Source organism: Nelumbo lutea, chromosome 6, assembly GCF_056320005.1.
Source record: "Nelumbo lutea isolate HS-2025 chromosome 6, American lotus-T2T, whole genome shotgun sequence".
NCBI lineage: Eukaryota > Viridiplantae > Streptophyta > Magnoliopsida > Proteales > Nelumbonaceae > Nelumbo > Nelumbo lutea.
Genome location: NC_142689.1, coordinates 16,913,493 through 17,057,179, shown reverse-complemented (window position 1 = coordinate 17,057,179; position 143,687 = coordinate 16,913,493). Strand labels below are relative to the sequence as shown.

The 143,687-nt window shown below is 37.5% G+C and overlaps 5 protein-coding genes, 4 long non-coding RNA genes and 2 pseudogenes across 22 annotated transcripts in view; 6 read left to right on the top strand and 5 right to left on the bottom strand.

Moving 5' to 3' along the window:
• LOC148847633 (uncharacterized) overlaps positions 1-66 on the top strand; it is a 1,754-nt gene extending 1,688 nt beyond the window's left edge. Inside the window, exon 1 of the mRNA XM_088952389.1 lies at positions 1-66. This exon is cut by the window's left edge and continues 1,688 nt beyond it. The gene's annotated coding sequence lies outside the window, so the exon portion shown is untranslated.
• Positions 67-1,462: 1,396 nt separating this feature from the next.
• LOC148847632 (ABC transporter B family member 9-like) lies at positions 1,463-4,522 on the bottom strand (annotated as a pseudogene).
• Positions 4,523-15,889: 11,367 nt separating this feature from the next.
• Positions 15,890-16,966, top strand: LOC148847631 (uncharacterized). The gene is made up of 2 exons (XR_016100930.1): positions 15,890-16,583; positions 16,681-16,966. It is a non-coding gene; the product is annotated as an uncharacterized LOC148847631 (long non-coding RNA).
• Positions 16,967-21,133: 4,167 nt separating this feature from the next.
• LOC148847630 (uncharacterized) lies at positions 21,134-32,751 on the bottom strand. 6 transcript variants are annotated; one of them, XM_088948075.1, is made up of 7 exons: positions 32,498-32,751; positions 32,325-32,387; positions 27,886-28,348; positions 24,354-24,418; positions 22,449-24,198; positions 22,155-22,359; positions 21,134-21,670 (listed from the first exon to the last, which is right to left on the bottom strand). In XM_088948075.1, the coding sequence occupies exons 3-7, from the start codon at positions 28,274-28,276 to the stop codon at positions 21,412-21,414; spliced, it is 2,670 nt and encodes an 889-aa protein (XP_088804201.1). In that variant the 5' UTR covers positions 28,277-28,348; positions 32,325-32,387; positions 32,498-32,751; the 3' UTR covers positions 21,134-21,411. The 6 variants fall into 6 exon arrangements, with proteins under 6 accessions (XP_088804201.1, XP_088804206.1, XP_088804202.1 ...); XM_088948080.1 differs by having other exon boundaries at positions 22,449-23,715; XM_088948076.1 differs by having other exon boundaries at positions 27,886-28,333; positions 32,498-32,635.
• A 16,501-nt stretch (positions 32,752-49,252) lies between these two features.
• Positions 49,253-66,027, bottom strand: LOC148847629 (uncharacterized). Of its 8 annotated transcripts, none has more exons than XM_088950594.1 (7): positions 65,891-66,023; positions 65,602-65,668; positions 65,502-65,527; positions 64,519-64,648; positions 62,987-63,138; positions 53,236-53,311; positions 49,253-49,600 (listed from the first exon to the last, which is right to left on the bottom strand). In XM_088950594.1, exons 3-7 carry the CDS (start codon positions 65,514-65,516, stop codon positions 49,404-49,406), a joined length of 570 nt encoding a protein of 189 aa, XP_088806720.1. In that variant the 5' UTR covers positions 65,517-65,527; positions 65,602-65,668; positions 65,891-66,023; the 3' UTR covers positions 49,253-49,403. The 8 variants fall into 8 exon arrangements, with proteins under 8 accessions (XP_088806720.1, XP_088806721.1, XP_088806722.1 ...); XM_088950595.1 differs by having other exon boundaries at positions 65,502-65,516; XM_088950596.1 differs by having other exon boundaries at positions 65,602-65,696; positions 65,891-66,011.
• A 4,774-nt stretch (positions 66,028-70,801) lies between these two features.
• Positions 70,802-73,346, top strand: LOC148847628 (purine permease 3-like). Its single transcript, XM_088948162.1, has 2 exons — positions 70,802-71,599; positions 72,844-73,346. Exons 1-2 carry the CDS (start codon positions 70,838-70,840, stop codon positions 73,174-73,176), a joined length of 1,095 nt encoding a protein of 364 aa, XP_088804288.1. The 5' UTR covers positions 70,802-70,837; the 3' UTR covers positions 73,177-73,346.
• Positions 73,347-79,318: 5,972 nt separating this feature from the next.
• On the bottom strand, positions 79,319-83,722 carry LOC148847627 (uncharacterized). The gene is made up of 3 exons (XR_016101213.1): positions 83,620-83,722; positions 83,492-83,546; positions 79,319-79,619 (listed from the first exon to the last, which is right to left on the bottom strand). It is a non-coding gene; the product is annotated as an uncharacterized LOC148847627 (long non-coding RNA).
• Positions 83,723-87,711: 3,989 nt separating this feature from the next.
• Positions 87,712-93,863, top strand: LOC148847626 (purine permease 3 pseudogene; annotated as a pseudogene).
• A 4,554-nt stretch (positions 93,864-98,417) lies between these two features.
• On the top strand, positions 98,418-106,394 carry LOC148847625 (uncharacterized). Its single transcript, XR_016101392.1, has 2 exons — positions 98,418-99,132; positions 105,875-106,394. It is a non-coding gene; the product is annotated as an uncharacterized LOC148847625 (long non-coding RNA).
• A 2,914-nt stretch (positions 106,395-109,308) lies between these two features.
• Positions 109,309-109,820, top strand: LOC148847624 (uncharacterized). The gene is made up of 2 exons (XR_016100756.1): positions 109,309-109,504; positions 109,576-109,820. It is a non-coding gene; the product is annotated as an uncharacterized LOC148847624 (long non-coding RNA).
• Positions 109,821-110,760: 940 nt separating this feature from the next.
• On the bottom strand, positions 110,761-135,677 carry LOC148847623 (uncharacterized). Of its 2 annotated transcripts, none has more exons than XM_088949762.1 (9): positions 135,381-135,677; positions 120,506-120,596; positions 120,348-120,408; positions 114,785-114,862; positions 114,471-114,544; positions 113,157-113,270; positions 112,946-113,053; positions 111,371-111,409; positions 110,761-111,279 (listed from the first exon to the last, which is right to left on the bottom strand). In XM_088949762.1, the coding sequence occupies exons 1-9, from the start codon at positions 135,461-135,463 to the stop codon at positions 111,193-111,195; spliced, it is 735 nt and encodes a 244-aa protein (XP_088805888.1). In that variant the 5' UTR covers positions 135,464-135,677; the 3' UTR covers positions 110,761-111,192. The 2 variants fall into 2 exon arrangements, with proteins under 2 accessions (XP_088805888.1, XP_088805889.1); XM_088949763.1 differs by having other exon boundaries at positions 135,577-135,673.
• Positions 135,678-143,687: the final 8,010 nt, after the last annotated feature.

Below are 143,687 nucleotides of genomic sequence, written 5' to 3'. Positions count from 1 at the left end.
TTTGTTGCAGAGCATATCCTTTATAACTTTCTTTCTTATGGATGGGAAATTAATTGGTTTTCTTAATTTCTTACACTCTTCTTTGGTTATTGTAGAAAATGCTATCGATTCAATTTTGATATTTCTTGAGAAATTTCTAGTACAAGAACTTGTTTATTTTTAAGGTGTTATTCTGGTGTTTCTCTTTTTTTTTTTTTTTTGTTTCCCAACGCCCTCTGGAAATTCTACCATGAAGCTGTTAGTGTTGGCTGCTTTTACAATTGCAGTAACTCATTGTCCGAGCCTCAATAGGAAAATGAGGATATGATTACGGGATTCAACTGAAGAATTCACTGCCTGCTCTTTCAAGAAGTTAATTACTCCTAAGAGAGGAGGATATCCTACCACAACAATATTGGAAACACAAGTACCCTTAAAGATGGTATTCATGGTTCTGACTGCTGTCTTTAGAAAATGGCTTACAAAGGACAAGTTAAATTTTCTAGATGTAGAGTTATTAAACTTGGACTATGTTATGTTTCAAAAAGTGGCAGAGAGTGCAAGTCACACAGGGAGGGAACTGTTATAAATGGGTTTGGGAAATTTCTAGAAAGACAAGCAGGTATACCGTTAAGAACGGATGAAACAGTAGGAATCCTGAAGATAAAAAAATTCTATTAGATGCTGTCATCTATGGCTTGGTAGGAACCTCTAAAGACTCCCCTGATCCCTGATGGGCCCTGATTACCAATACGGAACCTATCAAAGTTCAGCCTTATGACCTGTTCTCTAGGAGGTCTCCGTTGAACTGATGTAATATTTCTTGTGGTTTAAAGGCCAGCCATCCCATTCTAGTTTCTATGTATGTCCTCAATAGAGAAGTTGTGGCACATGGGGCGGCTTCTTTATGAATGTCAAGCCCTCTCACTGGCTCTTCAATTTCAATTAGGGGTAAATTGCAATTGAACATCATTTCTGCACCAGGTTCAAAATATTGCAATGAATCTTACTGCTGAGAGTTAGGGCTGTTAAATGGGTTTAAACAGTAATGTCTATTCTAATCTATGCATATGTGAATTAACCAAACTGAAAAAAAAAGAAAAACAGACTATCCATTCTTAAAAACTCTAAATGTGCGTTTTTTTTTTTTCATTTCCTTTTGAGCCATGTTTCCACTGTGAATCAGTCTCAGATATTCTATGGTGAAGATTCTCTAGAGAGCTTTTCTTCTCTACAAATCATTTCATAATTCCTGGGATAAACAAGGAGAGATACTAGGAGAGAAAAACATATGGTCTATATTGTTTTCTGCTTTAACTGCATAGTGAAAGTTCTTTTTTCATTTCATGTTTTCACACTTTTTAATTGAACATGAGAAACATCTATGTGCATTTCAGCATTATTGATCAGATGAACCTTTTTTTTAGCTGAATGAAAGAAAGAACAAGGAATCAAAAGAGGATATATTAAGCCTTCTTGCCAGAGGAACCCATTGGCCACCAAGAATCTCTGAGACACAATAGACTATAGGCCTACTACAAACTCTTGTCTCCTATTTTGCCTATGTTGAGGAGCTCATGTGGAGTGCTACTAGAGAAGCATAGGCAAATCTAGTATCATCATAAGCTGATGAGCACCTCATGATGCTTCTGTTCACCATCACTCTCTCTAATGCTTCTTGCACCATACACTCTGATTCTGCATCCAGTGTACTTGTGCCCTCATTGAGCAAAAGGATCTTTGGATCCTTCAATATTGCTCAAGAAATGGCTATTCGCTGCTTTTGTCCACCAGACAGTTGTACTCTCTCCCCAATGGAGGTATCATAGCCTTCTGGAAGTCCTGCTACAAAGTTCTGAACATTTACTGTTTTTGTAGCTGTAATAATCTCATCTTCAGATGCACCTCCTTGCTTTCCATAAGCATGCCGTTACAAATTGTTTCATTGAATAGCACTGGTTGTTGGCCTACCAATCCCATTTGTTGCCTTAGCCAGCTTAGCTTGAACTTTTGAGTTTCTATTCCCTCAAACGATATTTGACCTGAATTAGGATCATAAAATCTTTCTAGCAAGCTGATAACAGTTGATTTCCCACTACCACTCTCTCCAATCAAAGCAACTGTCAACAAATAGTAAAGAACATTAGTATTAATTTGAGAAGAAACTTCAAGTCTCTGAAGATGTTGACAATGATAATACAGGTGAGAGAGGTGGTAAGTACCTTTCCATATGGGATGCTTAGACACAAATCTCTGTAGATCTGCACATCTGGATGTGTTAGGTATCCGAAGCTATCATGTTTGAGGCAATGATTTAAAAATGCACGCCTAGGTGCACAGGTGAGGCACATGGCCTAGGTCCCCGGTGCACCACTTTCAAAAGGCGTGCGCCTTGCACCTCAACCTAGGCATGTGCCTTTTTTTTTTGTTTTTTGCACTATTTGGTGTTTTTTAAGCATGGTGGTTGGGCCCGCACCCTCAACCAAGCCCCTTGAGGCAAGCTCACCAAAGATGTCCATGTTAGGTTCTTAAAATTCTTAATCCCTAAAAAATGATTTTATAATTTTAATTATCTTTTATTAGGATGAATGCATGAACAACATTAGAAAATAGGGGGTTCAATGGTTCATTCATTCATCCTAATAAAAGATACTTTTAAAAGATAATTAAAATTATAAAATTATTTTTAGGGATTAAGAATTTTTAAGATCCTAACATGGACTTGTTTGGGCTTGCCTCAAGGAGCTTGGTATAAAGATGGGTTGTAGAATTAGGAATGAAAGGTGTAGCATCACATTAACTATTTGAAATAATGCAATTGGGAAAGAAATAAAGATTTTGTTGGGTTGTAAAAATCATTTTTTTTACATTGTTTTGCAAATTTTGATTTTTTTTTAATTTTATGCCTTGCTTCAAAAAGGCGTGCACCTCTGGCGCAATATGGCTTTTACACCTTTTTTTTTTGGTGCCTTGCACTGTTAAAACTTAGGTTTGAGGTCAATATCACTTTTGATACTAGCTAGGGGCATACCTTCACTGCTTGAATCAATCTTTGTTTTGCTGTCTAGAATGTTGAAAATAGAAGTTGAATCTTTAGCCTTGTTGGAATCTGGAGCCATTGCACTAGTTTGTGAAATTCCACATGCTGATATTGTCAAAAACCTGCAAAAGTCAGGCCATTAGAAACCAAAACAAACACTACCATGAAATTGGAACAAGCAAACAAATCACCAAAGTTCCATTACCTTGAAAACTTGTCCCAATGTTGCTTGGCCATGTTGCACAAGAATAGCTCCAAAGTAGAAACATGCAGCTGTAGTGCAAAAAAGCATAATGAGGGAGCAACCATATCCTCCACTGCTTGTGACTCCAAGCTGGATTCTGTGTTTCATTGGAGCATCTCATTTTTTATGGTTTAGACCCATTACCTTTTGTTCTGCACAAAATGAAGCAACTGTTCTAATACTACCTACTGCATCATCTGCAACTTGACTTGCTTCTTCATACATTACTGCAAGAGATTTTATAACTTTCTTAGCAGCCCAGCAATTTTTTGCAATGTATATTATTTGATAATCATTACAACTATTGATGCTAAAATCTATAATTAGTGTTAATCAAAATTAGTATGTGTTTTATTGAATCCCCATCATCTAAATTTCTTCAATGTATCAATTTATACAATAGAGTAATGGAAATAGCCTTGGTATCTGCACTAAATCCCTCCAGAAACTTCATTTGAGCATATCCTTGCAGACCCTCATATGGTAACAAAACCAAAACAACAAGTGCCAATTTACAATTAGCCAAAAATGCTATAATAAGCCCTGCTATGTGTGCTGATATGATCTGAACCATCAAAGCCAAGGCATCACCTACAAGGCTCTACGCATTTAAAGCATCAGCAGATAACCTTGCACCAATAGTCCCACTGAAATGGAACCAGAAATTTTATGTCTTAATAACATATTGGAAAATTTATGTATAGAGGGAACTTAGGGTGTTAGCTAGAAATTGGTTAATCTGCCTTCAATATGCAGGTTATCTAACCAACTAATTTCCTGGTGTACCACCTTCTCAAATGTCATAGATTGAATCATTGTATCAATTTACCTCCAGCAACACCAAATAAATATTGTTGCATTGGTACAGAAATTAGAGCAATGCAACCTAGACCTATATACACCAAAGCCCAAAACTTGGAATCTTTTTGAAGTTCATGAGGAGGTTCATAGAAAATTTTGATGGCTGTTGAGAACAGTAGTCCAAAAACTGGAAAGGTTATACCATGTACTGCTGCAACAATAGATCCTAGCAGTAGAACTGGCACCTCAGGCTTATTCAGGTAGGCTAAATGTTTGATGGACACATTGTGACGTGCTTCTTCTTTCTCATCATCATTATCATCATCTTGGTCATTAATGTCTTCCCCTCCAATTTCAGTCTCATGAAGGCCTATGGGACCTGGGACACCAAATGTAAGTGACAAGGGATGCCTACCACTAGAAGAACTTCTAGAACCTCTGCTTGTAGATCTTCTCATAGCCAACTTTGGGTTAACTCCAGTAGGGGTGGTTTTTTTTCTCTTTGCTTCAGTTAGGGTTTGGTTTCTCTTCAGTTCGGTTCTATCTCAATCAGTGTTAGGTTTTGATTGGAAGTTTTAGCTACACTTGAAATAGCTTCTGTTTGAAGCCCATCTTTTACTTTAGATTTCTTCCCATTTTCCATTTCCTGAAATGACTTGTATGAAGCTGCCAAAACTGATGTATTGTAACAGCAAAGGCAAGCCTGGTATGTTCCCATTTTCACTTGAGGGTTTTTTGAGGGTCTGATTTCTCTTGCTTGCATGGTGTATTTTAGACTTTGGTTTTTGTTGCTCATTTTTTCTGTTGGATTGGGTTGAACTCTTGTGAGGGGTGATTTTTTTCCTCTTTGCTTCAGTTAGGGTTTGGTTTCTCTTCTCTTCGGTTCTCTCTCAATCAGCATTTGGTTTGGATTGGAAGTTTTAGCGACACTTGAGGCAGCTTCTGTTCGAAGCCCATCTTTTACTTTGGATTTCTTCCTATTTTCCATTATAAAGGCTAGTGATTATTAATTTCAGGCGATTGATCCAATATGCCTAAACAGTAAATTAAAGTTAATCTCCGGGTTATTACTTTAGAATACCAGTTCTATCTATCTGGAATCTGAAATCAAATGCTTCTCTATGTTTATTAGTTTGATCTTAGTTCTTTTTCAAGGGTTTATAAAATTTTGCAATATTTCTATGAGTTTCCATTATTCTTATTGATGCTGCTTTTGCCGTGTTTCTAGTAATCTTGTGCTCCACCAAGTGCAAATTCAGTCTTTAGATATTTTGTTTGATAAGTGCAATTTTGAATAATGTGTTCTGTTTGCTGTGTTCTGGATTATATGGACTGCAAAGAAACTCCCAGAATTTTTTATCAACAAATAAAATTTTATTAGAATAAATAATTAGGATTTAGTATCTTTTCCAGCTTTTAGCTGCTATTGTGTTTGTCCTATTTTTGTGGAGGTGATCTGTTATCAGCTTGGTAATATTGCATGTCTTTCGTTTTTTGGGATGTTTATAATAGATGGACTGTATTGTGCACCATGGTTGGTGATATTTGGTGTTGGAGTCAAAATGGTGGTATGTTGTTAGCTGTTTGTAATCTTCTAGATGACTTTACCAGTGGGAAGAAAGAAAACGTTTTTAGTCGGTTGTAAACTTACTAGTATCCATGTTAAGAAGACAGGACCTGTAATTTCTTTATGATTGCAAATGTTTTGCTGGTACACCACTGTGTATACTTCTTCTTTTGTCGATCTTTTATTTGATTATTATATGATATATGTAACAAGGGGTTGAGGATAAGGAGATGTGATGTGTCAGTATCCGATATACAATGAATTCTATCAATTTCAAAGATGATTTTCGTCTTGGTTTGATACCAACCAAAAAAGCCACCTTGTTTCCTAAGGACTCGGTACCATTTCCGAGCTTCACTAATAAATAGGTAGCTAGCCTGGGTTTAATTTATTATATATGCCCTGTACAGAGGAAGTGATTTGGTTGGAGGCTTCTGGATCTCATATTGTGGGGTGCAACCTGCAACCTGGCTGGGTTGTTGCTATGTTTCGATGAAATGACATTAAATTTATTGTTGGAGAGGTAATTTTCTACATTGCAGTTTGTGTCCCTGATGTTTAAAATTCAAATAGTTTTGCCGATGTAGTACTTCAAAATACAAGGCTACAGCCTCTATGTTAATAACTTAATGAAAGTTGCCATTTCCTATAAAAAAAATTCAGGTGCTAAACCACAAAGGGGCCTGATTGTAGTTTTTTTTTCTTGATTTAACTGTATGTTTCAACAACATAAGCGAGCTTATTTTATCCTTCAGTTCTTTTTGGTCATTAGTAGCCTAGTTGATAGATTGTCTAGCTCATATTAACCTGATTATGGAGAGTTAATGACATCAGCATTTGTTCAAATTGAATTTCCTTCTGTAGGATCTTTCTCAGCATTAATTCTGATACGTTTGCAATTTCCCAAGGATCCCACTTTACCATATTTGTGAAGTATTGCTGTTTTCGTTAAAGGGAAAAACAGAACAAAAGAAATACACCTAATTAAATTGTTTTGTGCTTAATGGTGCAGAACTGGTTAATAAAATCAAGTTCGTAATACGGCATCCATGGGTTCATTGGTGAATGTTACTGTTTGAACATATTGGATGAATCGTCTGAAGTTAATAACCAGGAGATTAACTTTAGTTTTATGTATTTTTGTGTTCCTATTCAATCTACTCCGGTAGGATTATCTTTACATTTATTGGAATTCGTTGGTTACTGTTTCATGTCTGGTTTTGTACTTGTATTTGTCCACTGACTGTTGTTCATGGTAGGAAATTGCATTGTTATTTCTATTTTGGAATTAAGAAATATTCCTGATGAATTTTTTCTTTTGCAAAATCTGTCATTTAAAGATTTCTTGACTAGATAGGGAGTGTCATGACAACATTGCTGAGATAAGGATGAGTGGCAATAGCAAAGTTGGAAATAGTTGTATGGGGAGTAGGAGAGAGAGGGTCTGCACATAAATTAGAGGCATCATATTATGTGACATCCCATGTGAAGTAGTTGACTCACCTTAATTTCAACTGGGTGGCAATTACATTACCATCATTCATCAACCATGATTGGCCACATTCTATTTTCTTACACTTCTCGGAGGTCTACAAATGGAAGGAAAAATAACATATACAAACTTGCAAAGACAAGGAGGAAAAATAAAAGATCTAGATCGTGTTAAATTCATCAAAAGCAAAGATCAAATAGTTTAAGAATGGAGAGATTAAGAAGTTTAAGTTATTTTTCAGGGGTCATTGAAGGAAGAACATGTTGGGAACACAAACTTTCAAGTCTTAGGCCTTGTTTGGCAATGTTCCCACTTGTTTCTGTTCTTTTAGAAATTTCTGTTTCAGAAAAATAATTTAATTTTTTGCACTTTAAAAGTAATAGATTCGTTTGGCAAATTGTTCTTCGAGAACGAATTTTTGTTCTACAGGAACAAAAATAGTGTTAGGATAATGAAACTATTTTTTAACATCAGTTTTGCAAATCTACCCACATTAAGCCTAAAATTAATCATAAAAAACACGTGCTATTGTCATAGTGATGTCTTCATATATCCATCGATGGGATTAGAGAAGAAACTACACCCATTCGGCATAACATATAATCATCAATGGGATTAGAGAAGAAACTATGTCCATTCGGCCAAACATATAAAAATGCAAACAAAATAATATAAGAAAAATGATTTTAGATCGCACTGGTTAGAGATTGTTTAAAACTCATCTTTGCGGTGGGAGAAAAAACAATTTTAGGTGAATTTGGATGGAGAAAAGGTGAGTTTAAAACAGAGCACATGATACAAAACCAGGTATGGTGACGAGACAACATACTTGTTGATGCGTTCCTAGCCGGAAATGTCGTCGGTGCTTTCTAGCGTTTGCTTGCCATCCGGTTGGAGCCAAGGGAATCCCTCATTCCTCTGAGATTTGCAGCGGCAAGTTGGAGGAGTTCATTGTCGAACAAAAATGTTAGGTAGGGTTTATTTCTATTATTTGGCATGAAATACCCAAAATACCCATTCTCTCATGTGGGAATCGTTAACACGTGTTTTTTAATAGGGGTTAACGTTGTGGGAACCGCACGTTCATTGGGAACGCGTTCTTTGGGAGCATCAATTTTTCACACCTACTAAAGAACGTATTCTCTGGGTGTTGTTCTCACACGAGAACACCTTGTTTTTTTTTGTACCAAATGCGTTTTGCTCCGTGAGAATATCGAGAACTCACGAAATGTTCTCACAGAACGTTGCCAAATAGGGCCTTAGGAACTAAAAAAAAAAGTAGAGAAATTCAGAAAATCGATGTATTTGTAAGATGAGGGATTCATAAAGTTAATGAAGCTATAAGGAAGGTCCCCACAGTAGAAGTTTAAAAGTGCATGGGTAATATGGGTTTATTATGGTTAAGGGAGTACTCTCCAACCTGAATTGTTTTCTTTGTTGCAAAGTCTGAAAATTAAGTCCAACAATTGGTTTGGAAAATATTATTTACTTAAAACCAAAACAAAAAACCATATTCTTTCTTGTGTTTGGCCTTAACCCTAGCTCTTCTAGCCTGTTCAAATTGGACGATATATGATATGAAATCATGAAATTCCACTCTCCCGAAAAAGGAAAGTTAACCTTCATCACAGGCCAGTTGAGTCTGGGTGTGATGTAAATGACTCCATAAGAGATTGATACCAATGCATGACACAAGTGTAACAGTTATCTCTGACGGTGGAGAAACTCATAAGATGACAAGGCTTGTTAAAAAAATTTTGCATTTGGTGCAAGGAAAAACTAGAAAATTGTTGAGAATATCTTCTTTAGATTGAAAATTCTCATGTTGGTCTTCTTTTTTGCTATTTGGATTTTATGAAGCAGCTTAATTAGTGGATTGGAACATATGCATGGATGAAATGTAGATGAGCTTCACCTATCCTAATAACAAAGAAACCTAACTTAATGGTTCTGTATTAACAGATTGATTGGCTAGAGAAAAGGGTTATATTTATTACAAAACCTGCATCGCCCGATTACTTCTCAAATATTTTTCATTATATACCATTGCATGCAAAGAAAGCTTAGTGGTTCTGGTCTTCTAGAAACATCAATTGAACCAGTCCATTTAAGACATCTTTGTTGCCTAAATGGTACATCAGTAATCTTATTATGGTGGGGAGAAAACTCGATAAATGCAAAGGATTCAGGGGATAAAAGTCATGTGTTTAAACAAAAAAAAGCAAATCCTTTTGGGGGATGACCCAATTTGCTAAGTATTTTTTTTTTTGGGTGTGGAAAAAGATAATTTTATTAGGAATAACAAATTTGATAAATAAAAGGGTAGGCTCAACCAATTGAACTCAGCCCCAGCAAAGCCGACAACTCAATTACGTCTAGGGGTGTCAATGGACCAGTTTTGGGTTTGACCCCATTCAAACCAAAATTAATTTGGATGGATTGGACAAATTGCACTGGACCCGTATTTATTGGATTAGATTGGACCTGGTTCATCAGTAATGAATTTATATTGGATTGGGTTGGACTGAACCAATATCAGGTCCATTGACAGGAGAAAAGAATATAGGTGTCAATGGACTAGATTTAAATTGTAACTAATCTAAATTAAAACAAATTTGAACAGATTAGACTGTCCAAACATTGAATTGGATTGGACCCGGTCCATTTGTCACATTAGACAGGATCGGATTGGATTGCAACCCAGGAACCCAATCTTCAATAACCTGCTGATGCTTGCCTTTGAAGATTCTTTTGTTCCTTTCAATCCAAGTAGTCCACACCACCATTGCAGGAATCAGACCCCACAATAGCTTGGCATTTTTTACTTGACCCCATGGAACACCAGCTAGCTAGAAACTCTCTCAAGTCTCAAGGTCTTGGGAGGTACCCAAACCAAACTAAGTCTACATTTGGCATTCCTTATTTTAAGGACTCACCAATTTTTAACTATAAAAACAAGATAAATCCTTAAAATAAGAAATGCCAAATGCAACCTTAAAGCTCTCAAGAAGTGCAACTAGATCTCATACACTGTAAGGCAATGGATAAATAAATATCCAAATTATCTGGAACATGGCAACCTGCCCACAAAATTGACAAATCAATGACCAAAGAAAATTCCTTATATTTTCTTTTAAAAAATAATGATTTGGCCATTGAATTTGATGGGCAGAAAATTAAGGAGGGAATTCTTTCTTTTTCTGTTACTTTTAGGCTAGACTGACATGTTATTTTCAGGTACAATTTTTCTTATTCATAAATGTAGCAATCTTAGAATAAATATGACATGGAGTCGATTAGACCTATAGTAAAATTGTCTCTCTGTATCTTTCTCTATATTATTACGTCATATGTAATTTTTAGCAACCGAAAAAATAAAAATGGTGAAGAAGCTGATCTGGTTGGTGAAACTAACTAATTGGATTACCATCTATTAGAACTTGGTTTGTTAATATTAACACCACATGGAGTTTTGAGGTGCCTTAGAAATTAGAATAGCCTATATCATGAGTGGGGCTCCCATGGTACTACCATTCAAAATAAGCATAATACTATATTATTTCATTATTTATGAAACGATAATAGGCGAATAAATAATGATTTTTTTCTTTGTTTTGCCAAAACGAATGAGTCATTTGAGCATGCTCGTTCAGTGCAAGGTTCAAAATATCAATACGTTTGATATGTCGGTAGAAGTGTATCGGGCAAATCGATACACATTTTTATTGTTTTCTTTTAATTTTTTTTCACAACATGTTTAGTAGGGTCGGTTTAGGTCTCCTCTACCCCCTGAACCGGTCAGACCTCCGATACATCTACTGTAGGGACGCATTGGCTGATACGTGTCGATACTTTAAACCTTGGTTCAGTGTAGTGCTGCCCCTATATGTGGCCCATGTGGGGTGGGGGTGGGGTCTTGCTAAGGTGCCCAGACTAGACCTACTGGCTTGTGCCACCAGATCCAAGAGAGTCCTGTTGATCAAAAGGAAGCAAGCAGAGTTGCCCTAGGTGGCCAACTTTTAGTGTAATTTCTGTATGCCCAACTGTGTCTTTGCTTTAAAACAGTTTTTTTTTTTTTTAATTTTGTAATGGTTTATTTTTATTTTCATTTTTGATACTGTTTTACCTTCCCTTTACTTTTCCATTTTTTATTTATTTATGATGTTGTTTTATTACATGAGTCAAATTGTTTAAGGTTGAAAAGCTATCCATTGTTGGATTTTAATCTCATAAGAGATTAAATCCAGTGGGTTTGATTGATCAATTACATGAGAAATTGCACCTGCACACTTGATTGAAAAACTAGCTTTTCTATTACAAAACCCAGTTTTGACCTTGTTCCACATTGAAAAATTATATGCTTTGTTTAACGTGCGCACACGCATGTGTGCGGCGCAATGAGGCGCACTTTGCTCGGCTCACGAAGGGCGGCTTTGGTTTTGGTGCAATGCTGATTGTTGATCACCGTTGATGAGATCAGTGATCACGATTCAATCGGGTGTTATCAAAAGACACAATTCAAAGTTAACAATCATTAACTGTTAACTACTTTATTGTGATTATTCAAGGTGCCTTCTCTGAACCAACACCTACATTTTCTTCATACATCTTCATAAACTATTTAAAGAGCATGAATCAGACTTCAAAAACACACATTTTTCGAAATCCACTTTCTCTCTCTCTCTCAGTCCGGCCTGTTACAGTCTCACAGAAGGTTTCTCTAAAGATTTTTCAACTTTGCTGGTTACAGATTCTTGCCCAAGGCTCTATTGTATCATGGGAACGGATTTGCCTGTAACCCAACATCAAACTCAATGAAATTGAGTGGGAGCAAATAACGTTCTAAAGACAGTGTCTTCAAACGCGCCTCAGAGCTTCTCCTCCAAAGTTACAGTGACCCCATTTTCCAACATCCATAATTGCTAATGCCACCAAGTAGATGAATTGATTGGTTTTCAATTCATTTAAGAGGGTAGCACCTGCAGGTATATCGGAGGATGGTATGAATGTAAAGCAATATGAGGAACTTGAGGATAGTTAGGGCTCACACTTTAGCAAATTTGGTGATGAATATAGCATTTGAAGATGGAGATCAATTGGGGGCCTATCGGTGAAGGAAATAGTGATGAATAAGGAGGGTTTAATGCTGTCTAGCACAAAAATATATAAGAGAAGGGTTTCCCTTCTTTGTTTGTCATCTCTAACTTTAAGAATGAGCCAATTTTCACTTTCTTGGTGCTTTCAAACTCGAGTTCTGGGTCTGGTTGGAATCTAGGTCTTAGAAGGGTCATTAGGGACATTGAGTTAAATTATAATATGACACTTTTGATCATTTTTGATGGGCTATTCTTGGACCCTATAAAGAATGATAGTCGGATTTGGACTCTCTCTGCTCTTTGCTTGTTTTTTTGTGTGCCTCATTTTTCAAAGCCTTAATTCAATTGTCTGCTAACTTTAGTATGTTTTTTCCTGTTAAAGAAGTTTGGGGTAAACTCATTCCACCTAGGGTTGAGAGTGGGGGTGTCAATTGGACTAGATTTGGTCCAATCCGATTCAGTCCAATGTGAGTCCATTATAAATGGACCAGGTCCAATCCAATCTAATGATTTTTTTGGACTGTTTCAATTCAATGTCTGGGCCGTCCCATCTGTTCAAATTCATTTTGGTTTAGATTGATTTCAACCCAAACTTGATTCATTGACACCTATATTCTTATCTTATACCAATGGACCATATATTGGCTTAGGTAGTGTTTGAAAACACTTAAAAGAAGTACTTATTTAAACGAGTACTTCTTTTAAGACATGGGACTACACATTAAGTGATTTTTAAATACTTATGGGTGTTTGGTAAAAAAGAGGGTAATAAATACTTATTATTAAAAAAAGTACTTCTTAAAAAAGTGACATGAATGTGACTTTTATTTTCCATCACTTTTTGAAGAAATGCTTCTTCGTTTGAATGGAACAAATCTGTCCCTGTTTTTTCTTTAATTACAAAACTACCCCCACTCGAGTTTACCATCTTCTCCTTCCATTCAAACCCTACAAGAATAGGCATCTGCGGCATTTGGTTGCAGGTCCACCAGCCATTGAGGAGCTCCTGAAAAACCCATAAACATTGACCACAGAGCCCACAGAGATGGAACATCCCCACCCCAATTAGACGCTACCACTTGGGCAAATGATTTGAGGTTGGCCGTTGAAGTTTGAAATTATGAATCCGATTTGCTGATAAAAAAGGAATTCTACTGTGCTACTTTATCTTTTCCTTCCCTAGTTTCAGAGATTCCCCAATGGAGAAACTTCTTGCTCTCCGTATTTCTCTCTGCCGATTTCCTACCACATCATTGTCATCTTCCCCAGGACGTCCTTCCTCCCACCACTGAGCTTCCATGGAGGTTGCAATCTAAGCTTTGTATTCTACCCCACCAGTATATACTTCTAACACTCGAGGGATTAGCTCTTGTTTTGCTCCTGCCACATGAATTATAGTTGCTCTCAGGTTATTGACGTTGAAGGCCTCCGGTTCTCCTCCGCAAAGTTTTTGCAACTCTTGTAAATATTTCCAAGGTCCAAAGGTGAAAAGGCATCCATAGACCCTCGCCATAATGCTCATAAATTCCAATGTACCTGCCCTTCTTGTTTTCTCTTGTCTCTGCAGCATACTTTCTTCCTACTTCAGTGTAATAATTCTTCCCTCCTCTTTCTGGTGTCGCGTTTTTTTGCCCTTTCTAGCACTCCTTTGAACCACGAAACCGGTCCATTGACACCCTTAATCAGGACAAAACCTCATCGAAATCCTCAAAGATCGATGAAGCAAAGCGAATATATAGAACTTCGGTGAAATCTACCCAAATTGGTTGGGGGTGTTACCCTTGGTACCATTGGTACCACCAGATGGCCTCCCCTTCAAGGTAGATGCCTGCAATCGCCAGCCTACAGCATCTCTTGGATCTCAAAATAACATTCTGCCTTGAAGATCCAAGGGATTGCGTCTTCCCCAACATACGATGGAAAGTCAAGTTTCTTCAATTTCTAGTTGTAAGCCCTCATCCTCTAATTGCTACCGTGGCTTGACCCTTCCTCATCACCTTCTTTTCCCTATTCTTGGTTCATCTGATCACATCAAGCCGTAACCTCGATTCTATAAACTTGGCCATCCATGGTTGAAGCTCTAGTCATGCGCATGCTTTGATACTTCAGTTGTTAGGTAACTGCCTAACTAAAAGACAATTTAAGGTGTCTAACCTCCTAATGAGAGAGAGAGAGAGAGAAGACTATGGAATTCTTGTCTTTTCCTCCCCTTCTAATGTATGTATGTATGTATATATATATATATATATATATATATATAAGTAGTAGTGGCTAGGAGAACTACAACTAGGAACCCCTGCTTTTGACTGGGTGTTGTCCTCTTCCTCTACTTTTGAAATTCTCAAGAACAACCTTTCGTCTTACTTGGGGGTATAATCCAACCAAAATTAAATCTAAAAGATTGTCAGAATAAAAATAACATAAAAGAAAATAAATGGATGGTTGATCAAATCTAGTGGCAGTAGTTGCAGGTTGGTTGGACTAATTGCAGGAACCAATCCTAACAAGATCTGGGCGTCCTTGCTTTCTATAACCCTTGAACTCCTCATGAAAACCAACCCATTCTCTAGGGTCATTGGGGTCCTTTTTATAGAGAATGGTAGACAAAACTGAGATTAGAGAGGAAGAGAGGGGCGACAGCTGGGTTTTTGTAGAGATATGGGTGCCCTAGGGTTGAGAATGGAGGGTTAGGATTGTTCTAAGGTGATCCTAAGGCTGAGAAGAGAAGGAGGGGGCTCCCAATATTATGTAGGGCTGAGATTTGGGCACCCAGAATGGAAGGAGCAGATTTGGGCGCCTAGAACTGGAGAAATGTGATTGGTTGGTGTAATGTGGCACCCTAAAGTGATTGGTTGAGCTTTAAGGATTGATGTGTAAGGCTAGGATGCTATATAGGGAGAGATATAAGGGTATGAGGGGTTGCGAAGGCTTGGATGGTTGAGATTAGAGATTATGAGAGAGTGGAGGGTGGAGAGAATGAGTGGGAAAGTGCCATAGGGTTTGATAAGGAGATGGGAGTATACTAATATAGTAGGAGGGATGCCTATTTGGGTTTGGTAGATAGGAGGCTCCCTCCTATGCTCAGTTTTTCATAGAAACACCCCATCTCTCAATTGGAATTCACACCAGCTTCCTAAAAACAGTATTTCAGCCCCGAAACTTCCCAAAATTTTCCTAGGATTTGCAGACGAACCCTCAGATGTCACAATATTGAATTCAACCGGAAAATGACACATTTTGACTTTTCTAAAGCCTAAAATACCCTTAAAATAATGCCCTTAAGGCATCAAAATACAGAGTTATCAAAACCCACCGATAAAAATATTACATGTCAGCATTTTGAAACTCTCATAACTTAATAAGTGTTTAGCTGTTAGCCGAAGAAATCCGATCGAACCACCTACAAAAAGACAGAAAAAACATAAAATGATTTCTTTCAAGTGATTTCATTTGAACTCTCTCCCGTTTCTTCCTCTCCTCCGAGCCTTAACATAGAGAAGCATCCCATCGACCACTCACCACCCACCAGCGTCCGTGAATGTGGTAGCCACCGGTGACAGAAAGAATTCTGTGGTTTTACAACACACAAAAGGATGTGATTTCTGCCTTGCAGAAGAGGGTCCATTTTGGTGTTAAACATTTAAATAGAGTTGTAAAACCAACTAAGGCTAACCCACCTGCCAACAGATTCTCCACCCAAGGCTGTAAAGCCTGATGAATAGATGAACTAGCCCCAGTTGTAGAACCTGTACGACCACCGTCAAAAAATACCCCTGAGCCTATAAAACCATCGAAATCTGACCCACCACAACTTGAAGCAAGTAAAAATTCAGTCGATCCATCATCACAACCAACACAAGTTGACTCTAAAACTCATTGCATCCTAACTATGCATTTGAAACATCTTCCCACAGCATAACCCAACCGTGCATTAGAAACATTTTCCGATGACAAATACTGGAAAGTGGAAATATTTTTGATGCACAGTTAGGATGTGCTGTGAGATGCATTCTTTGGGGAGCTAATGCAAGCATTTTTAACCCATCACATAGACTGATGCCAAAAGCACATGAATTCTACCTTATGGCTTAAAAAAATCGGCATCACAAAAGTGGTAACGAATCAGGTGGGTTTTCATGGATCAAAAGCCTTTACGGCATCATAGATCTTTCCATATTGTGTGTTTTGAAATAGCATTCCAGGTTTATAAACAGCAGCGGCTGGCAGTGGCAGTGGTGTTAGAGGCTGGTATAAAGCCACGAGCACCTTGAAGAAGAGGTGAAGAAGGAGAGTTTTGAGATTACGGTCATGAGGCTCTTCGGGAAACACATATTTCCCCGACAAATCGTACTTGCGGTATCTGGGCAAGTGCTTCCGATTCCGACTACTGTCTTATTCTGTGCCCTTTTTATTTTCATTTCTTTAATCGATCAATCTGTTTCTTCTTCTTCTAATTTACAGGCTTTTGTTCTTGGCTTCGACGACCTATGACGTGCACAGATCCATCAAGAACAATCAGACACCTCCCTCAAACGAACAAGTCCAAGCCCTTGAAGATTACATCCGGTCTATTCGCCGATCACCTTAGATTTCATCTCTTTCTTCACTTTCTATGTGGTTTGAACTTTGTATTGAAAGCAAATTCTAGCTCTAGCTAAACTGAAATTGCTTTTATGAACAAATGTATGGACTGTTCTATTTGATATTTTAATATAGGATTAAGATCACTAGATTCAGAATGGTAAAAGGTTGGATGTGTTGCATCAATTATTCCTTTTTTCCTTCATTTTTTATTTCTTTTCATAATAATAATAATAATAATAATAATAATAATAATAATAATAATAATAATAATAGCTTGTGTATGTGCTCTGTGCAATTCATCCAAAGCATAGGGATTGAACCAATTATATCAAGACCCAAACTTGGTTCATCTAGTTTGACAGAAAATAAAATAAGAGACAGAAAGCTGAAAAACTTTTATAGCCTTAATTTGTTTGCTGTGCAAATTTCTTTTGCATTAGGGTAAACCAATGCATGGGATTGCAAATAGATTGAGTGCAACTTTTGCTTTTGATTTGATTGTAAGAATTAAAATGTGATGTGACCCCACCTTATAGGAAAGGCGTTCAAATCAGCTCCCCACAACGTCTCACAGCACATCCCCACTGTATATTGGGAACATCTCCCGATGATGATACCAAGAATGATGAATGTCATCATTAAGAGATGTTCTCAATACATGGCGGGGATGTGTTGTGGGACATTGTGAGGGGCTGATTCGGTCTCATACAAAAGAGAACGGGTAGGAGGATGGTTATTTGTTTAGCATTGGAGTTCGAAGCCAGATGATGTGGTTCCCACTTTATATGGGAGAGACTTTAGGTAGGAGGAAGATGATGCGAATCTTGCATCAGTTTTTGAGATGCAAAATTTGCACTGTCAAAGAGTACAAATTTGAGTTCAAATAATCATTACAAACAAATGGATAACAAGTGAATGATGTGCAAAATTTGCATCTAGTTCAGTTTTGAACTAAAAACAAACAGAGACTTAAGGACTTCCCCTCAACTTTCTATTTCTTTTTTATTTTCTATATAAACAAAAATAATACAAATTCTGTTGAGCCCAAGGTTTAATTAACCAAACCATGGGCACCCCTACATACCAACCTTATTCACTCAACGCCTCGTCAATTTTGTATCATAGGCAAAATTCAAAATACCACAAGAGTATTAGAAATGCAAATTTGAGAGATACATTTCAACTCATGGAGGATGACATTGTCTTTGATACATCATTTTCATTGCAAGTGGATTATGATTCTTCAAATTCCCATCTATATTGAGGAGGGTGTAGGGGAATTCTAACATATAACAGAAAAAGGGTAAGTGAAGGGTCCTTTTCCTCTTCTCATTCTTCTCATTTTTCATATATGTGGTTATTTATTTTCAAACTGAGTTATAAAAAGTATATATTATAAGTCACAATAAAACCCTCCTATGTCTTAATTTTCTGATTTTCTCTAATAAATTCTATCATTACTTCATTTTTAAAACACTCTCTCTCCAATTAATAGTTGGTGCTTGTAATATCTCCCTTCCTCTATTAAATCAATTCTTTCCTCTTAAATGTCCTTTGACCACTTTTCACTCTTAATGTATAAGGGTATAAATTAGATAGGTTGGTTCAGTCTCAAGGCCTAATCAAACCGGCACAGTCGGATTGGTTACAGGGCCAACCGAAACCGACTAATAATAGTATAAAACCGATTTTGATTTCTTTTGGCACTAATCAATCGGTTAATCGAACAAAATACCGAAAATACTGGTCAATTATACAATCGATGGTCAGTGGAAAAGACAACGAGAGAGAGAGAGAGAGAGGATGTTACATGTTAGGGCTGACATGGTTTACAGGGGCATAATCCTCAACCGATTCATTAGTTTTAATATTTATCAAACCGAAATCAACCAATTTTATTTGAAAACGGACCACTTTGGGTCGAGTAAATCCGGTTTGGGTTATTTCATTTAATGAACAGCCCTATTAACACAAGACCAACTCTAGACTTGGACCTTAGAAAGAGCTTGCTGATGACAAAACCCAAATTTGCCAACTTAGAACTAACCAAATTTGACATCTCACCTCAATGCTCACATGGATCTCCTCCTCTCATTTATTACACATGGTTATTTATTTTTACATTAACTTATTAAAAATGTAAGAAATCACAATAAAAACCTCTTATTTTTTTTTTTTATTTTCTATTAAAATCTATCATTACTCATAATAAAATCACTCACTTACTCTCATTCTCCAATAGTCAATGTTTATAATATCTCTTATCCTTCATTAAGTCCCTTATTTCCTCTTAAATATCTTTGAACCCATTAGTATATATTAGATAGGTTGGGTCAAGACTAACCCTAAACAGGCCAAGAACCACACTGATGTCAAAACCCAGATTTGCCAACCCATTGCATGGGTTTCCTTGCTAGTTATAATAAAGTGTTTTGAGTTTTTCTTTTACCAAAAAATACTAAGTGTTCGAGTTGGTAGTTTAGATCAAGGTTCAAAATATCAAAATGTACTGATGCATATTGACCAATACAGGGAATTTGGACATCTGGCCACTTTTGAAAGGACAATACCCTTCTTAGGGATAGTCGGCTAAATTCATAAAAATTAAATACTTTTTAAGAAAAATCTATGATGCTAGAAATACATGATACTAGAAGAGTTTTGACCAATCAACCCCTGGCTGAATTTTAATAAATACCACTTGATTGGTTATTACTAAGGACTTAAATATTGATACGATACCGCTGACTTACAATGTATCCATTGAGTTGTGTGTATTGACACAATACACCTTGAAAAGTTGCAGTTTGCGTGATTTAAACCTAAGTTTGCTGGTGGCTTAGAGCCTTTTCTTGAGCAATCTTAAGCCACAAAGCTAGCTTATAGCTTGTGATAATAAAAGAAGTAAAATAACTTTTATTAACTTTTATGTTAAGATGCTATCTAAACAAATATCATATGTTTACGTTCAATAATTTTAATATAAAATTAAAAGGAATAATATTCAACATTAGTATTTTATAATTATTAATGGATTAAATAACCTATCAAATCCACATTTTTATAAAAATGATTTTTACTTTCAAGAAATTTATACAAATAAAAGTATTAATAATAAAATAATTATTTTATTACTTAAAATTTATAAATTTGTACATGACATGTATCTTGAAATTTTTATACAACTTTATAAATTATTAATTAACATTTTAATTTACACTAAATAACAATATATTTATTATTTATAAAAATAAAATTTTTTGTTTACAAAACATTCGAGAATATAATATTGTTTATAAGAAATGCAATATGAGTGAAAAATAAAATTACTTCCTTTGATGTTTGTTTCCTTTAGGTTGCATTTGGAAACAATGCAAATGGAGTGCAAATCCCAGTTCAGGGTAAATTTGCACTCTGACTCACTTCTGCCTGTATTTGGCAACATCACATTTATGCATTGACAGATGACAGACCAATGCATATTTACATTAATAATAAGATGTAAAAGTACATCAACAAAAAAGAAGTAAATTTATATTTAAGTGGGCTTTTGATAAAAAAAAAACATATGCTTTATTGAAATTCATATTTGCATCCATTACAATTAAAAGTCCATTGGTAAGAAGATAAATTTATCAGTGCAAAACTAACTCAAATTTGCAATTTATATGAACTGTTTTACACTGTACATATTTGCATTTTTTCCAAATACATCCTTAAGAATTATTAAAACATCAATTTCAGTTTGATTAAGAAATTCCTTGTTTTCACTGACACATGGCATGGTTGGAATGGAACAGATTCCACCTATATTGGCATGCATCAATATCAGTCAATACAGACCAGATACGGGCCGATACTATGAGCATATAGGACCAACCATGGAATTTTTAAATCTGTTTCAAATTTAAAATTTGCCTATCATTAATTGCTATTTTCTCATTAACCCCTACGAACTCTAAATGGTTTAGTGCTAAATTTACTTGGAGATGAGTCGATCTCTAAAACTTAAAATGGAGCTTTTAGAATTCAAAGGTGCATTTAGATGTTTAACCGAACAACCGCTAGCTTTAGAAATGCAGCAAGTTTTAGAGTTCAGAGTTCGCGGTTGCTAAAACTTATTTTTTTCGAAATCAGTTCAGAGGAGCCGATTTAAGGCTCCAGCTGCCCTCTGAACCAGTGGCTGACCCGATACAACCCTGTAGGGGCATATCGGGAAGCCACCGACATGATACATATCAGCCGATACATCCGGCTGCCTTAATGCTCTCGATGCATTTTGGAGAGAAATTTCATAACTTCAATTTTGAATTTTTTACATCATTTCTCATTTATGCTAACAAGGGGGAAGGAGACACTCTTCATTAAGAAGTTACAAGTTCCTATTATCTTATACATCTCTATCATGTTTCAGTCTTTCTCAAAAGTTATTCACCATATCACCTATGCCTTCGACTGCAAAATCACATAAAATCCTATGATATTTACACAAAAAAGCAAAACAAAATTATGCTTACAAACACTATAACAACAGATTTTGTGAACATATAAATGCTGCTAATTTTACAACTACATAGATTTGGTACAATGAACCAGATAACCAAGAATTTACACATCAAGACTTCCATCATTGCCTTTGGTATCATCACTGCCTCTGTCATCTAAACTATCATCATAATCATTAACATTCCTTAACTTTGCACTTGCATTAAGTGAATCACTGGGTACTGCCACATCCATCCAACCAAGATCCTCCCCCTCGAGGACTCCAGGATTGTCAACCCAATCTCCTGCATCAATACCCATCCCCTCCAAGCATATGGGATCATAAGCTCCTCTTGCCATTGGTTTATTTAGTTTTGATTGCCTGGTCAAATTCAGAAACAGATCGTAAGTTCATAAGCTGTTAATCCACAAGGTATTACTTTCAAGGAAATAGACCGTCTCTTGCCACTGTTTCAAGGGTAGGATGGAAAATCATCCTCCCTGCCTCTCTCTATCAACTGCATGTTAGCATATGCAGCCATGCAGGGGTGTTGGTTCAATCTCGCTCTAATGAAAAAGAAAAGAAAATGATTCATATGCAAAATTTTAGAAAAAGAAAAATATGATCTATAAACAGTTCTGGCCCCCTTTTTTGCTTCTTGTTTCTCCAGTCCAAAAGAATATGGAAGATAGATGGTTGGGATCACCAAAAGCCTTATTGTGGACTAGGATATTTACTTTGCAGTTCTGTTGAATGACTGGTCCACAGGTATATACAAGGAAGATGCAGAGAGGGCAGCTTCTTTGCATACGATTAACCTGATGGATTTACTGTAGGAAAAAGGGAGGGGGAGAGAAAATGTTACCTCTCCTGAAGGCGCAGGTTATAGTGAACAAATATAAGGTCATTCAACCTCTCATGCTCCAACCGGTTTCTCTTCTTTGAATGGATACGCTCAAACATGCTCCAATTCCGCTCACATTGAGTCCCACTGCATGTTTGACTTGAAATTCTAATAGCAAAGCGTTGCAGATCTGGATAGTCTGCTGCATATAGGGACCACCATGTAGCTGTAGAGTAAGACAATAAGCATTAATTATCATACAAACATGCAATAAGAGTGAACAATTTGGAAGATACTAGATAAAATGGTGCTGACCTGGGGCCAAGGATTCACGACCCCTTACTGCCACAGGTCGACTGAAATCCCCAACAGCATCCTCATAGAAAGTAATGTGTCTCGTAATCATTTCTTGTGCAGTTAGGTTAGGTTCTAAAGTCTCGATGCAATCAAGTAGGCCCTTTTGGATCACTTTATTGGTGGAGAAGCTAGGGTTATAAAATATAGATGGATTAAGATAGTATGCAGCTGCATGAAGAGGACTATGGAGTTCCTCTTCCCAGATTTGATCAATTATTTTCAGGTATGGATAGTATTCAGATTCTTTGTTGTTGAATGCCACAATAATGCCTTTCCTTGCCTTTTCCATTGCATCGTATATGTAACCCATGGAAGGCCTTTCTTCAGTATCAATGAGGTGCAAGACAGTAAGTAGGGGTTTAGTAACCTTCAAAATTTCAGCACAGATGGACCAGAATGAAGGATCCACAACAGTTTCCGCCACTTCAATCCCTGCCCTTTGCTTAGAGAAAGCCGATTGCATCCAACTGGTACTGGTAAACATTTCATGGAGAGGGTCTTTCAAAGACACAATGCTTTGCAGTGCTAAGAAGTTAGTTGCAAATCTTGTAATGGCAGGCCTAACAATATCTCTTCCACCAGTCTTTTTCCTCATTAAATTGAGGACCCATGCATGGTTATATATGAACTGACTTATTCTTTTTGCCCTTGCCAAAACTTCTTTTACCTGGTCCATTTTTCCAAATTCCTCAAGCATTAGATCAATACAGTGTGCTGCACAGGCACTCCAGAAAAATGTCTTGTATTTGTTCATCAATGCTTTTCCTGCAGCTTTATAATTTGGTGTAGTATCCGTAACAAAATGTACAATATTCTTGGGTCCCACGTCTTGAACAATGCTGTCAAATAGATCCAGAAGTGCCTCTGAAGATTTTGTAGTTTCTGTTGCATCAACAGATCTTAGGAACATGGTACCCTTGGGACAATAAGCAAAAAAATTTAGAACCGTACGATCAGTTCTATCTGTCCATCTGTCAACCAACACAGAGCACCCAGTCACTTCCCATGACCTTTTTAGTTCTTGGCATAGTTCTCCTGTCTCTTGGACAGTTTTGTTCAGCAGCTTACCTCTCAAAGAATGATAAGATGGCATTTTATATCCAGGGCCTACTGCAGCAATTGCATCTGCCATCAATTGGAAGTAGAATGAATTTGCTGCGCTGAATGGTATCCCAGCATCATACATGAATTTTGCAACGGCCATGTCTGCTTGGTCCATGCTTTCCTGTGAAGCAAAATTCAGGTGCATAAGAGGTTGAGCAGGTGCAGTAGTAGGAGTTAATTGCTTCTTGTGCCTTTTTCTTCTACCAGAAGTCCCCTCCTCACCCTCTTTTCCCCTTTTCCTGCCAATACTTCCTCGTGCAGAAGTTCCCTTAGGGCTCCTCTGGCCTTCATCATAATTTCCTTCCTCCCTATCATGAATATAGGAGATCAAGGGTGTCTTGATAGTTTGTGATTCTTTTTGCCTCTTTAGCTTTTCCAAGACCTTAAAACCTAAATGCTGCTGCATTTGAGCTTTAACGTCATCGGGAACTTTCTCACAGGGAGCTATATTTCCCCTTTCCCCGGCTAAATGTTGCTTCAGTCTAGAAATTCCACCCCCAAGGATAACCTTATGGCAATATCTGCATTTAATCTTTTGTCGATCCCCATTTACCATCATTCCATGGGCCCAGCCAAGATCAGTAGCTCTGGGAGGTGCCAATCCCTTAAATGAATTGAAAATTGAAAGAGAAAGTACAAAGTACATATGTGAGAAATAATAGAAATTATGCATATTAGAAGGATAACTATATAAGAGAAACAATTGAATGAAGTAAACACCGGATGATAATAATAAATGCACTTATGATATTTACGCACTTGGTCTTCCTTTACTGTAGAAAACGCATCAAAGAACTCCCGTGTCCCCACCATTTGTTGATGTTCTGATCAAGGACCAACAAACAAATAACAGAAAATCAGATGAAAAACAAACTTCGCAAAAATTTCCTGTTTTTGCAATTAGTTGAAGAACAAATTTCATTAATGATTTAAAATTCCTCTTTCTCAAATATACTATTTTAATGGAAGAAGATACTTCTTCATGGCGTAAAAGGAAAGTGAAAAATCATGTGGAAGGCAGTTAGGGCAGCAGTGGTATGGACTGTTTGGGATGAAAGGAACCGGAGGATCTTCAGCAAGAAAAGAAAATCCAAAGAAGAACTCATGGACAACATAGAAGTCAAAGTGGTACATTGGATAAAAACATTGGAGGCCATTCAAATATTTTTGGTGGATGATGTTGATGAAAGCTCTTTGGGCAATCTGGGCCCGGCAGGAATTGTGAATGTATTTAGAGCAATGTTTTAAAAGGTGTGGGAGGTGTACGCCTGGAGGTGCTCCCAAAACGCCCTGAGGCGTATGCTAGAGGCGCTGACACCTCTGAGGCGTACGCCTCTTGCGCTTTTTTCATGAGGCATGCTAGAGGTGTACGCCTTATGCTCTTCATGCACATCTTATATAAAAAGACAGAAAAAAAGAAAAAAAAAAGGAAAAGAAAGGGAAGGGAAAGAAAAAGAAAGAGAAGAAAAAAAGAGAAAAGGAAAGAAAATAAAAGGGAAGAAAAGACAAGGGGAAAGAAAGTGGTTTGCCCCATTCCCCTTCGGCTGGGAGCTCGCAAGACCCCCCCCCCTTTCAACTAATGTTATGCATCTTTCTTCTTCTTAATATAAAATATTTATTAAAAATAAAGGAAAAATGAGATCCCCCCTTCCTCTTCATCCTCCTCCTAAAGGAGGCATAAGCCTCCTTGTGTTCGCCTGTTCGGGAGGCTTACACCTCTTGCGTTCTGAATTACGCCTCACGCCTTTAGGTAGTGGAATGCCTCATGTCACGCCTCCGCATTTTAAACATTGATTTAGAGATTCTTTAGGTAAGGTTGTAGCCATGTACTCAGGACTGATGGATTTTGGGGATTCTTTGAGAGCTGAATTATTTGCACTGCTGCAAGGACTATGGATAATGGAGTAACTTTTTTCTGTATGATAAAGAAGCAACTTGGGCTTCAACAGGTGGAGGTGGAAGGGGACTCCAAGTTAGTTATATGATGGACAAGATCTAATACTCCAAGTGCTTGGGTGTACAGGCATACCCTAAAGGAAATAGGCTGCTTAGCTAAGGAGATAGGCACTACCTTAAAATGGGTTAGGAGGATTGCAGATAAGATGGCAGATTCATTAGCAAAGCAGGGGGGTTTATAGGCAACAATTGTTTTGGGCGAAGTTGTAATTGACCTACTCTGTATAAAACAAGGGCTTGTGTAAGTTCTTTCAACATTTGTTTGTACTGTTCATGATCAAATTTAATACAATAAAATTCCCTTTCCTGATCAAGAAAAAGTAAGTGATAAGTCATTTAGGTCACCATAATTACAACATACAACGCTTTCCATCCAAAAGTTGGCATTCAAACCAAAAGCAACTTACTGAGGTGCTGCAACCAACAACTTGCCAACTAATTGAAAAAACAAATGGGTTTTAGCCTAGTAAATAAAATCTCCAGTTGTGATACAGGAGGATATGCCTAATTGATGTGAATGAAAAAAGTATTACTTTTGTTGCTTCTAATATTTTCCATTAAACTTCATTTAACAAATGTGCAGTAATCAGATGCAAAACATACTGATCAAAAAAATAAATCCGATGCAAAACACCAAAAAGGTTCTGCCTCTATTCGCATTTGAAAGTGGGGCTAAAACTAAAGATGTCTAGAGGATGCAATATAAACTTTCTCTTCTCATCAATATAAGATTATGAAGGATAACCTCCACAACTTTAAAGAAACACATGCAACACATATACCTGCACATGTATCTGGCTCTTTTGAGATGTAGATGGGTATTCCAGTAGCCTTGGCGCATGAAAATTCTAAAAATAACTCTCTAGAGTTTCTAGAATTCCTTGAAACTCTAACAGGAAGACATATAAAAAGATAGTCTCAAGTTTAATGGGATTTAATTCAGTTTCACCATTGAATGATCAAGAACCTTTAGGTGTTTGCTTGACGTTAAACAAAAGTCATTCTTCAGTTTGACTCTACAAGCTGAACAAAGTCGGAGAGGGGATAACTACTGAAAATTTCAACAGACTAATACTAATACTAATTAACAAAACTTAAATGTTGTGTGTATATAACCAAATGAAAATTCTACTAATGGTGATAGAAAGGAAAGAGAGCCCAGCTGTTTGATAGTCTAACAAACAGGAATACAAAGTGTCAGGAATTATCCTTCCTGAACCTCTGGGGCTTGTATCCCCCTTAAAATCTCCTGTCTGTCTACTCCTTCCCTAGCCAGAGAATCTGATAAGGCATTAGCCAATCTGGTGGTAAAAAAATTATTTCTAATGTGATAGATGTTGACAATGATTAGTCCTTTGGATTGATAGAGTCATTAGTTCATATCAAATCCAATTTACCTTTTAAGCAGTTTCTGGATTGTCACAAAAACAACAAAATGGCTTTCCCTAAATCTACAAGTGGATGCCTTCAGAAGTTCAGATAAATAATTCAGCCCTGTCAAGGGAGTCTGCTTGTTTAATACCTCAACCATATACAGTTTCTTTTGACATGTTAAAGAATGCACAAACTAGTGATATTTTCTCTTTTCTTGCAGAGCATGGAAATGGGTAGCACCATATGGTTGGGATAAGGCTTTATTGAGTTGAGCATTGTGTACAAGAGATTCTTATACCACACATCTGAAACATTGTTGAGGGCCTACCTGGTTTGACATACGGGGGACCCGCTTGATCTTGCCCAATGTTTCAGGTGTGGTCTAAGATGCACTTGTAACTGGTACAAAAGAGAAAAGAACCCGACTGTTAGCATTCCTACAAAAAACATAATACATAAGCTATTTTTTGTATGATCATCTATGATTTGTAGTTCATAATAATTCTCATTAGCAAGAAAGAATATGCTAATCTAGCAGGCATTTAGGGCATTAGTGTTTCTCCCCTCAAGTATATTAAAAAGGGATGGTGAGAATATCAGAAAGTGCCTAGATCATCTAAAATAAGTTGACACAGTACACCAAGTGCAGTGCACTTGAGGTTATTTGATATTATATAGCTGAAAAAAATGGTATAGGCATTTAAATGAAAGACCTTTTGATAAAAAAGAACCAATATTATATTTACAACATAAATACATCTATTTTATTTTTCATTTTGATTACAATCTAAGCATAACTTCATTTCTGCTCAACATGTCAAGTGATCTTGTAACTTGTGTTATAAATTGTCCTCTTTATGAAGCTAATAGCTAAAAATTTAGTAATAAATGTTGCAGATGTAATAAGAGCTTTGTACAGAAATATATAAAATAATTATAAGAATAGAAGAAGGTGATTAACCATTAGTCATCTGTTGGTGGGATTCTTCTGCTTCATGCAGGGTACGCAGACTCTCCAGTCTAGCAGCTGCCATCTCTCGATCTGAATCATCTGACTCTGTGTCCTTATCCTCAGATGACGGCTCATCCAAATCTTCTCCATCTACTTTCTTTTGTTTCTTTTCTGTTGTTTTTCTCAATTTTACTGCAGCTAGGTGCTTTCTAATTAGATCTCTTACTTCTTTTGGCACTGCCTCACACCCCCTAATTTCCCCCTTTTTACTTGCTAAATGTTTTTTGAAGCGAGTAACACCTCCAATCATGGTCCTATGGCAATAGTTACATTGTACATGGTGCCTATGTCCTCCAACCATTTTTCCATGTTGCCATCCTATGTCTCTGGGGCGTGGCATTTTATTAAGCAAATTCCAGAACCCCCAATATGCAATTGTAATCCCAATTTATGCAAGCTGAAATCCACAATACTGCATACAATAAAAAGCAAAACATAAAGTGTGCAAAGAATAACACTTAAATGCATATAAAATGCAACATTATTTTAAGGCATAAATTGCATATTATTTCAAGAAGTAGACGAAGAAATAATTCTTCTCCTCTTAATTTTTCACATAATATAGTTAAAACATCTGTAAGTACAAATGGTTAAATCAGGGCACTTTCATTACCTTGTGTGGTAATAGAAAGAGTGGGTAACAAATAATATATATACAAAGCATAGACATTGCATTGCATATATCAAAATAAACCCAAAAAACATGTGCAGTAACAAGAATAAGCATACATAAATTACCAAAGAAAAATTATCAAAATAAAAAAGAAAACCAAAGCAAAAGAGCATAAGAAAAGAAAAACACATTACTAGATGATAAAACATTCACAACGCAAGGATATGAAAAATACATGAAATCTAGAGAAAAATAACTAAGGTAAGAGAAGAAAAATACATATAGAAAAGAATTAAACAGAAATCCAATTAGATACATGCACCATACAGACAAGCATGATGCCATACTTATTTGAGAGAAAAGGCAGAGTGGCAAGGTGTTGTATTTATGAAATGGATCAATAGAAGAATGGATTTCTACTGTTGTCTTTAATTGGCCTTTTTCCAATTACCATTTTCTGCCTTTAGTTCAAAAATGGCAGAGAGGTAATTAAAGTTTCAACGTCAAAGTAAGTGTAAGAGAAGATGGGATGCTGCCAGTGTTGTTTGGGCTTTCCCATATGGATGATGCATCTGTGCAGGATTCTTGAGGGATTTTTGAGGGACACTTCTTAGAAACATTTTCCTTTCTTCTCCTAGTATAGTTGACATAAATGAACAGCTAGTGTACAATATGAGTGTCATATTTGCTAAAAAAGATTAATTAGGAACAAAGACAACATTCTAAACTCTTCTTTTGTAGATTTATAATGTTAGAAATTAAAAAAATATGAACTATTTTTCCTGTTGATGTGTATTACCAAATATGAAGTCCTTTTTTGTAGGTTCCATATTACCAAAGGTTGATAAGAGGCAAATGAAATTAATTCCTTCCTCTAGGAAGAAATTTAATTTGGTAAAATGGGACAAAGTACGTAGGTTGAAGTGGGACGGGTTGGCAATAAGAAGGATTAAGGAAATGAATAAAGCCTTGTTAGGAAAATGACTTTGGAGGTTTGGGATTAAGATAAATGTGTTGTGGAGGGTGGTGGTGTGCAAGTACAGGGTGGCTAGATTTGAGTGGGATTCTAATGAGGTTTCAGCCTCATATGGGGTTAGTGTTTGGAAAGGGATATTCTAGGCAGCATATGCAAGATAGACACAACTTTTACTTAGGAAAGTAAGTAGGGCACAATTTTGGGGAGATGAAAACTTATGTCCTAGACTTTACAGGCTAAACACTAAAGACATCATAGTTAATGTTTTGTAAAGCAATGGGATCAGGTGGTTTGTGTGTCTGATTTTCAGGAGGCAATACTGGACAGAAATGGGAAGAATTTATTATGATGGTCTCTAGGTTGGAAGCTTCGAACATTGATCTGATGAGGTTGATATTGGATGGTGGAAAGGAAAGTTTACAGTGAAGTCCTATTAAGAAGCCATTGTGAGGAACCAAGAAGTGAAATCAGATCAGATGGCAATTTGGGGTAACCTCATCCCACCTAGAGTTGAGGCATTTGCATGGCTTGTCACACTTGACAGCATTTTAACTTATGATTATTTGAAGGCTAGAGATTTTCAGTTGCCATTGTGATGTATATAGTTAAGGAGGAGGATGCCAAGTACTTCTTCATCAATGGATAGAAATAATTTGGGGTTTTCTTCTTTGACATCTTCAACGTGCAAATATTTTATTCCAGGTAGCCAGAAGAAATCTTCCCATCTTGGCTGAGGATAACAGGTAACAAGAAATCAAAAATTATTTGTAGTGTAATACCTTTGGCACTTATTGTTTTCTTTTGTTTGTTTTCTGCTTCTTGGTAAAACTCTTCATCTATCTGGATGCAACCTTTTCCTTTTCAATAAAATTTCTCTCTTGTTATTAAAAAATGCAATTACTTCCTCTAGATCTGTATGGACCTTCCAATGGCTCTCATGATGAGCCTAAAAATTCAAGTGAGCCTGATTCAATTCCATGGGCCTAAAAGTATTCCCTAGTAAGCCCAGGCCCAATAAATTGCTGAGTTGATCCAAAGGCCTGCAATATGAGTCTACTCCAGCAAGCCTAAAGAGCTTGCCAACTCAGATGGACCCCACTGATCAAGAACAAAACTCAAGTGGACCAACACAATTTGCAAAGGATTAAATCATAACCGATCCTCTCAAGATTTTTTTTTGATCGGTAAACAATCTTCTCAAGATTCTCATAGTCAAATCTTTTCATGATTTGATTAGATACTCAAGATTTGATAAATATTTGGGGGGATTTAGAAGATTCATTTTCTAGCAAGTATTTCTTCTTTAGTTTCATTGTTTAAGAAAATAAATATATACATAGATCTCTATATAAACCCATGTAAACACTCTCTTAAGCATTGATTGAATGAATAAATGACGAGTTTTCCCTATTGAAATGTTTGGTGTTGATTCCCAACTTATGAAGGTGGTGATTTCTTCATCTCTAGGTGCTTACTCCTAAAGAAACCTAATAGTGCTGATTCCTTTGGGCTCTATCTTTATGATAATAACAGGTACTCTGTCTATTCACTGCACCCTACTTGCATATCTTTGTTTTTAATATCAAATTAAGTCTTCTAATATCATTTTAGTCTTATCCTTTTCTCCATTACAAACTAATCCCCCTAGTTCTCTTTAGCTCCCCTTTATTCTCTTAATATATTGTTCTTTCTTGTCTTCATTGCTTCTGCCCTAAGCTTATATAGCTCTCAGCTCAGACTAGCAGAGAGTCTAGAGACTTCCTCATTGTTTCAAATCCTATGACCTTGTCTCTTAACCGGCCCTTCCAAATTGTTCATCCATGGCCTAACTTGTAGGATACATTTCCTATCCTCTTTACACCTCTATTAGGCTATTAGACCTGTTTCCTTACTTCCCTCGTATTTATCAATTTTACAAACTGCCCCATATTTTATCTGTGCACTATTGATTGTTAAATTTAGGTTAAGTATAGAACTACCAAGATGAGGGCTTTGTGGCATAATTCTATCTTGATTAAGCCAGAGAAATGAGCTGATGTTTAGGGTGGGTCAGACATAAAGCCAGAGAAATTTAACGTTACCAGAATCCCAAATCCCCAACTTTAAATTATGAGCTCCTCCCTGAGGTGATGATTCAATGACCTAAAAACAAATTGTCCTTTTTATTACTTTATTTTCCATATCTTCCTTGCATTAACATTTCGGAATATGCTTACTGAAGTATTCTCTCCATTGTCCTAGCCATGATTCCCAGAAGCTTGTTAACCACATAGGTTCTTACACAAACATCCCATTTTTCTAGTTGGGCTTGTTAAATGCCCTCTTTGCAGTCCCCACATTTGGGCACTTCAATCAGGCCCTAAGCTCCCTATGTAAAACAAAGCCAGAGCGCTCTTGTTGCAATCCTTTCTAACAGACCTAAATCAAACCTCAACAAGCATTTTCACAACGGCAACAAAACTCAATAATTGAATTATCATTTTTTGACTTCATCAGAAACATTTTCTCAATTTCTCAAGCTTGGAGCTTCTCTGTCACTCAATGCCTAGTATACCAACAATCAGCTTACTGACAAAACGGGGAAGAGAAGAACATTTTTCAGCAGTCCTGTGAAGTGGCGAACCTCATTTACACTTAATTACCCATCTAAAAGAATGATGAGAACGATGCTTAAAAGGGAGAAAAAACAGAACTTGCTACCCATCCAAGAAAAGGGAAAAGCAGAGTCTCAGAAATTCTCCATAAAAACAACAAATACAAAACGTTGAAAAAGGGAGAAAAAAAAGAACTCGTAGTTACTCGTATAAGCTGCCTCCGACACACAATGACGGACAAGCCGAAAGACAGACCGCAACACTGAACCTGAGATCCATCAAACACGGTATCAACACAGAACACAAAATCAAGATGAGATAAACGGCAAAGCCTCGCTCAGATTCATCCGGTTTCACGGTTTGAACTTAAAACAGTACCTTTCGATCGAAATGTAGGTATCGGAGTAATCGGCGACAGAAGCCGTCGTTTATCGTCTCGGCCGTTGTTTGTGAAGAACGGGGTGGAGTATCGGAAAAAAGAGGAAACGATAGAAACCCTAAAAGTCGTGATGTACCGTTTCTTGATTTATCGTTTTTTTTTTCTCTCTCTCTCTCGTTTCCCTTATCTGACCGAGAGCCCAAATGCTCAATAGTGTGTGATTTGTCACTTGCGCCGTATCGTTTCGTATCTCGGGCTAGTCAACATCGCGTAACGTCATTTTGTTACATAAATTTTCCGGGAAGAGCAATGCCAAGGGTACGACATTTTTTTTTTCTTTGGACTTTAGAAATGCATCGTAAACCACGTATCTGAAATACTGTCTCGGTTGGAGTGGGTCCCGCACGTTTTTTCTTACAAAATATTCGAGATTTGTGGTATACGCAAATGAAGGGATTTGAAAAAGACGGCACGATTACTTTCAAGACTCAAGACAATTGGGCTGCTTCAGGATTTTGATTACTTCAGTTTTCTTTGGCTCCCACGCCGTATGAAGATTTCCTTGTAACTACCGATTACATTAGTCCACATCAACGGTTGTCCTACGTTAGTGAAGACTTTTATGTTTAGGGCCAAGCCCAACCCAGCCCAGTCCAACCCAAAGTTCTATACATGGGCTCACGTTTGAGCCCACCCAAGTTGTATGAGCAGCTAATTAGCTGTTCTAGCAATATTGAATTATCCACAAGGACGTGAGGCGAGATAACATGCTACTACAATCTACAATAGTGCTTTTAATGCATGATAAAAAAGGTTTTTTATGCATATTTAGGGTCCGTTTGGTTTAGGGTTGGAATCAGAATCGAAATCTTTGAGGGGTAGAATCAGAATGACCTATCCCATAGTCTGTTTGATTTAGAGAGGAATGAAAGTGGGAATTGGAATCAGCAGGAATGAGATTTCATTCGCAAAGCAGAAATGGGGAAAAAAGGGGAAATGCTATTCCAAAAGAAATGGGAATGGGATTCCGATTCCGTCCAACCAAACAGTTGGGATGAGAATAGCCATTCGGATGCCAATTCCAGACCCCTATTCCTAAAAACAAAACAGGGCCTTAGTACATTTACCTTTCATTTGGGTTACATAATTCAATTTAGAAATGAAAGATGTATAAATGCCATTACCTAATACATACATACATACATACATACAATGAATTAGGTTATGTGGTAAATCCTTACCGATCCAGACTGATCCTAACCTGATAGGGTCATTAGGTTTTGGGTTGGGTTTAGATTTAGATGAATCCATGCTGAGGCCCATTCACATTGCAGCATTGAAATATATGTATATATAGGCTTGGTTCAGTATAGGTGTAGTATATATGGGACAAGTTGGATTGGGTCAGGTTGATGATGCTTTGGATTGGATTTGGATTGAACAAAAAAAAGTACAGGCCAAACCCGACCTATTAACACCCCTGATTTTATATGTATATGTTTTGTGCAAAGTTGAGTTGGCTAGGCTTAGGATGCATAATGCTTCAACCTAAGTTTAACCCAAGTTATAAAGCTTGGGCCCAGCCCAAAGCCTGAGAATTCAAGCCCAATCCCTGAAAAAGCTTGAGGCTTCCTAATTTGTAGCCTTAAACGGTGGATAAGGGTGAGAGTTGAATACCCAATTTGAAGAGAAGAACTTATACCGCCTTAGACCCACCTAGCCTTCAAGTCAGGTTGCTTCAGATTTTAGCAAATCCTCGACCCAAGGGTGGGCCAAGAATTAGACCCACCCCCCTAACATCTTTAGAGTAAATTTCAAGAATTACATTTACAATTCATGTTCAAGGGAAAATGGTTTCCTTAAAAAAAAAAAAAAAAAAAAAAAAACTCAAACAAAGCCCTCTACGATGGGTAAAAGTTCCAAGTAGTTATAGGAACTCTTTTTGTCCAATAAAATAATCCCACGTAAGCAAATGCATCCACTTGGATAAAGATCCCAATACACAGAATATCTTATGGAGTTGGCAAAATAATGAGAGATCGATGGTCAATAATTAAAGGGGTTGTTGGGTGCCATGGTTGGCTAAAATCCTGTATGGTTGGCGGTCTTTATTATTTATAGTTGTAATGCCTCCATACAGAGAGAGAGAGAGAGAGAGAGAGAGAGAGAGAGAGAGGAATCACTCGCTGCTGCATCAAGTGGAGAAGATGATTGGGGGAGGGAGAAACACAAGCATTTCTTTAATTAAAGGATATTTTGGACTTTTCACCATGTCTGAAATGCATTTTAATGCATTCATTGCCTGGCCAGGGTCTTATTATTTCAAGTCTGAAAATAATTTTTATACCCAAATTTAAATACACTTTCAAACACCTCTGGCATAAGAAAAGCAACATTTTCAAACTTCAAGGTATGAAAAGTATTATCAAACGCCACCTTAGTAAAACTTCAAGGCATATATCTAATTGGGTAAAATACTTAAACCTCCCTTCAAATTTCTCTTAAATATTGAAACATCCCCTGCTTTTTAAAATGGACTAATAACTCTCTGTCTTAGTTATATCCAACCAAATCATTAAAATGTCTCTTTTGTCCTTATTAAATCATTAAATTTCTAAAACAAGGGGAATAATTTGAAAATAGAAAATAGAAAGTGTCATTTTCTACTTCAAATTTCTATCCTATTTCAAGCTATGATAATTGAAACCAAGCAACTCCATCCACGTACTTGTACTAGTTTTAGGTATATGTTGGGATTTGTTGAAAATTTTTTTCAGCACTTTTAGGACAAGTGTTAATTTTGTAAAAGTGTTTTCATAAAAGTACTTCTATTAAAGCATTTTTATAAAAACGTTTTTTAAAAGTACTTTCATAAAAATGATTTTATAAAAGTGATTTCATAAAAGTATTTTTATAAAAATGCTTTTGTAAAAGACTTTTTATAAAAATACTTTTATAAAATTTGAAAGAAAATAAAGGATAAAATAATAAAAAATGCTTATTTAAATGCTTATTGGAGAAAAAGACTACCAAATGCCAAATATAGAATAAGTGCTTATTTTTTGAAAAAGTTAGGTATCAAATGCAAATAAGTATGCTTTTAATTAGGTGCTTTGAGCTTGACTGTATATTTCTCATAAAAGAGGGAAGGCATAGCTAAGACAAAAAAAAAGGCAAATAAGTTTTCACCTCCGATTGCAGCATCTTAAGGCATTTTGATAGATTGATTGCTGGTTTTGCTGCATGACAAAGGCTATTAATGTTTGGCCTCTACATTTTATGCAGATATGAAATATTTTGCCTTAATGAGGTGAAATTTAGTGAAAAACACCCTATTAGAAAATCTTGAGTTATAAAATGTTTACATGTGATTTTATTGTGTTTAATTAAACTGCAATGTTTGATCACTTATGCTGCATTTGGAAACAATGCAAATGGAGTGTAAATCCCGGCTCAAGGTAAATTTGCACTCTGATTCATTTTTGCTTGTATTTGGCAACACTACATTTATGCATTGGCAAATGACAGACCAATGCATATTTACGTTGATAATAAGATGTAAAAGTACAGCAATAAAAAAGAAGTAAATTTGCACTCAAGTGGGCTTTTGATAAAAAAAAAAAAAAAGCATATGCTTTATTGGAATTCATGTTTGCATCCATTACAGTTAAAATTCTGTTTGGTAAGAAGGTAAATTTGTTAGTGCAAAACTAACTCAAAGATTTTGCATTGTTTTAAAATGTAACCTTAGGCTCAAAGATTTTGCACTCTACATACTTGCATTTATACTCCTTCCAAACTGATCATTAGGCTGTGTTTGATTGCAGTGCAATTTTATTGGCACTAGTGCAAATGCATGTGAGTGCAAATGAAAAAAAATGCAAATTCTCGTTTAATTTTGTTTTGGGTTTTACTTTATTTTCCTTCATGTCTTAATTTAATTCATTTGTATTACAATCAAACAAAATAAGCTAAAATTTGAAACAAAAATAGGTCAGAATTGACACTCAAAATCTTTTGCATTGCCATAGTTTTGCATCAGTGCAAAAGTATTTGCATTGCAACCAAACACAGCCTTAAGCTCAATTTAGAAAAAAAACACAAATATAAATATATATAAAATAATACAAAATACAATATTTTGCACTCTATATATTTGCATTTGTACGACGTGTCATGTTATGTACGAAGGCTATTGTTCAAGTCATGTCAAAACCCACCATGTTGCCACCATTACTAAATTATCATTAGCCCATGGAAGCCAAGAACCCACCTAAACCCAAATTCATTTCACACATGCATCTTGTAACCTAGAACCTCCCCAAACCAGCTCACTTTTAGCTAAGTCCTAAGCTTCTTAAAACCTAAACCAACCAGTCTACTCTCACCCAAGTCCTAAATGTCTTGAAATTTAGGCTGTATTTGAAAATGATGCAAATGGAGTGTAACTCCCGGTTCAGGGTAAATTTGTACTTTGTTTCATTTTTGCTTGTGTTTTGCAACATTATATTTATGCATTGACAAATGATAGAAAACACATTTTTAATACATATTTACATTGATAATAAGATGTAAAAGTACATCAATAAAAGATAAGTAAAATTGCACTCAAGTGGGCTTTTGATAAAAAAAAGATATTCTTGATTGGAATTCGTGTTTGCATCAATTACATCTAAAAGTCTATTTGGTAAGAAGGTAAAATTGTCAATGCAAAACTAACTCAAATTTGCAATTTATATGAACCATTTTACAATACATATTTGCATTCACACTTATTTGCATCGTTTCCAAACACAGTCAGGTTTCGTTCATTTTCATCTCTATAATTTACCCGAGTAAGTGCACTTACCCAGGTAAATGTTTTCTGGGTAACATTTACTTGGGAAAGTGCACTTACTCATGTTCTTTTGATTTCTAGGATTCCCAAGTAAATAACAAAACATCATTTTTACCCTTAAAAAACTAATATAAAATGGGTAAAGTTGTCCCATTGTGCTTTATAAAATTTTCTCTTGGGTGGGAATGTTACTTACCCACTTGGAAAATGGGTATACTTTACATGGGAAAGTAGAGCTTATTTTACCGTGAGGCCCATTAGTAACTGCAAAAAGAACGCAAAATTGGTCAATGAAAAAAAAGATACCTATTAACCAACTTTCCCAAGCTTATTTACTAGTAAACAAACGGGGCCTTAAACCAACCAGTCCACTCACCTAAGTCCTATACCTCTTTAAACCTAAAGAAACCATGTCAGCTCTTATCTAAGTTTTAATCCTATTAAAACCTAAACAAACCAAATCCACTCTTACCCAAGTTCTAGACCTTTTGAAATCCTAAACTCACTAACTCACTACTGATTAAATAATGGGCTAAAATTAATGCTTGAACCAAAAGAAGTGATTTTCATTAGCTAGTCCCACGGAAAAATTCCATGAAAAAAATCACTATCTAGTCCCGTAAAAAAAAAAAAAAAAAACCATTTAAGACTATCTAATGAACTTCAGTGGGAGATTGAACAAATTAACATGCTTTATTTTAAGTAAAAGCAATATTGGGCCTTATAAGAATGGCATATTGAAGAGCAGCATGCACATCAAATGGGTCAAGAAGAAGGGTGGCATCATACTTGAAGATAACATAACTAGTAGGAATATGTGTATGAACATTGGCTTTAAAGCATCCAAATTGAAACTAATAAGAAAATCCATAATATACTCTCTTTGAGAAACAATCAAGTTATCATCAGTACGTTGAGACTCAACACCCAAGAAATGATGAATTGAGCCCAAATCATTTTGCTTGTACAATAACGGGGAGAATTAACATTAGATGCAGAAATGTTGAATTCTTATAATTTGGAACTTAATTTAGAAAATCAAGCTAGTAGAGCTTGCTTAAGCCCATATAGTACTTTTTTTGTAACTTGCAAACATGAGAAGGGAAGTTAGAATCAACAAAACCTTGGTATTGTTTCATATATATATATATATACCGACGTGTTTGAGCTCGCGCCGTAGTGAGTTTGTTCTGTAATGAGTTGTCGTGTAGTGAGCTGGCCCGCGAGGGTTTTAGTGAGCTCACTGCACCGAGTAGCTAGGTTGTCGCGTTGTGCTATCACTTATGTCGATTCAAGTCCACGTGTTGTCTGCTTAAGAGGTCAGGTCAAATCACCCTCCATCAATTACCCTCACTCCTCGGGCTAATGGTCTTACTCTAGCGCGAGGAGTTCATGAAGTGACAGGTTGATTTGACCCGTAATTCAAACTGGGCTGGCTGACTGCATTAAATACACGTGCGGATGTCAGGTGACTTATGGATTTCTTGGGCACCAAAAGGCGCGCCAAGCGGCTTTCAGTTTTGGAAGACGTGCAGCCGGCATTACTTCAGTCCCGAAAGACATGCAGCCGGCGTTACTTTAGTCCTGGACAACATGCATCCAGATTGATTGTGAACCATTGGATTTGCCTTAATCTGAGTCGTTGGCTTTTGGGCACTGAGGCTATAAATAGAGGGGGGGCCAGGCCTCATTTCTTTTACACCAACTTGCCCTGTTTCGGATTTGAGGTCGTGCCTTTGTCTAGTTGCTCGAGCTCTTCTTTTGCTCACACCATTCTTCTGGTTTTAGTTTCTTCCTAGTGAGTCTTTTGTTCCATCAACCATGTCTAGGTACCCACACCGCAGTGTCTTCCCCTGGGATGATAATCAAGATGACATCCCTTTAAGCTCAAGAGGAGCTTAGGGGCTCCCTGAGGGCCAATCCGTGGAGGCTCGAGAAGCCTATAAGAATCATGCTTATACTTCACGAGGGAGGGAACCGGACACCTTCGGCCCTTCCACCATGATGATGGAAAGGCTCCAAGCTTTAGTTTCATACTTTAACCTTCCCGGGGAACTTATCTACAGTCTTCCCTCTGGCAACTATCCTTGGGAGCATGATCACGACAAAATCGTGATCTTTGAGGAGAAACTTGTAGCCGGCCTCCGGCTCCCTCTTCATCCTCTGGTAGTAGAGATTCTTTCCCACTTTAATGTCACTATAGACCAGCTTCACCCCAACATGATACGAAACATGGTTGGGACAATCTCTTTGTGTTTCGAGTATTGTCTTCCCGTCTCTCTAGATATTTTCACTTCTATCCTGTCTATTAAGAATGCCTCCCCCGGAGTTCCTCCAGAAAGGCACTCTTACTATTTTACCCCCTGCCCAGGCTTTAAGCTCTTGCTTGAGCTGCCAAACAAGATCCCCGCCTGGAAGCGGGGTTACTTCGTGGTTCGCAACCCTGAGGGGTGGTCCTCCCTGGGGCCATTCAAGATCCGGGCGTTACTTTGGACCGGAAGGTTCGAGAAATGCTGTAGTCCTGGGAGGGAGTTGGCCTCCTCTGCTCGGACTATTTGACTGAGGAGAAGCTCATGCAGGCCAGTCTGAGCCCTGGTAGGTTACATCTAGGTCGCCTTTCCCTTCTTTTCCTTTTCTTCCCTTTTTTTTTTTGTGAGTCGGACTAATACTTGCAGTCTTTTGCAGCCATGTCGGGTGTAGATGCACGCCGCCTTCTATCGAGCAACCAGAAGCGCAGGATTTGTACTACCGATCTTCGTGTTGTTAGGCACTTCGATCTTACTTCGAATAGTAGGGCGAGCTGGTTCATAGATTCTTCCCGCTGCCTCCTCTTCATCATGTGTTCGATGTTGGCTACTGCGAGGAACCGAGGGGTCTTTCCTGGAGCCCACACCTTGGACCTCGGATTGGTGCTCTACATGGGAAATTTGCATGTTGCGCCTCTCGGGCTGGCTTGGTTCGGGTCTATTCCTCGGGCTTTCTCTTCGAGAGGTAGGGGGAGTACATCGGTCACCTATAACACCCCGAGGCGGGGTTCGCCCCAAATTGGGGGCTAGTACTTGTGAAGTTCTCTCCCTGGGAGGCGAGGACTGGTGTTGGTTGTTTGCCGGCTGGTTTGGTTGCAGTGATGGGAACTACTGCTGATACTACTGATAAAAATAATATTGCTAGAACCAATGGATCTAATGCATCTACATCGTTCGGACACTTTGGACAAAGTCACTGAACTGGGAGTGTCCAATCCTAGGGGAATCATGGAAGGCTCCGAGAATGTGGTGCTCACCTGGGGGATCAAGACACTCACCTGTTGGACAGTGTGGGATGCAGACAATGATGGGACTCCAGATATGGTCAAAGGAATGGTGAACCAGCCGATTGTCATCGAGGGTCCTTGGGGAGCGACTATCTACTGCTCTTGCCTCCCAGTAATGTTCATGTTACCCTTACCATTGTGGCTGGAAGATGCCATTGAGGTTGAGACTGATTTTGAAACTATAAAGAAATTGGGATGAACTTTCGATCGTATTCCCACAGACAGCGCCAATTGATGATGCATGATTTGGAAGCTCCTAGCTGAAGGATGATTTGGAACTTAGTTGTGTAGCGAGCTGGACCAAGCTGCAAGGCAGAGGATTAGACCACTCGAGGTGGTTAACCTGGCGAGGTCGCTCCGATGCTTAAGTCAATATTGTATCGTGATTGTGAGTTAGAACCTAAGTGCTAGAGAGTTTGGATGCAAGTAATCGTGCGTACCCGAACCATGGAGGGGTTAATGCCTTTATATAGCTAAGTTATTCTGGGTTTCCCAGAACAGTTCCGAGATCTGTAACCTGAATAGACAAGATCTGTTTCCGCTTTAGTCGGGGAGTAACGTATCAATCAATGAACTTCATTATCGCTACTCAATACGGACAGGAAGAAGATAAAGCTTGTTGTTATGCGGTATGATCCCGTAATATACGAAATCTGCTAGGAAGCTACTGGGATTTATTACGTATCACTTTGGTTCATAGGCTTAAAACTCAATTAGATGCTGAGGTGGTATTACACCAAGGTGACTTGTTGCCAAAATAACTTTATGCCAAAGTGACCTTATGCCAAGCTCCACAAACCGCTGACTAGGCTCTATTTGCTAAGTTGTGATCTTACATGCTAAATTACTTGTCATTGTTTATAAAATTTGTATTGTTTTTTATGTAAAAATCAACTTTAATAATAACTGTATTTCATTATTTTGAACATTTTTACGCCGCTTAATAAAAAATTGTAAAAGAAATGTCAATGATTGCAATTACAAAACTTCTGCGGAGATTTCAACAATGGTCAAGGAGAAGTTTCAGCAATCTACCCTTTATATTATTAAAGAGACATTGGAAATGGAATCAATACAAAATATAAAAATGGTAGTTTGTTCCCGATTAACCAGAATAACCATTAAATATATCGAAGGGCCATGGATTGAAAATCCTTGTCAGTCAACTTTGTAAATGCAATAAGAAATTATTTCTGTTGGAAGAATCGCCAGGTATATCTGACAATCAAAGGATAAGGTTTATCGTTTACATTATTATTAAAATAATGTAGAGGGAAATGGTCTAAAGTTTGACGCTGTTTTTTTGAGCTGTTTACTTTAGCCTTATCCGAAGTGCCTCAAAACAGCTGAACCAGCTTAGCTGAATATTCAGCTCAGCCGTCTCAAATGGGTACGTGTCAAGTCTTTTTCTCATTACTTTGTTAGATGAGGCCATTATAAATTGAACGGGTTAACTTTGGCCGTTGGGGCCCAATAGGCTGTTAAGTAATTACTAATTTATCCATTCTCATGATAAATTAGTAATTATCAATTTTTCAATTTGAACAAATCTGACTTTCTTTCTTTTCTTCTAAAAGACTAATAAAAGAGCCCGCCTGAATAGGTCACGGTAGTTAATTGCCCTTTCGTGAGAATAAATTGGGGGTCATTTGGTAAATCTATTTTGAAATATTTTTTAGAAGTTCTGATGATCAAAAGACGTAATGAGTTTTTGTAACAAGATCTTGACAGTTCGAAAACTGTTTGGTTAAGGTGTGTCTTTCTATACGAAGACAATTTGAATAAAGAAAAAAACTAAAACACTCCATTTAGAATTTCTCAAAAATAATCTCAAACAAGTTTTGTATATTTTTTCGATGTAATGTCTTAATTTTCTTTAAACCAAATGGAAAAAGACTACAACATAATATATCGAATATCTAAATAACCAATAAATCACACGGAAATATGTGCCAAACAGAACTTTGGTTTAGCGATGGATCAATCAAAAGTTTTGTTTCATTGTGTGTAGATGATCTTGGGAGAAGCAACCTTTATTACTTTCAAGAGTACGGAAAAGAGGATAGCCGTGGGGGCTGATTTTATATATGTCAAGATTTCTGCTTTTAAATCCAGGGTTGATTTTACATCTTTTTGGGCCAGATTTTGGTGAGAAGGATGGTGAAAAGCGGAGAGAAGAAAGAAAAAAGAGGAGAGAAGGGGTGTGTGGAGAGAGAGGACAGGAGGGGAGAATGGGGGAGAGGGAACAGGAGTAAAAGAGAAAAGAGGATGTGGGGCTTAATTTTGCTTTTTTATTCTTTTTATGTTTTGCACTTGTTTCCATGTTTGTGATTAGCCATGTGTATTTGAGCAGTAAAGAACCTAATTAAGTAAAATGAAATGGGATTAGGTTTTGAGAGAGAGGTCCAACCCATATATACTATAAACAATTGAAAAAACTCAAAAAGGATAAAGGGCAGATATCTAAAATCCCTATGAAACGAGTACAAAGGCAAATATGTAGGGTGCAAAATCTTCTATTGTACATATTTGTATTTGAAATACTTTCAAACTGAGCCTAAAAGAAAAATGATCCCAACGGAATATAAGGTAAACCCATCTCATCATAACGAAGACAAAACTGAGTTTCCTGAGGTAACTGACCCACATTGTCAAAAATCTAATCCATCTGGGCTGTACATGCCAGATTTGCCAAGTTATCAGCCACCTTATTACCTTCTCTAAGAGAGTTTCGAAATTTAAATCCATCCAGTTCAGAAAAGTTCTCATCTTTTGCCGCCAATACCAAAGACTCCAGGGAAGCCCAGCCTGATCAAGCATAATATCTTATATATAGAATCTGAGAGTCTAAAATCACATCAAATGTCTGAATCCCCAAAGTAAAAGCTAGCTGAACGCCCACCAGAAGAGCCTTAGCTTCAGCCATTAAATTAGTTTCAACTCCATAAAAAGAAGAGAAGGCTGCGAGCATCCTATTTCTCCCATCTCTAATTACACCACCCCCTCCACTTCGCCCCGGGTTTCCTTTAGACGCGCCGTCTGTATGAAGTTTAAAGTAACCCATCTACGAAGGCACAAGAGAAACCAGCCGGACTTTCTGAGTTTGGCGCTAAGGCTTGTATTTGTATTTGGAAGGAGTACAAATACAAATACAAATATATACATGTAAATACATATAAAATAATACAAAATATAAGATTTTGTATTGTACATATTTGCATTTATACTCCATTCAAACTGAGTCTAAGTTTCTTAACACCCAAAATCTTCAAAGGTTAATTTTGTTTCTTAAAATAAGGAGGAGTGTCTATCTCCTGAAGCCAACGAAAACTGCGGCCGCACGAATTAGCCGAGGGCAACAAAGTAAATTCGTCTCCAAGTTCCGAAGGAAGGATGAAAGCTTCGAGGTCTCGGAAGAGGTAAGCCGAGGCTGAAGACTATAAGCCGAGGTGAGGTGTTCCTTTCGAGTATCGTAGGAGCCGAGGATTGTAGGTCGTCATCTTGGTGGCGAGGTTCCTGGAGATCCGAGGTACTGGAAAACAAGAAGGGTTAGAGGCTTCGGATGAAGACCCAAGGCGGAGGCTCTGACGCTCAAGTTAGTATGAGGTGTAAGGTAGGAGGAGGTGCAGACGAGGTCTTGGTGATAGTCCTCGAATGCACCGAGTCCCCAAGAGTAAATGCTAAGGAAGCAAGGTAGGTGCAGAAAGTAAATGAGAGAGTTGTGTCAGAATCATGGGTTCTAGCCCCCCTGTCAAGGGAGAGTAACCTCTTATTTATACTTGAGCAGGCTGGAGGTAGGTAAAGATGAACTTACCAGATGAATGTCGAACGAGGTTAGGTGGTAGGCCCTAGCGGGTACGTCTGACAGCCCCATGGTTGGCTCCGTAAGAAGGTAGCAGGGCTTCCCCCTGCTGTGGCTGGCGCTATCAAGCATTAGTCGGTTGGGCCTCCCAGCCCGTAATGGGCTGGGCCTGGATATCTAACATCATTTGCCCCCCACTCCCAAGACCGAGGCGAGGCCTTGGCTTCAGCTAGTAATGAAGGTAATAGTCAGGGTAAGGCTTCGGCTTCGTACATTGGGAGTAGTAGTCACTATGCCTTCAGATTCGTCAGCCGAGGGGTATCCTGTAGTGGCATTGCTTTAACTTTGTGTGTGTCATCCCTCATCAATTCTGAGACGCGTGTGGTGCGGATGCCTCGGTTTAGCGGAGATGTTCCGTATCATGCACGGGCAAGTCTCGTCAAGGGCCGATCGTGCGAAAGACGGTCACTCCGGTAGGCACGCGTTTGTCGGGTTTAGTGATCCGCTCGATGGTTACGATGGGTGGGCCATGCAATTTTCCCAACAGGTTACGGTAGGCGAGCCTCGCAGTTCACCCGGTGTCATTTTGTCTTCCAAGGGCATGCGCTAAAATGTGCGGTGGCAAAGGGTTCCCATAACTGCTGGATCTGTGGTGATCCGAACCGTTGCTTAGGCATCGTTTCACCTTCCGAGGATGAGCACCAGGTGGTGCATTGTAGTTGGATGGTGGAAGCGGAAGTGCCTCAGCTATCGGATTCAGTGAGATCTAGGCCATCCATTCTCCTTTAAATAAGGGCCCTGGTGGCGACTTTCCTCTTCATTTGAACTTAGACGCCCTTGCTATCGAGTGAACTCAGCTTCCTAGCTCTCGATCCTTCAGGACTCTCCCAGCTTCTCCATCCTTCAAGACATCTCGTCTTCACCTCCTTAGGTAATCAACTATGTCGTTCTCGGACTCTAGCCCTGAATGCCAAGAACTCCTGAACACCTCGGGAGGGAGCTCCCCTGAAACCCCTTCTCCTCTATCTTCCCTAGGTTTTTTAGTCATAGCCCCCTTCGGCAGGAGGTGACCGTATTGAGGGAAAGGTTAGCCTCAGGGGGTGCTGAGGCTATTGCCACACGAGGTAACAACTCTCCCCATGAAAGCGCCACGTCGACGTCGCTAAGGGAGCCCGGAGGGTCTCCTCTCTCCGAGGAGGATGTCGTGGAGGTCCTCGCCAGACCGGTGGGAGGGAGTGCTGCCCGAAGGGTGGCTGACGCTGGTGTTCTGCACTCGGAGTTTGATGGCTCCTTGGACGTGGGCCAGGTCAAATCCTTGGTGAGGAGGTTCCACATACCCCGGTCTTATGACCTTAGGGTCCCCGATGTGGGTGGTCGGCCATGGACTCCCGAAGAGGGGAAAATCTTCACGATAGGATCATGTGTTGTTAGCTAGAAAAGTAGCAAATTAGAGTTGTTAGACAGTCATGCCCTTAGTTCCAATCAGATTGATGTATCTTTTGACATTTATTGTAAATGAATAAAGTACATAATTGATTCATGTCATTGTGGTGTGTTTCTGTGTAATACCCTTAAACTGGACACTTATGAGACTCATGTTAGTTTAGAATCTTTACAGCCATTGAATAGATCGGGGGAGATTTATCCTGCCAGGTTGACACTGATGTATCGCCAAGTTGGTTGGGGTAGCTTGTCTCAACTGCCAAGGTGAGACCTGAAGTACATGCAGTGTGGGTTTTCTTGAAACCCTGAACCAAACCAAAAGTCCAGTATTACCCTGGACCTTGGAGATAGATGGGTAAAACTAGAATGTTACACTTGCACCCTAGACTCGATTATGGTACTGCACTAGGTGTCGGATCGAGTTGTCTTTGATATGCCAATCAGTGAGATCCTTAGAGGGGGTCAAAACCTGGGTATGTTGGGGCAGTCCGAGAATTCATGTAAGTGGGTGATCATAGTGACAGGATCAGTCCCTTTGTCGGACAAAGTGAATGATCGGGGATGCACTCTCTTTGATGGAAACATAAACTGTTGGCAATTGATTTCAACCATTGAAATTTGTTTTTGCAAAATATATTTACACACAGACACATATATATATATATATATATATATATATAAGAGTTTAACACTGTTCCTTGCAGCTGAGGGAGAGGTCCTCTCTTGTCGGGCAGTGTTTGATCATTATGGGCTGAGAGGTTAAGTGTAAAACCATTGAGAGTAATACATGATGGGCTAATCTTGCATCTACCCACAGTCCTTGGGTTTTCATAAGGTGGCTGGACCCAATGACCATTTAGTGTAAATGTTGGGCCCATTAAGAGCCCATAGTAATGGACTCAGGGGTTCACTGTCTCCTACAGTGAATTTGGCTAGGCATTGTAACAAAGGTTGAGCTGAACCCATGTGGCTGATGTGTAGATCAATGTTTGGGTCCCATGCCATACAAAGAGAGCCAACTAGGCAGCAGGTTAAGAGGTTAAGTGAGCACATAAATTTAATTGGGACTAAAGCCCAATTTCAAACTGGGTTAATTAGATTAATTAAATAGGGGGTAGATATGGGTTTGGATCAGTAGATAAGGATAAGAGGATAAGTCTTATCCACTTAAAGAGTCCATATCCAAATAAAGATTTGGATTAGGAAACTCCTAATTTGATTAGGATTAAGCTGATCTTGAACTGTAGATAAGTAGGGATTATCCTTATCACTTAAAGAGTCCATATCCAAATACAAATTTGGATCAGGAAACTCCTAATCAGATTAGGAGGTTGTCTCTTTAAGGCTATAAGTAAGAGAGCAGGGCAGACATGAAAAATACACCAGATACAAGACAGCAATCTGCAGAGTTCTTCCCGGTGCTTATCGCCCCTACCCAATTCGATCTCCACTTTTGGGAGTGATCAAGAATTGTTCTTGATATTGCTTCTTGGTAGAAAAAGCAATCTGAAGTTGTGCTCACCAGCCCTTTACTCCATTCTTGCTGAAGAATTCAGTTCTTGCTGAAGAATTCAGTTCTTGTTGAAGAGTCGTCCTGTTGATCATGCTTCACCACACACTGTGTCATCTTCCTTGGGCGTGAACACCTTCATTGGGAGTTACTGCTACTTTGTATCAGGTATATCATTCTCCTCCCTTTTTAGTTTCAGATATGGTCCGGTATGGTTCAAGGTTGATCTTTGAAAATGCAATTTTCTAAAATAGGAAATGTGATTCCCAAATGGGAGAGAGAAAAATTTTTGAAATTTTGTCCAACCTTCCTATAGGGTTTGGCCATCCATATGATGGATCTCTCATCCCTTCAGATCCGTATCATGCTCTCATGAGGCTTCTGGAGCTGTCCTCCTTATCCGTACAACGTTCTCCTGCCATGATCACACTTATCCATCTGACGTGGTGCCAATGTGGCCAAAGAGATAAGATGACATCCGGGGCCAGCTCAACCATAACCCAAACAATTGGATTCCTAAATTTAGCCCTCATTCTTTTGCAATGAACATGTTTATCTAGGTAAATATAGTTCATTTATCAAAAAAAAGTTTTTTTGCACTATCCACTTTTTCCTCTTGTATCACTTTTACCCATGGGTTTAGTGTGCTAGAAGGGGCATTCTTTTATAAATAACAAAATATTTTATTAAAGATATAAATATAGATTACAAAGGAAACAATGGGAGAGATAAAGGTAAGGTTTTTAAAACCGACCCGGACAATCAACCGGTCAAGGGTCTAGTTCCCGGGCCGAATGGTCCGATCATTCAAACCATTCAGGACAGCCCATTCTAACAAAAAAATAGAAACCGGCCAAACCATTGAACGGTTCGACCACCCAGGTCAGCGGTTTGCTGACTAAATCAATGATTTTGGGGAAAATAATGGTTTTGGGGTAAAACAAAATCGATCACGTGACCAGTTCCTAGTTTTTCCGGTTTAACCATTTGGTCTGGTCCAGTTTTGAAAACCATGGATAAAAGCTCTTAACCCTCCCCAAGAAAGTCAAAAAACATTTACAGCTCTACCCAAAACAAATGAACCAGTCAAGGGTCTAGTTCCCGGGCTGAATGGTCCGACCATTCAAACCATTCAAGACAGCCCGTTCTAACAAAAAAATAGAAACCGACCAAACCATTGAACGGTTCGACCACCTGGGTCAACAGTTTGCTGACTAAACCAACAGCTTTGGGGGAAATAATGATTTTGGGATAAAACGAAACCAATCACATAACCAGTTCCCAATTTTTCTGGTTTAACCATTCGGTCTGGCCAAGTTTTGAAAACCATGGATAAAAGCTCTTAACCCTCCCCAAGAAAGTCAAAAAACAGTTACACCACTTACCCAAAACAAATGTTCCCTTCCCACCCCTTGTTTAGCTTGAGTATATGCAAAGGAGTTAGCAGATTTCTTCACCCAATGAAATTGAATATCTATTTCCCAAGTTACCCAATCAAACTCTTTTTTCATTGGCAAATTTCCATAGTTTACTATTCTCATTTTGCAGCCAATATATCACCAGTTCAGAATCTCCTACAATTCTGTTGTTTTTGTATGTATTAGTCAAATACCAATGGTTGCCTACATTTTAGGAATAACATGCCATGCCTTGTAAAATGTGAATCAATGAATAATAGACAAGGAGACATTTTAAGTTTTTAACCATTGAACTCGATGTAATATCAATTTTAAAAATACATATCATGATATATATATATATATATATATATATATATATATATATATATATATATATATATATATAATGCAAACCAATGGATATGGTGGAATGATTAGATTTACCATACTTGAGGGAATAGTAGGAAAATTTCATATCTTTACCCAAAAACAAAAAAAAAAAAAAAAGTGTAGGAAAATTCATATAGGTTCTTTGGGTCCAATAACACAATCTAATAGTTTATGTCGATACAACAGGGAAAGAAGCATCAAATTATCCGCTCATTTTCTCCTATCGTCCCTGTAAGGCCCCTCGCTTTCTTGGTCCTTCAAAAACCCTAGAAATGCCAAAAAACCAAAAAAGAAGAATCCTCCCGACCAACCTCCTCCTCCACCGCCACCACCCCCACCACCATCTCCATCATCACGAGGTGGAAATCCAGTCCCACCATCATCAAGCTCAGGTGCCTTTTCCTTGCCTGAAATTCAGCAACAAATTAGACCATGAGAAGGATGGAAAGATTAACAAGTCATGGTAAAAATAGAATTATCAACTAATCACATTTAATGGGTAAAACTTCAAGATTAAGGCCAAAGCCTTTATTGGGTACTTAAACATATATGAAGCTGCATGAATCCCTGAAAATCAAATTTTTACCCACCCAATATTGACTTATCTGAAAATCAACTTCAAGAATCCCTAAATCATCTTTTTTTTAATTGAGTTATAAAGCGGAATGCTGAAACAAAAATGTGTAACCAACCCATCAGAATGAAACTTTGTTAACGAGGAATATAGGAGTAAAAGGGAAATACACCAAAAAAGAGAAGAACTTGGGATATTTGAAGAGAAAAAGGAGGAAACTGCTAAAAGGATAGAGGAAATAGACCAAAAAGAGGCCCAAAGAGAGTATGGTTTGGAAGACCAAAAAGAAAGATGGAATTTGAAAGTGCAGCTAGAGGAAATTCCAAGGAAGAAATTTCTTGGGTGTAAAAATCAAGATGTAAGTGGTTACTGGATGGAGATGGAAACTCAAAATTCTTTCATTCTTTGGCAAATGGAAGAAGGAAGAATATAAACTCTAGCGTTATGAGTGAAGATCAGATAATAACTTCAAAGGAGGAAATTGAAAAGTGCTTTGTGGATTATTTTATATCAATTTTTGCCACCCTAGAAGAAAGGACTGAATTTAGAGGACTTGAATTAGGACAAGGTGCCGGTTCATAGAGCTGCTTTCCTAGAGACTCCAGTGAGGATGAGGTCCATGAAGCAGTCTTCTATGGAAAGGTCAAAAGCCCTTGGACATGATGGTTTCTCGATGGCTTTCTATCAGGATAGCCGGGAAATCGTAAAGGATGACTTATGACTGTATTTGCAGAATTTTATCAAAAGGGAAAAACCTCACCGAGAGCAAATGCAACCTTCTTAGCCCAAATACCCAAGAAGAAAGATGCTAGAACCCCTAAGGATTACAGACCTATGACTTATTGGTAGCCTTTATAAAATCATTGCAAAAGTCCTAGCAGGAAGGCTAAAGACTGCTCTACCCTTGATAGTTTCCCAAAACCAAGGGGCCTTTGTTGCAGGAAGACAAATAGTAGACTAAATCCTAATTGCAAATGAGTGTGTGGCAACAAAGATGAAACAAGGAGGGCAAAGATATCCTCTCTCCTTGTTTACATTTGTGGCTGAGGTTCTAAGTAGACAAATCATGAAGGATGATCAAGAAGGTCTTACCAAGGGTTGGAAGATTGGAAGATCTGAGGTGGTGGTAACTCACTTGCAATTTGCAGATGATATTATCATTTTTTTTTGTGAGGAGGTCGGAAATTACAGTCTGAGGAATTTGCAAATTTTAGTGGAAGAGTTTCAAAGGACCTCTAAACTAAAGGTAAATTGGGGAAAGAGTTGTGTGGCAAGAGTTAATATGGAAAAGGCTGAAATCTAATCAATGGCACAATTACTTGGCTGTGAGGTAAAAAGTTGGCCACTAGAGTACCTCGGTCTGCCATTGGGTGGTAATCCAAAACATGAAGGCTTTTGGAAACCAGTCATAGAGAGATTGAATAAGAAGTTAGCCATGTGGAAGAGAAATTACATCTCGTTGGGGGGAAGGATTAAATTGATTAAGTTCACCTTAGCAATCTTGCCCACTTACTTACTTTCCACCTTTAGGATCCTGGAAAAATTAGCTAGACAAGAGAAGATAATGAGGGATTTTTTATGCGAGCCAAGAGAGGAGAAAAGGGACCATTTAATAAAATGGGAACAGGTTTGTAAACCCAAGGAGAAAAGAAGGCTAGGGGTTGGGAACTTGGTGAAGAGGAATACAGCTCTACTAGGAAAATGGTTGTGGAGGATTCATGGTGTAGCCGACAATTGCTGGGGTGCAAAAGTAGCAGCTAATGCAGCTTCAAATTCCCCTTGGAAAGCGATCTTTGAAATGTTGCCTTTATTTACTAACCTCATTCGTCTTGATGTTGGATGTGGGAACAAGATCTTATTCTGGAAGACCTTTGGCTTGGAGACAAACCACTTAGCTTGCAATTCCCTAACCTTTATTCTTTATCAAACCTAAAGGTTAACTATAGCAAGAGTAGCTATACCCCTAGAAACTGGGTTAAATTGGGACTTGAGTTTAGAAGGGGTTTGAGAGACAATGAGTGTGATTCTCTCCTTGTCCTTTTGTCAAAGTTGGAAATAGTTTACCTGGACCAAAATGGCCTTGATAATAGAATTTGGCATCCAGCTTCAAATGGCTTGTTTTCCTGATCTTCTTTCTTCAACATACTAGCCCAGTCAGATGGTGTGGGGGTAAACTTTCCTGTAAGAGAAATATGGTGCAAACCAATTCTCCTCAAATACAAGCTCTTAGTTGGGAACTGTTCCTAGGGAAGGTAAACACCTGTGACATGCTACAAAAAGGCTAAACACGTGCCTTTCTCCTCATGTGTGTGTTCTTTGCAAGGCTTGTAGTGAATCCCTTTCTCACTTCTCTCCTGCTCATTTATTTCTTGTATTTGGGACTATTTATGTTCTCTCTTTGGTTGCAAATTGGCTCCCCCACAAGACATGGTTAGCCTTTTCAACCCAACTTTCCTGAGGCGACAAAAGAAAGGGAAAGATGTATGTGGAAGGCAGTACGTGCAGCCGTGGTTTGTTCTATTGGGAAGAGAGAAATCAGAGGATCTTCAATGAAAAAAAAGTAAATTCTTAGAGGTGGTGATTGAAGCCACTAAAATCATATCAGTACATTGGGTTAAGGCCTTGGAACTGTTCAAGGGTATTCCCACAGATGACTTCTTAAGAAATTAGAGAGCGGTAGCACTCTCTCAAAACCACATAGAGAAATTATAAGAATGGAGTGGAAACCACCAAGTTTAAATAAACTAAAGCTAACTTTGAAGGTAGTTCATTTGGCAACCTAGGAAGAGAAGGAATAGGGGGAGTTTTACGAAACCATCAAGTAGTAGTGATAACCTTGTTCTCAGGACCAATTGGTTTTGGTGACTCAATTCAGGCTGAATCAAAAGCACTGTTGGAAGGATTAAAACTTGTTGAACAATTAGGAGCAAGAGAGTTGGTGGATGTGTTAGCCAAGCAGGGAGATGATAGACCATCCTTATTTTGGGCATTGCTGTAACCTAATGCTTATTTTGGGCATCGTTGTAACTTAATTTCAAATATTTAAATTAATAAATGAACTGCTGTGCTGATAAAAAAAAATATATAGGAGTAAAAGGGGAAAACCCCCAATAATAATGAAGGCATGCGGCATGAGAGGACAGACTGCCATTTTATGGATTCCATCTTTTTTTTAATTAATACTACTACGTTGGGGCTACACAATGGGGGTAGCCCATCCCTACACCCATAACAGCCCAACCCGGGTGAAGATAGGAATTGATCCCAAGTCTCTGCTACAAGCAACCAAAGACCTTACCAACTGAGCTAGTTGGTAACTTGCCTTTGATAGATTCTGTCAAGGAGCTTAAAAGCCACAAGATATTTAGATTTTAATCACTTGGTTTAACTCATTGATCTTAATTAAATCAAATTAAGACATAGTTCAAAATGGGGATCATTGAACAAACTTCACGGATCCTGTATTACCTTGAATTGGTGTTATTGTACTTGTTGGTGATTGACGTGTAATGGTTTGAGTTTGCTCTGCACCACATCTTGCATTCTGCAAGGAAAACAACTCTAATAAGGTTTAAGTTTACCTTGATAATTTGGAAGATTGTATCACTGTAAATCAATAAATAGTTACAACACAAACCTAGATGCTTCATGGCTATCACTTGCTAACTTACTGTACCTTTTTTTGATAAGCCAGTGTATCTAGGCAACATGGAATTGGCTTCCAGGTTCCAATTCATAACATTAGAATCAAAAAGCAAGAATTTGACAAGCACAAGTTGCACAAAACATCATCATCATCATCATCTAAGCCTTGTCCCAACTATATGGGGCCAGTGTTTTAAAAGCGCAAGGCGCAAAAAAGGGGCAGGGGTCAATTTGCGCCCAAAGCACAAGGCAAGGCACGTGCCTTTTTGAAGCAAGACGCAAAAAATAAATAAAAAAGAAGTGCTAAAAAAATTTTTTAAATGTCAGAAATTCAAAAAAAATGCCAAAAGTTCAAAAAAATGCCAAAAATCAAAAAACAAACAAATGTTAAACAATATTAATAAAAATATAAACTTAATTTTTAAAATAAACATTTTAAAAAATAAAAAAACCTATTATCTAAAATGAAAATACATAAACATAACATGTAAAGCATATTCAAATGATAATTTTAAAATAAAATCAAACATATAAAACATTTTCAAGCATGTAAAACCCACAACCTCTTTTTTTCCTCGATTGTATTATTACTTCAAGTAGCTAATGTGATGTAAAACATATTACATCCCTAATTCTACGAGCCACCTTTGTGTCATGCCCCTCAAGGCAAGCCCAAACAAGTCCATGTTAGAGTCTTAAATTCTTAGTTCTCACACAAAAAATAATGATTTTATAATTTTAATTGATTTTTAAGATGATATCTTATTAGGATGCATGAATGAACAACATTACCAACTTGAGGGTTTAAGCCATAAAAATTGTATATTGACCAACCTCAAACGTTGCAAGTAGAAGCAGCAATGGTACCAAACATAACCTTAAATTATATGGATTTGTAGAATGGTTTTTCATGGGTTGGGAGATGAAGTAAATTTGCTTGATGAGGAATGCTAGAATTAGTTATGCTATGGAAGATGAGGGTTTCTGTTTTCCCGGTGTCACAATGAGGGATTAAAGTCCTTTGAGAGGATGATATTTTGATGTTGTGGATCAAAAGTGACCAATTGTTGTTCGCTGGTAGTTTACAGGTTTCAGGTAGTTAGATACTTCTAGGCTCCACAAAGTAGGTGAGTATCACTTTCTGCAAACTATGATTCAATTTAAATCGTGAAAACATGAGGATTAGACAATAAAGTAATTGCAACTGAAATATTTCATTCCCTTAAGAAGAAAAAGGGCAGATATGGGGATTTTGTTTTAAAAGTGGATCTCTCCAAAGCTTATGATTGTATGGAATGGGCATTTGTCCTTGAAGTGTTGGAGCTTAGGAGCATCTCTCCCAACTTCTACAGTATTATCTCAAATTGTATGGAATGATTGAGGCACAAGATGACTGGATGTCGGACAAGACATAGCGGATAGAAGGTTCATAGGTGTAGCGAAGTGGAGAAGGGAACAACAGATTGAAACCAAGAGGTTCTTGTTCGAAGAGGCCAGGAGTCAAGGAAAGCAGTCTCTGAAGATCAGGGAGGAGAGGAAAGCTATTGTCTTTCTGGTTGGAAAGCAGTGTTGTGGATGAAAGGCTTCGTCAACGGCACCCTTCATTCTGTCAAAAAGCAAGGCTGGAAAAGCTCTATGAATGCTTCCAGAAAAAGATATGAGAGTACACTATGATGGAATAGGAAAGGATGGTTCACAATAGTTGCAGAAATGGAGGAATTGGATCAAAGTTTGCATGTCAACTCCCAAATTTTCTATTTTAATCAATTGCTCCAAAGAGGTAATTTCAAAAGCTCAAGAGGGTTAAGACAAGGGGATCCTCTCTCTCCCCTCTTATTCCTTTGAGTTCTGGAGAGTTTAAGCCAAATGGCTGAGAAAGATATTGAAGGAGGTCTATTAGAAGGGTTTGAAGTGAAAAGTAATGGTTCCAGGATTGCTTTGCTGCAGTTCGCAAACGACACTGTTCTTTTTGGATGCTAAGTTAGAACAAGCTTTCAATTTAAGATATCTCCTTAGCTGGTTTGAGATTGTTTTGACAGAGGTCCTTGGGTGTCAAGTGGGAAAAGTCACAACTAAGTATTTGGGTTTACCCCTAGGCACTAGATGCTTCTCCAAGAGCATTTGGGATCCAGTGGTGGAGAGGGTCAATAAAAAGCTAGCAACCTGGAAGACTCACTACCTTTCAAAGGGGGGTAAATTAACTCTAATTCAGAGTGTCCTGACTTCCAGCTTATTATCTATCTATCTTTCCAATTCCAAGGGTGGTGGCAGAAAAGTTAAAGAAAGCTATGAGGTCCAGAGGAAGTGGCTGACAAATTAGAGAAGATCCAAAGGGATTTTCTGTGGCAAGGGGTGGGAAGGGCCAAGAAGTTCCATCTGGTAAGCTGGGATAAAGTGTGTAGGCATAAGGAAAGGAGAGGTTTGGGGATAAGAAGAATTAGAACTTTTAATAAAGCTTTATTAGGAAAAATGGCTGTGGAGGTTTGGGCAGGAAAGAGATAAGGAAGCACTGTGGAGGAGGGTGGTGGTTGGGAAATATGGGGTGGTGAGGTTTGGGTGGGAGACGAGAGAAGTTTCAAGGACATGTGGGGTTAGTGTATGGAAGGGTATTATGAGATTCAACCAGAATTTCAGGGATCTGACAAAGTTCAAAGTTGGAAAAGGTTCAAGGATAAGATTCTGGGAGGACGAATGGACTGGAGTGGGGGAACTTTGTGAAATCTGTCCAAGATTATAGACTGACTGAACATCACGTCATTATTGATCAGTGCTATGAATTGAGGGGGGAGCAACTAGTATGGAGCCCAAGGTTCAGAAGACCCCTGCACGAACAAGAAGTAGAAGAGTGCATTCAACTGTTGAACAAACTAGAACAGTTCAATGTCTCTCCAACTTCAGAGGATGGTCTTTAGTGGAAAGACTGTAAGGATGGCAGGTTTTCTGTGAAATCCTTTTTACTCAGCTTTGGTAAGAGACAATCAGGTTTCTGCTAGCTTGAAATGAGTGTGGGGATCCCAGTGCCGCCAAGAGTGGAGGCATTTGTTTGGTTGGTTTCCCTCGACAGCATTCTAACCACAGATCACTTGAAGAAAAGAGGCTTTTTCCTTCCAAATTTCTGCTATTTGTGCAAAATGATGAAGAGACAGTGTTCCATCTGTTCTATTCTTGCAAGTGGAAAATTTCATCTGGAATTTCTACTCCTGCCATTTTGGAAAGTCTGTCTTCCAGCCATCATCTCCAGATGAGATTTTCTCTAGATGGCCAAAAATTAGTGGTAGCAAGAAAGCCAGAATTATGTGGAGCTGTATTCCTTTTGCAGTTTGCTGGTCAATGTGGCTGAAAGGGATAGAAGAGCATTCGAAAACAAAGCAAAAAGTTTGGAACTAATAGTTTCTGCTGTGGGTTCATTGGTTTCAGACTGGGTGCTGGTTCTGCTGGAGTTTGATCAAGTTAGAAGGGAGGGTTTGATAGAGATTTTTTTTGGGGTATATTACAACCATGTAATGAAGAAAATTTTCAGATTGTCTAGCTGTAACTCAATCTGGGATGTCTCCTTGACATCCAATGCCTTGTAATCTTTTTTCTTTTTAATAAATTTTTTCTTCTATCCTTCAAAACAATAAAGACAGAGAAATATCATTTGTTGAGATGGGATCACATTTGCAGGCCAATCACTAGTGGTGGGCTTGGAATAAGAAAAGTCAAGAGTTTCAACTATGCTCTTTTGGCAGATGGTTTTGGAGATTTTGCTCAAATCCCAATGAGTTGTGGAGGGAGCTAATAGCGGAGAAATATAGCTCAAGTGATAATGGATGGGAACAAGGGATTCCAATATGTCTTATGGTTGTGAAGTGTGGAGGGGAATCTGTAAAGCTTTCATAGTTGTCAAGGCGACGACTAGGCAACAAGGCACACTTTGAGGCTCGCCTCGCCAAATCACCAAGCAGTTTTATACTTTCTATTAAAAATTACTTTTTTAAACCTTGATTTTTTGAGATTATAATTAAAAAATAGACATTACTAAACTAAAATGTTCATTTTGTGTGTTTATATACTAATTTCTTTTTATTATTTTCTTATTTGTTAGGGTTTAATCAACACAAACATTGCTAAATGCTGTATTGAACCCTCAAAGACTTCAAAACCTGAACCAGTAAGTAAAGAACTTAAAATTTTGTCTAATCAACACATTTTCTTCTTCCATATATTCTTCTTCTTCTGCTACTACTATTTTTTCTTTTCTTTGTTTCCTATAACAAAAATAGGGCTCAGCCCCTATATTTTTTTGAATTTTCTTTTCCTTCTTTTTCTTCTCATAAATATGTTGATTTCCTATACTTTAACATGAACTTTATACTCTTCTTATGAAAATCATGCATAATTATTAAGGAAATATGGGTATGGTACCCAGAGAACTACCCTAGGATCCATGTTTTTTACATAAAAAAATCCATCATCGGTGCATAAGCGACTAGGCAACAAGGCACCCCCCTGTCACCTAGCCTCATCTTGGCACCTTGAAAACTAAGGCTTTATCTGCCTTCTCAAGAGGAATAAAGTTCATTTTGGGCAATGGGTCTAGAATACAATTCTGGTCGAACTCGGACCCTTGGTGTGATGATCTGACTTGGAAGGAAAAGTTCATTTATCTGTTTATTTTTGGCTGGCAACAAAGAAGCTACTGTGACAGAATGCCTTCAAGTTAATGGAACTTGGGGTATTTGGAATCTTACTCTTAGAAGAAACTTTTTTGACTGAGAAGTGCAAACAGAAGTTGATTTCATGTCACTATTGTGAAACCCAGCAAGTCAGGGAGATTGTCCAAGTCAGGGGTTTTCTCAGTCAGATCCTTTTATTCTGGTTTGTTGGGTGAGCAAAATAGTTCATTTCCTTATAAAGCAATTTGGGCAAATGCAGCTCCCTCAAAAAAGGATTTTCTGGTCACAAAAGGAGCCAATCTAGCAAACGTGGATAGCTCCTTCTGCAATGCACACAGGGAATCTGTGAAGCACCTTTTCCTATTCTGTAGTTTTTCTTCTAAAATCTGGAATCATTTCAGCAGTTCTGTTCCATCTGTTGGGTGCTTTCTGGACTCTCTGAAGGCCCTATTAACCGGGTGGAGGGTGCAAGGAATGTCCAGGAAAGGGAGAGCTTGCTGCGATGTGGTTCCCCTAGCAGTGTTGTGGGCAATCTGGTCTGAAAGGAATATGAGAATATTTTAGCAAAAATCAAATCCGGAGGAGGTGGTTATCTATTCTGCAGTTGACATGTTGAGAGCATTGCTTTCTACTCTCACATGTTTCAATCCTGTTTTTGAATGTAAATTTTTTTGGGGGGTTATTAAATGTGATATCTTACATTACCTTGATTTGAAAATTCATAACAAGGGAGAGATTTAGGCAGATATCACCTATAGAATTACAGCAGCATGGGAAAAATGAATGGGGCATATGGAGTCCTATGAGGTAGGTAAATACCACTTAGACTAAAAGGAAAATTTTATAAAACAGTTGTAATGGCAGTAATATCATTTGGAGCATAGTTTTCAAGGCGCCAAGGCGAGGCCTAGTCGCCTAGGCACCCTTATTCATAATTTTCATAAGAGAAGTATAAATTTCATGTTTAAGTCTAAAAAATCAACATTTTATGTGAAGAAAAAGAATAAAGGAAAGAAAATTCAAAAAATAAATAGGGGCTGAACCCCTACTTTTCTTATAGGAAAGAAGAAAAGAAAAGGTGGAAGAAGAAGAAAATTTGTTGATTAGACAAAATTTTAAGTTCCTCCCTTGCTTATTGGTTCAGGTTTTGAAATTTTTGAGGGTTCAATCAAGGATCAAAATTTTGATATGATACGCCCGTATCGAGTGTATTGTATTGTAATCTTTGGGGTCCCGATACCTGTTTACAGGTGTTTTCGGGGACCAATTTTTTAAAATAATATATATATACATATATATTTAAAAATGAAATTGAAAACCAAAGAAACAAAAAAAATAGGGGGAGTATCATTATAAGTACCCATACACCTCTGCCAATACACAGAGGTGTATCGATACTTTGAACCATGGGTTCAATACAGCAGTTAGCAATGTTTGCGTTGATTAAACCCTAACAAAATAAGAAAATAATAAAAAGAAATTAGTATATAAACGCACAAAATGAATATTTTAGTTTAATAATGTCTATTTTATAATTATAATGTCAAAATTTTTAAAATATAAAAGTATTTTATAACCCAGTGCACAGAACTGCTTGGCGATTGGGCGAGGCGAGCCTCCAAGGGTGCCTTGTCACCTAGGCGTTGCCCATAGTGTCAAGGCGACGCCTAGGCGACAAGGCGCCCTTTGAGGCTCGCCTCGCCTCGCCTAATCGCCAAGCAGTTTTTTACTATGTATTGTAAAATACTTTTTTACTCTTTATTTTTTGACATTATAATTATAAATTAGGCACTATTAAATTAAAATATTCATTTTATGTGTTTGTATAGTAATTTGTTTTTATTATTTTCTTATTTGTTAGGATTTAATCAATATAAATATTGCTAAATGTTGTAATAAACCCTCAAAGACTTTAAAACCTGAACCAATAAGTAAGGAAGAACTTAAAATTTTGTCTAATCAACATATTTTCTATACTTTAACATGAACTCTATACTTTTCTTATGAAAAGTATGAATAATTATTAAAAAAATATGACTATGGTACCTAGGGAACTACCCTAGAATCTATGTTTTCCATATAAAAAAATCTACCGCCTAGGCGCTAGGTGACAAGGCGCCCTAACGCCCCACCTCGCCTCGACGCCTTGAAAACTATGGCGTTGCCTTGACAACTATGGTTTTGGAGTAGAGTGTTGGGCAGTAAGAACAACATATCCAAAAATATGAGTGATAGAAATGTAAATGTTGAGATGGATGAGTGGGAAAACCAGAAAAGACAAGGTTAGAAATGAGCTCATTTGTATCCCTAATTGGTAATAGGTAATAAAATGAGGGAAAGTAGACTATAATGGTTTTGTCAGATACAGAGAATACAGAACTTGTAAAAAGAAGTAATCTGTGACAAGTTTAAGGGGTTAGAAGAGTTAAGGGCAGACCAAAACGGACATGAGTTGTAGTAAGAAGTGAGATGGGCCTCATAATTTACAATTAAATATGGCATAGAACAGAATGGAATGCAAAACATGAATGATGTAGCCAATCCCATATAGTTGAAACAAAACCTCGAAGATGATGATGATATACATGATGTTGTTTTCTGATGAAACTGTTAGACTGTTTTGTATGCCCTTAGCTTCAATCAAAATGATGTACTTTATGAATTTATTGTAAATAAATAAAAGTGCATATTTGATTCATGTTCCCTTGGTATGTTTATGTGTAATACCCTTAAACTGGACACTTAATCAGACTCGTGTTAGTTTAGAATGTTCACAGCCAATGGGTCGGTCTGGGGAGACCTATTCTGACAAGGCTGACACTGTGGTGCCACCAAGTCGGTTGGGGTGGCTTGTCTCAGCTACCGGGATGAGACCCTAGGCACATACAGTATAGGATTATTTGAATCTTTGAACTGGACCAGATTTCCAGTATTGCCCTGGACCTTGGAGATTGATGGGCAAAACTGAAAAGTTACACCCGACCCCTAAACTCGATTATGATACTGCACTAGGTGTCGGATTGGGTTGTCTTTGATGTACCAATCAGTGAGATCCTTAGCGGGGGTCAAAACCTGTGTATGTTGGGGCAGTCTGAGAATTCATCTGAGTGAGTGATCATAGTGACAGGATCAGCCCCTTTGTCGAACAAAGGTAATGATCGGGGATGCACTCTCACTGATGGAAACCAAGACTGCCGGCAGCCGATTTCAATTGTTGAAATTTGTTTTGCCAAATGTATTTTATATGAGATATAAAAGTATATATATTATGGTTTCGAAATGATTTGCAAAAGGTTTTAATTTCCGGGATCCATACTTGAGAGAGTGACACTGTTCCTTGTAGCCGAGGGAGAGGTCCTCTCTTGTCGGGCAGTGTATGATCATTATGGGCTGAGAGGTTAAGTGTAAGACCATTGAGGATAATGCCTGATGGGCTAATCTTGCATCTGCTCACAGTCCCTAGGTGTTACAAGGTGGCTTGGCCCAATGACCACTTAGGGTAAGTGTATGGCCCATAAAGCCCATCTGATGGGTTTTCAAGGGGTGCACTGTCCATAACAGTGCATTCGGCCAGGCCTTGTAACAAAGACTGGACTGAACCCATGTGGCTGATGTGTAGATCAATGTTTGGGTCCCACACCATACAAGGAAGCCCAACTGGGCAGCAGTTTGGAAGGCTAAATGAATACATAACCCTAAATGGGCCTTAAGCCCATTTCGAATCATGCTAACTTGATTAGTCATTAAGGGGCGAATTTTGAGATAAGATCAGCTGATAGGATTGGGCCCACACCCTATCCACTCAGAGATTCCAAGATCTAAATGAGATTTAGATTTGGAAACTTCCTAATTAGATTAGAAGCTGGCTGATCTAATCTGCAAATAAGATAAGAATTATCTTTTAGCTTAAAGGGACTCCTAATCCATATATGATTTGGGTTAGCAACTCCTAATGGAATTAGGAGTTGATCCCTTTAAGTCTATAAAAGGAAGAGGGGGCGGCAGCCTTTAGACACATCACAACAGACAACCAACTGTCTTGTCTTCAGAGCTGAGATCACAGAAGAGAGAATTTTGCACCCTGCAAATACTCTCTTGCCGCCTCCTTCCTGCAGCCGCCGCCTATAGCAGTTCGATCTCCATTGTTTGGGAGAAATCAAGATTGGATCTTGATTCCAATCTTTTGGAGAAAAGATTGGTACGAGTTGTATTCACAAGCCACCCAGGTGATTCTTTGGAAGAATCAAGTTCTTAGGAAGGATACTACTGATTATTCTACTCCACCTTGCACTGCGCCATCTTCAGTGGGAGCAGATTTTGGATCTTACCTTGGGCGTGAACACCTCCATTGAGAGATATTATTTCTCTGTATCAAGTATTATCTCTCTCTCCTCCTTTTGATTCAGATCTGGTTCAGTTTATGGTTCAAGAATGATCCTTGAAAATATGATTTTCTAAATAGGGAATTCGATTCCCAGTTGAAGGGAAAGAAAAAATTTTTGAAATTCGCCCCCCTTTATTCCGCAATCTTGGGCGTCCATGTGATGGATTTCCTAGATGATGATGATGATATACATGATGTTGTTTTCTGATGAAACATCACCTTCACAGCACTTGCTAGGACAAAGATTGGTGAAGAAGCTGCTAGAGAAGTTATTTCTTTTGAGAAAGAACCCCAAAAGAAATAGTTCCAAGATAGCTATTTTGAAGAGGGTCTAAAGCCTTGGCAGAAGACTATAGGTCTATTACATTACAATACTCGTTTGGAAATCAAAAGAAAGCTTGGGAAAAAAGATGCAGGAAAGTCAAAAGTCAATAAAAGCAGACTTCAAAACCTTGCATTGACCAAAACTAGAAATCTAGCATGCAGAAATGCATGAAGCAGATGAGTCAAAATTAATGAACAAACAACTTACCAAAGCAGCAGAACAAACTACTGCAGCACTTTGCTTCTGACTAGTACGTGTGATGGGAGTTCTAATTTGAAATGGTCTTGAACATACCCTCGACATTATTTGATCAGATCCAATAAGTTGAATCCTCCCATTGCACTTATTTCTTATTTTGCCTGCATTCAGAAACCATCACAATATAGAAGAGAACTCAGATTATTTAGGACCAAATTCAATAAACATAAGAGTATGACATAACAGTTAAGTAATGCAGAAAACAAATATGCATTTAAAATCAGGTTAAATTAAATATGTTAATAATATTGCTAACCATAAACACAAACCTATTTATTTCAAAGGCTGCATTTGGAGCAATGCAAATGGAGTATAAATCCCGGTTCAGGGTAAATTTGCACTCTGGTTCACTTTTGCCTGTATTTGGCAACATTACATTTATGCATTGACAAATAATAGAAAACACATTTTCCAATGCATATTTACATTGATAATAAGATGTAAAAGTACATTAATAAAAAAGAAGTAAATTTGCATTCAAGTGGGCTTTTGACAAAAAAAGGCATATGCTTTATTGGAATTTGTGTTTGCATCCATTACAGCTAAAAGTCTGTTCGGTAAGAAGGTAAATTTGCCAGTACAAAACTAACCCAACTTTGCAATTTATATGAACCGTTTTACACTACATATTTGCATTCACACTTATTTGCATCGTTTCCAAACGCAGCCAAAGGGAACATTCATTTAACCTTATCTCGCATACTTAAAAAAGGTCTTTGTTTTTGTTTCCTTTAAAAGTTGATAGACCATTACTAGTGCACAAGAACCAATAAAAGGAAATTTAAAAGGTAATAGACCATTACAAATTTGTTTCCTTTGAAACACATTGAAACTTCCCTTCTCTTCAAAACTAGGCTTAAACATCCCCTATCATGTATGTTTGTTTAGCATTAACCTCCTTCTGTTAGCCATCCATCACATGGGCTAAAAGAATCCCATCATGTTAGTTTTAGAAATTTTGATAAATAAAAAAGTAATTTGTATTTGCAAACTTAGGTTTTAAGAGACAAAATGTCCTTATCTTGCCTATGTGTAAAAAGCAGTAACTATTTGAGCCTTTGTTACTGAAAATATAGAAAATCCATACAAACTATAAAAGGAGTATCGATTTCAACAAAAAAAATCAGTGTAGAGAAAGGGTCAGAGATCAGTTTTAACAAGGAAAGGACAATTTCCTATGAAGAAAAATTGATCCTCTGAGGTTTGACCTTGTTTCTGTTTGAAGATAGGCAGCAATCGGATACTTGGATCCTAGATGTGACGATAGATCCTTTCAGAACCTATAAGAAAAAGGTGTTTTCTAGTCATCACATACTTTCATGTGTAATTTAGTGGAAATTCTATGATAGGGAGTGTATAACCCTGCTTTTGAAAAACAAGGAAGTTTCATTTGATTTCAAACAGTATAGGGGACATTTGAGTAATTTTCCCTTTTTGAAAAATAACACATTTCCAAACAAGTATTACCAATATATCCTTACATGAATAGTAAAGGGAAACAGAAATCCATGTGCTTAGGGGTCTATTATCTGAAGCAGAAAGATTCTTCTGGACTGGTATAGCCCAGGCAGTAATTATTGTTGTAGATGAAGTCAATGAAGACATCGCAACCTGAAAAATATCAAGTTCTCCACATTAAAATTGTAATCACATTAAATAATAATTTCTCTAGATAAGCAAACCAGATAAACAATGAAATAGATAAGTACTTAAGGAGAACTCTAATCCCTATATATTTGCAAATTGTTCAGAAGATTAGTTATTTTACTGCAACATCAACAAGCTTTCCTCACGCCATTCTTGTTGAGCAAGGATACGAAACAAATGCAGTATATACTCTTAACATAATGAGAATAGAAATCACACTCCTTTTAGAATTCCAATAACCCTAGGAATCTTTGGAATCCAACCAAAGGACTGATAGTGAAAAAAATTCAAATGATCAACCGTTTTTATCTATTTTTGGCCCTGTAGCCAAACTATGCAAGAGAAAATCGAGTGGAAGATAATAACAACGTTACAAAAGAATTGCTATGTACGGTGAAATATTAAAATCCTTCCCCACCTATCAGCCTATTGTTCTTTAAAATTAAAATAATAAGATTCCAAAAACAAACATCAACAATAACCCAAGAAGAGGAAATGATGTGATTAAGATTAAGAATTCTCACATATATTGGCAGAACATATATAAAGAAACTCCCATTCCATCCTTTTAAGAGCCACACCCTTTTAAGTTTTCACGCTACAAATTGCACAAAAAAAAAAAAAAAAAAAACTATAAACTAATATGAAATCAGAATATCCATGAGCCCAGAATAAATTTCCCAGAAAAAACCCAATTTGTCTTTAGAATAACAATTGGTTGCAGGTGAAAGACAGAAATACAGCATCTAAGTTTTCTTCGATCGCATTAATTCTATCATGAAAGAAACAAATTGCAATGAAAGGCACAAGACTTAACTATAAACGCATCCATCTGGAAGGTTCCTAAAAGAAGAAGAATCAAATATTAAAATCCATGAAGTGTAGAGGCAATCAAAGCTTTTGCAAGATTTACAAACCTTCTTATGGACTTCTATGAAGGAAATTATTGGAGTGGACAAGGGCCGATTCTTCGCTCTGCTTCACCTTATCGACGAGGGAAAGAGAAAGAAACCTAAGGGTTAATTACTTCAGGATATATGTCTCTTCGAACATATCCGATAAAATTACTTAGACATATTGAAAAAGTCGCTGCTACTTTTTTCGCATCTCTTAAATTCATGTCAGCTGTTGTTTTCAATTTCAAGGGAGTAAAATAATTAAGAAAAAGAGAACAATAAAGAGAGAGAGAGTGATAGGATAACATACATTCGCCGGAAACGACGACGGAGACGATGGCGTTGTGACCGTTTGAAGGCTGCAGCTCGGTTGAGACGATAAGAACTGCCTCATTTTGTGATATGGTACAGAACCTCAAAGTCGGTTTCAGGGTTGATTTTGGACGTGTCGGCTTCGGTGCAAGTTTCAGGATATCGAAGCGATGCGTGCGCATCTCAGCGTCCAAGATATTCCCAATACACGGTTAGGATGGGATATGGGTCGTTTTTAGGCACGTGTCGGCACGCGGGCAGAGCCAAACCGAACTGTGAGACTAGGTCTACCTGACAGGGTTTGGGCCAAATCGACCAAACTGTTTTTTTTTTTCACTAAGTGAAATTAAAATATTTAATTCTCCTTTAAGAATAAATTGAAAAAAAACTTTAATAAGAAATGAAAAAATATTTAACAAAATACAAAATGAAAAATGAATTGAAAAAAATATAAATTTTATTTTATTTAAATTTGAAATTTGAACAATACAATGGTCAAAAAATACTTAACAAAATATAAAAAAATATAATACAATTACAAATTGAAAATAAAAAATTACATTGTTCAAAAAAATAACAAATAATTTAAATAAATCTGAATAGCGAAATTTACAATAATTTTAAAAAATGCTAGAAAATTATTGAGTATACAAAAAAATATATTGTCTGTATCTTTTTTTCAAGTTCCATTTTGATCATTTGCATTAAGTGAATCATCAAGTGTAGTGTCATGTCCTCCTTTGTCCTGAAAAACAAGACTCCGATAGAACTATAGACACTAGAGGGTTAGTGGATCATGTGCCATGGCGGCTAAAAATCGATATTTATTTTCATGTCCAATCCACCAAGCTAAAATATAAAAATTATTTATTCATTCCGAATCAAATGAATCACTTAAACTAAAAAATTTGTTTGTAAATAAAAATTAAGTTCAATAAAAAATCAACTTGTTGATAATGTGGCTGTAGATTTCTACCTCTTATTAAAAACCAAACTCCATCTTTTGCAATATTAGAACTAGTTGTTTCAGGAGTGGAAGTTGCACATGTACAAGAAGACTTTTTATGCTCTACCATTTGAGGTTCATATAAGATATGTGATGTAGCGCGATCCGGTCACTCCTAGTTGGCACTCGCGTGGCTCCTAAGAGGTACCTGGGATGAGAGGGAAGAAGAAGAACTCCTGGGGGTTTGCCCGGTGGGAACACTCCGATGATTAAGTCAGTATCTTGTGCGAGAAGCAAAGGGAAAACGAAGGCTAAGAGTGAAGATTGCGCAGATGATTCGAAGATACCTTGTTCCTTGAGAATAAGCCCCCTATAACTGAATTTCATTGCTTCAAGCCCTCTGCTTCTAACAGGGCAAGTATAACCGCCATTGTCAGTCTGTCATAGCCATTACAGGCAAGGCTGAGGTGGCATGCGCGGGGCCGTCGTTGTAGGGTACGTGCTTGTCAGGTGTGAGACACCTTTCTAAAGATGACAGGTGCGACACTATCTGACAAGGGACATGTCTACTGTCCACAAACTTGTCGGGTACGATGGTCGAGCAGGAAGCCTTCCTATGGTATGCCGAGCTACCCTTCCGCAAATTACCCTGAGTCGGGCTGTCTCTTGAGTGACGAGATGCCTGTAGCAAGTTATGCCGATCTAGCTAACCCGAGGTGTCTATGCCTTGGGGTGTCTAGAGATGGATCGTTGCATTCCCGTCTGGGAGTGGCCCGAGGTCCATTGGGAGGAGCTCAGGCCTCAAGAGAGGTCAGAATGCCCCGAACTCGAGGCTCCCCGAAGTCCCTTAACTCAGGAGAGGAGGTGCAAGTGAGGCAGCCTCCGATGAGTGGTTTATCCGCCCAGTTGCCAAGCTAAACTCGGTGGGACCTTCCCTCCAAGTTGTGGTCACGTCCATTGCGCTGTCATGCTGAGTCACTGTTTGAGCAAGGTCACGCCCACGTGTACCCGTACTACGAGGTTGGGCCAAATCACCCCTCATCAATATGCATTTCAAACAACATCGGTCTGCTTCAACACCACATGCATAGAAAGCCACCAACGTAGACCTACTTCAACATTGTTTGAAAAGACAGTGACGTCATACCATCGAAGCGCATCCTTGCACTCGACTTCCCAGGACTCATTGAGGATGTTCATACAAAGATGGAGGCTCTCAAACAATGCAGATCTGCTTTAGGTGCGAACTGCGAAGCTCCATCTGTCTCCTACCAAAACCCCTTCTTCCCTCTCGTTCTCTCTACCGCCACTATTCAGGCTCAAGCTCCGTGTGCTCTCTATTTTTCTCATTGATCATTCACTCTCTCGGTCATAAGTTTTCTAGCAGTGATGGCTGATGCTGCGTGATCCAGACACTCCTAACTGATAGAGACCTGGCTCCTAGCTGGCGACGAACAATACCTAAGAAGAAGAGGGAAGTGAAGAATTCCCGGGGAGCTCACCCGGCGGGAAGACTCCGATGCTTAAGTTAGAACTCTGAGAGAACTGAGAGAACTGTAGAAAATGCAAAGAGAGAGCTAAGAGTGCAGATGGCGCAAGTTCAATACCTTTGCTCCTTGGGGATCGGGGTCCTTTTAATACTGATGCCCTGTCAAATCGGATGTAACCATCTCTAGCCCTCTGTCACAGCTGTTATTCGCCAGGGCTGCACAGGTAACCGTTGTAGGGTACTACCCAATCAAGTGAAAGGCACGACCCGGAAAGGACAGACACGCTGCCACCTGTCGAGAGACGTGGGTGCAGGTCGCTGGTGCTGGCAGAGACTGTGCCATCAGTCAGGAGACATGGGTGCAGTCTGGCAGGTACAGTCTTGCTAGATAAGAAGCTTCCTGAAAACGCCACATTGCTTAATAGCGAGCTGCCTTGTAGCGAGCTATCCCATAGCGAGTTGCCTTGTAGCAAGCTACTAGAGGCGTCCCAAGGTGATTCCGTCTGAGGTCTTCGAGATGGCCCATTTGCCTATATATATATATATATAAGCTCATTCTTTAAACCTTGGTATTGCTTAACCTGTTTCATGGACCAATTTGTTAAAGCAACAATACCCAGAATGACTCTTATGGTGGTTGATTTAAGCTATGGACTAAAAATGTCTTACACGTTGGTACGAACCTTTGAGAAAATCCTAGCTTAATCTATTAGGTGAGCTTTTCATTGTTTTCATCAACCAAGGTTTTTAAAATTGAATCGGACAATAAACTGGTCAGGGTCTGGTTCTCGGTCGAACAATTTGACTGTTTGAACTGAATGGATGGCTTGTTTTGATAAAAAATAAAAAAAACAAAAAATAAATAAAAAATAACCAAAACCGTTGGATAGTATAAACGGTTTGAATGCCTAGATCAGCGATTTGTTGACCAAATTCATGATTTTTGGCGAAATAATGGTTTTAGAATAAAATAGAAATAGTTACCTGACCGGTTCTCAGTTTTTCTGGTTCGACCGTCTAGTTTGATCTGATTTCATCAACATTCCTTTTGAGTTGATAAATCCATTTAGAACAAATGTTATTCATATTTAGCTGCGGTGAAACAAAAAGCCCAATTGCATCATTTTTAATTAAAGCATAAAATTCTTCATTCATTGTTTGATGAATGAATGAAGAAAATTGTGATAGTGACCATAGGATAGGTTCTACCATATTGGTGTCAGTTGGTAATGAATCTTTCATAATAGATTCCATGAATTGCATCTTGGGAACCAAGGGGGATATAGAATATGTATTTTCATCCAATGTTTTAAAAGCCGACCTTGAACTGGAACGGCTTTGGCCACTGGTTTTCGGGTCAGCGATTCAACTGTCTGATTAGAACGGATGACCTGTTATCATTTAAAAAAAATAAAAGTAATTAAAATAGAAAACAACCAAAAACAATTGTCTAAGTCAAATGAATTAATGGCTTCATCTCCTGGGTCAATAAGTTATTGACCAAATTAACGGTTTTTGACTAAAAAATGAGTTAAGAGTGAAATGGAATTGGTTGCCTAAACGGTTTTTAGACTGAACGGTCTGACTGTCCGGGTCAATGATGATTCGAAAACCATGATTTCAGCAATGGGTATAGAGGGAGGTCATGTGATTAGGATGGCTTAGAAAATGAAATAGTGGAAATAGCAAAAATTTCTCATCAAACACAATATATCTACTAATAATGATGTGATTAGTGATTACAATTGAGTTTTAAACATGTAAAGCAAATCTATAGATAAACTTATATTTGTTACATATGGATAGAGGTATGAGTAGCAAGCACACTTGAAAAACTTTAAGAGAAGAGTAGTTGGGTTCTACATCAAACAACTTTTCAAGAGGAGATATATTATTTATTTATCTTTTTTTGAAGAAAGAGGAGATATATTATTTATTTATCTTTTTTTGAAGAAAGAGGAGACATATTATTAAGAACTAGTGTTGACATTTTAGTAATAACAACAAAATCGGTACTTTGGACTTTGGAGTGCTTGATTTGAATATAAAAAGGGGTTTTTTAGTATACACTCAACCTCAGAATTCATAATTTGGTCGTATAGTTTGAGTCGGTGTCAAGGGAGAAAGATTCCCGATTCAGGGGGAGATTCATAATTTGGGTGTCAACGGGGGAAAAGATTCCCAATTCAGGGGGGAGATGCTGTCGAGTATATTGCACAAACTAAACGTGTCATGTGTGGAGAGCAATGTTGACAGCCCAGCTTGTTTGAATTCAGAGAGCCGGATATTGTTTTTCACAACAACCAGAGTATGCAAATGTTGAAAAGTTAGCTCTTGTTGGGTTCCATCAAAACCACAAGGTTGGACAACTATTTCCATCTACCGTTCTCAATTTCCCATTCCCACAATAATAGGTGTAGACCGGTGAGTACAATCCACTAGTAAAATCCATAGATTGATTTTATATCTATCCACACTCCATTGATCTCTTATCTCATTAACTGTCAGCCATGTCTTCCCCTCCACAGACGGAAACCGTCTTTAACGTCGACCAAACAACCCCACTAACGAGAAAGAATAGCAAAGCTATCAAATGGTCTCTACTGCTACTCAACTGCACTATTATGGCTATAGGAAGCATAGGCGGTCCTCTGTTAATGAGGCTCTATTATCTTCATGGAGGCAATCGTAGATGGCTCTCGAGTTTGTTACAGAGCGCTGGGTTTCCCATCCTTCTGATCCCACTCTCCCTCCTCTACTTACACCATCGGCGGCATCGCGGCGTCTCACCCTCCGAGTTCTTCATCGAACCCAAGTTGTTAGTGTCCAGCGCTGTGCTTGGCCTCTTGCTGGGTCTCGACAACTTCATGTACGCACTCGGCTTATCTTACATTCCTGTATCAACTTCTGCTATTCTGTTCGCATCTCAGCTTGCCTTCACTGCTGGGTTTGCGAGGTTGATAGTGAAGCAGAGGTTCACGCCTTATTCAATTAATTCCGTGGTGTTGATGACTATTGGGTCGATCACGCTTGGGATTCACAGCGACGGAGACCGGCCGGCCGGAGTCTCCGACGGGGAGTATCTCTCCGGCTTCTTATTAACGTTGGGGAGTGCATTGCTGATTGGGTTCATCTTGCCTAGTATCGAGTTTGCTTATTCAAAGGCGAGCCGGGCAGTGGATTTTACAGCAGTGATGCAGTTTCAGTTCAACGTTGGATTATTTTCAAGCATCCTTTCCGCCACGGGGATGCTGATAAACGAGGATTTCCAGGTTGACCGTTGATGGACAAAGTGAAAGCACTACCTATCTCTTTTCTCTTCTCCGTTCACTTTACAGTTTACACACATATAGCAATTTGCCACGTCAGCCTGTCCTTCTCCATTTTAAAATTAAAATCGTTTTTTTCTAGATGATGTGGCAGACTGCTATTGGATGATATGACTTCACAGTTCACACACATACAGTCGTGTTGCACCCACCTCCCTAGGCCCTAGGGCTGTCACTGGGTTATCGAATCTGAATCATGGTAACTTTGACCCGACCCGATAAGAGCAAACAAACCCGGAGTCCTTACGGAGGGTCTGCAACTATTAGGCCCCAGAAATTGACCCGATGGTAAATCGGGTATGAATGAACCGAATTATTTCAGCTTATTGCTTTGGCAAAGAAACTATCAATTCTTCTGCTCACTTTTCTTAAAATATATTATATTATCCCCTAAAAAATGATAATTTAAGACATCTCAATTCTCACATGTAGTAAATTATATTAGCATACAAAAAATAAACCTTAACAAACTTACATGAAACTCCGGGGTATTTTTGCAAATACATATATAACCTAATTGATTGGTTCCACTTTTTATAGCGTCAAAACATTCTGGCCCTGATGTAAGCCTGGGCCTGAACACGAAAATCATGTTCAAACCCTGTTTTAGAAAGAGGCTAGAAAATTATGCTCAAACCCATTAAATATTTATTTAATTTTTTTTAAGTATTTCTAGTTGAATTTTATAATACTACTTATAAAATTATATTCAATTGAATTTTAAAAAAGTGTTTCTGTAAATAGTCACAAATGCTTATTTAAGTGTTTATTGGAAAAGAAAGACTGCAAATACTAAATATGAAATAAGTGTTAACTCGAATAAATACTTGTTTTTAACATAAGCATTTATTCCATAAACATTTAAGCTATGTTTGGTTTGAAGGAAAAGTTAGAAAAAAGAAGGGAAAGATAGGAAAACCAAACATAGCCTTATTTTTAAGATAAGCATTACCAAGTCCTAAACATGGCTGAAGTCTCATAGAAACATAATTGAATGAAGCTATTATATTGCTTCAACTAGCATGTCTTCTGTTGTAGTAGTGTAACTGTAGAGATCAGTCTTAAGAATAAATACTAGTCCTTGTGTGTCAAAACTCCTCCAAGAGCTAGAGCTAGAGCTAGAGCTAGCTTGCATGGGGGTGGGGTTACGACGTTGCTAATGATTTGAAGAATGAATTGATTTGCAGGAAATTCCAAGAGAGGCAAGGGAGTATGAGCTTGGACATGGAATGTATTACTTTGTGCTGTCTGCAAGCGCCATAGCTTGGCAGTTATCTTTTGTAGGACTTTTAGGTCTGATCTTCTGCACTACCTCTCTCTTCACTGGGATCTACAGTGCGGTTCTCCTTCCTTTCGCAGAGGTCGGGGCTGTCATCGCCTACCATGAGAAGTTCAGTGGAGAGAAGGGGATTGCTTTGGCCCTTTGCCTTTGGGGCTTCACCTCTTACTTCTATGGAGAGTACAGGAAGAGTAAGGTGGAGAGAAGCATGACAATCGATGACCAATCGCCTCAGCCATGAATTGCCTACAATCCATATGGTTTTATCCTTAAAGCCCAACAACTCTGTTGAGAAGTTAAGAGTTTGGTTAATTTGTATTTTTCTTGAACTTCATGTCTTTTGTTTGAATGCCCTATCTTGGGCTGTAAAAATGGAATTTCTAGACATGTAAAATGCTGGGGTTTATCTTTTGTCTTTGTATTGATGCATGCTGTCATGGTCTAGAGCAAACAAGAACAAGAGTAAGAACTCAAAAAAGACCCCTTTGGTAAGTTTTTCTTAAAATTCGCCTTTTTAATCCCCATTCTACCCTTGTAATAAATATTTGAATAATTGAGTGAAAAGCACTATTCCTCTTCTCCGACCTCACCTACACTCAGCGGCGAAAAACACTGTTCATCTACCAAACACCATCTCCCTTTCTTTTCGTTCTCTACTCCACTTGCTCATTGGTTCAGAACTCTATTCAGATCTCTCTCGCCAGCGACGAAGCGGCTTCTTCTCTTCTGCTGCTTCCGCTGAAAATGGCTGCCCACCTTCTGCATCGGCTACTCTTGCTTTTATTAGCCAAAATGTTGCTCCTCCGATCAGCTTTTGTCGTCGATTTTGTCTTCAACGGTTTCAGTTCGTCTGATCTTTTATCCTACGGCACCGCAACGCTCAAATCCCGTCTGCTCGTCCTCCATAGCTCGTATTTAACGTTTTCATCTCTGTGGCAAAAAGCCCACTTGTTCTAGACCCATCGGCGTACGAGTAGTCGTACTGTGGAGGCGAATGTGGTTACAGGGATGGTGTTTCACCGGAGCAAATGTGGTTGAGTGGCGAGCCAAAAAGGCTGAGCCTGGAGGGTGTTTGCTACAGTTCCAGCAAGCAGAGCACTTAGACCCAGACGAGATCGCTGCCTGTATCCGCCACAAGGAGGAGGCTCTGAGGTGGGGTTCCGATCCTGAAATCGACGAAATACTGGCCAGCTCATTGATGACAGCCCTCTTAGATTACAGTCAACGTTCTCAGCCCTCTTAGATGATTCCATTCTCGCTGACGTCCCGAAGAAACCCACACTTTCCGATGTGGACAACCTTGCATGTCAACTTGGAATTGGGCAGCGCTATGAGAATTTCCTTCCTTAAAATGGACGGCACAACCTTTCGGTACCCACCTTCCTCTTCTCCTGATTAATTCACTGCTTCGTGCTCGTGGTTGCAGTTTCTTTTTTTTCCCCCTTTTTGAGTAAATTCTCTTGATTTCTAGTGATCTGACTGACCTAACTAATTAAAGAGTAGCAGAATGCATTTAGCTTTTTGTTGGCTTTAGTTTACTAACTAGTTGAGCCATCTTGATGAGGATGCGGCTGTGCTGAGGATCTGAAGTTAGTTATCAAAAAGAAAACAAATGAGATGGAGCAGTCGCAGATGGGACATCGATGCGCCGGAGACAATGGGAGCCTTGAAGGCTCTACGTCTGCGCAAGGCCAAGAAAAGAACAGAGAGACGCTCAGAGTTCAAAGAGAAAGCTTGTGTTGGGGAAACAAACGGATTTATCTGAAGCAATTGTAGTTTAAAGTATTCCACTTATCTGCTGTTGTTGAAAGCAGCTTAGGTGTTGATGAAAGAAAAGAGAAAGAGGAGATAAAAGGGGAAGGGGAAGAAGAGAAATGGGGGAGAGAGAGGGAGAGAAGAAGAGAGAGATAAATGTGAAGAAATCTGAGGTAGAATGGATTACCACCACTGTTGATATTATATGTGAGATTGGGAAAGATAAACAGTATTTTTCTCTCAATTGTTTTTGTTACAGTGGTAGTATGGGAATTAAAAATATTGTAACTGTAGATTTTAACAGAGAACTAACAGAAATGAATCTCACGGTCATAGTACAAGAAGGTCTTAGTTGCAAAACAAAATACAAAAGGGTCTTTGTCACAGATCCTATAATACAAGGGTGGTCTTCATAATTTATCTTCTTTTTTTTAATTTATCCCGGTAATGTAATTTAATGAAACATTTGCACTGGTCGTAAGAATGAAAACCATTAGAACTGGTGCAAAGTGAGCATATGGATGAGTATTTGTATTGGATGATCAGAAAAGTACAATTTGGGTATATTATTTTTTCTTTGGAAAGTAAGATGTTTATCTTGTCTAAAAAACAAATTATAGTGGCACGTTCCTAGATAAAATAAATTAATATATTTTAGCCATCATTGCGGCATGTGAAGTAGTTTGACTTAATTAAATATATACTATGGAAACCTTCAATGTGTACGAAAATAACCGCTTGAACTATTTGAATGATTAAAAATTTGGGGCAAATTTGGTATGTATTTTTGAGAAGATCTTCTAATTTGGCATGCCTTTTTGAGAATGCCTTTTTGAGAAGATCTTTTAATAGTTTTGACGGTCAAAGGATGCATTGAGTTTTTGACATAAGATTTAGGTAGCTCGAAGACAATTTGGCAGACGTCTTTTCATGCGTCTTTCCACAAGAGATTAAAATGCGAAAGACGTAGGAAGATTTATTTGAAGCTTTCCAAAATCAACTTGAAATAGGCTTTTCATGTCTTTTTGGCAACTAGATCTTTTGTGAGCCAAATGGGAATAGATCAAAAATCAGTCTTCCTAACTTGTAAACAGTCGAAAGATATGCCAAACGGGTCCCGGTTTTTTTATGCTTTGTTGAACACTTGGGTCCTAGTTCTAGGTTTGTAGTAGTTGTCAAGTCCACGATTGTTGAATACTTCCCTCAGGGCCGTTTTTGCCCCAACTCCCCAACTCCATTTCCACAGTGAGCTTTTGCAATCCAATATTTATTTGACACATATGATATATAAAAGGTTGGGCCTTGTACCACTTTAGTCCCTAAGCAACAATTTAATACTTGAACTTTCAAAATATGTCAATTCAATACCTATTGTTAACCATCTGTTAATCAACCATTAAGTGGCATTTGAAAAGATACACATGCCCTTTGAGTGTCATTTAATTTTCTTTATCAACCATCCAAACATTGATGAAAAATGAATAGTCCAAAATCCTTATCTCTTCTATTCAATAAAGTTAGTCACTAGAATGCCCACTCAGACGTGACCCCAACTTTCTTGAATAGAAGAGGCAAGGACTTGGGACTATTAATTTTTTATCAATGTTTGAATGATTGATAAAGAGAATTAGATGACACTCGAAGGGCATTTGTGTCTTTTCAAAATTAGATAACACTCTAATTTTCAAATGCCACTTAAGTATTGAATTGACACGCTTTAAAAGTTTGGATACTAAATTGTCACATTTTAAAATTTGGGGACCAAAATGGCAATAGGCCCAAAGTACAAAGGTACTAATTGAGAGTTTTCCATATATTAAATGGAGACCAAGGGATACAAAATAATTCAAATTAAAATAACTAAAAACAGTAAAATAGGAGTCTACAACCCCACGGCTCCACCTTCAATTCCAATAATCTTTCTCAGTTTTATGCATGAGAGATAGGAGAGCTCTCCTCCTTCCCTTTGATTTCTGAAATCCAAACCTTGTGATATGAAACTTCCTCTATATTGTCCAATAAAGAACGTTTTGTCTCAAAATGCCATCATGTAAGTTACAGAGAAGAAGATATAAGAAGAGCATTCCAATCGCCAAGGGTGTCAATGGACCGTTTTTGGCTTGAATCCCATCCAAATCAAATTCAATTTGGATGGATTAGATGGTCTAATAAGATATATGGAATTGGATCAGTCCAGACTTATTAGTCCAAAATATTTATTGGATTAGATTGGATCTCATCCATTTGTACTTGAATCAATATCCAATCCATTGATAGAAGATAAGAATATAGGCCTATTGGAACCAATCTAAATTAAAACCAATTTGAATAGAATGGACAGCTCAGACATTGAATTGGACTGGTCCAAAATTGTCCAGAGTATACATCAGATCAGATTAGACTTGGTCCATCTATAATGGACTGGATCGGATTGGAACAAATCCAGTTTAATTGACACTCCCATCTGTCTCCAACTCCCAAGCCATGATCCTTTTCCCTAATTTAAAACTAGATTAAACCAGGCTTGGAAATGAAATTGGAACTAAACGTATAATGAAAAGAAATTAAAGGATGCTTTTATGCAATCTAAGTTCAAAAGATCATGGTTTTCAAAACCAGATCGGACTGGACGCTCGCACCAGAAAAATTGGGAACCGATCACCTAACCGTTTCTATTTTCCCCCAAAACTGTTTTTTTCCCCAAAATCGTTGATTTTGGTCAGCAAACCACTGAACTGGACGGTTGACCATTTGAACTGTTCAAATGGTTTTGACCGTTTTTCAAAATTTTTAATTTTTTTGTCAGAATGGGCTGACCGTTCAGGTCGAATGGTTAGACTGTTTGAACTGATAACTAGACCCCTGACCCGTTCGATCACCGATTCAGTTTTTAAAAACCATGCAAAAGATATATTTATGTGGTAAGACTATGAAAATAACACTTTCTTCAAAGATAAATAAGATTAAAACTCTATAAGATTAAAACTCAAACAGTGTTTACAGCCTTGCATCAAGAACATCTCCGTACTTCTGTGTTTTCTTTCATGGAGAGATATTCCCAATACAAGGCTATAATGGCTGTTCAAATGGGCTTTGCACTGGCTGAATTCGGTTTCCTCTAGATCAGGTATCAAGGCACACTAGGAGAGCACAATTATTTAAGAACTTGTGATTTCTATACTCTCCATTGGTTTTTCTTTCTAGTTGGTGGATTCTTTTTTTTTTTTTTTTTTTGACAGAGATTGATCCTTTCTAGATCCAAGGCTTTTTTATCTTAACAAAATTAAAATTTGCAATGACAGGATATTTTTGGATATGCCACTTCCTAACCCCCCCCCAAAAAAAAAAATGACAAACCAATCATTTAATTGTTAAAAAAAAAAACAAAATACCACATGGTCTGCTTCTTTATTTCCATCACTGATGAAATCAAGAAACCTCATGTCATAATTGGTCACAACCCATAGGCTTAACCATTTAGGGCTTGTTCGTTTGCTCTGACGTATAACATATGAAAGTACAATAATTACATTAAGAAGTATATTGGTATTGGTGAACTTTTCTTTCATCTGATCTGAATTCTAACTTCTGAAAAATGTCAAATGTCCAATTTAACCCCCATATAAAAGAATTTTTGTTTGTCTATATAATTCATTAAAGAAACAATGTTAAAAATTATTATAATAATTAATACTCAATATTATTTATTAATATTTGTTAATAAATAATAATAATAAAAATAATAATCAATTAATAGTTAATTCATTAATTACTAATTACTAACTATTAATTAATTAATAAGTAATTATTTTTATGATTAATTAGTACATATTATTAATAACTAATTTACTATTATTAATAATAATTGATTAATTAATTAATAATAAGTAAGAATAATTAATGGAACTTTACGATGATAGTTAATATTGTAATTAATTAATTTTTTTTGGTATATTACTATAACATATTATAATGAATATTGTAATATTAATAATTAATTTATAATATAATATAATATTGTAATGTTAATAATATTATAATATAGTAGCATTATCAATATGATATTAATATTATATAAATATTATAATAATAATAATAATTAATTATTATTATTTTTTCTATTCATAATTTATAATACTGTTAAATATATTTAATTAAGTGGTTACTATTTGAATTAGTTAGTATATTATATAGTATAAATAATTATTGGCTTCATTATAATATTATAATTGGTAAATAATATTCTAAGTAATTAATTATAATAATTAATATAATTGATTTTAGTAGCACTATGAGACGATAATTACGAAACCACTTCAGCCATGACTATTCGTAAATAATAGTCCGGTGGGTCTTGATATGAGCATTAGAGGGACAATATGGAAAAAAAATTCAGTAAAACAATGACGTGACTCATTTGTACTTCAGCAATCATTGGACTTCAGTGTTAAGAGAGCGACCGAACGCCTCCTTAGCGCTGAAAGTTGTACTAAACCACTTCAGCGTGAAGAGATTAGAGGCACCGAAAAGGGCCTTAGTTTGGGTCAAATCTGACAAGTGACAACATTCGTCAATTTGCAGTCTGATTTTGATGTGTATTTGAAAGGAGAGATAGAAGAGATTGTGACTAAGGATGAGCAAAAGGAGGGGTATATTTGGAATTTGGTTTGTCACATGTATAGAAGATCATTTATATCCACTTGTTAGAAAAAGTGATTCATTGCAAGTGAAAGGACTTTTTTTTTTGATAAAATGGGTGGAGGGGTGGGGGGGGGTGGGGGGTGGGGTAGCACGTCCCCAAATGATTTCTTCTTTCCCTGTAGGCGTGACAATATGCAACCTCGGCATCAATCCTCTCGATCAAAGACCTGGATCCTTCAATGAACATTCTTAGTCTCCATGGAGGGTCGACCCGGATCTTCAAACTGTCTATTACAAGCGAAAGGAATTAGAACATAATGACGCCAAAACAGGACTCATGCATGGCAACCCCATGGACGATGATTCTAACATGTAGTTGATCTACCTTATATGCCTTCCACTTGTTTAAAATATGTTGTTCACAGTTAAGTGCTGTTTGATAGATTTCTGCTTTTGTGCTTTTTTTTATTGAAAGAAAGAAAACATAATCCTGCTTTTATGCTTTTTACTATATTCTTTATGTTGTGAATTGGACTCGACAAAATGTATTTTCACACCATGCTTGTTTTAGTAAAAAGCAAGAACATGTGTTTGGGTAAAGTAACTTATTCTCATGCTTTGACATCAGAGCATACACTTTTTTTTGTAGAAAGAGCATATACATATTAAGCATCTATAAGTAAAATGTGGAGTTCTATAAGACCATGTTGCTACCTGTTAATTTATGCCACATGGCTGAATGTTGTTTAATTAATTATTTATTAATTTTGTTAATTATCGACTCATTTATTTATTTATTTTATTATTTTCTTACTTATTTAATTAGTCATTTCATTAGTAAATTAATTATTTATTTTATTAATAATTAGATAATTTATTAAATATTATATATTTGCTATGTAACATATTTTAATATTTTTTTCTTAATTATGAAGTTTTGGCCAAGGTTTAGCACTTAGCACTTATCCATTTGCATTGGTCATAGATGAATTGATTAAATATATTTAGGAGAAAGCTTCTATTGTGCAAGTTGTTTGCAGATGACATTGTTTTAATTGATGAAATTAATGAAGGATTAAATGCAAAATTAGGTTTATGGACAAATGCCTTGCAAACAAGAGGTTTTAAAATAATTAGGACTACTAAAACAAAGTATAACATGTAAAGTTAGTAATCATAAGATATTTAGAATTGGGACCAAGAGATAACTCAATGTGGCTATTTTCGGTACCTTGGTTCAATAATTCATAACAATGGAGAGATTGGGGAAGATGTCACTTGAAGAATTAGAGTAGGATGGGGAAAATGGAGGGGTGCATTTAAACTTTTATGTGATGGGTGAATACCACTTAGATCAAAAGGAAAATTTTGTAAAATAGTTATAAGACCAAATATGTTATATATGTGGAGGAAAGTGTTGGGTAGTCAAGAAGCAACTGTCCCGAAATGTGATTGCTATGATGGATGTGTTGAAAACTATAAAGGGTTGGATGATCAAGAATGAAGGCATTTGCATTTATAGGAATCTAAGAATAGCTTCAATAGGTGATAAAATGAGAGAATTGTTGGCACGACTCTAAAGGAAGAGATAGATGTAGCATATCAAACTGTAATGCACTCTAGTGCATGAAGCATGATTCAAAACTATAGCACAACAAGAAGAAACGGATTGAGAGCTAGCGCAACACTAATTCACAACCTTTTTCTTGATGCTAGCAACAAGAAACGGCTTGAGCATGTTAGTGCTCGTGGAGTTTCTTGTCTGTTCGAGCATATCCCCTTTAGCCTTTGAATTAGCTACTATTGCTAAGAGTAGACCATAAAGGACATGGGTAAAAGTAGTAAGAAATGAAGATAAGCACTAATAATTTAGGGGCTGTTTGTTTTCCACTGATGGGAGTGGGTGAGCTGGTGGGTCCCATGAAAAAGAAAGAAACCTATGTTTGTGTTTTGGTATTAGTGGGTTCCACGGAAAAGGATGATTTTGAATCTACTCATTTACCTAGGAAAGTAATACCTTCTTGAGACTCAGTGGCGTTTTGATATTAAAAATGTCTGAAATCTGAAAAGAGGCATAAATGCTTTTTTACTTTTTAGAGGCTCTGAATAAATAAGCTTATTTGTGTTGGACCAAACCTTTAACATCTAAAATTTTCTGATTTTACTATTTTACCCCTAGAATAGACTATTTGGTAATATTGAGCTCAACTTGTACTATTTCATATAAAATAATTTATCAATTTCAAAATATTATTTAACGATTAATAAAAACAAAAATAAAAATGAATAACTAATAATTAATAAATAATAAAAATAGCTACACAATAATAAAACCAACTAATAATTAATAAAGGCAGTACAAAGGACTATTGGTGAGGGCATACATTGTTCAACATAAGGGTGATTATTCTGAAGTTTCAATAAGAAAGCTAGGGGTTTTTCTGGGCCATAGAAGGAGCAATGTTGAAAGGACTATTGACTCCATAGATCGATATGATAAAAGCCCTCCTTTGGTGTTGTGCTATAGGTTTCTTGTTTCCATATATCCTTTCCATTTGCAAAGAACAAACGACATGTGTGTAAGATAAATAAAGAGTTGGAAGAAATTGCACTAGAGAGAGATCGTCTTGGCTTACAAGAGGGAGTTGGAGCAGAGTCAGAGTCAGTTGGAGTTGAACAGAGACGGCCAACAAGTTCCTTGTGAAATGGGTCTATTAATATTGTTTATGGAAGAGAGGAAGACAAAGCAAAGATAATCAAGTTGCTACTCTCTGATGAACATAATCATAATGGGGTCCTAGTAATTCCCATAGTTGGAAAGACCACCCTTGCTCAGCTTGTGTATAACAATATTTTGATCTAAAAGCATGGGTATATGTATTAATTTAGAGGGCTATAACATGTTGACCTTAACAAAAAGAATTCTGGAATCTGCTATATACAGGAGGACAATCTTGTAATCTTAATGATGAATTAGATTCACTTCAAACTAATCTTTGGAAGGAATTAAAGGATTGTGTTTTGGATGAAGTCTGGAATGAAAGGAAGCATATATATTGTTCTATTTTTCCAAAAGGGCTATGAATTTGAGAAGGGGACATTAGTAGTACTCTTGTGGATGGCAGAGGGTTTTGTCCAACCAAATGAAAGGATCGAAGCATATGGAAGACATGCATTAGTACCACAGGATGTTCTTTCAACAATCAAGTCATAATAGATCAATAATGCTTATGATGCATGCATGACCTCATGGATGATTTAGCACAGTCTATTTCAGGTTAATTGGAGGATGGAAATAAGAGCAATAATTGGGCAAACAAAATTCCTGACTCCCCCCCCCCCCCCCAGTTGCAGGATGCAGCTCTTGAAGATTATGTAGGGAAAGGACGGACAAAAAAGAAGGAATGTGGGGAAGGATAAAAATAATAGCAATGGAAAGTGTTAAAAGAACATGCCTTTGAAGGGTTAAAAGAACCAAAGATTGGTTAACTTCACAAAGATTTTTTTCTAAAAAACCAAAGATTGGTTCACACAATAGCAGTTGTGTTATGTCATTATAGATTCATAGATAAATTCCAAGGATGTAGTAGGGGTGATGGATCTCAAAGGATGAAGTTCAGAATATGACTTGTTGCTGATGTCTCTGAAGCATTAGAAAAGCTCAAGTAGATGGGAATACTTCAAGCATCAGAATTTAACATACATGAATGAATCTGTATACTTCCAGTAATTCAGATTGAGGAGTTGAATAGATTTTAATTTGCAATAAAAATATATATGATTAATATGGCTTGTAATTAAGGGAATACAAATTAGAAAATTGGATAAATTTCAAATATTGAGTTCTAGAAAAGTTTTTACAAACTTTCTCAACCATGTCTGCATTTGATAGGTTTCAAATCAATTTCTAGAAATGTTTTTACAAAATTTCTCAACCTTATTTCAGAAGCAAATAAATTCTATAACTAGGTATTTTAAGAAATAATTTCTAGAAATAAATTTTATATTTCTTAAGCAAATAACTAGGTATTTTAAGACAAATATGTGTGTTTTATTCTCGTCACAGTCGCATAAACTGTTGACATTTTTGGCAGAAGAAGCTTTGAGGTGCGTGAAGAGAAATATGTTTTGAGGCCCATCTAAGAAGAAGAAGAAGATACCTTTGGTGCTTGTTCACCAGTGGTTAGCGTTTGGCGTGCGGGTGCTATTTCAACCCTAAAAATTTGAAGAATAATATGAGAATGAAGAAGCCAGATCGAAAGAAAATGAGGGACGGCCATGAGTATACCTGGAGCAACTATCTTGAGAACGCAGGCGAAGATGATCTTCCAATGCTATCTATGAGAATGTAGGCAGTGATGGTGCTGAGAACGTAGGCAGCGATAGAATGCAAAAATGAGATGGAGTTTAGGTTTGGGGTTAAATAGGGGCAAATTATGGCATTTCAAAATTTGTTAAGGGGCATTTTTGACTTTCTGGTATCTCTGCAATGTGCCTGAGTGCATTAAGAGATGGGCATTTTCAGATGCAATACCAAACGAGTCTGATGTCTAAGATAGTTATGACGCCAGAACTTTCAAAAGAGTTATCAAACACCCCTTAGTGGGTAAATAATTTGTTTATTGGTTTGGAAAATTGCTAAAAACATTGTCCCTTCAATACTGATTATTTTATGGATAAAATGATCATTATATAACTTTGCCTATGAAATAAAAGAACACTTCATCACAACAATATGAGGCAAATCCTGAGGTCAAAGAACACTGAGTTCGACGCTCTGTCCCGATTAACCAGCACAAGTCACAACAACATGAGAATCGTGTACATAAAGGATTTACCTCGGCCTAGTATTCTCGGTGGGGCAGAGGAGGTCTCTCCCATCCTCGAAGCAGAGCCGAGCTACATCGACCCACTCACGAGCTTCTTGCTAAATGGAACCCTCCCTGCAGACCACAATGCGGCCAAGAGGGTGCAATGCCAGGCAGCCAAATATGTCATAATTGACGAATGGTTGTACCGACGATCCTACACGCTCACCTACTTGCGTTGCCTGCGACCTACAGAAGCCGATCTTGTACTCCACGACACTCATGAAGGTCTGTGCGACGGACACCTGGGGGGCAGAGCACTCGCCCAAAAAGCACTTCGACAAGGATACTACTGGCCAACGATGAAGGCAGAAGCCGTCGAGCTCGTTAGAAAATGCGACAAGTGTCAGAAGCACGCCAATATCCACCATCAGCCTACTTCCGACCTCAAATACCTCGCCAGCCCATGGCCCTTTGCACAATAGGGCATCGACCTCCTAGGGCCATTCCCGCCAGCAACAGGTGGGAGAAAATTCTTAGTGGTGGCAGTAGATTACTTCACAAAGTGGATAAAAGCCGAACCTCTGGCAACAGTTACTGCCCAAAACATACAAAACTTCTTTTGGAAGAACATAGTATGTCGCTTCGGGTTACCTCGGGTACTGATCTCCGACAACGGCAAGCAGTTCGAGGATATCAAGTTCCAAGAGTGGTGCCAGAATATGGGGATTCGGCAAAACTTCACATCGGTCGCGCACCCACAAGCAAATGGTCAAAGAGAAGTAATGAATTGAGCCATCCTGCGCGGACTGAAAGCACGTCTAGATCGAGCCAAGGGGTTGTGGGCGGAAGAGCTACCAAGTGTTTTATGGGCCCATCGAACTACAGAGAGCCGCCACAGGAGAAACCCCCTTCAACCTCATCTACGGCACTGAAGCAGTAATCCCGGCGGAAATCGAAGTACCAACATTACGACTAGAAACATATGACGATCAGATGAACGAAGATGAGTTACGTACCAACCTTGACCTACTGGACAATGTAGGAGACCTCGCGCACATCCGGACAGCGGCCTACCAGCAGCAGGTAGCTCGGTACTACAACGCCAAAGTAAAGTAGCGAACCTTCCGAGTCGGCAACCTGGTTCTTCGTAAGATTATGGTGCCCGAACCCGGCGTGGGCAAACTTAGACCAAATTGGGAAGGGCCCTATAAAGTAAAGAGAGCGCTCGAAGGGGCATACGAGCTCGAAACCTTAGAGGCAAACAAGTACCCCGAGCATGGAACATTGTTAACTTAAGCCGATACTACTTATAAACCGCCAAGCGAAGTGGACAAAATCTCTACAAGAACCCAAAGGCCAGGATGCCGAGCTAACAAGAGGAACCTCGACATAGGCAAGCACAGAAGAGTCGGGCATATTAGCAGTTCGGCAAAATATCAGTCAAAGACTAATGCGAAGCAGAGACTAAGTATTAAAACACCGAAACAGGTCACGCGAGTGCAATAACCCGGGCAAGAAACAGATCGGGCATATTATCAGTTCGGAAAAAAGAACACTTAACCAAAAAGATTGTCTATTTCATTGCAAGAAAAGGAAGAGTAAAAAAAAAATACAAGCCCAGAGCTACTTCTTCCCCATCAGAAGGCACTTCAACAACACCCGAAGGCCCTGCCTCGCCCTCAGAATCCGACTCACCATTGGCAACATTGGCCATCTCCTGAGTTATACGCGAAGTGGATATGGCACTAACGTCGAGGTCGGGATACGTGTTCCGGATCATCCACCAGCTCAGTTTGAATCCCCTTCTATAAGAATCCACCATCAAGTCGTCAAAACGCGGCGAGGCAATGTAGTCTTCAACGGCCTTTTTCTTGGCATCTTCAATACCTTGGGAAAAGATCTGCGTTTTCCCCCTGATGTCCTCCTGAAGATTTTCGACCTGATGCTATAGGTCCAACCTCAGATCCGCCATATGCTTCACGACTACCCCCATGGCCTCGGCATCCCGCTGAGACATCGCATGCCTGGCCATAGCAACGCGAGCAGCCTCTTCGGCAGCATGAGCTGCCGCCTCAGCAGCTCGGGTATTCGCCTCGGCGGCACGAAAAGCCTCTTTGGCAGCATGAGCAGCCGCCTCAGCAGCTCGCGCCTGTCGCGAGCTCCTCTCCACCTGGGCCGCTAAGGCATGAAAAGAAGAGTTCACCTACCAAAAGAAATAAATGAGCGACAACAGCAAGAAGGATAGAAAATGAAGAAGGCAGAAGAAATCTGACCTACCACCATGGCATGAGTTACGGCACGGCAGGCGACCTAATTCAAGGGAAGATCGGTCCACGCCGCGATCTCCTCGGGGAAAGTAGCCTCCCTACTCTTCTAAAGAGCGTAGTTCGGCGACAACACGCTTCTGAACTCCCCTTGAGCTCCCGAACCCGATGGCCCAACCCGCGTATAAGCGGACCCAGAGTAAGCAGGAGCACCCGTGTGAGTGGTCTCGGCGTAAGGGCCCCCTGCCACTTCATGCATCGGAGCTACCTCGGGCTCCTTGGGCAGATCCTCCGGCGTGTGACCTGGAACTTGAGGCTCCTCATCCTGGGGTAGCTCGGTACGAGTTCGCTTGGCAACCCGCTTCCTCCTCTTCATGCCTTGGAACAAGCGCCCCCCACGAGTCCTCTTTACGTCCATCACACCTACAAAAAAGAGTTCGGCATCAGAAAAAATGAAGGAACAAAGCAAACAAGAAACCTGAGCTAAGAAACCTACCCAAACTCAGGCCGGCCGCAATAAGCTTGGCCTCCGTTAAGTACTGATGGCACTTTAAAACTTGTCGTGCCCATTGCCGGAGGCCCTTCACCATCTCTTTATCAAGAGTGACACCAGAATTAGGAGTGGCCTCACCCCACCCGGTCTTAAAAGGCCACCCTTGTGCACTTCGCACCCCGAAGTAATCCCGCTTCCACGCTGGGACCTTGTTAGGAAGTTCGTGCAAAACCTTGAAACCCGCGTAAGGAGACAGGTAATATGCTCGTCTTCCCCTAGGAAGAGAACCCGCTTGTTTTTTGAGCATTAAAATAGAGAAGAATATCTCCAAGTCTAAAGGGAAGTTCTGTTCGCAAAAAAGGGAGATTGTCCCCACCAGGTTCCGAATAGAGTTCAGATGAAGCTGACCAACGGTAACGCCGAAATGGTTTATGACCTCGACGAGAAGGGGGCGGAAAGGCAGTCGCAGCCCTGCAACGAGCTGCTCTAAAAAAATCACGATCTCATCAGGACCGTGTTCCCAAGGAAAGCTACTCAAAGGAATGAAATAGGTGTACCCCCCCCCAGGCAGATTGTAAGAGATAAGTAGAGATTGGAGCCCCTCGGGCGTCATGGTCGAAGGACCAAACCTGTCTAGCATCCGACCTCAATGAGAGGTAGACGCCAAACTGCCCGAAGCGGCTCGGACTATGGGTTCGAGGTCAATCTCAAGCTCCACCTCAGGATCACTAAGGCAATCAGGGGATACGGCTCGGTTCGTAGAACCTACATCAATCCTACTTGAAGAATCGTCTGAGCTATCAAAGCTAGACATGGAGGATAAAAGGTGGATTCAGGAAGGTACTCACCGGAAGAAAGTTTTGAAGGCCCCAGAAATTGGAACAAGCCAAAAAACTTGAAGGCAAAGTAACAAGCCTAGACGCGAACTGAAAGGCCTGGACGCGAGCTGAAAAGTTGGACGCGAGCTCAAGAAGCAAACCGTAGAAGTGACAAATCAACTGGGGTCCCCTACTATTTATAGCTACAATAACCAAGAACCAACAGTGCAAATCAAAGCCAATCCGACGGCCCGCATTCGCGTTGACCGCACATCCCCTGAGATCGAGATGTGATTGGCGCACATCTCTCCGAAATGAACGAAACGTTAGTGCACTTCTTTCTGAAACCGACGATGCACCGACGCACATCTTTCTGAAACCGGCGACGCGCCGACGCACGTCTTTCTGAAACTGACAGTGCGCCGCACACGTCTCTCTGCAACTGACAACTACCAGAGCACGTCTCCTCAAAATGGCAGTGGCACGCTTTTTTCAAAATTAAAAAGACCCGCTATCATGTCCCAGCGGCGCGATTTTTTGAAATTTAAAATAAACGTGCGCTGCCACGCCCGTCAACATTCATAAGCAATAGGCACGTCTCCCGCCTTTTTCGGATGCTCCAAAAAACTGAAGAACCCTGGCAAAGCACCTCGCGCTGTCAAGATTCGAAGAACGGGACAAATCCACCTACCACCTCGCAAACTCCCCGCGCCAGGGCAAGTCACTTGGCGCGAGGAGTGGGGGGCAATTGATGAAGGAAGATTTGGCCCGACCTCACAATTACGCAACACATGGCAAAGGCAACAACTCGGCACAAAAGTACACCTAAGGCGTGAGCACCAAGGGGAGAAACCGGCTAATTGAACTCCCCTACCAGCGGTTCGAACTCCCTACTAGGAGCCCGAACTCACCCTTCGGCCCCAAGCCAGACAGTAACCCGAACTGGCCTGCATGTAACAGTTCGGGACATACCTCGCCGAACTGGCCTGCCTTACAGCAGTTCGGGACACACCTCGCCGAACTGGCCTACCCTATAGCAATACAGGACATACCTCCAAACTCAAGACTTCGCCTCGCTCACCACTCCACCACATCGCCCTCAGGACACCAAAACCAAACAAACTGTACCACGCCTGACACCGAGGAAGTCCGTACCCAAGGGCGGCGCACCTGACTGACTTCGGATCTGACGCTTGGCGGTCGCACTCCAAACGGCCACCTGCCACCGCCTCCTGACACCGCCATCTCCAGTTACAGAGACGGTTCCGACAAAAAGCAGTGGCGGTTCTGTCCCAACAGAAAGGACGACACCCGAATTGACAGAAGCAAGGGTAACCATACCCGACCTGACAAGGGCTTCGGAGCGAGTGCGCGAAGTGGTTATAAAAGGCCCCCTACCCCCAACAACAAGGTATGTGAACTTTGCGCCATCTGGTCTTTACTTTGCCTTTGAGAGAATACTAACTTGAGCTTCGGAGTTTTCTCATCGGGTTCCCCCCGGAGTTCCTTCATCTTCTCCGTTTCAGGCTCCCTGTCGCTCCAGTCAGAGACGAAATCGTTGACAGATAAGACCAACCGAATTGCATTCCATCAAAACCCAAGTTGTTAGTATCCGGCGGTGTGCTTGGCCTCTTACTGGGTCTCAACAGCTTCATGTACGCCCTCGGCTTATCTTACATTCCTGTATCAACTTCTTCTCTTCTGTTAGCAACTCAGCTTGCCTTCACTGCTGGATTTGCGAGGCTGATAGTAAAGCAGAGGTATACGATTAATTCCGTTGTGTTGATGGACTATTGGGTCGGTCGCGCTTGGGATTCATAGCGGCGGAGACCGACTTGCCGGAGTCTCGCACGGGAAGTATCTCTCGGGCTTCTTCTTCACACTGGGGAGTTTGTTGCTGCTTGGGTTCATCTTGCCTGGTATCGAGTTTGCGTATTCAAAGGCGAGCCCGGCTGTGGATTTTACAACAGTGATGCAGTTTCAGTTCAATACCGGCTTGTTTGCAACCACCTTTGCCGCCACGGGGGTGCTGATAAACAAGGATTTCCAGGTGAAACTGAAATACAAACATCTGAATATGGGACTAAATCGGTTGAGTTAATCGTCGGTTTTTTATATTGATTAATCGAAACTAAATTGGATTTTCAGGTTGGGGTCAGTTTTTCGGTGTTTTTACTCAGCCCTACAAAATGGTGGGATCTAAAAAGTTCAGTGTGGATCTTTGTCATAAATATGCGACTAAAGTGGCGTTTGGTTAAATTTGAAATCTGAAGTCTAAAAAGCAACAAAAAGGAAAATTTGTTTTTCTGCCTTTACAAACATTACATTTGAATATAGTGGGGTTGTTTTATAATTTGAATGTTGTGACGTTGAGAAGTTTTTATTTTATTAATTTACCCATCAAAGTCATTATTTAAATAAAAATAAATGAAAATGATTAAAGTAATAGGATATTATAAAAATATTATAAATATAATACAAAATATAAAATGTGATAAAAATCAATAAATAATATCAATAAAATAAAAAATGATAAAATAGTAAAAATTATTACAAATCTAATCAAATGTAGAAAAATAAAGCAATAATGGTAATACAAATTAAATTTATAAAATATATCATTTAATGATAAAAAATAATATAAAAATAAAAGGATATATTTTATAAAAAAATAATACCCTATAAAATCTATAAAATATATCAATATTTAATGATGAAAATAATCTAAAAATGGAGCAGTTTGACCATTACACAAAAGATCCTAACTTTCGTATGAAGGCTACATTTCTTTTCGGTGTAAATATGGAGCAATGTAAAACTTTACTGCAGGTCTGTATTTTCACGCGTTTGTTTTTAGTGTAAGTTTTACATCGAAAATAAATGTAAACCTTCCCCTTGGTTGAGTTTTACATCGATTATCAAACTAAAAAGCTTCAATGATTCACTCATTTTAATCCCATAGGAGTTGAACTCCATCATTGTACTTTTACATCGATGATAGTTCGCACTAAAAACAAACGGAGTTGAATCCTCAGTAGAGGCTTCTCTAGAGGATGCAAGCTCATAGAAGCATAACAGAATGAAGCTCTTGCCCCAGTTAGCATCTCTTCCATAGCGTAGAGATCAGTTCAATTAATTAAGAATAAATAATCGTCTGCTCAGTTTGGAAAGAATACAAATGCAAATATGTGCAGTACAAATGCATACAAAATAATATAAAACTTGCGGAGGGGCTTTGCATTGCAGGGCTTTCAAAAACAAAAGCTAAATTATTGTGTAGGAAAAAAAAGAATTTACAAAAGGTAAATTTTTTAATTAAAAGTTTTTAGGAAAAAAGATTTACTTAAAATAAGTAGAAATTTATGGATAATAATATATTTAATTTATTAAAATAATAAATAAATAATTTTTTTTAGTTTTAAAGTCAATTTAATATAAATAAATCATTTTTCTTGCCAAATAAAGAATACAAATCTTTTTTCTCAATTTCCTAGTTGGGCATTGGGCTTTATAAGGGGGTTAGGCTTGGGCTCAAGATTTAGGCCTGATGGTCTAGTTATGCTTAGGCTTGGGCCTAAATATGTTCTGTTGATATAAAAGGCAAAGCGACCCTCGGAGCAAAGACGAGGGGACTCCAAGGAGCCATGCCCCTCTATGGCCCAACAAATCCCCACTCTTCATCTATATTCCCCCCTCCCCCACTCCCCACCCCAATGGTTGCCCCCCTAATGGCCATCCATATTAATTCCTTCTACCCCCCACCCCACCCCCCTAATCCACTTAGATTTTGGCACCCCTGATAAAAAATTCCTAGCTTTGTTGCTCTGTCCAACTCAGACTTAACCTATTGATAGCACTAAATTACCCCCCAATCCACTTAGATTTTAGTTCCTCTCATAAAAAATTCCTAGCTCCACCCTTACCCAAAATTATTAGGTTCAGAGAGAAAGAGAAATAATTTGTTAGTAAAATAAATCATTAATTAATTAAATAATTTAGTAAATTAAATAAGTATAAATCTATGGATAATAATTTACTTAAATTTTGTAAAATAAATAAATCATTTATTTAATTTAATAAAATAAATAATTAAATATTTATTTATTACTGGGACATGATTGGTCCAAGTTATCTAGAACCAAAACTGATTCATTGACATGTGAAATTAAATAAATAAAAGTAATATATTTAATTTAATAAAAATAATAATTAATTAATTAAAATTTCACTTTTGAAGTCAATCTAATATAAATAAATCAATTTGTTGTTAAATAAAGAATACAAATCTTTTTTCTCGATTTCTTGGTCGAGCTTTGGGCTTTATATGGGGGTTGGGCTTGGGCTCAAGATTTAGGCTTGATGGTCTGGTCATTCTCACACTTGGACTTGAGAATATGTTCTATTGATATAAAGGCAAAGCCCAATGTGACATGTGAATAGGTGTAATCCCAACCCCAGGGGTAGAGTCAAGGGGAGAGAATAATTTGTTAGTAAATTATTTGTAAATAAATAAATAATTTAGTAAAATAAATAGATAAATGTTTATAAAAATCCTTCCTCTCAATATCAAATCTCCTTTATTTTACTGATTTATAAATAATTTATTTATTTTTTAAATAAATAAGTGCTTAGATAATAATAATAAATTACATAAATTAAATAAATAATTTAGTAAAATAATTAAATAAATGTCTATTAAAATCTTTCTCTCAATGTCAAATCTCCTTTATTTCATTGATTTATAAAGAATTTATTCCACTTTATTAAATAAACAAATGCTTAGATAATAATAAAAAATAAATAAAGAAATAAAAATAAATAAGGAGGGATGGCTTTTTATTTTATAGGATGGCATAATCATAAATAATAATAAATAAATGAATGAATGAATAAATAAAAGTTAAGATAAAGAATAGGAAGGGAGAGAGAATTAGGTGAGAGAAGAGGGATGTCATTTTATTTTATAGGATGGCATAATCATAAATAATTATATATGATACTCCTGTAATTTTCGAATATCATAGAGCCAATTAAATTGGAAGGTTTGTCTTATATGTGATAGCCTTATAACTTTCGAATACTATAGAGACAATTACAAGTTAGAAGGTTTCGAATACTATAGAGGCAATTACAAGTCAATTACATAAGAATGTTTGTCTTTATGTGGCATTCCTATAATTACAAAGAAAAAAAGGGAAAAATTACTGTTAGATTTCATTTTTTCATTCTCAAGGCTTTCATTCGTACACATTTCAGCTTAATATATTGATATAGATATAAGGTTTCGTACTCTACATATTTGCATTTGTTCTCCTTCCAAACTAAGCCCTAGTGTGTGTAGTTATGTGTCGAGACTCCAAGAATTTAATTTGCATCAAAATGCAAACATGTACAAGTACAAATACAAATAAGCCCTAGTGTGTGTATTCCTTCCAAACGCCATAGTTTGGCATTCTAATTTGCATCAGAATGCCAAACTATGGCATTTGTACTCCTTCCAAACTAAGCCCCTCTTTCCAAACTAAGGCTCAGTTTGGAAAGAGTACAAGTACAAATATGTATTATATAAATACATAAAAATAATACAAAATACACGATTTTGTACTCTACAAATTTGTATTTGTACTCCTTTCAAACTAAGCCCTAGTGTGTGTATTCTTTCCAAACTAAGGCTCAGTTTGGAAAAAGTACAAGTACAAATATGTATTATATAAATACATAAAAATAATACAAAATACACGATTTTGTACTCTACAAATTTGTATTTGTACTCCTTCCAAATTGAGCCTAATGGTTTGAACAATGATTTGCAGGCAATTCCAAGAGAGGCAAAGGAGTACGAGCTTGGACACGGAATGTATTACTTTGTGCTGACTGCAAACGCCATAGTTTGGCAGTTATTATTAATGGGATATTCTGCCCTCATCTTCTGTACTACCTCTTTCTTCACTGGGATCCACAATGCAGTGCTCCTTCCTTTCACGGAGATCGGGGCTGTCGTCGCCTACCATGAGAAGTTCACCGGAGAGAAGGGGATTGCTTTGGCTCTTTGCCTTTGGGGCTTCACCTCTTACTTCTATGGAGAGTACAGAAAGAGTAAGATGGAGAGAAGCATGGCAATGGATGACCAATCTCCTCAGCCATGAGTTGCCCAGAATGCATGACTACAGTTTATATATACGATTTTGTCCTAGAATCCAAACTTTAAGATCATGCTTCTAGCCATGGAGATTTGGTCAGCTTTCCCATCTCTTCTTCGTTGGTTTTCAACAAAGGTTGTGTTTATATGCAGTGCAAATCTGAATTGGATACAAATTTTACACATGGTCCGGTTTTATATGTATTTGTTTATAACTATAATTTCGTCATCTTTATCAGAACTCATTAAAAAAAGATGAGTAATTAAAGAATGGTGTGCTTTCATTTTGGGAAAATAATACAAACTCCATAAATATTTTTTGTTTATCACACTTCTCTTTGTTTAATATGAGAAATTTATACACCAAAATTTTCTATATTTTTGTTTTTGTAATTATATCTATTTTTTTATTTTATATTAATTGGTTGACCCATTATGTCCAAATGACTGGATCATTAGGGTGCAAATTGTGTAGGTTGGTCCAAGTTTATGCCCAACCTAAACCCAAACCCTATACATTGGGTTAAGGCTTAAGGCTTGAATCCAAGATCAAGCTTGATCTGTTCACTTTGAGCCCAACCCACTGAAATTTGATGCACTTAGATTGGTCTTAAGCTTGAATTGGTCAATTATCTCCATACTAAAATTTGACATCGACATATTTATATATGTATACATGTATGCAAATATTATATATATATATATATATATATATATATATATATATATATATATATATATATATATATGTATGTATGTATGTAATTAGGCTAGGTTTGAATTATTTTGGGACTAGGTCCAAACTCAACCCAAAGACAAAAATTCCAAAGCATTTCATCTAAAACTGCAAGTTAGGTTGGTCCATGCTCAGGTTGCACCATTATGTATTACTGACCACAAATTAGATGAAAATTTGTTTTCTTTATTAATTAGTTAGTTTAATAAATCAACAAATAATTTTCATATAACTTAATTAAACAATTCATCGATTCTTACATAGCACTGACGGTTCTAGCTAGCAGGATCTCCTCAAACTAGCTTGATCCGAATCATTGTTTTTATGAACAGATATTTATTTTTCAAAGCAAAACCAGCAGCACCTAAAACCACAATCACAACCTCATTAGAGAAATATTAGATTAAAAAAAAGATTGCTTGTTGGTATGTTAGTATTGATGTGGAATCAATTATGACAATCATCAATTTGGGGAAAAGGGATTATTAATAGTGAGTAGCACTAAATACAATTAATAATAATAATAAAGAACCAAAAAAGTTTATTCCAATTGAATTTAGAATTCACAACAAAAACATGGAAGGATGAGAGAGAGAGAACTTGAAAGGTCGCCTACAAAATATAAAGGTATTTTTGATAAAACAAAAAACCATGAATAGGGCCCCGTATAGACTGTGGCCACAAATGAGGCAAGGAGGAATGACTTGATGAAATTCACATGTACCCGAAAGAGTGCATCCTAGACACATTTAAACCGTGTATTGGGAATATCTCTCAATAACAAGTATAGATTTGACTAGTTGCTAATTTGCTGGAAAAACTTTAGCTGTTGGGGACCAACAGCATATGCGGTTGAGAGAATTTCTGGGAATGCCACATTACCATGAGAATGAGTAAATTAGTAATTACATATTAATTTATTTTTACTAAAATCTATAGCATGGACATGAATAGGTGAATTGCCCAGAATGTGTCCAACCTAGAAATTGTCTTAACAGCCTATGCTGTTGGGCCCTAATAGCCAAAGTTAACCCTAATTTGCTTGGCATTGACATGGAATGGATTCCCGCAACCACCTTTTGGGAAAATATTCGAACTTTGAACTATAGAAATTGTAAATTAAAGAACAAAAAGGGATCGGATCCAATAGGCATACCATAGGAAGTGCATTAAGTGATCACTTTATGATGTAGGGGTATCTGACCAACTTGCAGATCTTGATACATGGCGTCGATCGGATGCATCTTGGCCATCCTGTGGATTCTGATGCGTGGCTCGGCTGGATGCATCTTAACCATCCATCATAAACCACTAACAACCACCACTACCTGCTCCCAACTATCCTTCTTCTAAGGAAACTCTGGCTATAAAAGGGGCCCTCACATTGAGGTAAGGACACAGACTTAAGCTCTAAGTTTCCTCTCTTATTTGACCCGACCTCTCACAACCCTCGATTAATTTGACCATCAGAGTCTTTGCTCCTGGGATAACTCTTGGGGCCTCTTATATCTTTTTTCTCTCAGCATGATTGGACTCGTCGGCCTCAAACACCAAAAATTACGTTGTTGTCATCGACTCCATATTTGGCAGCAACAATTGGCGTCATCTATGGGAACGCCTTTAAAACTTTCCCTTAAGAAAAACAAATTTGAACTAATCAACTAATATCTCCTAAATGGTTGACAAGCAAGACCCCATTCCTAACATTCAGAACTTAGTCATGATCAACCAGTTTGATGTGGCGTTGAATAGGTTGGTAAACCTGGCCCAACAGTTGGACAATATAAGGCGTCTAACAAGAGGCCACCCACAGGGTCCCCCTCGGAAGCCACGAACAGCACGTGTTGCGTGAATCAACAAATCTAATGAGAATGTTGCGTGAATCCAAAGCAGTAATAACCAAATTCTTCTTCACGTGAAAAGTTCTTACTAAGGAAATCCTTAATCTCAGGGAAGGGCGGTCTCCCATGGACACATTTACCGACAGGTGTGAACTTCAATGGATTCAAATATTTCTGGATCTCTTCTTCTGTAAATAAGTAGCGGGTTCACCCAAACGTAGAGATAGGGCTTTCTCAGTAATCACGATCTTTTCTGGTTTAATTGGAATTAAAAGACTAGTGGATTTCAGCAAGGATGTATAAGCCAGTGCTAGGGTTCCCATCTACCTCTTAGGTGATTACGTACTTGGAGCTTCAAAAGCTCTCCATGTGCTAGTTGATTTAAATTTTTCTATTTTGTTTTTTTATGTTACTTGTTAAGAAAAATGCTTCTTATTTATCATGTTTATTTTTGTTCAATATAACAAACATATAATATTAGAGATGTATACAATTTTTTTGACAACTTTTTATCTATTTTTTATTATATAATTATGACATCATGTTTTAACCTATTTGAAATTAAAGAGAAAACAACTTCATTTTTGTGAAATTTTAAATATTCTATTCCATTTTTGGGAAAACAATCTCATTTCCATAAACAATTATTATTTATATATCACACTTATCCTTGTTTAATATGACATTTAGCATTTGAGAGATGTTAAAAATTTCTATATTTTTGTTTTTGTAATTCTATCTATTTTTTATTTTATATTATTTGGTCTGGATCGTTAGGATGGAAGTTGTTTAGGTTGGTCCAAGTTTGTATTCAACCTAAGCCCAACCCTTACATTGGGCCTAATTCATATTAAATTTGATGCACTCAGGTCAGACTGAATCCTACACATGGATTGATGTCAAATCACAGGCATGATGTAATTTATAGGTGGCTGCAAAAAAAATTCTAACACGCATTGCAGTCAAAAAATCCCAAAAATTTTATTCCAATAGCCTTCGAATTCACAACAGAAACACGGAAGGATGTCAAGAGAGAGACGTATAGAAAGAGAACTTTATCTAACCTTCTTTCCTTACCTTTTTCCCTACCAATGACAGCATATAAGTTGTCTTCCTCAACCCTTCATCCCCAATCCCAATAAGGACTGTTTGAAACTTTCAATAACTCAGCATCACACTAATCAACATTGTAAGTACGTGTAATTAATACTTAGAGAAGTTTTTGACAATTGTCCCTTAAAACCACTTTTGATAATTGTAAGAATATTTATCAAATGTTCATTGAATTATATTGTGCCTTCTCATTCTAATATATAGCATTCACTTTCAAAGTGTACAAATTATATTAAAATTTAGGGAAAATTCCTTATCAGTACCTTGTACTTTGGTTAGAGTGATAATTTGATCTCCGAACTTTAAAATGCAATAATCCAGTATCTGAACTTTCAAAATGTGACAATTCAGTACCTGTCGTTAATCAGTCCATTAATTTGTTGTTAAGTATCATTTGAAAAGTCAAAAATGTCCTTCAAATGCCATCTAATTCTCTTTATCAACCATCCAAATATTGACAAAAAAATAAACAACCCCAAATACTAGCTTTTCTATTCAAAAAAGTTGGTGGCTATTTAGAAGAATCTAAAATTTGGGACTATTCATTTTATTGTCAATGTTTGGATGGTTGATAAAGAGAATTAGATGGCATTTTTAGAGTATTTTTTACTTTTCAAATATCACATAATGTTTGATTAATGGACTGATTAAGGCGGGAACTGGATTATCACATTTTGAAAGTTCGGATAATGAATTATCACATTTTAAAGTTCGAGTAACAAATTATCACTCGAACCAAAGTACAGGATACAGATCAGGAATTTTCCTAAAATTTATGAGTAGATTGGACAATAAACCCCCCCCCCCCCTTTTTTTATCTCTAGTATATGTTATTACTAGAGACCCAACAAACCTTCCTTTAACGGCCGAACAATGCCACCAAGCAAAGCTATCAAATCCAAATGGCCTCTACTACGAGTACTGCTCCGCTGCGCTATAATGGCTATAGGAAATATAGGCGGTCCTCTGCTAATGAGGCTCTATTATCTTCACCGAGGCAATCGTAGATGTCTCTCATGTTCATTACAGAGCGCTGGGTTTCCCATCCTTCTGATCCCACTCTCCCTCCTCTACTTACACCATCGGCGGCGTCGCGGCGTCTCACCCTCCGAGTTCTTCATCGAACCCAAGTTGTTAGTGTCCAGCGCTGTGCTTGGCCTCTTGCTGGGTCTCGACAACTTCATGTACGCACTCGGCTTATCTTACATTCCTGTATCAACTTCTGCTCTTCTGTTCGCAACTCAGCTTGCCTTCGCTGGTGGGTTTGCGAGGCTGATAGTAAAGCAGAGGTTCACGCCTTATTCAATTAATTCCGTGGTGTTGATGATTCTTGGGTCGATCACGCTTGGGATTCGCAGCGGCGGAGACTGGCCGGCCGGGGTCTCCGACGGTGAGTATCTCTCCGGTTTCTTCTTGACATTGGGGAGTGCGTTGCTGGTTGGGTTCATCTTGCCTTGTATTGAGTTTGCGTATTCGAAGGCGAGTCGAGCTGTGGATTTCGCAGCAGTGATGCAGTTTCAGTTCAATATGGGCTTGTTTGCAACCATCTTGCCGCCATGGGGATGCTGATAAACAAGGATTTCCAGGTGACCAAACTGAAACACGAACACAACTGATAGCTCTTTTCTCTTGCTCTCTTTTATTGATACGCCTTCCCCAAAATGCCCTTCACCCATTTTATTCATTATTTGTTGTTAGTAACACACTCTTATTATATAAAACTTTATAAATAATAATTAATATGAAAATATTATTTAAGTATTAATAATATTCTTATAATTATTTCGAATATTTATTAAAATAATGATAATAATTATAACTATTAAAATAATAATAATTTATAACTATTATTTTCAGTTATATTATTATTTAATTACTTAATTATTTATTATTATAATAAATATTATTTTAAATTATCTAATTATTTAACTATTGTGAGACAGACCGTGGATATATTCAAGGGTAAAGATGCAAAAACATGCCGATGTGTCCAATAAGGATTATGATAACTCATACATAGAATTAACGCCTCGTGGTGCATTAACAAGCAAAACAACGTAACCTAAAGCCGAAGAGTGACTTACTGAGGCCTTGCGAGAGTCGTCATCAATAGGGCTGTGAATTTTGACCTAATCCATCTGACCCATACCCGCCCATTTTAAATTCACCCATATCCACCCATTTGAGTAGTGGATCAAGATAGGTCAAATAACCTATTAGGGTCAAGTGAAAGATGGTTTGGTCAGTGTGGATCAGGACAGGAGTAAGCATGGGTTACTACACTTCTTGTTTAGGCCTTAGGTTTAAAATCAGAAAACCGAATATAACCCTCTGCGTCACCCTCTCCACCTCCACTCTCTCTTTCTCGACTCCTCTGCCTCCGTCTCTCCGTCTCCAGCCCTTCTCCAGTAGTCAGAGATGTTATCTCCGACCATGCATTTATATTTGCAATGGGTGTCGCTGTTGACTTCAACTTACGAGTTACGTATCAAGTTGTAAATCTTCAAGTTGCAAATGAAGTTTGCAAAGACCGTCGCGACAGAACCCCCATTAAATAGCTAATCAAGTTGCATATCTCCAATTTCTAGCCGCTGCTCTTGGATCTAATGAGAGTGAAAATGGGTTGGTTCTTCAAGTTGGAGAACTAAAAAACCAAAAAGACTCTTCTTCATCTTCTTCCCAAGTTTCTCTTTTCTGAATGAAATTAATCACAAGATATGAATGATGAGATTTGGATTCTTATCTAATTATCTAGTTATCTTACAAGTTAATTATATCTTCTCTTTTTAATAAAACTCCTCGGATTTCCAATCTTTCTTTTATGTGTAAATGGTGATGTTCCCCAGTTTAATGGTGGAGCTAACACCATGAGACATCCTATGAGTCATAGGATCAATTAAGCTATAATCTGGTATTTTTATATATTGGTAATTAACTACAAATTTATGTGGGAGATCAACGATTCAAGCTCCAAAATTTTCTACATTATGTCTTACAACAATGGGTTTTCACCTCACATGTTCAAAAAGCAACCTCCCAATTTTGCATTTTCTACATTCTTTTGCAAAAGTTTCTGTATTTTTGCATTTTTTTTCTAAATTTTTACAATCTACATTTTCTATAATTTTCTACAATGATCTTTTAATTTATACGTTTAAGCATTTTTCTCTAGAATTTTCCATTTTCTTATTTTTGGTTGAAATATATATATTTTTATCATTTGATTTGTTTTATGCATTTTTTATCATTCAATGTATTTTCTATGATTTTTTACTTTTTTAGTTATATATTATCTTTTATCATTTTCTGTATTTTTTGGCATCAGCTGAAATATATAATTTTCTTTTGATTTTTTTACCATTTTTATGTATTTTATGCAATTTCTTACTTTTGGTTGAAATATATGTCTTTAATTTTTTTATTATTTCCTAAGTTTTTTTATGCAATTTCTGATGTTTTACACGAAACATATATTTTTTACCATTTTTTGTGTTTTAATGTTTTTTATTTTTTATTTGAAAATTTTGATTTTTTTTGTTGTTTTATTGAAATATATAATTTTATGTTTTTATGCAATTAGAATAGAGAAAAGAGGGTTTAATTTGAGTTAGAGGGTCGAATGGGTGGGTTAGGGTCAAAGTGGATTGTGACCCACTTTGACCTACTAACATGGGTAGCAAATGGGTTAGTATGGGTGGGTTGGTACTCAACCCACACCCAACCCACCCATTTTCCACCCCTACTCATCAACACGAGGCCAAACTAGCTCAAGGTTTTAAAAGCTGACTTGGAAATGGAATCGTTCTACCTACTGGTTTTTGGGTTAGCGGTTCGACCATCTAGGTCAAACGGTTCGGACGATTTGCTATTAGGGAAAATATTTTATGAGTTATGAGATTTGAGAAAGGAGAGAAAGTAATGTTGTTTGTTGAGAAAGAAAAAATGAAAGAAGAAAAGAAAGCAAGCAAGGAGAGGAAAAAAGAAAAGAAGAGAAAGGAAAAGGAGGGAAGGAGGGAAGAAGAAGGAAGAGGAGGGTGGTTCGACGCTCACCGGCGGCAACAGACTCTGAGTTCTCAGATCTTCTTCTTCTTCTTCTTCTTCTTCTTCTTTAGATCTGAGACACAAATTCTCTCCTACAATTGCGAACCGTTGTTTGAGTCAAACGAGTCAACCATTTGACTATCCAGGTCAGCGGTTTTTTGACAAAGTCAATAGTTTTTGACCCAGGAACAAGTTAGGGCTGAAATGAAATTGATTGTTTGGACAGTTTCCGGGTCGAATGGTCTGACCATCCGAGTTAACGACCATTCAAAAACATTGAACTAGCTAGCTTGATATCATGAATCAAGCCTCACAAGCTAGATTAATTTGACCTTGCAAGGCTAGACTTATTCAACCTTGTAATTCAAGAATGCTAGACTAGCTTAACCTCACGAGGCATATCAAAACCTATTACCTCTCAAGATCGGCAGGAGCACAGAGTAGAGTGCGGAGGTTGCTTTGAAGGTGTTAGACACCATGATTTTTAAAACCAAACCGGTCATGGGTCCGGTTATCGGTTCAAATGGTCCGACCGTTCGACCCGAATGACCAACCCATTTTGACAAAAAAAAAATTTAAAATTTGAAAAATGGTTAACCAACCAGTTCAGCGGTTTGCTGACCAAAATCAACGGTTTTGGGAAAAAACAAAACCGATCAGGTGGCCGGTTCCTGGTTTTTTTCGATTTGACCGTTCAGTCCGGTCCGATTTTAAAAACCATGTTAGGCACACTATTAGTGCCCCAAGGAAACCATAATCGGTTGTACCAAGATTGTGATCTAACGATCCTATAGTCCCGAGAGAAATGTTTACTGAAAGAAAAAATGGATTAGATTTGTTCCTAGACATTACCTAAGCTGAAGAATATTCCAAAATTCTTGCTTCATGCAATCAAAGTAACTTGTCTCATTAGTTCTATAAATACGGAAGCCATCTTCTGAAGGGGATCCGAATTCATTCTGTTCCTAGCTAAGTCACATTCACTCTTCACTGGTGACATCTTTTGATAATAATAATAATAATAATAATAATAATAATAATAATAATAATAATAATAATAATAAAATTATTATAATAATTATTATTAGTATTATTTTATCATTATTTATTATTTTATTATTTTTGTTTTTAATGTTAATTTATTCTAAAAAATGATGATTAATATCGATTTATTAATGTTTATTATAGTTAACATAAGTATCCATTCTCATAATCAATTATGGGGTTAAATTATACAATTCAACATTCAACATTTATGTTTGGGACGGGATCTAGTAGGCACAATTTAAGTAAGCCGTTAAATGGATATTTGATAAATATTTTGACAACTATAAAAAATGAGTTTTAATATTTTTCAAGCGCTAAAACTGACCATATTAATAATTGAAAATGAAACTCAAGATGCAGACCTAGACCCTATGTAAAAGGGTCAGATCGGATGTTGGGGTTGACCTGAACCATTCATAACCTTAAAAATCAGAATAAATATTGCATGATATATGATAATTTCAATCTACTGAATTGCCCACTTATTTTATTTGTGGGGCTTCTTTCAACAACTTCAACAGAAATGTCAGCATGCCATCATTATAGGACTGTCAATAGGTTGGGTCTAATTCGGAATAGGGTTTAACAATTTCAAAAAAAAAATATTAATTAGGAGAAAATCATAAAAAAAAAATTATCCTGATTGAGATAATCGGGTCTGACCAAATTAGATTTAATTGTACTCATATCTATTATTACAATACATTTCACCATGTACCGTAAACATCTCATCATGAACAATAAATAACATACGAGTATAAAAGTTGTTTCTGATTAGACCTGTTTATGTGCCGGGCCTGTTTATGTGCCGGGCCGAACTTTTATTCTTCATAAATAAGATTTTGTTAGGCCTGAGTCCGAGCCTGGCCTGACCAATGGGACTATAAGTTGAGCCGAGCTCGGCCTTAATAAAAAGCTCGAAACCAGGGTCTGAGCCCAAAGCCCAACCTAACATAAAGATGGTTGTCGGTGCTGAGTTCGCATTGAGGTGTTAGCCTAAGTTCACCAGAGAAAATAACGAGAAAAAGAAGGTTGCAGCTGCTAGCCTACGTTCGTTGGAGATCGCCAAAAAAGAAAAATGATTGAGAGGGAACAAGGAACTGAGAATGAGAAGTGAGAACTGCTGGTCCGTTTGTTAGGGAAGAAAACACTTGAGAAGACGTGAACAGAGAGGGAAGGGGAAAAGTCAGGCTCGGGTAGGGTTTTGAGAGTTTAAAATGATGACTGTTCACTACCATCGCCGGTGCCTGAGTTCGCATTTGAGATTCTGAGAGAGAAGTGAGAAGAGAACGAGAGAGAGAGAGAGAGAGAGATATGACTCATCGCTGGTCCGCTGGATTTCACTGGTTGCGCTAGTGAGTGTTCGTCGATTCTGTCTACCTGAGAGTGTGAGATTGTGACTATGAAAACTAAGAGAGAACTGAGGTTCGGCGGCTAAGACTAAGAGAAAGAGATGATTGAGAAGAGAGGGGTTAGGATATTTAGGGCTAGGGTTTTTGGTTTAACCTATAGGTCGGGCCGGGCCAGCCCGTCGGACTACCCGGCCCATGAACAAATCTATCTCTGATGTCCCTGCACCCATCCAGGTTCCTATGGTGAACCAAAACCAAAATTTTTAACATTAAAAAAAAACAAATTTTAATTTTCCAATTGACTGATAGTAACCCACAAGGAAGAGTGATCTTGATTCTTGGGCTTGGATTAGCGCTAGTATAGAGGACTTAACTAAGGCTGAGCTAATGAGCTTTGCCCGGCCTGGACTCTTAGCCCAAAATCGTAGGCATGGCCCACCTATATTTTTCAAAGGGGCCTAGCCTATACATATGTTCACATCCTCGGTATAGAAAACCAATAGAAATCTGCCACATCAGCCTGCTCTTTCTATTTCAAAATTAAAGTAACATTTTTAAATGATGTGGCAGATTGCTATTTACAAAAAACTTTTGTACTAAGGGTATAGAGGATGTGATTTCTTTGGGATTCATGGGCTTGTAAGGAATAAAGGACTCCAACTTTTACAAAAAAGTGCACGAGGCTCCCGTAAATACAAAAGTTCAGATCTGTTACTGGTAAAAGAACCCTATTCACACTTCATTATAGACTGTATATTTTCATGTTATTATTCATGGGAAGATGTTTCCAATGTACAGTTATAATATCATGTGGGTAGGAGATCTGAATTCTCAATACTGGGTATGGGGAGGGGCAAATATACAGTCTTATTAAGCCGTTTCAAAGATTTGAACACTGACTGTTGTGCAAAAGATCCCAACTTTTCTCAATAGAGACTTCTCTGGAGGAACCCAAATTTCCTACTCACTTTTCCTACCCACTGTCTACCCGCTGTGAATTGCAGTCACACATCTCTGCGGATAGAGAGTGGGTAAAAAAAGTGAGTAGGAAATCCGTTTGTCTCTAGAGGATGCAAAACTCATAGAAACATTATTCAAATAAGGAATGTCAAATGCAGCCTAAAATAACTTATAAACGCCTAAAATAACTTAGAGCATTCTATACCTCGTAGGAGGATCGCAAACTAACCACTTGGACTAACGCACCTTCGGTCAGGGAAGCAAAAGTCCAATTGAGAAGTAATTGATTTTGTGAGAACCACTCACGGTAAGTTGGAGTGATCTTTGTTATCTGGATCAGAGATTTCCTTTGGTGGTGCTGCAACAGTGCCATGGACGATCCCTATCAAATAGTTTGTATACAAGACCAGCAAGAACTGTGCCCTAACTTAGAGTTGGTTTGGTTTAGAGTTGGAATCGGAATCAGAATGGTCTATTACCAGGTCTGTTTGGTTCAGATAGGAATTAATTAGAATGAGAATTTGAATCAGTTAGAATAGGATTTCATTCCCAAGGGAGGGGAATTCCACCAAGAATGAGAGAGAGATTCTCATTCCGCCCAATCAACCAGTTGGAATTGAAAAGACCCATTCCAATTCCGATTCCAAACCCCTATTCCCAGGAAGCAAACTGGCCCTTAATCGGTAGCTAGTGAGTGACATTAGAACCGAGAGTGGATCGATCACTCGTAAGGGTAATGGTATGGCTCTGATACCAACTTAAAGAATGCAAGACACAAGAAACACATTAGAGAATTAATTAAGAATAAATACTAGTCCTCTAGTGTGCATAATTGTGTGTCAAAACTCCTCCAAGAGCTAGAGCTAGAGCTTGCATGGGGATGGGGTTACGACGTTGCTAATGGTTTGAAGAATGAATTGATTTGCAGGAAATTCCAAGAGAGGCAAGGGAGTAAGAGCTTGGACATGGAATGTATTACTTTGTGCTGTCTGCAAGCGCCATAGTTTGGCAGTTATCTTTAATAGGACTTTTAGGCCTAATCTTCTGCACTACCTCTCTCTTCACTGGGATCTACGGTGCAGTTCTCCTTCCTTTAGCAGAGATCGGGGCTGTCATCGCCTACCATGAGAAGTTCACCGGAGAGAAGGGGATTGCTTTGGCTCTTTGCCTTTGGGGCTTCACCTCTTACTTCTATGGGGAGTACAGGAAGAGTAAGGTGGAGAGAAGCATGACAATTGATGACCAATCGCCTCAGCCATGAATTGCCAGAATGCATGACTAAGTTAATATATATGATTTTATCCTAGAATTCAATAACTTTAAAGATCACATTCTTTCCATTATGACTGGAGATTTGATGATTTTGTTATTTTTTTCAATAAAGGCTTTGTTTGTTTGTAATGCAAATTTTAACTGGAGAGAAATTTTGCACTTGGTTTAGTTTTTCATTTATTTGCTTGTAATATGTACTATTACCTGATACAATCACTGACAATGCGAATATGTATGGCAAAAACTGATGCAAAATTTTCACCACCTTTATCCTTTCGGGTCCTCTGGAAATCACACTATCTTGCTTTCTATACCTCACTCTCAAAGCAAATAACCCTCCTATCCCCATACTCTTTCCCATAAGATGGGGCTACTTCATTCATTTGGCTTCCCAATATTTTACTTCTCAGACATAGTCAAATATAAAGCAAAACTAAACCAGAATTTACACCGACTCCTATAAATTCACACAACAAAAAAAACTTCTTTTTCTTTTTTGGTCAAACCAAAGGAAAAAAAAAAGGAATATTTGACTTCTATTGCTATAGAATATAGACCATGGTTTCAATGTTGAGCCCAGATCACGTCCCAATAAAACACGTTCTAACCCTCAACTGTCATGATCTTACACTGCACATCACATATATGATGGGTCCCAGTCTCATGATGAGATATCCGGTGTTAGATCAAGTTGGTGGTGTGAAACTAACTCCCCTTTTTAAGTAAGGAATCATGCAAGTAATGGTGGGACTATTATGTGAAACTAGCTAACTCCCTTTTTCAACTATATTGGTGGTGTTTTAATGAGCAAAATTAGTAGAACAATTGAGAAGTGAGAGAATTGCCCCAATTGGACCAACTGATGGTGGCTAGGTGGTAAGTTCTCTGGCATGGGATCAAATCAGTTTGCCACAAAGGAGGGGTGTATGGCTATGGGGGATAATGGGTCCCTCTAGGGGTGATCATGGGCTGGGCCGGCAGCCCGGGGTTCTGGGCCTGAAATACAAGCCCTAGCCCAGGTATATATGGGCCCAAGTTGAGTCGGGCCTGATTTCGGGCCAATGTCACTTATGTATAAAACATTACATATCTATATATTAAATGGCATAACATGCATATAAACTTATTTTATAAATTATATAATATAAAATGACATAATATATAAATTATACATATTATGTTATAATATTTATATATAAAATATATAATATAATGTAAAATAACATGTATACATATGTATACATTATACACAAAATGTGTAAGTTTAAATATATGTGGGTTGGGCCGGGCCTGAGTCGGGCTTGAAGTATTAAGCCCAACACTGGCTCTAAAATTTGCGGGCCTGATGTGGGCCTGGGCCTGCTGGGCCTGAACACAAAACCCAGGCCCAAGCCCGAAATTTCCAGGCTAGGCTTGTGCTGGCCAAGCCAAGCTGAAATGATCACCCCTAGTCTCCCCTCCAACCGGTTGGGGTTTGGGTTGGCTTAAGTTAGCTTTTAACACTACTGCTTCGGGCATAGGTCCATTCAAAATTTTGGCACAAGCCCAAGCTGGACCTGCCCAAATTACATCCTTACCCCTAGTTCCTCCTAGTTAGGGTTTGGGTTGGCTCGAGTTAGCTTTTCATACTGCTTCTCCCATTGGTGTCACTGCAGGATGTCTAGAAGGCTTCACTTTTGGTGAGCTCAGGAAATAAGGCTATGTTTGATTTGATGGAAAAGGTAGGAAAACCTGTACAAGATTTGTAAAGGTTTCCCTACCTTCCTTTACTTTTTCCTTCAAACCAAACATAGGAAGAATTAAATTTTTAAGTTAGGGTTTGAACTGTAGAGGGCTAGTTGGGTAGATGATAATTAATTAACCATGCAAGTAAGCCTGCTAATGGAGTCGCTATGCTCAAATTATTTTGGATTTGGATGATAATTTACATAATAGGATTCAATTTGGATTTTAGAACTTTCAATTTCCATCTTTTTAATAATCAAAATAGATGCAGATTCAACCACATCCCATCAATTCAATTAACATAGGAGTCCCATCAAATTTTATAAAATACATGTCATATATATATATATAATGTGTGTGTGAGAGAACATGTTATTATACATATACGCATGTACTTTTATGATGTGCATGGAAAATCAAAACAGGTATATGCTTTATATAATTATATAAGCTTTATCTATACGTTTGCCTTGCATTTTGTGCCCATCATAAAAGTTAAATCCAAATGTTATATATCATATATAGGATTAACAATTGCACATATAATCATACACTAGTAATTAATAAAAAAAAGTAGTTTTATATTTATATAAATTATTCTATATTTACAAATTAATTAAAAGAAATAACTTTTATAATTTTTTAATTCTTTTTATTTTAAAATTAACGAATCAGGCTTGGATTTGATCGAAGTCCGACCCAAGATCTCATAGGATCTTATCTGATTCGACACCTCTAAATCAGATCAGATTTCGGATCCTATCCAGATTTAAATTTTAAATAATTAGATCCAATTCGGATGTGGCTAAATACAATGAGAGTCAACCCAATCGCAGCTCTACATCTACGTGACCTCTTACTCTTCTTTTTTTTATTTATATGATTCCTAGAATAGATGATTTGGCATTTCAATCACATAGAGCCATGTGGTGAGTCCCAGCCATTTTATGACACCCTGGCGCCACGTGAAGACAGGTCGTACCTGATTAGACCGACCTAAGCCGATCAATCCGAATTGGACCTCAACCAACGAGAAACTGGCAGATCACGACAGGATGGAACACATCATCTTGGAGAAGCAAGCCGATGACTTCGAATACCGACTTGTCCTCCCCAACCTGGGCAACTGCCAACCTGTGTGGTTAGTTGACCTACCGACTTGTCCCCACCTACCTGATGCTGACGGTGATGATCCTGGTTCTGTCCGATTCGAAAGAAGCCAGATGAGGAGGGTCATCACAATGCCAGTACGACTTTCCCTGAAGATAACGGGCCAATAAGGCCTATGGCTCCCAAATATCTCGGACAGGTCACTTGGGCCCTGATGTCTATATAAAGGGACTTTCAAATCTTCACAAGGTACGCACAATTACGTGTAAACTCTCTCTCTTACTTTCTGAATCTCTCTATTTTCTTGCTCTCTAGTTTGGAGTGCCTATCCCCCAGGCACTCTGATCCTCTATCTCCTGCAAACCGGTTTACCAACCTCAGCATCCATATATCTGGCTTGTCCTCCAACAGGGAAATTGGGCAATTGAAGCTACTAAAAATACTTTCACGGGTAAGTCATTTTCTTTGTTCAATGTAAGCATATTTGGTGTTCCTAGTTCTTTCACCAAGCATTATTTATAGGCTTTCTGTGTGAGGTCTCCATTGCAAAGTTAGAAGCGGGTGCATGAAAGTCCTCCCAGACGAACACAGAGGCATGAAATGAGAATTACAAGGGGCATTGGATGTTGAGTATTCAGCCACTCCTATCAGTGTTGTAGGACTTGGATAGGAGTATAGGACCGGACGGTTGGACTGAGAAGTCCAGGATATTGTACAATACGTTGCATTACATATCGACACTTTGAACTTTGATCATTTCAAAATCATGTCCCAATTTCTAAAATTCTCTAAAAATTCTTTTTTTTTTTCTAACTTTTTGTTATACCAATATTTTGATTCTTGGACCTTGGTCGTGTTTGGTTTGAAAGAGAGTAAGAGAGGAAAAAAAAAAATTTGAAGGAAACTTCTCAAAAAATTTCACAAATTTTATGAAGCATTTACCCTCAACTTTCTGTTTCTCTTGTTGTCTATCAAACCAAACATAGCCTATACATGGTCCTAGAATGCATATATTCTTTGACATGTTATGAGGATCTAAATCCGTTTCTCCCAACTGGATGTGGATATAAATTTTGGCTGGATCAAATTCAGATCTGACCTGTTTCATAAACATTAAAAATATTTTATGCTATGATTCCATGGTTTAAACATACATATGAACAAGTGTATCGGATGTTTCAATACTTCTTAACTTCTTTTTTTGTGTTTTTTTTCTTTTTTTTTAGGTGGTCAGTTTTAGACTTTTAGGCTTCCCTACCCCCTGAAAGCGACCAATTCCAATACACCCCTTATTTGGGATTTTAGGTGGTCAGTTAATGCAACCAAGATTCAAAATATCAACATATATCAACCTGTATCAGCCGATATATATCTTATCGGAGTTCTAACCGGTTCAGGGGGTGAAAGAGCCTTAAACCAAACCCCCTGAACCAATTTTAAAAAAATAAAAAAAATAAAAAAAAAGTAAGAAAAGGACCGATACACCCCGACGTATTGAACGCAATATGATACATCCAATTTAGACATGACGTATCGAAATTTTGAACCATGAATCGAAAGTATTATATTAAACTTTTAAACCTTGTATGATTCATTTTGAGAAGGGTCCAAATTCACGAGTCTGGTAAAAAGTTTTGATGCGTGCTAGCAACAATAAATGGCCGTCCTTGAGCATTGGTGATGATGAATTATTCTGAGAAGGCAAGAGAAAAGGCAAAAAAAAACGAAAATATACTTTCCCTAGGTAAATAATTCACTCGGACTAAGCAAACTCATTTTACAAAGAACACCACGTTCGTTAGTAGGAAAGCCGTGTACGTAAACACGCACACACATAGAGTCTAGTGTCCATTTAAGAATGTAATTTGCATTCCAATGAGAGAGAGAATTAAAACACAACTCTCTTTTTTAATGGACCATTTCATTAAGATTAGAAGCCCCTTACAGGGGTTCCTGTTAGCCTTGTCAGATGGAGACAGAAGTTCCAAAAAGAATGCATATATAGCAGAAAATAATAACCTTCTCAACTCCTATGACATGGTTGATATACATTTTTCATTCACGGAATGTCTTCTGATCCCCAAACTACTGCTAGTCCAGCCACAACCAAAGATCAATCTGATTGTGTCCTTTACGGCTTTACCCTCGCTTCACCGGCCTTTGAACGTATGATTTGTTGGGGTCTTCAGTCTTAAGCTTTGGAGGTCGAATCTCTCCTTTCTTAACCTACAAACACATCACAGAGCCATGTTCAGAAAACCCTTCATCTGCTTTCAATTAATATAAGCAACAAATAGTATCTGGTCCGTATCATCACCTTCTTTCCTGTCTTCATGAAATCTCTCCAGCTGGAAACCTGTCAATGAATCAATGAAGTAAATGAGAAATTGTCCCTAGAACGGGAAGTGTATTTAACTTGTCTGGCCCATTCAAACAGATATAATATATTGAAGCTTAGGCAGATAAAGTGTTCCTCCAGTGTTCATAGTTGCGTGTCTGGAGAGCTTGCATGGGGGTGTTAATGGTTTGAACAATGATTTACATGCAATTCCAAGGGAGGCAAGGGAGTATGGGCAAGGACGTTGAATGTATTATTTTGTCATCATTTTGTGCTGGCTGCAGCCACAATAATTTGGCAGCTATCGTTCATAAGACTTTCAAACCTAATCTTCTTTACCAATTGTATTCAGTGGCATCTGAAGTACATTACTCCTCTTCACAGAGATGGCACTGCTGTCACCTACCATGAGAAGTTCACTGAAGAGAGGGACTGATTTGGCACTTTTGTCTTTGGGGCTTCACCTCCTTGTATGGAGGATACAGGAAGGGTAAATTGGAGAGAAGCATTGACAGTTGGGCAACCATCTGAGCCATGAAATATGTGATTCTAGCACCTAGTGGTGGTAATTGTCATTTTTTGAAGGTAAAGGGATTAGATTTCCCCATTGCCATTGGCTATAGAATGGATTAGGGACGGTCATGAAGATTTTGAGTGTTACCAGATCACATTAGGGAGGTTAGATATTTGGCTTCAAGATATCTAGCTGGCCCGAGGATCAGCCAATTCACAGCATAAAGCTTAGCCAAGGACCAATTGATAGGAGTAATCTACATTGGGTTATGCCTTCCCAGAGTGGTATTAAGGATCTTCTGGGCACTGTTTTGTACTGTTCTAGTTCATCTATTCTAGCATTCTGAGTCTGTGTCGCCTTTCTTATCTTGAAGGTCTGCACACTTATTGTGCTTTTTTTCTTTTTGCTTCTTGACTTCTTATGAAGTTTTCAAAGTTGGTATGTTTAGTGAGTTTCCCTAAATGACCCAGACCCAAGGAATCTTCCATGCAAAAACTTGCTTTGGGAAGAGTCCTATTTTGATTAAGCATACTGCATAATGGAATAAGGTCAAGTCTATAAGACCCTCACTCTAATATATGTCCTACTTTATAGGAGAAAAAATAAAATTTTATGGTCAGGAAAAATTATGAATGTCTATTATTTTTCAGGCAATAGGTATGATGTGGACAGGAGTGAACAGCCAATTTATAGGGTCCTTTATCTAATTTCATGGTCTGGTTTGGCCATGGGATTTGTTCATGTGGCAGAAATAGGTGCAACCATCTAGGGACCCTCCCCAAATGACATAAAAGAAGTTCCAATAAATGGACATAAGTATGAATCAGGTTGTGAACTTTCTATAAAGAGAATAAATATCAAGGAATTGAGAAACATTGCGAGCATTATGCTCCAAAATTAAGTTTGGATTGGAGATTTTGCACACTTAGTAGGCTCCAGCACCAAGAAAGAATAACAAAGATGCATAGCTAATAATTAGAGACTGCTTATGTTGAGGTAAGAAATAAAGCATCAAAAAGTAAAAAAGTGGCAGAACAAACCCTCTGCTCTCGTGTGTCTTCCCACTGCTCCTCATGCTCACGCTTTCTCTTCCACATTTCTTTGGTTTCTTCTTCTTCCTTCTTCAGTCGCCCTTCCTCTTCTGATATCTATGTAACAGAATTACATATTTGATCATGGAAGGACGAAGAATGAAAAGGTGATTCTCATAGAAATATAAAAGAAACATGACCATATAAGGTTCAAGGATACCCTCATTTGCATTTTTCTCCGGCGCCACTCATGTTCTGTTAACAGTTCTCGCACTCTCTGTTTTAATTGCTGCTGAAACTCTTCTGATTGCTCATACTGCTGCTCATATTTTCCCTGTATTGCAAAGGAAGTTATATAACAGCTTGATTGGTATTCAAAAGTCAGGAAAGCAATTATGTTCCTTCATATGATTGAAAATAATAGAAATTTCAAGGACATAAAATAAAGGCAGGCATGATTAGAAAGGGGAGAGGGGAATCAGGGAAGAATTAATTGCCGGACTAAGTTGCAAGATAAATGATTATTTTCTTGTTGGGAAGTCCAAAGATACAAAGGGAAGAAGGTTGTAATACATCATGAGGCCTCATTCATATGAAGTCCCGTGATCAACAATCCCAAGTAAGCCAAGCTTCCAATGAAATGCATTCTGACTGAAACTTCAACCTCCATTGGAGAAGTATAAAATAAAAGTTCATTAAATTGATGAAAAATTAAAGTTGAGACAAAATATGTCATGTTAAAGTGTTCTCAGTTGATGAGATGATAAGGAGCTGGAAGGAGATTGCAGAAACAGGCTCAAGCAGGATAAACGTTTGCGGGACACCTCCACCTCATGGGTTCACCAAACTGAATTTCGATGGTAGCAGCATAGGCAATCCAGGGCCTTCTGGAATAGGGGGAGTAATAAGGGATGAAGCACGAAATTTGTTGGCTATGTACTCTGGTCCGATTGGGGTAGGAGACTCTTTGAGGGCTGAGATTCTAGGAGCTATTGAAGGGGATACAAAGGGCCAGAGAACTGAATATTAAAAAGCTGATTATAGAAGGTGATTCTGAAATTGTGGTGAACTGGCTAACAGAGGAAATGGTTTAGCTAAACAAGGACATGGAAAGAGGAAATTCAAGTGGTTCAGCAAGGACAAGGAAATACATTGTACATGGATAAAGAGAATTGCAAATGCATCGGCAAATGGTTTAGCTAAACAAGGGGTAAACAGGAATACTATGTTCCGGGCTGTTTTGTAATTGTAATTGCTTCATGGTCAGAATGTACCTTGGGTAGTTGAGAGTTAAGACTATTTAGCTCCCTCCTTTGTAACTCTGATTATCTAATTCCTTGAACATAAAAATAAAAAGAACAAATCTTGAACATTTCAGCAAAAGCTCGTGAGCTTTTGTTCAAAATTTGGAACATTTTTAACATTTCAGTCAATCTAGATAAACCACAGAGAAGAGAGCAGAGGGAGAAAAAACAAGAAAACTAGTTAAAACAATAATGACTGGATGCATGTTCCACTTCATACTTCATATTACCTCATCAACCAATGATTTTATCTTAGATGCTGTGTCTTTCTTCAACTGCTTCTTCCTCTTTGCTCTAAGTTCTTCTGCAATTTATTAGATGCAAATCAATACTTACTCTTTAACTTGTCCCACAAAATAAAAAATAATTCTAGCTACAGAGAAGAATTTTTTTTTTCCTTCATTAACTTGGCTAAGCAGATACTCCAGTTCTCGGCTTAGGGTTTGCTTGAAGTATACAACATGTTGAGAAAGGGAGTGAGAAAAAAGAGAATTGAGAAAAAAGGGAAAACTGGAGATAAAATTGACCAAAAATTCATGCTCACCTTTTGCCGCATTAACTTGGCTAAGAAGATACTCCCTTTCTTGTGGATCAAGTAATAATTGTTGAGCTTTTGCCAATGCTGCTCAGTAGGCAATAACCTCTTGTCAGTGAACAGTAAAATTGTCATAGGAAATATACAAGTTATGTTAAAGTTAGCGAGTTATTCCTTCGAATTAGCATTTGAATTTGGTATTAGTAGATCAAAAGCCACATTTTGGTTAGAAAGACAAGGTTATGCAATATGAAGGTAACATTATAATGCATCCAATTAAAGCTAAGACTGAGGTTTCAACTACAGAAATACCTGCAAGAATGAATATTAATATTAATTGATAAATATGGAAACTTAGTGCAAGCATGTAATTACATTCTCAGGCACTTGTTCTCCAAGTATATATTGTGAGACATGAACAAAGTCCTACGTAGAGAAGATTGGCCGAATGGCCCATAGGCTGTTTGTCTTATTTTATCTTTTTATGTTATTTGCTGTAATGGGCCTCAATTTGGGCCTATATTTCTCTTATGTTATGTTTTTTAATTATCTGCCCAACCAGGGGCCTCTCTGTAAATTACTAAAGACCCCCCCTTTCAACTAATGTTATGAATCTTTATTCTTCCTAATATAAAATATTTTTATTAAAAATAAAGAAAAAATGAGATCCCCCCTTCCTCTTCATCCTCCTCCTAACCCCCCTCCTTGTGTTCGGGAGGCTTACGCCTCTTGCGTTCTAAACTATGCGTCACACCTCTAGGTAGTGGAACGCCTCGCGTCACGCCTTCGCGTTTTAAAACACTGTCATTTTCGTTTGGGTCATCTTTCTTTTTCTGCATTAAGTCATTTATTCCCATAACTATTTAAGGGAATTAATTTGTCTAGTCTTCATTGTGTCTTGTGAGTTGTCAAAACATTGTAGAAGCAGTTATCCTTTGAGTAATAAAAGATCTTCTTCTCCATTCCATATTGTGCACTCTGATGTGTGGGGGCCTTACCACTTTACCTTCTATGGGTGGCTACAAACATTTTATCTTGTTCATTGATCATTTTCACGATTCACATGGATATTTTTTATGAAGTCCTGCGATGAAGTTCCCAGACTTGTGAGGCAATTCCATGAATTTGTTCTAACCCAATTTGATACCAGAATTAAAATTTCCAGATCCGACAATACAAAAGAATATTTTGAGAAAAACCTAACCTATTATCTCATTGATTTAGGGATTATTCACCAAAGCTCTTGTGTTAGGACCCCAGAACAGAATGGAGTTGTTGAAAGAAAAAACTGGCATATTGTTGAAGTTGCAAGAAGTATCATGTTCTCACATGTCCCAACAAAATTTTGGGGTGATGTTCTCACTACAACCTACCTAATCAACCGTATGCTATCCAGGGTATTGGGGTTTAAGTCTCCCTTCACTCTTCTTCATCCGGGCAAGGACCTTTTTCCTATTCCTTTCCGTGTCTTTGGCTGCACTTGTTATGTACATACTCCAAGTGTCCAGAGACATAAATTTGAACTAAAAGCCCATAAGTGTATTTTCCTTGGTTATTCCCCCACACAAAAGGGTTATCGTTGTTTTAATCCGAAAACTGAAACTCAGTATGTCTCAATGGATGTCACATTTGATGAGCTTTCTTCTTTTTATGATTCTTCTCAAGAGAGGCATTGTCCAAAGGGGGAGAATTTGTCACAATTGTTTGCTCTCCCCCTTCCTGTCCCAGTTGAGCCTTCTTTAGAGCCTCTTCCTCCTTTAAATGAGTCAAGGGAGGATCAGTCATCTCATTCTCATTCCAATGTTCCTATCCCTCCTCCATTACCTTCTCGTCCTCCTTTTAACCCTAGATTATACCAACGGCAAAGAACTAGAAGCGAGCAGATTGTTTCCCCTACACCACATGAGCCTCTTGCACTTCCAGTCACAGAAGAGACAATAGGTACTGATACAGCCCCTTTGGAGCCATCCTTCCCAAACCTTAATATCCCGATTTCTATCAGGAAAAGAAAAAGGAAGTGTACTGCACATTGCATTTCCAAACACCTTTCTTATAGTTTGCTCTCTCCTTCATATTTTGGCTAATCTTTCTTTTGTTGCTTCTAACCCAACACCCAGGTTTGTGTCAAAAGCTCTTACTATTCCAGAATGGAGGGATGCTATGAGAACAAAAATTGATGCCCTGCACAAGAATGACACTTGGGAAGTGGTTGATTTACTTGAAGGGAAGGAACTAGTAGGCTGCAAGTGGATTTTTACCATCAAGTATCATGCCGATGGCACCATTGAAAGGTACAAGGCTAGGCTGGTTGCAAAAGGTTATACATAGACATATGGGATTGACTATCTGGAGACATTTGCTCATGTTGCAAAGATGACTTCTGTAAGAGTTATGCTATCTCTAGCTGCACAGTCATACTGGCAAGCTTGGCATGATTGACATCTATGCTCAGCTTGAGGGGGAGTGTAGAGAAGATGGGCCAAATGGCCCATAGGCTGTTTGTCTTATTTTATATTTTTTATGTTCTTTGCTGTAATGGACCTCAATTTGGGCCTTTATTTCTCTTATGTTTTTTATTTATCTGCCCAACCAGGGGCCTCTCTATAAATTACTAAAGTTTAAGTTAATGAAATAGGATTAGGGGTGTAAGAGGAGATTATGTTCGAAATCTCTATCTGAACCCTTATTGCCCCCACCTTCTTCTTCCACTTCTCTCTTCTTGAAACCTGATTTCTGCTACTCAATCGATTCCCTGCAATATTTTGAACAGTCCTTTCATTTCAAAAGGCTGTTTTTCTTCTTCCTAAAAGTCATAATCAAATCATAAATCATAAATCATAGGGAAGGTTGAAACAAATCAAGTCTTGCGATGTATGGTAAGTCATAAGATTATTAACGATGCCTAGAAATTTATCAAGAAATTAAAAATATATTTTTTTATCAGTAATTGATCAGATTTTAAAAATATATAATCAAATCATAAATCAAGAAATTAAAAATATATAATTTTTATGAGTAACTGATCAGATTATTAATGATGAGGCCAAAACCATTCTCTGAAACTATAGAAAGAGAATCAGACCTCTTGCTACAATTTGAGGAATTTGATTCCACTGTCAACCAGGTCCTTCCCTAGAGTTCCCACAACGACTTCAAAAAAGGACCCATCAGCTTCTAATGCATTCATAATCATCCCCAACTTCTACCTCCACCTCTACCACCAACCAATCATCCTTTACTCTTACTTCAAATCCTGCCTCCCATCATCCCCTTCAACCAGTATGTCTCTTCTTTCAGCCTCCCCTCGGTTTGAACCACCAACAAATGTTTCTTTTTAACCAGAACTGGACTCCCTGGATCCCCTAAGAATGACCTACCACCCTCCTCCGCTTCCATCTCTAATCTTCTCCTAGAAAAAGTTTTCTCTGAAGTCAGCAAAAATTTCTCGTTCAAGGACCTAACCTTGACTCCTGCTTGATCATACAGACTGGGATAATTACTCCCAGAACAAGCCAAGGTGCAAATTTCTTCACTTCAAACTCCCTATATCCCCTAAGAATGGGTTAACTTACCTCTTTCAGCTTCTCTCAAATGGACTTTCAAGAAGAATGACAAGTTCTCAGTGAAAACCGTGTATCGTATGGCCATAATGGAGAGTGGGATACTGGGATTGATGGGAACAGGTCACCTTCGCACACCAATTCTGAGGACAAGCAGTGGAAGCTCCTTTCAAAGAATTTGAAGACCCTGCCATGAGTCAAGGCTTTTCTCTGGAGAGATTAATAATAGTCTCCCGGTAATGAAAATCCTCTTCACCTGAAAAATTAGTTCCAGCCCCTTGTGTCCGGTGTACCTCAAACATGAAGAATTGATGGAACATGCCATACTTTTCTGTGATCAAGTCACTCCTATTTGGTTAGGCTCTTCATGGGTTTCAGATGTGCTATATCTGAGGAGGATGAAGTGGTGTTGTGCTTGCATTTTGCTATATCTGCTTGGCATGTCTGGACTAGTGGGAATTTTTCTTTGTATAAGCATGGTAAATCTCATCCTTGAAGTGTTATTGATGACATAAACAGGACTCTGAAGTTGAGCAAAGAGATGTAGGAGCTGATCAGTCCAGCCTCCGTAAGATCTAAGCACATCAATCTCCTTCTCAGTGCTACCAATGCTCGTTTTGCCTTGACTAAGACAGATGAAGCCTTGTGGTTTAAGTTAGCTTCCTCCCTGAGGTTGTATCGGAGCTTGAGGCTCTTCCTGTTTCTGGTTAATTTCAATACTTTTTGTCTTTTCTACCAAAAGAATAATCATAAGAATTTCTCACAGAAGAATTTAATTGAGAGATTCAGATAGGATACATTGAGGTTCACAATTCAGATAATGATTCATGAGTCTTGTCATAAATTATAAGATTATGACAACTATGAAGGGATTGTAATTGTTACACGGTGGGACATCTCAGACACAATTGCATCTACCTCTTCAAAGAAAGAACAGAGGAGAGAGAAAGAGAGAGAGAGAGAGAGAGTGAGAGGGATAGAGAGAGAGACTACATGATCCACCACAATAGGAAGTTGATCACAAGAAGGATAGACTATAAGAAACACTGCAAAACAATATTGAAACTCACTGAAACCAATCAAAAGAATTGAAACTCGTTGAAACTCACAGATTCAGATAGGATACATTGAGGTTCACAATTCAGATAATGATTCATGAGTCTTGTCATAAATTATAAGATTATGACAACTATGAAGGGATTGTAATTGTTACACGGTGGGACATCTCAGACACAATTGCATCTACCTCTTCAAAGAAAGAACAGAGGAGAGAGAAAGAGAGAGAGAGAGAGAGTGAGAGGGATAGAGAGAGAGAGTACATGATCCACCACAATAGGAAGTTGATCACAAGAAGGATAGACTATAAGAAACACTGCAAAACAATATTGAAACTCACTGAAACCAATCAAAAGAATTGAAACTCGTTGAATATACTAAACAAATCCCAATTTTGTATAGAAAAATAGCATAGCTAGTATTATTCCATGAACTTTCATAAATGGATGAAGCATCCATGTTGGCCACATGTCAGAATTTAACATTGCATTGACTGACTCTTGGGGCACATCAAAGAAGGTAATTTTTTTATGTTCAAAGGTCTGCCTTTGTGCTTTTTATCAATAATGACATTAAAATGCACCGAAATAAGATCAAAGGTACACAGCAGGACACCCAAAATTAAGGAAACAACTCACCCAAACAAAACAAAAGAAAGAAAATAATATGACAAAAAGGTAATTTTTACTAAGTAATAAAATAGCATTGTTACTGATAAAAAAAAATAATATAACAGAAAGAACATAATCACAAACATACACTAGCCTAGCTAGGCAGGTTTATTGGATGATATAGATAACAGCGTACTACTTCTAACATCTAGGACCCTTGTCTTCCAAAAATATGTCCTAAAGATTAAAGATTAAAGAACCAATAAACAGGGAGCAAAGGAAACTAAAAATAACAACCAGATTTCATGTTCACCTGGTAGATTGGAAAGATTAAAGATACATTACCAGCAAATGCCTCCTTTGCTTGTGGATGCTTACATTTGTCAGGGTGAACCAGCAAAGATAACTACAGAAATTGAACAATATAAAACAAGTTAATGAATGACTGGCCTATGAAACAAAACATGTTCCAAATGGAATTAATATCCATTCTGAAAAGTTACCTTTCTATATTGCTTTTTCATATCATCAGGTGTTGAATTGAAAGGAAGGTTAAGATACTCAAATGGATTTAATTTGAAACATGAAAGAATCCTGCAAATGTTCACATTTTCCAGAGAGAGAATATCTAAATCAGAGAATATGGAAGGCAAATATCAAATAGGTAGATTATCAACAATCAATTATACATGCATCAGAGCAGCATCATGTATATGTTACTAAATTCGTAAAAGCATTGAAAACAGATAGTTAACTTCAAACATCAAAAGAACCACCATAAGCAAAACAAATATGTGAAGAAATCGTGATCGACTATAACTAGAATACCAGTCATTTGTTCCTTACATTTCATAACAAATACCAATTGTTTTAACTACTAATAATTAGAAGGATAATCACAACAACAAAAATCAACAGCATCAATAACAATAATAAGGACAGCAAATAACATTGATGAAAGCCAATAACTGCTGAAATAAAACAAAAGCATCTTCAGCAAGTATAAATAAACCAAAAGGTTATAATAACAGAGATAAAAAATTCCATTGTAACAGACCATATTCCTCTATATCCAATTATAGGAGCAAAACATTCCTCCCAAAAACCTTCATATCAAAGCTGACACCAACTTCAGTCTATGTTAAATTTCTCAAAGATGTCCATTATAAAAGAAAACGCCCTTTTTCTTCTTCAGATATTATCCCTATAACAAATTTGCTAAATTATTTTTCTTCTTTTATTAGTAACAAGAAAAAGATACACTTAATAGCAAAATATTTTGGTGACTATGTTTACCTTTTCTTTGGTAGGTAACAAGAACTTATATTATAAAAATTAGTAGAATCAAAACTGTACCAAAGGGTGGCCAATAATAAACCCCTAATCCTATATACAAAAGGTATTTTATTGCAATAAAACCCTACACCGGGAAAGAAAGCCATTCCTTCCCAAAAGCAGCACAATCTACATGACCACATATTTGAACTCATCAAAAGAAGATGGCCAATCCACAACATAACCTATATGAATGCAGATTATTCATCCTTTTAATCATTACCTAGGAGTATCTTACTTCTTTCCTTCCAGACAGCCCCAAAAATTGCATAAGTTAACAAACTCTACAAATACTGGCCCTTAACAAAAAAAGTGAACTGGACCACAAAGTAAACATTATACAGTTCCAAGGACATCTCCACCACAACCCAAACAGCAATAAAGCAAACTGCTAACTAGATAACATGATAGGTGAGAACTCAGACAAATCATTCAGCTGCACTAATTTTAGGATAACTACCAGAAGAACTTCGCATCTGATTCCAAAATCAAATAACCATGTTCAATAAATCAGCTTCAACAATTTCCTAGGTGCTTTTCCAGGAGCAAATTGCCTAGATTATGTCCTTATTGATACCAAGAGTTTAATGATTTCCAATCAAGATGTGAAATGGGGCAGGCTGCCCTTGGGCCGGCACGGCCCATGTGCTACAGTACCAAGCTTTGCCAAGAACAGCCCACAACCCCAAGCCAAGCTGGGCTTAGAGGTTTAGGCCCATGGCATGGCCTGAATCCCACATGCGCGCTGGCCCATGGGCCAACCATTATATAGCAGCTAGTTTCACCTTGTGGGCCAAATATGATTTAAATGCCCCCCAACAGCTATAAACAATTAGTTTGGGGGCATTTCTGCATTTGATCTTAGGAGGGACAAAAATGATTTAAATGTCACCCCAAGAGCTATAAACAGCTAGTTTGGGGGGACATTCTGGTCAAGTGATAAATAAACTTTATAAAGGACCAGAGTACCCCTCCCAACAACTATAAATAGATAGTTTTGAAGGGTATTTTGGTCAATTCCATATTTTCCAACTCCTACAAATACCCTTACCCTTACTCGTTTTCATCACAACAACAATCAATCTCTCTTGTACTCCCACACTCTCTTACTCTCTAATTCAATATTTCTCAAATTCCTTTCAAGTTTCAACAAGGAGGCATGCTTAAGTGTCTCAAGTTAGCAATTTAGGAGGCTTAGAAGCTTCATCTATTGAAATCAAATTGGGATACCGAACTGGATTACCAAGTAAGGAGTAATTAATTTTTTTATTCTAAATTTTAGGGTTTTAATATTTTACATTTATTAAAATGGTCAGTTCTTCCCAAACACCCTTTCCCTATGGCCATGGCTTCGATGAAACCCAATCCCAATATGATAGCACCAGCATTGGTGCTAATGCTACTGCTACTGATGTTGGTACTTGGTCCTAGTGATTCTAGGGGAATCAAGAGAAAAACTAGTGATGTGGCCTTACTTCACAACACAAGAAGTTAAGGGAAAGGGTATCAAAGTTGTCTGTAAAAAATGTAAAAAGGATTTTAGTTACCAAAGCACTAGACACTAAGAAGACAGACACATAGAGAAACAAAAAAAGGACAGCCTAGTGCACAAGGCTCCCAAGTCCCACCAATGCAAGGTCTAGGGAGGGAGAGATGTATGCAGCCTTACCCCTGTATATACAGAGAGGTTGTTTTCAAGATTTGAACCCTGGTCACCTAGGTTGTAATGGAGCAACCCAACTGTTGCACCAAGGCCCACCCTCAAACACAAATTGCATACAACAAAATGGTTCAACTCAAACACAGATTGCATACACATCTGCTTCATTATTGTACATGTTGAGCAATCATTTTTATGTTTTTGTAATCATTTGTAAACCCTATTTAAAAAAAAATTGTTTCTAAAAAAATAGATGCTCATAAAATTTTCCTTTTTTTTGTGTTGGAAACAGTAACTTTCATTAAGGATATCAATTAAACATCAGTGTTGACCCCAAAACAACTTCAAGAATCACAGTACAGCCCAAAAAAAGTTTTCCCTGAAGATCCCCTGCTTTGTCAAGCTATCTGCCACAGAGTTGGCTGACCTCCCTTACCCATTTGAAAGTTACTCCAGCTTTCCTTGCCAAGCAGATTATTTCCCTTATTTGCTGTCTAAAATTCCATTACACCCAACCTCTTTGTTTGCAGCCACCCTTTCATATAAACAAAATTTAGCTTCTACTTTTTCAACTCTTACTTTTAAAATTTCTCTTACTTCGCATATTTGGAGCTTTAGACTTAAATATAATATTAGTTATATTTGTGCCAGTGAGCATTTTATTGATAAATCATGGCTTTTACAAAAAAAAAAAAAAAAAAAGTTTTACAATACTTGAATGGCCACATACTAGTTCACCAATTGTTCGTAGTATTTTAAATACTATATATAGTTATGGTATTGAAAATAAATAGCTTGAACATTATTTCAACACATATATCAAAAATTAGAAATTGTATTTTGTTTATTAGAAATTACATTTTGTTTATTTGTACTTTTGGTTCAAGAAAATAAGATTTTAAACATTTATGTCTTCAATATGGAAAAAATATAAAAAAAAATTATGTTAAATGTTCAACAGAGGTGGAATTCCACCTACGACCTATCTATGTTAGAAAGTTGCATCCTAAATAGGGATACTCTTACCATGTTTTACAATGAAAGAATGTCCAGTGATGTCATAACTAAATATGATTGGGAAATTGGCATTTGTATAAAAGAATTTTTACAACACTTCTGTGATGCTACTAATATTTTTTCGAGTGTTTATTACCTAACTTCATGTACATTACTCACTCAATTATATCGAGTGGAAAGCACATGAATAAAATTATCTTGTGTTAGCCACCATGGCATAGGATCTACTAACCCCTCCAATGTCCACAGTTGCATTGGAGTCTTGTTTCAATGTAGGTAACAAAGTATTAGAGGAGAAATTGAAAAGTATAACAGATGAAACTATGGAGATGTGTATATGTCTCAAAGATTAGTTAGATGTGAAGGATAAAATAATAGTACACGTCATCCAGTGGGTCATCGGAAGATCTAGATCAAGGAGGTGGAACTTAAAGAGGAGCAAAAACCTAATATTCAAATAATAGTACAAAATGTTTAATATTATTGTAAATTTTGATTTTCAATTTTATTTGCAAGTCATTTGTGATATTTTTCCAATTCCAATTGTAAATTTTTATTTTCAATTTTATTATACTATTTTATTCCAATGGCATTGTATTTTTTTCAATTTCATCTTCTTATTTCATATATGAACAATTGTTTACAATAAAATCAAGGATCAAAATTTCGATACGATACGCCCCATATCGAGCGAATCGTATTGTATCTTTGGGGTCTCGATACACCTGTTTACAGGTGTTTCAGAACTCTCTTTTTTTAATAAAAAAATATACTTAAAAACATCCCCAAAAACCAACTTTTTGAAAAAAAAAAAAGAAACGTGCATGGATTTTAGTATTGATACGCCTTTGCCGATACATAGGGGTGTATCAATATTTTGAACCTTGATCAATTTTTTGTTCTTTTTTTTTATCAGCGACACAAAAAATTCATTAGTTAGAAATTCAAGTACAACAAGAAGTTGTGGCAGACAAGCATTCCACTTTGTCCACTAAATACATCATAGCCCCAATCAAACCCAAACCAATCCCTTTAATTACAATACAGCCCAAAAGGTAACATGACAGAAACATCCTCCTTGCCAATAAGATAGCCCAAAACATAGATTGTCTTGGAACTCCTTGCTTAACTGGACCATCAGCCATTCTGTTAGTTGATCTTCTAATCCATCTTATTTGAATCACCATGTCTTTAAAAGTTTGTTTGAAGTGCCTGAACTCATTCCTTAACTACCAAATTATTCCCTCCCCTTTCTTCAGCCACTTTACCACAGTTTTTGAGTCCCCTTCAACAATCAATCTATCAATCCCCATTTCTTTGGCTTTTTCAACACCAAACACTGCTGCCTTCATTTCTGCACTCACTACATCACATTGCTGAATAGGACCTAAGAACAAGGCTATCATCTTTTCATTCTCTCCCAGATGTCCCCTTATTACCCCACCAATGCCCGATGGCCCCAGATTTCCAAAACAACTTCCATCAAAATTTAGTTTCTTCCAACCAGCATTTGGAGGGGACCATGATACGATCACAATAGATTTCCTAGATGCAGTGCTTGCAATTGTTCCCCAAGACCTGAAAAAATCTTATGTCTTAAAATCAACAAATAAATCTAGTGTTTTCACCCAATGTGCCACCCTTAGAGTTATCACTTCAATTACAGCTTATTTACTTCTTTGTTATTATTCTTTCTTTGTTATTATTAACAACCGAACAGAGGAGAAGAGAGGTAGGAGAAGAGAAGAGGAAGAGAGGAGAGAAGAGAGAAGAGAGGAGAGAAGAGAAGAGAGAGATTTGGAGTCTGCTATAGTGCCACTACAGTACTAGCAACGCCAGCTTATATTAATATATATAGGGCGACCATAATTAGAAGGGAAAGGACCCTTGTGCCCTTACTTAAGTTACAGCATAAAAAACAAAAGAAAAAACTGCTTTAATTTGTCCAAACGGACCCTAACTCAGCAGAATACAAACATAATAAATAAAGTTAACATTCCAACACTCCCCCTCAAGTTGGGATATGGATGTCAATCATGCCCAACTTGTCACACAAATTATTATGCGGCACGTGTTGAAGGCCCTTGGTGAAGATGTCTACAAGTTGTTCCTCTAAACATAAGGAGTGCGCACTTCTCCTCTCACAAGTTTTTCTCTAATAAAATGCTTGTCCACTTCAATATGTTTTGTTCTATCATGAAGGAATGGGTTAGCAGCCTTATTGTCACAGTAGAGTGACATAGGTTTGTTAATTGCAAAACCCAACTCTCCTAACAAATTTTTTATCCACATCGTTTCAGCAACTCCATGAGACATGGCTCTGTATTCTGCCTCAGCACTGGATCTATCCACCACACTTTGCTTCCTACTTCTCCAGGTGACTAGGTTTCCTCCCACAAAGGTACAATACCCATTGGTAGATTTTCTATCATCGATTGCCCCTACCCAATCAACATCTATATACACATCCACTTTCAAATGCCCATGTTTCTAGAAAAGCAAACCAGCTCCTAGGAACTTCTTGAGGTATCTAAGGATTCTTTCTACAGCTTCAAAGTGAGTTGTCTTATGATTATGCATGAATTGACTAAGAAACCCACTGCATAGGCAATATCAGGTCTAGTCATAAACAAATATAAGAGTCTCCCTACAAGTCTCTGGAACTTCTTTACATCTTTCAAACACTCCCCCTGACTGTCTACTAACTGATGGTTGGGTTCAATAGGTGAATCAATTGGTTTCACTCCCAACTTGTCTGTATCCTCTAATAGATCTAGTACATATTTTCTTTGGGAAATAAAGATGCCCCTTTTTGAGTGGGTGACTTCAATTCCAAGAAAATAACGTAAGAGGCCTAGATCTTTCACCTCAAATTGAGTGGCTAGGAATTTCTTTAGTTTCCGTATTTCAGTCTTCTAGTCTCCTGTGATTATTATGTCATCAACATAGACAATTAAAGCTGCAATTTTCCCTTCACCTTTTTTTCACAAATAAAGTATGACCTGACTAGCATTGTTTGAATGACATTTGTTGCACTACTAAATGAAACCTACTAAACCATGCCCGATGTGATTGCTTCAACCCATATAAAGATTTTTTTAACTTACACACCTTCTGCTAACTAACTTTGGCACAGAAACCTGGAGGTTGAGTCATGTAAACCTCTTCCTCTAGGTCACCATTCAAGAATGCATTCTTGATATCCAACTGATGAAGTTCCCAATCAAGGTTAGCTGCCAGTGAGAGGAGGATTCTAATTGAATTCATCTTGGCTACTGGAGCAAAGGTCTCTGCATAGTCTACTCCATACACTTGTGTAAACCCTTTGGCCACCAATCTAGCTTTGTATCTTTCTACTGAATCATCAGCTCTTGCTTTACTATGAATACCCACTAGTTCCTTCCCTTCAGGAAGATCCACTAACTTCCTAGTGCCATTTTTGTGTAAGGCATTAATTTCTTCCTTCATTGCATCTGTCCATTCTTAGGAACAGAGACGTTGTCAATAGAGAAAAGGAACGCACGGTATGAAAGTGAAATATGATCAATGACACAAAGTGAGATATAGGATGAGTAGTAGTACAAGACCAAACACCCTTTCTCTTTGCAATAGGAACATCAAGATCATTAACAATAGGAGGATCAATGTTAAGAGATTCAGGCATATCAATGGGAACAAGTGTACCTGGCTGATGAGGAGGATCTACCTCTGGAGAGTCCGATGATATTGGTTGCATAGTTTCAGGTTCCACGGCTCTTGAACTCTGCTGGCTCTTATGGCGGCGAAGAAAAACCCGAAATGGAGAAGGGTCGGGAAGAGGAGGTAGTTGAACCTAAATGTGTTTCTCCTCAACCCTACTCTCCCCCTGAGGAGAAACCGAGAAGAAGAGTTGACTCTCAAAGAATGATACATCCATGGAGACATAGTACTTGCGTGAAGCAGGATCTTAGCAAATGGTAACCCTTTTGAGAAAACGGATAACCAAGAAAAACACAAGGAGTGGCACGGGGATCGAGTTTACCGCGAGTAGGAGACAAATCATGAACGAAGCAACGACACCCAAAGACACGCATTGGATTGGGGGACAACGGAGCTGTAGGAAACAAGAGTTGATGTGGGGCCTTATACTCTAGTAACCGAGATGGCATACGGTTGATGATATATGCAGGACACATAACAACATCCATCCAAAAACGTTTCAGAACATTCATATGAAGTAATAAACCACGAGCTACCTCAAGTAGATGACGATTTTTCCTATCAACAACACCGTTTTGTTGAGGTGTCCTGGCACAAGAGCTTCGATGAAGAGATCCACACGAAGCAAAGAACTCCGTGAGATCACTATGGAAGTACTCTTTTGCATTGCTTGACTAGAAAATGTGAATTCAGATTGAAATTGAGTGAAAACCATTCGTTGAAAGTTTTTCACAATTTTTGGCACTTCATCTCTAGATCGCATAGGACACACCCAAGTATACCTAGAGTAGTCACCGATCAAAGTAATGAAATATTTATATCCAGTCTCAGTAGGTAGAGAAATAGGGCCCCAAACATCAGAATAGACAATATGAAAAGGAAATTCAGATCGTTTATTTCTTAAAGGAAAGGAATTTCTACAATATTTGCTCAATTGGCATGTATGGCACTACAATTTACTAACTAACAAAGACTTAAACAACTCAGGAAACATAAGTTTTAAAGACTCAAACGAAAGGTGACCAAGACGATTATGCCACAAGTAGGCATGACTCTCACTAGAAGAACTTAAAGGCTGTAGCCACAAGACCAGATTTATTCTCCAACCCATAGAAGCCATCCACCATGCCTCCTCTACCAATCATCCTCCCCAAGGTCAAATCCTAAAATACACATGAAGAAGGAAAGAATGTCACTAAACAATTCAAGGAATGAGTAATACAACTAATGGAAAGTAAACTGATAGGTAATTTAGGAACATGCAACACATTAGAGAGGGTAAGACCAAGAGAAAGGGAGATGGTTCCTTAACCGGCTATGATGGAATAAGACCCATCAGCTAGTCTCACCTTATCTCTCCTAGAGAGGAGGTTATATGTCTAAAATAAATTTGACTAAAAGAACCTCCAACATTAAAACTTGTACCCCCTCAGACAGCTAGTGCAATCGGTTCCCCTTCTGTCACACTTCTTCTACTCTCTTCAGACTGAACTAGAGCATAAATTTCTTGGACTGAAAGTAGGTTCTTACTTCCTAAGATTTGTACCCTCATGGATTCATATGTAAGATTCAGCCACAAAAGAAAGGCAAATACCCGTTGCTGGGAAACAAGTGATTTGTAGGCCTTTGCATCCTCACCGCACTTCCAATTTACATTTTGATAATGGTCAAATTCCTTCCAAATTGATGTCAAGTCTGAATAGTACACCGAGAGACTCCTCTCCCCTTCCTTGCAAGTGGAGGATTCTGCTTGTAATTGATATATCTTTGCATAGTGTCTCTGTTCTGAATAGGTAGATTTTGCTTGTTCCCATATTTCACAAGTTGTTTCAGCCCGCATAAAGGTCATCCTTACTTGTGGCAGCATGGAAACCAAGAGCCATGACATTACCATGCTATTTTCTTGGTCCCATCCGTCATGTTCAACACTACCAATCTTTGGTTCCTTGATTTTACCATTAATATACCCAATTTTTCCTCTAGCAGTAATATAAAGTTTAATTCCCCTAGACCATTCAAGATAGTTCAGTCCATCAAAGGGGATTACACCCATGGGGAAATTCATATCCATCCCCCCACTCATTAATATACCAAACAAACAGTCCTACAAACACCAAGGATGAATCCCACATGCACACACTGCAATCTTGACACAATCTGACCACAAACCAGCCTAGATTGTCCAAAAAAGGCAAGATTTTAGGGTGATCTCAGAGCTGATCTAACCAAGCAGTCACACTCCACCAACTTCCAGACACCCCAAACACATCGATTGCTAGGAGGGGTCATAAACAAGTATGATTACACCACAAGGGTTAAAAGATCAGGTCATCCACGACCTATAGATCTGAATTCTCAGACATGGGATCACACGATCCATAAAAAAAAGAGGTTCGAACCTCACAGCTTCTCAAAAAACATTCAGCAGTCTGGAGTCGTATAGCTTCTTCTTGGTACACGACCAAGGAAAAGGAAAAAAACACTAAAAAAAATCTGTACCAGTCGTAGGTCAGTACTTTTTTATCTCAGTTGAAGAAGACAGCAGGTTGAAGCTTGTTCTATTTGCTCACAGGCCTAGCAGAAGTGCTCTGATACCATATTAATAGCCGAACAAAGGAGAAGAGAGGTAGGAGAAGAGAAGAGGAAGAGAGGAGAGAGGAGAGAGGAGAGAAGAGAAGAGAGAGATTTGGAGTCTGCTTCAGTGCTGGCAGCGCCAGCTTATATTAATATATATAGGGCGACCATAATTTGAAGGGAAAGGACCTTTATGCCCCTACTTAAGTTACAGCATAAAAAACAAAAGAAAAAACTGCTTTAATTTGTCCAAACGGACCCTAACTCAGCAGAATACAAACATAATAAATAAAGTTAACATTCCAACAGTTATCAAAGATCCTCAAATTTCCTTCTTCCCAAATTGTCCAAACAACTGCTACTCCAGTGCATCTTCCCATAATTCTGCCTCTCCTGTTAGAACACCTGAAGGAGTGAGGCTAAAGAGGCTTTCCAAATTAACAAGAGGAATCCATCTGCAACCAAACAAAGAGGAAAACCACTCCCAAATGAAATTAGCAAAAGCATAGGAGATTACAAGATGAAAGGCAGTCTCACCATTCAGCTTACATAAGGAGCATCAATTTGGGGACAAGTACCCATTTGGTCTTTTTCTGTTAAGCAGATCACAAGTATTGATGGAGCCATGGAACACTTCCCAACAAAAAGCACTGACTTTAGGAGGAACGGATGAAGCCAAATCTCCTTGACAGGAAGGAATGAGAGGAGGATGTAGCAACAAGAGAGCTCAAGAAGGATTTGCAAGAGAAGGACCCAGATTGATTAAGTGCCCAAGCCCTAGAGTTTGAGCCACCGCCCCCCAAAACCACTGTGTTCAACAAGTTAACCAAAGTGGAGACACTAGGCAATTCAGATTCTCTCAGATTTCTAACAAAACCCAGATTCCAACTCAAGTTTGTAGGTGAAGAGGGCAAAAAGGGAAGGGAACATTTCAGAAAGGGGGGAGTCCCCAATCCAAGTGTCCTCCCAAATTCTGATTTTCTAACCCAAAACCACTGTGTTCAACAAGTTAACCAAAGTGGAGACACTAGGCAATTCAGATTCTCTCAGATTTCTAACAAAACCCAGATTCCAACTCAAGTTTGTAGGTGAAGAGGGCAAAAAGAGAAGGGAACATTTCAGAAAGGGGGGAGTCCCCAATCCAAGTGTCCTCCCAAATTCTGATTTTCTAACCCAAAACCAAATCATACCTGATGTGAGGAAGGAACATAGGAAGAATGTCATGGATGACCTTCCAGGGAGCAGCCAAAGTAGCTCTATGCAAACATCCTGCACCCCAACCATTGCTTGACAGCCCATGGATACTTGACAGCCTACACTCCAAAGCCGTTTAAGCCATATTTTTCAATTTCACAGTTCCTATTTCCAAACCTCCTTCACCCTTCAATTGCCCCACCTCTGAGACCAAAACGCTATCTCTCCCAATCCAACCTTGATTAAGTGCATCAAGTTAGCCTTTGAGATCAATTTACTTAAAACCTCAGCCACCAAGGTAAAGAGAATGGGAGTGAGTGGATCTCCTTGTCTAAGGCCTCTGATCCCTTCAACGAAATCAACTACAGTACCATTCACTAGGACAAAAAAATGACTTGTTTGCAAACAACCTTTAATCCACTTACACCACAATTCCCCAAACCCACACCTTCTCATAATGTCAATCAAGAAATCCCAGTCCACAAGATCATAGACCTTCTCCAAGTCTAGTTTAATTGCCACCCCTTTCCCCTTTCACCTTTTTTGAGCCTCCACACACTCACTTGCAACTAGAATTTGATCAATAATTTGTCTATCTTGAACAAAGGCTCCTTGGTATTGGGAAATGATAGAGGGAAGCACCTTTTTAAGTTAGGTGGCACCTTGCTTCTTTGGGATCAAAGCTAAGAAGGTTGAATTCATCCCTGGGCTAATTACTCCCCTTCTATTGAATTCCCTGAACACTTTCATCAAATCATTTTTTATTATCTCCCAACAATCTTGATAGCGAGCCATTGTGAATCCATCTGATCCACGATCCTTAGATCTTATCCATAGAGAATATGGCTTCTTTGACTTCAAGTTCCTTAAAGCTCTTCTCCAAAGATTGCACCTGATTCTCTTCCAGGCACTCCCACTCTAGTCCATCCAAAGTCCACCTCCCTGTAAATGGCCTACAAAAAATTGATCTGAAGTGATCGGCAAAGGCTTTAGCAATTTCTTCTTGATCTGTGATCTCAGTCCCTCCCACTACTAAAGAGGAAATTGAGCTCTTACTTCTCCTGCCATTTGCTAAAGCATGAAAAAACTTTGTGTTGCCATCACCCTCCTTAATCCATCTCTCTCGATTTTTGTTTCCAACTGATCTCCTCTCTCAACAAGATATCCTCTAACTCCTTTAAAAGACCATCTTCTTTCTCTTTCACACCCTTCTAACACACCTTGCACTTCTTTCCCATCCAATTCCTCAATTTGAGCAAACAAGCTACCTTTTTTCTCCTCCAATCTTCCAAACTCCACTCTTTTATCTCCCTATTTAGCCTTTGTAATTTTCTTAAAAACTTTTGTCCTTCCCAAACAGGTTGTGGCCTTTGGGAATCCCACCATTCCTTAACCTTTTTCTTGAATTCCGGGTGGGTAAGCAACATGTTCTCAAACTTGAAAGGAGTATGTCCCCCCCTCACTAGACCTCTAGAACAAGCATATTGGCCAATGGTCTGATGTGATTCTAGGAAGAGACTTCCCCCTCAAACCCATCCAATGTTCTTCCCAATCAGGAGACATTAAGAACCTATCCAGTCTAGAGTAGATAGGATTAGCCTGGAGATTGGACCAAGTGAAACAAGATTGACCTAGTGGGAACTCTCTTAACTCAAAAGTCTCAATGAAATTGTTAAAAATCCTCATACTTGAAGTGACCCTCTGTCTTCCTCCACTTGATTCCCCCACAAATCTAATCACCTCCTAGGCACCATGGCCCATCCCACAATCTTCTAATGTCTGCTAATTCTTCCCACATCATATTTGTTTCTCTATAAGAATTTGGTCCATAAACATTGGTAAGGACCCAATCAAATCCATCCTAACTGTTTTTCAGTTTTATTGAGATAGAACCTTAATTAAAATTCATATGGAATAAGGTTTTAAGATTTTTTTTTCAATTTTTTGTCTATCTTGTTAAGTTTTTTTTTAGTTTTTCATTATTTTTTTCAATTTTTCTTAGTAAAAAACATACCAGCCCATGAACCAAGACCCCTCCCCACACTAGTGTGTCGTGCCAGCATGGCCAGCTACAGTGATGGCATAAAAAAACGTGACATGCTGGCCCAGCACAGCCCACATTACACCTATAATTTCCAGAGGTAGGAAACATCAAGGTGGATTGAAAGCTTGACTAAGGTAAGGCCTACAGAATTTTCCTGATTTCTTAAAAGGTCATTACCTAATGTTATCCCTGCTATCAGGGTACTAGGAGGGATGGATTGGATACAGAGTTACAGACCTAACCTTTTCCAATGAACCCTTAGAATCTTCCTTACTTCTTCAACAGGAAAATTATGTTTGTAGCAGATGGAGAAACTAGATTGAAGTCTATCACAGAATTACATGTTTCCCGACTGGGTGTATATGTACGTTTTTCTCTTTCGGCTTATTGGAAAGTGATTCTAATCAAATACAGTAATGTGTGAACCGTGTCCCCATTGTTGAAGAAGCTTCCAAAATATCCACCTTAATAATACAGGGATGTAAGCAAAGCCATAAAAGGAAGAAGGAGATGCACGAAGTTGCTATTCACCAAAGGAAAGAATTTGCTACCAAGATAAAACTTGGAGATAGAAGCTCCAAAAAAGAAAAAAGTAAGATTTTGGAATTCCTGGTGGTTTTGATAAAAAGGAGGAAAAAAAACAACCAAGAGGCTAATTTAAATAACAAGAAATAAATAAATAAATAATGGAAATGAACTAAATCAAGTAGACTATCAAGTACACTGATGAAATTATCATTACCCTCCAGTTTGCTATCATTTTTTTTAAGAATTCTTGAGCCCCATTTCTTCCTTAAAACTCTCATTTATGTCCCTCCTCTATAGCCCTTCCAGAAATATTAAAAGAAAAATCTCTTGCATAATGATTTGCAACTTGGGCTCAGTTTGGAAGGAATACAAATGCAAATATGTAGACTGCAAAACATTGTATTTTCTATGAATTTGTACTGTACATATTTGTATTTGTACTCTTTCCAAACCGAGCCTCGGGTACTTTTCCTCCGATACATATCAGGCTGAACCCAAGTCCGTTAACAGAACGATAAAGTAATAGAAGATAGAGAATAACAAGACTCTCCATGACAACATGGGCGAGGAAATGCCATTACCCCACCATCCCTACAATAGACACGAAAGCGCTTAACCTTAGAACTTTCTCCTGTCGGGTTTCAGCTTAATGCATTCAAATAACGCCTTCCACCAACCACTTTACAGAGTTTTGGCTTTTCCTCTTAAGTCCGTAACAAACACCCATTAATTATGAATCAAAAATTATGAACAACCATAATTCTTATACCCAATAAAGGGAATTTTACCACACATGCATAAACGCCTTATGATATATATGCTACTATTATTATTACCATTTATCCGTTTTTTTTCAATTTAAGAAGAATTCCTTATCCAGAGTGTTTCTGCCAAATAAATTTACAACCAGATGTACATGCCTTCCTAAAATTTAAACAAAAAACAAGATGAAGGATAGATTCCACCTCGAGGGTGGAGAAACTCCTAGGTCATCTCAACAAGTAATTTGTTCGTAAATCAAATTCCTTCACCCTATAAAACCATCCAATACAAGACACTTATAGATACTTAGGACATCCCATTATGCCACTAAGTAGAAGCTACAGAAAAATTCAATAAAATAGACAAATACGCACCGCCAGAACTTCGAAAAAGAAAATAACAAGGAAGAACAACAAGTTCTCATCACAGAAACCCTAACTGCAACAAACGAAAACAATAGGAAGGAATTTGAAGAAAGTACAAAGAGAGAAAAAAGGCAAGAATTAAGCAAACAGAGTGGGAGAAAGGTGTGCGTGTGAAAGAGAGAAAATCACTGTATTGAAACCTGAGAACCTCGTTATCCCTTTCGACTTCGCTGACCTCGGCAAAGAAGTTTTTGAGAAGCAAATCCTCATCGACCTCGCCCATCCTTCGGCCTATTTACTTTGATTTCGCTTCCTCTCAGAGTCTTATTTTACTCTCCTCTGAACGCGCGATTGACACAAAGAAAATAACTAACTAGGAAAGTACCAAGTACCAACCTCACCATCTAATGATTTTCTGAAGAACTCCCCCGCGCCATGGTTGGTGATCAGGGAGACCGCATCTGGCGCCTCACGCACATCCTACCATGCATTTGGGGGACATCTCCCGTAGTTTTTAAGTAATTATTCACGATACCGGATTTGCTCCTCACACAGGGCGCCTCACACGCACATCGTACCATGCATTTGGAACATCTCCATACTAATAATTTATTATTCACGTGAGATGTTCTAAATGCACGGTGGATGTGCATATGAGAAGGAGATCCTGTTTCATTATTCACAGGAAAGGAACCTCCATAACCAAATAATGGGCTCCTCACAAACACATCCACGTCCATTGGGAACATCTCCTGGGAATAATAAGCACGGGAAATATTCTCAATGCATGGTAGGATGTGCATGTGAGGTCTATGTGAGGCGCCCTGTATGAGAAGCAGATCCGGTCTCAATAAGGAACGGAATCTGCTCCTCACATATGGGCGCCTCACGGATGCATCCATCGTGCATTGGGAACATCTCCCATGAATAATAACTTATAAGTACGGGAGATGTTCTCAATGCATGGTAGGATGTGCATGTGAGACGCCCTATGTGAGGAGCAGATCCGGTCTCCTATAAGAAAAGGTGGCTTTGAGCCTTCAGGCTTCAGCCATGTGCCATCTCATCTTGAGTTGATGACCTGGAAAATCTAGACCGTCCATTTTTAAATGATTTTATATTGGCTACACCAAGATGATAATCATTTTATGATGAATCACAAAGATGAAAAATCTTTGACAAGGGTAGAGGTGTAAATTGGCACGGCACGGCCCGACACGAACTTGGACTAGCCCGGCACGATGGTCCACGAGTCATGCCAAGCCTGGCACAATCATGCGGGCCGTGTTGGGCCTAGGGTTTTAGGTCCATGGGTTGACACGGCACGACACGACCAAGCGGGCCAACATGACCCATATATATTTTATATATATTTCTATAATATTATATAAATTATAATTATATTATATAGTATATAATATATTAATAAAATAAATATTTTTTTTAATTTTATTATACGAATTTATTTAATTATTGTATATATAAGCAATTGTATACACAAATTTCATATAAAATTAAAATTTTAAGTTTTTTTGTCAATTTCTTTTTTAATAAATAGCTTTGTCCTGATGCATGGCTCGATCCATGGGCCAGCCCAACCCGCAGCATGGCAAGGGCCCGCATGGGCTTGGGCCATGGACCGTGCTGGGCCGACCCCCAAAATTTTCACCGAAGAGGGTGTCACGGCCCACTTTACACCTCGAGAGAAGGGGAAATTAGTTTGGGGTGTTTTCATTTGTTATCCAAACTAGAGAATGACCCCTACTAATTAGTATTGTAATATTTCTTTCATTCATGCATTCTCATAATTTTTTCTCACCTTTTGAGAGTGGAGCCGTTTGAATCTCATACTTTTTTTTGGTGAGTAGGTAGATATATGTATTAATAAGGGTAATTAAACTGTGAGACTATTTTTTGGAATCAAACCAATACCACCAAATTTTGAAAACCACAAACCAAAACCAATCAACTAACTAATTGATTGGTTCAATCTTTTATGGAATCAGTTCTTTGATTTTTGGTCTTTTTGAATTGATAATATATGTTCTATATAAATGTATAATTTATTATATAAATACTATAAATATATTTAATATAGTATATATTATAAATAAATATATTTTTATATATAATGCATATATGTTTAATTTTTTAAAATACCTTCAAGTTTTCTAATAGTTGTCTAAAATCTTGCAGTTAACTTTTCATCACACTCCATTCAAATGTGATGTCAAGTGACTGATCAGCAATGCAGTGTGAATGGAGTGTGATGACCTGGTTCTTGGCTGCATTGCGGATCAACAATCCTCATCACTATGAATGGAGTGTGATGATCAACCATGGTCATCCAATGACCAGGGTAACCGGGATAGACTCTTTATGTCACCTTCTAGGGGTTGATCAATGATGCAGCCAAGAACCAGGCCGCCATGAACTCATCCAATACTATCTTTGACTCTAAATGGCTCATTGTTGTTGGATTGTTCAGTTTAATGTGATGAGGATTATTAACAAACCCACTACAACTGCAGTTGCTTATGGGTTGAACGAGAAATTGTCGAGGTCTGGTGAGCATAACATTTTTATCTTCGATTTGGGTGGTAGGACTTTCGATGTTTCAATGTTAACAACTGAAGAAAGTATCTTCGAAGTGAAAGCCACTGCTGGAGACACCCATCTGCTAGAGATTGGCAATTTTCCCCATCCCTATCGAGTTGGGGTCAGCCGGGATGGGAATTGAGGTTTCTGCCCTGCCCCAACCTCGATTATATATATATATATATATATATATATATATATGTCCCCGCAAAGAATCCATCCCTATTGGGGATCAGGGATGGAAGACAAATTTTATCCCCGGCGGAAATCAGGAACAAGAATGGGGTTAATTTCAGAATCAGGGTCAAAGATGAAGAATATAATATCCACCCCAAACCCACCCCATTGCCATTCCTACCATATGGGTGGAAAGGACTTCAACAGCCATGCACCTTGTCAACTACTTGGTTGCAGGTGAGGAAGTATAAGAAGGACACCAACGGCAACGCCAGGGCTGAACACAATTGAGGATTGCATGTGAGAGGGCCAAGCGAACTGTCTTCGACTACGGAGGTGGCCATTGAGATTGATTCTCTATACGAAGGTATCACCTTCTATTCCACGGTGTTTTCGTTAATATTGGATGGAAAGGCAATAGTACAACGACACAATCAACAGTCCAACAATGCAAAACCTTGGCATTGCTTTAGATCGTTGAATCTAATACACCTGCTCCAATCACCCAATACTTGGTGTTTTATTGGCAAAAAATAATCTAGTGATCAAAAACAAATTTGTAGAATTCAAAACCTTGTATTTTGTATTATTTTATATATATTTATATTGTATATATTTGTATGTGTATTTGTACTCTTTCCAAACTAAGTTTTATTGTTTCTTCCCTCTGAGAGCAAATTGAGACCTCTATGTTCAACTTATCGATTTATATCATGTTCATGTTATTAATTATATTTTGTTTTTTCAAACTATAGAAAATAGCTAGAAATATTCCCAATGTGTAGTTGATGTTTTGTAAGGTTGGTGTGAGGAGCAGATGTAGACTCCATACAGGCAATCTATGTTATTTGATTTTTAATGCTAGAGACTTGACAAGGTCAGGTTGGCCAGGTTCCAACCAATTACCAAACCATCAGGATAGGCCCACCATGCCAAGAATAGGGACTGTGGGAGGTGTGGTAACCTTGCCTGTGTGATATTTTATTATTTTTTCCACGCAGATCAAGTCTTTAGTACATAGATTAAAGTCTTTAGTATATGTTGGCAAGCATCATAGTTATACCTGTTTGGGTAATGGTTGAACTGACCTTGGGTGTCATGTGTCACCTTCATGGCCATCTTATCTCTTCGGCCATGTTGGTACCACGTAGGATGGATAAACATGACCAAGAAAGGAGAGCCCTATATGGATAAGGAGGGCAGCTCCGCTGGGGATTAGAACTTGTCTCGAAGACCTCAACGGATAATCTTACCTCAACAACCCCGGAAGCCTCATCTGAGTCGGACACGGATTTTCAACTATAAACAGGTAACTTCTACTCAAGGTAAAGGACTTTTGACTCTTAAGCCTTTATACTATTATTCTGCTCGGGCTAGCATTGCTCTCAACTGCTTGGCCCAACCACCCATGCATCTTTCCTTACTAACTTGAGCATCGGAGTGCCTAGCTACCTGGGGAATCACACTTCGGACCTCTGATCTTTTTCTTGGTTTAAGGTCTTCTTGTGAGGTTTTGTCCTTCCACCTCGGCCTCGGCCTCGTCCAATTGGTAAGACTATAACATCAATACCAAAATATATAAGAAGCCTATATAGTTGATTTAAGCAAGTGATAGTTATAGCTAGTAACGTAACAAGCATCATAAGTTGTGAATCTTACATGAAATAATAAACAGTGTGGGTCCATTTTTTCTAAACAAAGTATGGTAAGTCTTTTAAGTTAAATAAAAATATATAAAAAATCAAATAAAGTGTCTAACCTAAATTATAACATAGATGATTTAAAAAAGATTGAAATAGTTTAGATTAGTGTTTTCAACCCGTTGTTGACTCGGTTGGTTGAATCGTTCGTACCGTCTCTTGACAAGGATTCTAGGTCCGGTTCAGTCAAGTGCCGCTAGATGGTCAAAACCGTTGACTTGGTCAATAACCATTTGACCAGCTGGTTGAACCGTTGACCCATTCGACCCGATGACCGGGTCATGGTTGCAAATTCAATGCATGCAAAACTTTCGGAGATCGTAACTTTGCACTCCGATGTCCGATTGGGGTGATTTTTTTTTTTTGGGTAACTATTCAAGATCTATGTGTCCTAAGGAGCCATAGGCGCCTTTCCTGCTACTTTCGTGAAAAAATCCTTTTTTGGCCTCAAATTGTAATTTTTAATATTTTTATAAATAAATAAAATAAAAAACTAAATAAAAAAATATAAATTAAATATAAAATAACATATAACATATATAAAACATATTTATACATTATTATACATTATTTATTGCTAAAGTATATATTTATAGACATATGTAATGGATATATAATATATATATGCTTCTTAAATTATTAATAAATATCAATTTACTATTACGAAATATAATTTAGTTTATTAATTTATTAAATTATTAATATTAATTTATAAAAGTACACTGAAGAATAAGACATTTTGTGTACATGTTGGGCTTCGGGCTCAGGCTTGAGCTTTAGGCTTTATATAAGAGTTAGGCTCGAGCTCAAGATCTAGGCCTGATGGTCGAGCCAGGCTTGGGCTCGGGCTTGCACATTTTCTGCTGATAAAGCGACTTGTGTTAATTATAAAACTATGATTTTTTACAAATTAAAATTTTTATTTAATTATAGTCTAGTGTAAAAATATATATAATATTTATATATATTAATAAAAAAATTATTATTTAAATATTATATAATAATATTTACCATATATGCATATAACTTCCATGTTGAACTTATTAAGGGTTGTTTAGCTTGGCACTGTCTACTAAAGCCATCATTGAACTCCAAAAGTTTGATACCCAATTAGACTTTGAATTTGATCATCCTTAATAATGTGTGGGCATGGTGTATATCTCAACTAGACCTAACTCAAAAGAAAATAGTTGCTTGAGCCTACAAATTTATATATCTAATAGGGTTAGGTTAAGTTATAAATGATTTGCTATTTTTTATTATTAATTATTAAAATATTATAGTTATTAAATTATTGCATTTATTTAAAATATAATAATTTCTGAAATTTATGATATTTTAAAAAATATTGCTAATTTCTTGGCTAAAACTAATTAAATGTAATTTTCTACTATTTATAGCTTAATTATAATTACTGCTAATTATAGTTTAAAAATAATTATTGTTAATTATATTACTATTAATAATTAAAAAACATTATTTTTTCATTATTATTCAGTATTTTTGTGCAATAAAATACAATTAATTTAATTTTTATTTCATTTTTTGGTGTTTTTTCATTATTATTCAGTAATTTTTGCATATGAGTATTTTTCAATAATTTCAGTATTTTCAACATTTACTTTTGCATATTATTCACTAAAAATTTAATTTGCATTTGCATTGAGTGAAAATAAATTAAATAACTAAATAAATACCATAGTTAACAAAATTATAGCTAATTTTCAATAATTTCTGGCTTGGGTACTTTTTTATAAATTAATAATAAAATACTATTAATTGTAATTTATAACTATTTTTAGTAAATACCCTTATTACTATAAAATATTGTTAATTTTCAATATTTTTTAATTATTTTTAGTATTTTAATTATGTTTAGATTTTTTTGGATTTTTAATTAATTGTTAGTATTTTTTTCATTATTATTTAGTAATTTGTGCATATGAATAATTTTGCAATAAAATACTATTAATAGAAAAAGTTATGCATTTTAAATTTTCATTAATTTTTACCATTTTTAGTGATTTCATTATGCACAATAAGTGTCTCAACTCTTAAAAATTATTAATTAATTAAAAATGCATTAATATAAATTTATCTAATAATATTATTAAAACTATCAATTAATATTTTTATATTTAAATTTCTTATTTTTAATTAATTATTTTTATTTGCAATAAAATACTATTAATAAAATGGGTTTTGAATTTTAAATTTTCATTAATTTTTATCATTTTAATGGGTTCATTATGCACAATAAAGGTAACTCATAAGTTATTTAATAATATTATTAAAACTATCAATTAATATTTTTATATCTAAACTTCTTATTTATATTAATGTTTATTAAGTTTGATTTTTAATATTTACTAAGTTTTTTTAGTATTTGTTTTTAGTGAAAGTTCAGTGGATTTTTACATTATTTATATTATTAGTATTTTCTCTCTCTTTATCTCTCTTAAATATAATAATAACATGTATTAAAATAAGAATCCTTGGAAAACCCAAAGGTCTCTCTCTAATAGTGTGCAACTTTGTTAATCTAACCAAGATAAGCAATGATTACTATTTATACTTTTAAAACAAAAGAATTGAGAAAATAGATAAATAGTTTCTCTCAACGGAGAGACATGCTGATATATATATATATGGCAATGCATCAAGGTTATGCCAATAGAACCATCTATATATATATATATATATATATATATATATATATATATATGGCAATGCATCAAGGTTATGCCAATAGAACCATCTGATATTTCTAGCAAGCTACCGTTCAAGCTGGCCTTTCGTGTTTGTTGTGGCCCCACTTTAAGGTCATTTCATCCATTTTAAGGTGGGGTCGTAGCAATACATCAAGGGTAGTGATCCACGGTTTTAAATCATGGTTTTTGAACATCCGTTGATCTGGACAATTAGACCATTTGGCCTGGAAACCGTCTAGGCAATCGGTTCCATTTTACCCCAAACCCTTTCCTTGACCAAAAACCGTTGAATTAGTCAACAACCCATTGACCCAGGTGATCGAACTGTTAATCAGTCAACCCATTCAATGGTTTTTGGCATTTTTTATTTTTTAATTATTTTTTAATTTTTTAATTTTTGTTAGAATGTGTTCTTTCGAACCGAACGGTCAAACCATCAACCCTAAAACAGGTGGTCAAAATGGTTTAGTTTTCATTAATTTTTATCATTTTTAATGAGTTCATTATGTATAATAAGTGTCCCAACTCTTAAAAATTATTAATTAATTAAAAAAGCATTAATATAAAGTTATCTAATAACATTACTAAAACTATCAATTAATATTTTTATATTTAAATTTCTTATTTTTAATTAATTATTGGTATTTGCAATAAAATACTATTAATAAAATGGGTTATGCATTTTAAATTTTCATTAATTTTTATCATTTTTAATGAGCTCATTATGCACAATAAAGGTCTCAACTCTTAAGCTATCTAATAATATTATTAAAACTATTAATTAATATTTTTATATTTAAATTTCTTATTTATATTAATGTTTATTACGTTTGATTTCTAACTGGAATTCAAATACATTTTTAATATTTACTAAGTTTTGTTAATATTTGTTTTTAGTGAAAGTTTAGTAGATTTTTAAATTATTTATATTATTAGTATTCTCTCTCTCTCTCTCTCTCTCTTAAATGTAATAATAACATGCATTAAAATAAGAATCCTTGGAAAACCCAAAGGTCTCTCTCTAATAATTTGTAGCTTTGTTAATCTAACTAAGATAAGTGATGATTACTGTTTATACTTTTAAAACAAAAGAAAATAAGAAAAAATTCAAAAAATGGAAAAAATAGATAAATAGTTTATCTCAAAGGAGAGACATACTAACATATATATATATATATATATATATATAGAGAGAGAGAGAGAGAGAGAGAGAGAGAGAGAGAGAGAGAAGATGAGGCCACAACAACACATCAAGGTTATGCCATCTGATATTTCTAGCAAGCTACCACTCAAGTTGGCCTTTCGTGTTTGTTGTGGCCCC

Bases quoted from the DNA above. Each gene is read 5' to 3' on its own strand.
- LOC148847630 (XM_088948075.1), bottom strand. From the start codon at position 28,276: ATGCCACGCCCCAGAGACATAGGATGGCAACATGGAAAAATGGTTGGA. The intron at 24,199-24,353 runs GTGCGTAAATAT...AATTCATTTAAG, and splicing joins CTACAGTAAAGGAAGACCAA to GGATTGGCACCTCCCAGAGC. The intron at 21,671-22,154 runs GTAACATTTTCT...GAATTTGACCAG, and splicing joins AACCTGCGCCTTCAGGAGAG to GCAATCAAAACTAAATAAAC.
- LOC148847629 (XM_088950594.1), bottom strand. The intron at 53,312-62,986 runs GTAAGTTGTTTG...TTTTCCTTGCAG, and splicing joins TAGTTTGTTCTGCTGCTTTG to AATGCAAGATGTGGTGCAGA. The intron at 49,601-53,235 runs GTAATACAGGAT...GCTGAATTTCAG, and splicing joins TACAATAACACCAATTCAAG to GCAAGGAAAAGGCACCTGAG.
- LOC148847628 (XM_088948162.1), top strand. From the start codon at position 70,838: ATGTCTTCCCCTCCACAGACGGAAACCGTCTTTAACGTCGACCAAACA. The intron at 71,600-72,843 runs GTTGACCGTTGA...ATTGATTTGCAG, and splicing joins TGATAAACGAGGATTTCCAG to GAAATTCCAAGAGAGGCAAG.
- LOC148847623 (XM_088949762.1), bottom strand. From the start codon at position 135,463: ATGGGCGAGGTCGATGAGGATTTGCTTCTCAAAAACTTCTTTGCCGAG. The intron at 114,863-120,347 runs GTAATGTATCTT...CCTACTGAGCAG, and splicing joins AGCAAAGGAGGCATTTGCTG to CATTGGCAAAAGCTCAACAA. The intron at 113,271-114,470 runs GTAATATGAAGT...TTTGCAATACAG, and splicing joins TAAAATCATTGGTTGATGAG to GGAAAATATGAGCAGCAGTA.